The sequence below is a fragment of the Anomaloglossus baeobatrachus genome, chromosome 3 (genome assembly GCF_048569485.1).
Source record: "Anomaloglossus baeobatrachus isolate aAnoBae1 chromosome 3, aAnoBae1.hap1, whole genome shotgun sequence".
In the NCBI taxonomy this organism is placed as follows: Eukaryota; Metazoa; Chordata; class Amphibia; order Anura; family Aromobatidae; genus Anomaloglossus; species Anomaloglossus baeobatrachus.
This window is the reverse complement of record NC_134355.1, coordinates 463,402,905-463,547,083: the sequence shown is the minus strand read 5'-3', so window position 1 is coordinate 463,547,083 and position 144,179 is coordinate 463,402,905. Positions and strand designations below refer to the sequence as shown.

At 49.6% G+C, this 144,179-nt stretch overlaps 1 long non-coding RNA gene across 1 annotated transcript; it reads right to left on the bottom strand.

Annotated features, from left to right (window-relative positions):
• Positions 1–41,690: 41,690 nt before the first annotated feature.
• On the bottom strand, positions 41,691–142,925 carry LOC142296658 (uncharacterized). The gene is made up of 3 exons (XR_012751667.1): positions 142,744–142,925; positions 124,150–124,221; positions 41,691–42,069 (listed from the first exon to the last, which is right to left on the bottom strand). It is a non-coding gene; the product is annotated as an uncharacterized LOC142296658 (long non-coding RNA).
• Positions 142,926–144,179: the final 1,254 nt, after the last annotated feature.

Genomic DNA, 144,179 nt, shown 5'->3' with positions numbered 1-144,179 from the left:
GGAGAACGGTCACCTAGGAGGGCTACCCGAAACCCATCTCCAGCTAGAGAGAGAGCACAGAGTGGGAAGTAAGGAGACTGCTAGGGAGAACCAGGCCCAAACGGGCGGCAGATCCCGGAGCGGGGATAGATCTACCTTTCCTCGCTAAACCTGCCGGTGTGGGACCCTCAAAGCCCACACCACAACACCCAAAAGCCGCAGCCACGTAGCCACAGTTAGGGCCCATAGTTCACAGGAGGCAAGCAGCTGGAGTGATCTGGTCCAGGCGACAAGCAAACGGCAACCAAACGAAGGGGAGAGAGGCTTCAGCAACTTCCCTGGGTGACCCCCATAGGGACTAAAAGTCGGGGTTACCCCAAACCACCAAGGGCTAAGGAAGGCGAGTCGGTAGTCACCATCATCAGTCAGCCTGAAGGATACCTGGTTCCAGCCTGGTTCATCCCAGCTACGCCCGGGTTACTCACTCTGCCACCTTCTGTGAGTAAAACCCCTGAAAGACATTCTGCTTGTGTGGAGTTATTCTGCGCCTTGTGGTTCTACACACCTACACAGGGCCCTGGGGCTTGCCTCACTCTCAGGAGGCTACTACAACCGACTGCACCCACCATCAGCCCCAGGCATCCCTTAATTTGCAGTGGCGGTCCCCACTGACCGCAATTCTGAGAGTGGCGTCACGACAAATAGAAGATTTCCTACCAGTGACAGGATCCAGCCGAGTGGAGTCCCTGAAGGTAATGCACCGACACTGCACCTGTGGGGCTTCACACATAGCTGAGGCCGGTCAGATATGCCCCTGGGTAACCTCCACTGACTAACATGACCTTCCATGACGTCATAGCCATGTGACCAGTCTGTAACTCAATAACCCAATGTCTGTACAACATTCACACCAGACGTCATGGAAGGTCCTGTAAGTCAGTGGTGGTTACCCGGGGGCACAGCAGGGATCGGCCCCGGAACCAGAAGCGGCCGGGAAACAGAGTCTGCAGGATGCGTCGCGGACTTGTAAGTTATTGAAAGTTCTCAGTGAGACTTGTAAGTATAATGACAATGTTTATTATTAACTATAATCTTTATTTTACAGCCCCTCCGACCCATCCCATAACTGTAAAGTCCAAGTTCGGTGTTCGGACGCAAGTTCGCATTATCTCAGAATCCAAATTTGAACTTTACAAAACGTTCGGGCGAGGCTCCTGAACATGAACATGGGGGGGTTCGCACATCACTACTCAGTAGTGACACCGAAAGGTAATTATTGGGTGGAACACAGGGTGATGGAAGAAGAATGGGTAAGCAGAAAATAACAGAAGTTCAAAGCAAACAAATCAAATCACAGTTAGAATGTTTCCCAGTTACCCTCAACTGATCAGGTGTATACAATCACTGGAAATTATTATGAACAAATTTGCTTAACATTAATCCAATCCTGGTCCTTCCATCAGGGGAGTGTCAGTGTCACCCCACTTGTAGTCACAATATACAATTAAGCAAACAAATTTAAGCTCTACATAAATCTTTCCATGTCAGCGGTACACTATACAGGCGCAGTGGTGTTGCAGCTCACTACACTGATAGTTAACTCTGGTAATTGACTATGCTCTCTCTCAGTACCGTATGTCAAGGTGGAAAGTAACGGGCCGGCTCACTTTGATGCTGCACCAGAACAAATATTTGTTTCTCAGCCTCCTGGTGTTCTCAATATCCAATGTTCGTTGTTTGACCATGTAGCCTGGCCCCCTTCTGGTTACAGTGTTCTGTCTTTGAGTTTCTCTGGCAATGGTATTCGGTCTTTGCTTTCCTGGACACGTGCTCACAAAATGGCAGGCCACAGAAGGCCATAGGCCACCTGCTCACTTTGCGTATTTGTTGAGTTTTTTACCTATTTGTAGCCAAAACTAGGAGAGGAAAAATCAGAGAAAATGTATAATAGAAACACGGGCACCATTTCTTACCCACTCCTAGTTTTGACTTACAAATACTGGGGTAAAAAAAAAATATCACAAAATACTCAATGTGTTCATGTGGCCTTAAGCAACAGCAAGATGTTACAAGATACCGTGTTTCCCCGAAAATAAGACCTCCCCTGAAAATAAGACCTAGCAGGAGTTTTCAGGAAGGCTGAAATATAAGACATCCTCTGAAAATAAGACCTAGTCGCGGTCAATAATGCAGTGTCCGTGCAGTGGTAAAAAAGTTAAAGATACTGCAGAACACTTCATTATAGACAGCGGACACCCCCTAAAGAAAGAAGTAAGAAGAGAGAAGAGCCCCCGATCATACTCACCAGATGCCGACCGGGAGCAGGGGAGTGCATCAAGGTCCTGCGGCGGAACACACACACACACACACACACACACACACACACACATACACACACATACACACACATACACACACTCATCAGATCACATAAACACACACACTCACACTACAGATCGCATACACACACTCACCCCAATCAGCGATATCGCTTGCTTCTCGGTGCTCATAAGGACCTGCAACGCTGTGCACTGCAGTGAGCTTCCAGGACCTGCAAAATGATCACATGGCCGGAAGCACATGGTATCTCCAGATGCTGTGAGTGTGTGCGCACAATTGTACAGGTATGTGCAATATCGTGAGTTGTGTGAGTGTATGCTGTCTGGTGTGTGTGTGTCTTCTGATGTGTGAGTGTCGGCAAGAGGCAGAGGAGGAGGGCAAGAAGCACAGCTGCTGGGAGCGCCCACTGGAGGTCAGAGGGAGGAATGATGTGAAAGCTGTGTGTGTGTGTGTGTGTGTGTGTGTGTGTGTATGCTATCTGATATGTGACTGTGTGTTCTGATGTATGTGTGTCAGTCAGATGCAGGGGAGGACAGCGTGCTGCACAGAGATCACAGGGAGGAATGATGTGGAATCTGGTGTGTGTGTGTGAGTGTGTGTGTGTGTGTGTATGTGTGTGTGTGTGTGTGTGTGTCTGTATGCTATCTGATGTATGTGTGTCAGTTAAATGCAGGGGAGGCCAGCGTGCTACACAGAGATTACAGGGAAGAATGATATGGAATCTGATGTGTGTGTGTGTGTCTATATTAGTGTATGCTACCTGATGTGTGTGTGTCTATATTAGTGTATGCTATCTGATGTGTGTGTGAACTGAAGTATGTGTGTCGTTCAATTGCAGGGGAGGCGTGCAAAATACATGATGGGAGATCACAGGGAGATCTGGGAGCCACACAGACGCCTGGGGCTGGTAAGTATGACAATCCTGGGAAGGGGGGGTCTGCTTTTTGTGGGGGGTAAACTTATCCCCAACCATGTCTCCTCGAGAATAAGACACACCCTGAAAATAAGACCTAGTGCTTTTTTCGGGGCAAAAAAATATATAAGACAGTGTCTTATTTTCGGGGAAACAGGGTAATAGCTGTCTACAAATATCTGAAGGGATGTCACAGTATAGAGGGATTATCCTTATTCTCATTTGCTCATGGAAACACGAGAAGCTATGGAAGGAAACTGAAAAGGAAAAGATACAGATTAGATATTAAAAAGAATTTTTTCATAGTGTGGGTGATCAATGAGTGGAACAGGCTGCAATGAGAGGTGGTGAGTTCTCCTTTAATGGAAATCTTGAAACAGAAGCTGAACAGACATCTGTCTGAGATGGTTTAGTGAATCATGCAGCAGCGGGTTGGACATGATGACCCTGGAGGTCCCTACCAACTCTAACATTTTATGATTCTTTGAAAAATTGGACGTTGGCTGCGATAGTTGGCCCTGGAAGCCCCGAGGTCAAAAGGATTTCAATCCCTAGTGAGGCAATGGAAGGATGAGACTTATGCGGGCGTCACACGAGACGATCTATCATGTGATGCATCGTCAGGGTCACGATTTTCGTGACGCACATCCGGCATCATTTGCAATGTCGTTTCTGTGACACCTCCGAGTGACGTTGAATCGGTCACAAATCGTGAGTCGTGTACACGTCGCTTACTTTTGAAAAATCGTTTATTTTTCATGGGGCCGGTTGTTCATTGTACCCGGGGCAGCACACATCGCTCCGTGTGACACCCCGGGAACGATGAACACAGCTTACCTGCGGCCGCCGGCTATGCGGAAGGAAGGAGGGGGGCGGGATGTTACGTTCCGCTCATCTCCGCCCCTCCGCTTCTATTAGCCGGCGGCTGTGTGACGTCGCTGTGACGCCAAACGTCCCTCCCACTTCAGGAAGAGGATGTTCGCCGCCCACAGTGAGGTCGCTCAGCAGGTAAGTACGTGTGACGGCAGTTTAATGACTTTGTGCGACACGGGCAGCGATTTGCCCGTGACGCACAAACGACGGGGGCGGGTACGATCGCTTGTGCGATCGCACGATAGATCGTACTGGGTGACGCCCGCATTAGTCACTTGTTTCATCTTATGTTTTTCCTGGGAATGTACAATATACTTTTGGCAGTAGATGACATAATAAAGCTTTACAAATGTGTGCTCTCTCACCCTGCATATGCATATGTGATATATTTATTTAATTATTTGTGCATGTTATTACATATGGTCCAACGAGGGTCACCTAAAAATTCTATGTATGTTTGCCTGATATTGAGGTAATTTCTTAGATAATTGTATCCATCCTTTTATTGTTGTTTTCATTTTTAACTGTTTTTAAGTGTTTGTCTTTATTGTATTATTATTTAATTATAATAATAAATTACATTTTTTCAACAATGGGTGTGCACTAACTATCCCATGCAGCTTTCCCTCTCTTTTAGGCTTCATTCACAAGTTCGTGTTTCACATATGTGCTGTATCCATTTTTTTCCACAGATACCACATGTACCCATTATAATCTATGTTGCTATTCATATGTCAATGTTTTTACATGTACTGTGTGTCTGTGCAGAACACATGGGGATATGTCTTATGTTTTTCCGGCACCACAGATAATAAAGGCCAATACAATTCTAGAAGTCTATGAAAAATGTGTATAACTGCTATCTGATAACACCCACTTGGCGTAAAGGGAATCTGTCATCAAGTTTTTGCTCCCCATAGGAGCGCAGCATAATGTAGTCAGAGACCCTGATTCCAGCGATGTGGCACTTACTGAGCTGTTTGCTGTCATTCTGATAAAATCCATCCTTTCTCTGCTGCAGATCTAGCAGTTATACAGAGCTCCTGAGTATGCTGAACTATCTGGCTGCACGCCAAGTAGCCCTGTAATGATTATTTACTGCTGATTAAACAGTGATTTTATGAAAACTACACTAAGCAGCCTAGAAAGTGATACATTGCTGGAATCAGGATTTCTGCCCCTACATTATGCTGCTCTCAGATTAGGTGGCAAAAACCTGGTGACAGATTCCCTTTAACAAAAGTTAACTCATTGGGTGCCAAATATCTTGCTAATATATCTGCAACAAATCTGTTACATATAAGGCTATGTGCGCACTTTGCTTTGAGTTTCTTGCCGTTCTAAACGCATCCTCTGGCAGAAATTGTCTTTGTCAAATTTGGTTTTGTCCACAAAAACGCTGAAAATACGCTTGCGTTTTTACCGTGTTTTAGCCGTGTTTTTACCGCGATTTACCTGCTTTTTCATTGCTTAAAGTCAGATGCGTTTTGAACACAAAAATGCTACTAAATAAAGTTTAAACATTCAAACACTATGAAAAAAACTGAAAAAAAATGATAACAAATATCATGAGTAAAATCATACACAAAATAGCTAATTTTATTAAAATTACAACTGTGTTTTAATATTTATGCATAAAATAACGTTAAATTATAGATTTTCAATAATTTAATTGTCGGACTATGTGTGTGTGTAAAGGAACATATCATGCCATTATTATAAAAGCAAAAACACATGCGTTTATTTTGTCAAAAAAGCATATTTTCTGCTTCAAAAAAGCATGTAAAATGCTGGGATTTTGATTTTGGTTGCGTTTTGAACGTTCTCATTGACTCTAATGTTAGCAAAACGCTACCAAAATGGCAAAAACAATTGACATGCTGCTTCTTTAAACGCTGAGTTTTTGCCAAATTTTCTGCATCTAAAACGCTGCGTTTTTAACAGCATTGTGCGCAAAAGAAATCTCAATTTCCCATAGACTTTGCTTGAAAATCAAAATGCATGCATTTTGGCATTAAAACGCTGCAGTTCAAAACGCTGCGGAAACGCATGAAAAAACGCAAAGTGCGCACATAGCCTAAAAAACAAACATTTTATTTGGCTCTGCACACACCATTATATCGTTTGTCCAGTGCCAATTTGGTAAAAAGTCCGCAAAACTGTTAAATGTAAATGATTCGGGAGGTTTTGTTCAGATTCCTATGAATGTCTATAAAGAACAAGCCGTGTAAGAAAAAATACCAAGAAATTGGTGTATTGTGGTAAAAAAAGAGAAAGTGACCATAGTTAATGTAAAAAAAAAGCCATAAGTCAAAATGCCCTGTGTAAAAAATGTTGACTGTTCTTGTAGACTAACAACAAACATTTCAACGTTTCTTAGCTTTTAAAAAACAGCCAAAAAAACACAAGTGAAAAATGTGCTTAAGCACTGTGTAAATTCAGTCTAAGATTACCATATTACTAAATTATAGTTTGATTAGTGTTCATTTTCTAATAATTCCACTTGTGGATCAATGGGTTAATTAGTGCCTGACAGATGGTAGTGACATTCGTCTCTTCAGAGTCCACACTGACTTGTGGACCAGATTGCTTGGTTGCTCTTAAAGTCAAGGATTCCAGATTAAATGGCATTTCATCACCTCTCCTGCTCTTGTAGTGACCTCGCTAGATCTGCACGCCTCAGGTCCCAACCTCCTTCATCCCTCTTACGTTGATGAATTGCTTCATTGTAAGAGAAGTCAAACCTCTAACTACTGAAGCATTTGATAATTCATTAGCAGGTGCAACCGGGCTAATCTGCTGATCGTGATCAAAGTGCTGGTCCATCTCGACCTCTACTGTCATTCCCATGACCTTCATTAAGCAAAGGTAGAAGAGAAGAGCTAATCTTCAGAGCAGCGGGTCTTATTGAAAGCAAAGTGACGATATCAAGGCTGCTGTGTGTTTATCGAAGAACTAGATCACTTTGCTGGAATTATACCATCTATAGCTATGTATATTTTACTAATAAATTACATGGGTACAAGTGACCCACATTGGACTACGTTCTCACAATGACCTTTGGTGAGTTTTTGAGGTTTCAGAATTTCTGCACCTATTGTTTTATACATGCATTTTTGTAGTTTTTTTGATGTTGTAGTGTTTGTCTCTTGTTGGTATAGCATGTTTTTGGCTAATTTTTGATACTTCATCGTATTTGACTTTGGCAAAACTGTATTGAAAATCATGTGTGAATTACACGCATTTTTGATGTGTTTGCGCAGTGAAAACACTAAAAACGCATGTGCGTTTTGTTCCTATGAATTTTCAACGCCTCATGGGAGTTTATGAGACAAATCAGCACATAAAATTCAGCGTACTCACAAGGGAAATTGACATGTTGCGGATTTAACATTAGCACCGCAGGTCAGTTTACGTGATTAAAAAAAAAAGCTCAGTGAGCATGAGATTTCCATGAAGACAGGTTCACATGAGCGAATTAAAGAATTGAAACATTTTTTATCCATAAATATGGCACGATTATTTTCTCATATGTGAGCCATGTGCAGTTCATATGCAATTTATTTTTTTTTTTTTACAGCAGCAGCTACTAATCATTTACAGATTCGTATGTTCCAGCATTGTAATGTACCATATTTTACGGATTATAAGACGCACTTTTCTTCCTAAAAATTTGGGAGGAAAATGAGGGGTGCATCTTAAAATCCGAATGTAGCTTACCAGGGGGTGGTAGAGAGGAGTCACAGGAGGCAGGGGTAATGCTGAGCGCTGTGCTGTGGGCACTGCTCTGTACGGTGGGTAGGCAGCGCTGCTCTGAACGGCTCTGTGCGGCGCGGTTCTGTGCAGCGGGCGTGGTAGCTCTGTGCGACGGGCAGTGATGCAAGGGCCATTTTGAAGATGTCGGCAGTAAGTGCTTCACATAATGGCATCCAAAGTCAGCGCTTGCGCAGATGTTGCTCTTGGTTGAAACTCTCATCTGCGCATGCACAACTCTGGCCGCCATTTCTTTGAAGCCGCACTGCCGACATCTTCAGAATGGCCAGTGCCTCACAGTCTGCAGCGAGCACCAGCACAGAGCAGCGCCGGCTGCCCCAGCATTGCACTTCAACCAGCAGTTAGCATCTGGGCCCCCCTCTACACTACCCACAACATCGCCGTACTCCAGCACTGCCCCTGCCTCCTGTGACCCCCGCTCCATCAGCGCTGCAACCTCAATCCGGTAAGACACCAACATATTATAAAACGGACCCCGTTTTTTTATTACCTTTTTATATCTCTAAATTTGGGGTGCGTCTTATAATCCGGTACGTCTTATAAAATGAAAAATACAGTATTTGTAAAAATCAGATGCCATATTGTGACATCCAATTTATTTTCCTCGCACCTATAGACTTGAATGGGGGAGTCTGGTCTATTTTCAGACTCAATTCGCAGCACGTTGCAGTTTTTTTCACAGACAGATTCTGTCAGTGAAAAAGAATGGTCATCAGTAAAGCCTCAGTGAATAAAATGGGTCGGTGTGCTATCCCATAAAAAAATTGCATAGCACACATCCGATTAATATGCTTGTGTGCACAAGCCCTTAATCCCATCCACTTTGCTGGAATTGTAAGATGCTGTGTTTTTCACACAGCAAAAATACGCATCATCAAACACTCACTAAAACCACTGTTCGTGGCTGTGAAAAGACAGCTTCTCGCAGCCGGCATTCACAGGAACTATGTCATGACAGCGGCAGGGGTCATCAGTCATGACAAACCATCGGCGCCCCACGATCATGACACAGGGCCGCCAATGGGAGCAGGGAATGACGCGTTCTCCGCCTGCATGCATTAAATCCCACTGTCAAAAATGTAACTAGTTAACAGCGGTGGCCGGATCGCTGTTCTGTCCACCGCTGTTAGATGCACATGTCGGCTGATCAGATCAGCTGACATGCAGGGAAAGTTGTAAAAGGAGTGACACGACTAGGGATGAGCGAATGTATTTGTCACTATTTGCAGAGTAGTGCTGAATTCGGGCTATTCATTATATAGTGAGTAATAGTGTATTCGCCCCGCTATATTGGGATGTCCCGCCCAGCTGTTTTGGTGCCTGATTTGCAGCCACTAAACATGCTGGGCTTCTTAACAGATCACAATAATGCAGCTTGCATCTTGGTTGTGACATTACTGTGATTGGCTAGCTGCGCAGCAGAATAGGGTCTACAGAAACCTTTTACTGCCATTTTGTGCACATTGCATCCGGAGTCAGCATTGTATAAGTATAGGATAGAGTGAGCAGCTGCTACAAAGAGTGTAGGCCTGTTAATAACATAAAAAGCCCTTTTCAGGGCTACCTGCAGTGTATAGGTCAGTGTAGTGTAGGGAGGGACAGGTTTAAAGCAGTGTGTGTCCCTACCTCCATCATACCATCAAGAAACCAGAATACAATAGCTCTTTTAAGAGCTGATAGCACTGAACAAAGTCACAGTAGGGAGGGAGAGATTGTAGATTAGGTAGGGAGTCGGGACCTGTTTCCACAATATTTAGGGGTTCACAGCCTGCCTTGTGGTGTCCAGATGAGCCACATTAATACGTTGCTAGTGGTTTTTGAAAATAGTTACAAAGCAGTACTCTAGCAATCAGTGCTGCCTAATACACTAAACGCACCGTTACTTGTTATGGTCGGGAGACAGCAAAAGATCTTGCAAAAAAAACATGAAAAATGATTGAAGATAACGCAAAAGAGTAGTTGGAAACTTACCTGGCTGCAATCCGCTAACTGCACAAACACAACTAGAAGTAGCAGTGGAGCGATCCTAACCAACCTAGACGCCTAGTCACCACCGGAGAACCAACTAACCTCAAAGATGAAATGAGGAATCCTGACTTGCCTCAGAATATCCCCAAAGGAAAGAGACAAGACGAAACATATAATGACGGCGATATAAGAAAAAACAACACACAGATGGCAAGTATGGGGTTAAGCAAAGTGAGGCCCTGCTAGCTAGATACAAAAGGATAGTATAGATTTGCTGGTTGCAGTCAGTAAAAACCCTAAAAAAATACCAACACCTGATATTCAGAAATTCCTTTAAAAGATCACACGATCTTTTCTTTCACTATATCAGGAACTCTTGTGCAAATACATGAGATACAAAAAATACAATTACTAGATCAGACTGGGAGCAAAACTTCCTTTCTTGCTGGGAATAAATCATCCTCCAAATAATGTGCAAGGAGAGCTCTTATTCACATGCAAGAAACAAAAAGATGCATGAGTATTAATTAAATCTCAGTAGGAAAAAACAAAAATGCTTATCAGGCATAGCTGCAGACCAGGATGACATGGAAACAAAACTGATGCAAAGGAACAAAAAAAAATGCTGCAGAAATCATTCTTGGAGAATCCAAAAAGGAGCAGAAAAAATGCAAAAACAAAACCTACTGGGAAAGGCAAAAGCCTCAAAACTGGAGGACAAAATTCAGGACATTTTCTCATGGAGCAGAAACAATTATCACCAGCAAAGGCTAGACAGAAACTGCCTTCCTTTATTCCCCCAGGGTGAACTCCATAGGCTTCCTGGAACAGCAATCATCTCCTACACCTGTCTGAGCGACAGATGCAGAATCAGACTCACTACCAGCACTAGCCACCAGAGGGAGCCCAGAAACACTCTCGGGAACAGCACCATCTCTAATGATATTAACAACAGTTCCTGTTTCCATAATATTTAGGGGTTCACAGCCTGCCTTGTGGCGTCTAGATCAGCCACATTAATACGTTGCTAATGGCTTTTGCAAATAATTCAAATAGATACATAGCTGTACTTTAGCATTTACTGCTGCCTGATACAGTAAAGCACCGGTCTTGTTTCCACAATATTTAGGGGTTCACAGCCTGACTTGTGCCATCCATCTGTGGAGCCCAGCCCAGGTCTGCATTACCTTCAGGGTCTTCAGGGACTCCACGTGGAGGGACAGTCTGGTCCCAGGTAGGTTGTCTTCTTAGGATTCGTGACTCCACTCTCGGTATTGCGGTCAGGGGGATCGCCACTGCAGATTAGGGGACACCTGGGGCTGATGTGAATGCAGCTAGATGTGGTGGCCTCCCGAGAGTGAGGCTAGGCCCAGGACCCAGTTTGGATGTGTGGAACCACAGGTCGAAGAATGACTCACACGCACAACCAGAATGTCTTTCAGGGTTTTTACTCGCGTCAGGTGGCAGGGTGAGTAACCCGGGTGTAGCTGTGATGCACCAGTAGGGAACCAGGCTCCTTCAGGCTGACTTGTGAGGGTAGCTACTGACTCGCCTTCCTAGCCCTTGTGTTTTTGTGGTGACCGCGACTTGAAGTCCTGCTGGAATCACCCAGGGAAGTTTCTGCTGTCTGTTCTCCCCTTCTTCGGCCCGTCTGCCTGAACCAGGTCACTCCGGCTGCTTGCCTCTTGTGAGCTATGGGCCCTCTCTTCGCTATGTGGCTGGAAACTCTGTGGTGTTTGGTGGAGGGTATGAAGTATCCCCACCTGCAGGTTGAGCAGGCCAACTGAATGGGCCCCTGCTCTGGGAACCTGTAACCTGTCGTGCGGGCCTGGTACCTCCCTGGCAGTCCCCGTACTCAGCCACAGCTCTGCACTCTAGCCTCGGGTGGTTTTCGGGCGGCACTACCAGGTGACCATTCTCCTCTGTCAGTAACCACTGCACGTGCGTTGTCAGGATCGTGACAGCCTGCAGGGTCTGCTTCTTGTGATTGCTCTCCCTGAGCTGGCCACTCTGAGGATCTGTTTTGTATGTATCCTTTGGTTGTCTCTGCCCTCTCACCGTGCAGCATTGAAGAGGGACATGAGGAGTTGGCATGCGTTGATGCACAAGTAGTTGAGGACCTACGCTCAGAAGAATGCCACTTTGAGGAGCATGATTTACTGTCGCCAGAGGTGGAGGCTGATGACGTTGAGACACAGTTGCTATAAGGTCTGCCTACAATCTCAAGTGGAAAGGAGGATAAGATGGAAGACAATCTGACCTGGACGGTTGAGATGCATAGCCAGCACAGCAACACAGAGGAAGATGGATATGTCTGGAATTTTTTTTCTGAAAGTCCTTCAGAGAAAAACATTGTAATCTGTAGCATCTGCCATACCATGTTGAGCAGAGGCCAGGGCAAAGGCAACCTGAGCACCACCAGTATGCAGAACCGCATGTCAGCCAAGTACCCCATTAGGTGGGCAAAACACCATAGTACCAAATTTGTGTCTGTGGGTCAAAGCACAGCCATGTCGCCTGTGCTACATCCTTCATAATCTTCTGTCCAGGAAGCAGGCATTCATACAGTGCCTACAAGTAGTATTGTACCCCCTGCAGATTTAGCAGGTTTGATAAGATGCAAATAACTTAGAGCCTGCAAATTTCAAACAAGAGCAGGATTTATTAACAGATGCATAAATCTTACAAACCAACAAGTTATGTTGCTCAGTTAAATTTTAATAAATTTTCAACATAAAAGTGTGGGTCAATTATTATTCAACCCCTAGGTTTAATATTTTGTGGAATAACCCTTGTTTGCAATTACAGCTAATAATCGTCTTTTATAAGACCTGATCAGGCCGGCACAGGTCTCTGGAGTTATCTTGGCCCACTCCTCCATGCAGATCTTCTCCAAGTTATCTAGGTTCTTTGGGTGTCTCATCTGGACTTTAATCTTGATCTCCTTCCACAAGTTTTCAATTGGGTTAAGGTCAGGAGACTGACTAGGCCACTGCAACACCTTGATTTTTTCCCTCTTGAACCAGGCCTTGGTTTTCTTGGCTGTGTGCTTTGGGTCGTTGTCTTGTTGGAAGATGAAATGACGACCCATCTTAAGATCCTTGATGGAGGAGCGGAGGTTCTTGGCCAAAATCTCCAGGTAGGCCGTGCTATCCATCTTCCCATGGATGCGGACCAGATGGCCAGGCCCTTTGGCTGAGAAACAGCCCCACAGCATGATGCCGCCACCACCATGCTTGACTGTAGGGATGGTATTCTTGGGGTCGTATGCAGTGCCATCCAGTCTCCAAACGTCACGTGTGTGGTTGGCACCAAAGATCTCGATCTTGGTCTCATCAGACCAGAGAACCTTGAACCAGTCTGTCTCAGAGTCCTCCAAGTGATCATGAGCAAACTGTAGACGAGCCTTGACATGACGCTTTGACAGTAAAGGTACCTTACGGGCTCGTCTGGAACGGAGACCATTGCGGTGGAGTACGTTACTTATGGTATTGACTGAAACCAATGTCCCCACTGCCATGAGATCTTCCCGGAGCTCCTTCCTTGTTGTCCTTGGGTTAGCCTTGACCCTTCGTACAAGCCTGGCCTCGGCACGGGTGGAAACTTTCAAAGGCTGTCCAGGCCGTGGAAGGCTAACAGTAGTTCCATAAGCCTTCCACTTCCGGATGATGATCCCAAGAGTGGAGACAGGTAGGCCCAACTCCTTGGAAAGGGTTTTATACCCCTTGCCAGCCTTGTGACCCTCTACGATCTTGTCTCTGATGGCCTTGGAATGCTCCTTTGTCTTTCCCATGTTGACCAAGTATGAGTGCTGTTCACAAGTTTGGGGAGGGTCTTAATTAGTCAGAAAAGGCTGGAAAAAGAGATAATTAATCCAAACATGTGAAGCTCATTGTTCTTTGTGCCTGAAATACTTCTTAATACTTTAGGGGAACCAAACAGAATTCTTGTGGTTTGAGGGGTTGAATAATAAATGACCCTCTGAATAAACTTTTCACAATTTAAAAAAAAAATAAAAAAAGAAATAACATTCTTTTTTGCTGCAGTGCATTTCAAACTTCCAGGCTGATCTACAGTCCAAATGTCACAATGCCAAGTTAATTCCGAATGTGTAAACCTGCTAAATCTGCAGGGGGTTGAATACTACTTGTAGGCACTGTACATCCTACCCACAAGGTGCAATTGCACAGACACAGCAAACATCAACCACATCCACTTCCTTGTCCCAGGGAAGCATCCAGTTGTCCATGCCTGAGATCTTGGAAAGGAAGCGTAAATACCCAGCCATGCACCCACAGGCGCAAAACCTAAACTCGCACATTGCCAAATTGCTAGTCGTGGAGATGTTGCCATTTAGGTTTGTGGGAACACAGTCTTTCCATTATCTCTTGGCTGTGGCTGCCCCATCATACAGTGTTCCCAGAAACCACTATTATGCCCGTTGTGCCACCCCCGCATTACACAAGCACGTTTTAAACAATGTCAACAGTGCTCAGACAAACGCCGTGACCGGGACGGTCCACCTAACAACAGACACGTAGACAAGTTATTGTGGACAGGCATGATACATATCTGTCACGGCAGACTGGGTGAACCTGGTGGAGGCTGAGAAAGTCACAAGCTGTAACATCACACATCCTACCCACTCCAAGAATACTGGGCCCAACTTCTACCAGCGTTTCCTCCTCATCATATTCCACTTCCTTTCTCCCCTCCTCCTCCTGCTCCTCATCCTCTGCTGAATTACCCTCCCCATCACTGCCAAGCTGGGAGCTGTGCAGCAGCGCATCGGCAAAGCAGAAACAGGCTCTGCTGAAGCTGATCTGTTTAGGTCTCAAATCAAACACTGCAGAAGCTGTGGCAAGGTATACAAGAGCAGACAGATCAGTGGCTCTTTCTGCTGCACCTCCAACTCGGCCTGGTTGTTTGCGACAATGGGCGTAACCTGGTGGCAGCTTTAAAGGTCGATAAGCTGGTACATGTGCCATGCATGGCTCACGTGCTGAACCTAGTTGTTCAGAAAACATACCCTGACTTGCCGAACCTACTTTAGAACGTGCGCTGTCTGACTGCTCATTTCCACCATACCTCTACCACTTTTGCTGGTCTTACAGCGCTGCAAAAGCACTTTAATTTGCCAAGTCACTGACTCGTGTGACCTGCCCACCCGATGGAACTCTACATTCTCTATGTTGCTGAGGATTACTGAGCAGTAGAGGGCAGTAGCTGAATACCAGCTTCAACATGCCTGTTAGAGTGAGAGTCAGCCACCACAGATTAAAACTGTTGTGTGGGTATGGATCGCTGACATTCGTGAGGTTCTTGAGAGCTTTGAGTACTGTACCAAGCTCATGAACGGTGATCAGGCTATTATCAGCTAAACCATCCCGCTGTTGTGTCTGTTGAAACAATTCCTGCATAATCTCAAACAGGAAGCTTTGAGTGCCCCGCATGTGGCTATGGACCCAGATTTCCCTATGGGTGATACTACCAAGCCCAGACAATATTCTGAGGCAACACTGGGTGATGATGAGGAGAATGAGGAAGATGATCAGGAAGAAGACTTGTTTTTGCTACACAGTGGACTCTCAACCCCAGCTTCATGTCTTTCCAGCATTGATGGGCTGGAGAGGAGGAGGTGGTTGAGGAGGAGGAAGAAGTGAGTCAGGTTGAGGAGAGGATGCATATTGTTCCTCCTGATGGGGACACAGCACCTTTGCCTGTTTGCAGCTTGGCCCACATTTGTAAGTGTCTGTGGTAAGACCCTCGCGTGTGATACACATTTTATCCAACAACCCAGGGCCGGACTGGGACTAAAATTCAGCCCTGGCATTTTGGGGTACACAGGCCTACTTTTTGCATGGTGAATGTGTAAAATCTTTGTTCACTTGTAAATTGTGTAACACGACCATATAACATGTCACGGCTACATCCATGCCTATTTATCGCTCTTAGTAGCAGGACCTGGTGAAGCCGCTATTTTCCAACAGAGCTGGGTCTCGCAGATAATGAAGAGGATTCTGCTCTCCATATAATGCTGCGGTCATATAGCTGATGGGCAGGGATGCAAAATCAGATCCCCTTGAACTAATATTGATGACCTATTCTACAGATAGGTGATCAGGGAAGCTGTTGTTTTCACTGGTGATAATTTTGTACACATACCACTTAGGGTATGTGCAATGACATTTTTTGGGGGGCAGATCCCACCATGGAAACTACTATGAAAAATACTGGAGTGACCATATGCATCTACTCGCTGTGCACAGGATCAGGCTTTTGAGCATCTTTTACCCACTTCAGGTTTCTAAAACCACCAAGTGATTAAAAGAAGTGACCGCTCCATTCTTCTGCTGTTTTCCACTCGGAAAACGCTCTGTATTTTACAATGCAAATCAATGGGAAGGCTCGGAAGATGCCTGGAATCTACACTGTGTGCAGAATTATTAGGCAAATGAGTATTTTGATCACATGATACTATTTATACATGTTGTCCTACTCCAAGCTGTATAGGCTTGAGAGCCAACTACCAATGAAGTAAATCAGGTGATGTGCATCTCTGTAAGGCCTCTTTCACACGTCCGTGTCTCCGGTACGTGTTTGGTCCGTTTCCTCATGTACCGGAGACACGGGCACACGTAGACCCATTAAAATCAATGGGTCTGCGCTCAAGTGCGTGTTCTGCCATGGACCGTGTATACGTGTGGAGCATACGTGTGTCCGTGTGCTCCACACCTCAACATGTCCATTTTTCTCCGGCATCACGGGTGTCACACGGAACGCAAACGGACCACACGGAGGTGTTCCGTGTGACACGCGCTGGAGAAAACACACGTGTTTGAGAAAAAAAAAACCTTTACTCACCTTCTCCAGCCCTCCTGTCTCTGCCGCTGCTGTCACTTGCTTCCGACCGCCGCTCATTATGCTCATTGAATACTCACTTCACTGCGGCCAGAAGCAGCAGCAGCGGGGAGTCGGCAGGACCGGAGACCGAAGATCAGCCAGGGACAGGTGAGCAGAAAGTTCCCGTTCTCTGTGTGTTATCACGGATAACACATGGAGAACACACGTAGGCCATAAACACGGCTCACGGAGGGCAAAACGCACCTCTGACACGTCTGTGAAAAACGTGCGTGGTTTTTCACGGACGTGTGAAAGAGGCCTAATGAGGAGGGGTGTGGTGTAATGACATCAACACTCTATACAAGGTGTGCATAATTATTAGGCAACTTCCTTTCCTTTAGCAAAATGGGTCAGAAGAGAAATTTGACGGGCTCTGAAAAGCCCAAAATTGTGAGATGTCTTGCAGAAGGATGCAGCAGTCTTGAAATTGCCAAACTTTTGAAGCGTGATCACTGAACCATCAAGCGTTTCATGGCAAATAGCTAACAGGGTCGCAAAAAGCATGTTAGGCAAAAAAGGCACAAAATAACTGCCCATGAATTGAGGAAAATCAAGCATGAATCTGCCAAGATGCCATTTGCCACCAGTTTGGCCATATTTCAGAGCTGCAACGTTACTGGAGTATCAAAAAGCACAAGGTGTGCCATACTCAGGGACATGGCCAAGGTAAGGAAGGCTGAATAACGACCACCTTTGAACAAGAAACATAAGATAAGACATCAAGACTGGGCCAAGAAATATTTTAAGACTGAACTTTTCAAAGATTTTATGGACTGATGAAATGAGAGTGACTCTTGATGAGCCAGATGGATAGGCCAGAGGATGGATCAGTAAAGGGCATGGAGCTCCACTCTGACTCAGACGCCAACAAGGTGGAGGTGGGGTACTGGTATGGGCTGGTATCATCAAAGATGAACCTGTCGGACCTTTTCGCGTTGAGGATGGAGTGAAACTCAACTCCCAGACCTACTGCCAGTTTCTGGAAGACAACTTCTTCAAGCAGTGGTACAGGAAGAAGTCGGTATCGTTCAAGAAACACATGATTTTCATCCAGGACAATGCTCCATCACATGCATTCAACTACTCCACAGCATGGCTGGCCAGTAAAGGTCTAAAAGATGAAAAAATAATGACATGGCCCACTTGTTCACATGATCTGAACCCCATAGAGAACCTGTGGTCCCTCATAAAATGTAAGATCTACAGGGAGGGAAAACGATACACCTCTCGGAACAGTGTCGGGGAGGCTGTGGTGGCTGCTGCACGCAATGCTGATCGTAAACAGATCAAGCAACTGACAGAATCTATGGATGGTAGGCTGGTGAGTGTCATCATAAAGAAAGGTGGCTATATTGGTCACTAATTTTTTGGGATTTTATTTTTGCATGTCAGAAATGTTTATTTATAAATTTTGTGCAGTTATATTGGTTTACCTGGTGAAAATAAACAAGTGAGATGGGAATATATTTGGTTTTTAATAAGTTGCCTAATACTTCTGCACAGTAATAGCTACCTGCACAAACAGATATCCTCCTAAGATAGCCAAATCTAAAAAAAACCCACTCCAACTTCCAAAAATATTAAGCTTTGATATTTGAGTCTTTTGGGTTGATTGAGAATATAGTTGTTGATTAATAATAGAAAAAATCCTCTAAAATACAACTTGCCTAATAATTCTGCACGTGGTGTACAACTCCCAGCTTGCCAGCCTGTCCTTAACAATGGTAAGGAGATGCTGGGAGTTGTTGTTATCAGGATGCGGACCATACAGGAACCACAATACTGATAAGACACAGGCAATATCACAAATAATCATTTACATCCAGGTACCTTTATAGGTGACATCTTCTTAGTCGTTCCCATCCTTTTTGTCTCCACGCAGTACAGCCGCCATGATGAGGTTTTGTTCCCACTGCTCGTTTCTGAAGCCCTCCCTCTATTCTTCAGCAGCTCTTCCCCACACACCACCTTTAAAAATAAAAGTATCATTATACTGCCCCATAAATATAAATATCTCCCATGCTGTGCCCCTGAATAAATAATTGCTGTGCTTCCTTCAAAAAATATCCCCCACACTGCCCTTATCCAAAATACCACCCACACTGCCTCTCTCCTTAATATACCCCCACACTGCCGCTTTCCATAATGTCCTCATACACAGCTTCACTCCATAATGTACCCTCCACACTGCTCTCTTTGTAATATACCCCCACACTGCCTCTTTCCATAATATCCCCCCATATAGCCCCTTTTTATTATTATTTATTTATTTATGCCCCCAAACTGCTCTTTTGTAATACACACACACACACACACACACACACACACAAAATACAATGCACCCTCCATTACCCTCCCCCCACACACAATACAATGCACCCTCCATTACTCCTCCCTCCACACACAATACAATACACCCCTCATCACCCCTACACACACAAATACAATGCACCTCCCATTACCCCCTCCTCACCACACACACAATACCACACACACACACACACACACACTACAATGCATCCTCCATTACCCCTTCACTCACACACACACACACACACACAATACAATGCACCCCCCATTACCCTATGTACCCCCCACACACAGTAAAATGTACCCGCCATTACCCCATGCACCCCCCACACACACAATACAATGCACCCCCCATTACTGCCTCCCCACACACACATACACAAAATACAATGCACCCCCATTACCCCTCTCCCCCACACACACAATACAATGCACCATCCATTACCCCTCCCCCCACAAACACAATACAATGTACCCTCCATTTCCCCTCCCCCCACACAATACAATGCACCCCCCATCACCCTCTACACACACAAATACAATGCACCTCCCATTACCCCCTCCCCACACACAATACAATACACCACCCATTACCCCTTCTCATACACACACACACACACACACACAATACAATGAACACCCCCTACACACACACACACACACACACAATACAATGCACCTCTCATTACCCCCTCCCCACCACACAAACACAATATAATGCACCCTCCATTACCCCTCCTCACACAAACACACACACAATACAATGCACCCTTCATTACCCCTCCCCCCCACACAATACAATGCACCCCCCATCACCCCCTACACACACAAATACAATGCACCTCCCATTACCCCCTCCCCATACACACAACACAACGCACCCTCCATTACCCCTCCCCACACACAATACATTGCACCACCCAGTACCCCCTCCCATACAAACACACACACACACACACAATACAATGCACCCCCCACACACACACACTGAAATACACACCCCATCACCCCCTTCAAACACACTCATACAATACAATGCCCCCCCATTACACCCTCCCCAGACACAATACAATGCACCCCCCATCACCCCGTACACACACAAAATCCACTTCCCCATCACTACACACTCCTGCCTCCCCCCCCCCTCGGAATACAGTAACCACCCCTGCCTTTCACAAAGCTGTGTTCCTTCACAAATATTCCCCCATTATGTGTCCCCCCACCCGCAGCACTGTGATGACGTCAGCAAGGTGCTGATCTCATCAGATTGCTGCATGTCGGGGGCAGAGCCCAGTCCTGGCGTTACACTGTTCAAATGTACAGTATTTACGTCTGAAAGACGCAAATACATTTGAGTAGGAAGGAGGAAGCTGTGGTCACCGGCACCGCCACTGCCGCGCTCCTCAGCAGTGTGTGAATCACTATTGGGCGATTGTAGAATTGTGACGCGGGGGAAACAAGGGTAACTGGGGTGCCACCTGTGACGACTGTACTGTGTGTGATGTTGAGGTGGTGGAAGAGAAGGAGAGGCCACTTGATGCAGCGCTTGCCATCCAATGTAACACATGCTCTTTGTGGTCCTCATCTACAAGTTGAACAGCTGTGCAGCTGTTAAAGAAAGGGAGTCAAGTCGCCCGTCCAGTAACAGAAGTTGTCAGTTGTCTTTGGATAGGACTAGCCAATGTTTGTTCAGTATAGCTTTCAGTAACATTAGCAACACCTACCCCAAATACACCTCAAACACCATGCCTATTCCCCCTTCCACCACGATCTCTGTATTTCCCACTCCTATTTGATGTACCCATCACCTTCTTTTAACCAGCTGTTTCACACCCCTAGTCCCACACCTGTCAGTCACCTGTCACTAAATTAACATTCAGTATTTATTTGCTGAGATGGCAATTTGTGGCTAGACCACACAAGTATAACTCATTATTTAGATGATGAAATGGCAATTTAGGCAATACACAAGGAGAAGCCAGCACCATTGGCAGGGGCCTTTCGGATCCCAGCAAGGCTTGGAGTCGCCGTGAATTTGCCAAATCCGTCAGTGAAGGGGACCCCCGGGTCTCCAAACAACTAAGTCCCGATTGAAGGCAACAGTCCAACCGTATGAGAGAGACACCGCCACCGCCAAGGCACCAGTTTCTCAGGGCCAGCGCCTGCGGGCAAAGAGGGGCTCCTCCGGCCCATATCCAAGTCGGGGAGCGGGTTACCGGTGGGAACCCATCGCAACCAACAGAAGTACAAGGTGCAGGGAAAGAGACAGTCACCGTTAACTACCGGGGAAAAGCAACAGCAGCCGTCCGTGGGAACCGTCTTTCCAGCCGTGTGTTTTACCGAGAACTGTGTCAACGTCTCAGGCTGAGTGAGTACCACCGTGCCGTGCGGCACAGCGCTGCCCCTGCGACCCTGCACCTCACCAGGCCCCGCACCCGGCCTGCCATCCACCCCTACCCCATCACCGGGCCCCGGGACAACCAACCCCCTACCCACGGAGGGGAGAAATAACAACAAAGCTGCTCCCTGTCACCGCTCCCGGGATCACCGTCCACAGCAGCAGTGGTGTCCACACAATCACCACAACCGTGGGTGGCGTCACGGACAATAAATCCCCAAAACCAATCCCCTTTTCACTCACGGGCGAGGAGCGCTGCTCGAGTCCCCGGGATCCGGCCCATCGCTCGAGCCACCGAGCAGCAGAGGCCGCAGCAGCAGCGGCAGCCGGACCCGAGCAGTGGGAGAGCGCAGCGTCCCCTCCTCCGCCCGCGACAACTTGGCGTCACGAACAGGATCTTACCGCTCTGCCGTCTGGTAGAGGTGCGCCTTGTTACCGCCGGAGGTGTCTGGCCGGAAAATTTCAGAAGCCGCCATCTTTGGCGCGAAAAGTTCCCGCTCAAGCGTCTCCTCGAGTAGTGGAGGCGCGAAGGCCAAAATCCCGCCCCGATAGAGGAGGAGCCGGAAAGAGGCTAAGGGGGACGGAAACAAGATGTCTGCGCCCGGCGGAGCTGCTGGAGGAGCGGCGGTCGCAGCCGCAGTGGCACCCGTGGCTGGGAATGGGCCTGCCCAGGTCCCGGCCGCGCTGGCGGGGGGTGCCGCGGTCTCAGCTCTCGCTCAGGTGATGCCGTTCTCCTTGCCCTATGTGCCCGGAGCTACCTGGCTGCCGCAGTACAACGGGAAGCCTGATGCATTACAGGTCTTCCGGAAGAAGCTTAGCCCGCTCCTAGAATTGTACCCCCTGACTGATAAGCAACGTGCAGCGGTAGTGCTGGGGCAGCTAACCGGCGCGGCTGAGCAGGAGGCGGAGACCTGGGCCGAGGGGGACCGGTTCTCTGTAGCCACCATCTTTGAGAAACTACAGACTGCCTTTGAGACCCGTACCGAAGCCGAGCTGAGGATGCAGTTTTACCAATGTCGGCAACGGTCTGTGGACAGCATTCGGGACTACGCTTTACGTCTGCAAACCGCCCTCCGCACACTGAAGCGGGTGGACACCATCAATGAGGCGGACAGCAACAAAATGTAAGTAGAGCAATTTGTGCAGGGGATGAGGTCCTCCGAGGATCGCAAACAACTACGGCTGTGGGCCCTAGAACACCCTGATGTGGACTTTGCTGTGTTAAAGGAACGAGCCATTAAAGCTCTGCAACCCCCAGCTTCAGAAGTCTTGGAACCAGCCCCGTGGCCAGTTGAGACGGCCCCCGTCGTAGTGGCCCCTGACCTACCAGCCTCTCCAGTACCTACAGCTCCAAGCAGCACGATGGAAGAACTGGCTGCCCAGGTCCGCCGCATGGATGGAGACCTCGCCAAGATTCTCGCCGCACTCCAACCTCTGACCAGATCCCAGCCTCCAGCAAAGATACAGCTCGCCAACAGCCCTGAGGATGTTCCCTGGATGCAGCAGAGAAGTGCTAACAATTCGCGGAACAGACCTCCAATCTGCTACAGGTGCAGCAAGCCTGGCCATTACTTCCGACAGTGCCCGTTAAACGAGCAACCCCTGGGGCCACAGGCCAATCCTCAGGAGTAGAACCCCGTGGCCCCCCAGACTGGCGGGACCAGTATATCGGGGCCCGGCCCATCATCCCCGTGGCTGTGGACGGCATACCGGTGAGGGCTCTCTTGGACACTGGATCACAGGTAACCACCATACCATACACATTGTACCAACGGTATTGGGGGACAGACGAGTTGGCTCCCCCAGATACTAGTATAACACTGATTGCCGCTGATGGACTCCCACTGACCCAAGTGGGGTATAAACAAGTAGCCATTACTGTGGGGCGAGCTGAACTGCAACACCAGGGTATGATTGTGATCATGAATGAACCCAGTGATCATAACCCGAAGATAGTGCTGGCAACCAATGTGATGGAGCACTGTATGAGTGATGTCTTGGCCCTACTGCAGCAGCTGGCCGCCACGGCAGCGGGGAGCCGAAAAAGAGCTGTGCAGCGTGAGATCCGAGCCTTGATGTACCGCCAGCATGTAAACTCGACGGGAGGGGAGATTGGTGGAGTGAGAGTGATGGATGTTGCCTCGTTGACTGTGCCCCCTAGGAGTGAGATGATGATTTGGTGTAGGGCAGCAGTAGGGCCTCAGGGGCGTGACTACCCTGCCATGATAGAGCCCATGCCCTACGAGCACTGGCCCACAGTAATGGCCGCCCAAGGGGTGGTAGATGTAAAGAAGGGGAGAGTGCCCGTGAGGGTGCTGAACTGTGGAGAGGAAGAAGTCAGGCTTCCCCGGTATGCCACACTTGCCAAGTTGCTCACCCTTGATCCCCACACCATCCATGAAGCAGCCCCTCTAGTTTCACTACCTACTGCCAGCACTCACCCGCCCCAAGGGGAGTTAGACGAGTGGCACCAACAGTTACACGTGGGCACTGACGATACCCCTACACATCACAAAGAAGGGGTATACAGGGTGGTAGGGGAGTACGAGCAAGTTTTCAGCAAACATCCCCTAGACTTTGGGCAAATTAAAGGGGTCCAACACCATATCCCTACCGGTGAACATCCCCCTATCAAAGAAAGGTACAGGCCCATTCTTCCTGCACACTACCAGTGCGCCAAGGACATGTTGAGGAATATGAGGAAGGCAGGGGTTATCAGGGACAGCTGTAGTCCCTGGGCCGCCCCGTTGGTGCTGGTTAAGAAGAAGGATGGCACCATGCGGATGTGTGTGGATTACCGGAAGATTAACCAGATAACACATAAGGATGCCTAACCTCTGCCCCGTATCGAGGAGTCCTTGTCCGCGCTGAGAACCGCAAACTACTTCTCCACCCTTGACCTCACCAGTGGGTACTGGCAGGTGGCCGTGGCGCCCGAAGACCGAGAGAAAACTGCCTTTACCACCCCTATGGGACTCTGTGAATTCAACAGTATGCCGTTCGGGCTGTGCAATGCCCCGGGTACCTTCCAACGGCTGATGGAGTGCTGTTTGGGGCACCTGAATTTTGAGACCGTCCTGTTGTATCTGGATGATATAATTGTGTATTCACAGACATATGAAGCCCATCTGGAACACCTAGCCGAGGTGTTCGCGTCCCTTGCCAAGTACGGGATGAAGTTGAAGCCCTCCAAGTGTCATCTGCTGAAACCCAGAGTGCAGTACCTGGGGCATGTGGTGGGAGCAGAAGGTGTCGCCCCCGACCCCGAGAAGGTCACTGCCATCGAATACTGGCCGAGGCCAACCACAGTGAGGGAAGTAAGGCAGTTTCTGGGTCTGGTAGGGTACTACCGTCGCTTCATCAAGGGATACACGAAGATGGCTGCCCCCATGCAAGACCTCCTCGTGGGACAGATCAAAGGTGGTAGACCCCTCGGAGCCCCACTGGTGTGGGAAGAGAGGCATGAGGAATCCTTCCATCAGCTGAAAGCGGCCTTGACCGGGGAGGAGATCCTAGCGTATCCTGATTACAGCCACCCGTTCATCCTCTACACCGATGCCAGCAATGTGGGCTTGGGGGCAGTCGTGTCCCAGGTCCAGGATGGGAAGGAAAAAGTGATTGCCTATGCTAGCCAAAAGCTCCGACCGACTGAAAGGAACCCTGAAAATTACAGCTCTTTCAAGCTGGAGCTCCTGGCGCTGGTGTGGGCTATCACCGAGCGGTTCCGCCATTACTTGGCCGCAGCAAAATTCACCGCTTTCACGGATAACAATCCGCTGACCCACCTGGACACGGCCAAGTTGGGTGCGTTGGAACAGCGGTGGGTGGCCAGGCTAGCCAACTACGACTTCACAATTAAATACAGGGCCGGTCGTGCCAACGTTAATGCTGATGCACTCTCTCGGATGCCCCACTTGTCAGAAGAAGGGTGCGAGGTTGATGACCTCGAAGAGATCGAGTTGCCTGCATTTCACCAGCCACCAACTGAGAAGGTCCATGTTCACCAACAACGGGTGAACCTGGACCCGCTACCCAGTCAGGAGTGGCGAGAAGCTCAAAACCAGGCACCCGCTGTCCGCCTGGTCAAGACCCTAGTGGAGCAAGGCGCTGCCGGAATAGACCCTGCCGCCCCAGCTGAAGCCCGACGCCTGTGGAAAGAACGGGCCCGGCTGTATCTACACCAAGGGAAGTTGTACCGTGAGCTGATTAACCCAAAGACTCATGAGAAAATCCGCCAGTTGGTGATTCCCCAAGCTAATGTGTCCACCATTCTACAAGCGTACCATGATGGTGCTGGACACTTTGGATGGAAGAAATTGGAAATGCTGTTGAGGGAGCGGTTCTATTGGAGCGGGATGCGGGAGTCTGTGGAGGCCTGGTGCCGAGAGTGCGGCCCGTGCACGCTGAGAAGGAAGGCCGAGGCCAGCCAGAAGGCATCCCTGCACCCTATCGTTACACATCAACCGCTGGAGCTGGTCGCCCTGGACCATGTGAAGCTCACCCCCAGCCGAAGTGGGTACACTTACGCTCTCACCATAGTGGATCACTATTCAAGGTTCATGGTGGTTGTCCCGGTCAAATACCTAACCGGCCATACCGCTGCTAGAGCGTTCCAAGCTTACTTCTGTCGACCACATGGATACCCTGAGAAGGTGCTTACTGACCAAGGCCCAGCCTTTGAAGCGGAGGTGTTCCATGAGTTCTGTCAGCTGTACGGCTGCAAGAAGATCCGGACCACGCCTTACCATGCCCAAACCAACGGCATGTGTGAAAAGATGAACCATTTGGTCCTTGGCCTCCTCAAGATGTTGCCGCTAGAAGAGCAGAACCTGTGGCCGGAGAAGCTGCCTGACTTGGTCGATATGTACAACAATATCCCGTCCAGCTCAACGAAGTGCACCCCAGCATATCTGATGAGAGCTCGCCCCGGCCGACTGCCGGTGGACCTGGAAATGGGATTGGAAGCCCCAGAAACACTCCCCTCGACGGCTGAATGGGACACCCAGCGGAGGGTTCAGTACCGGCAGATTCAGGAATATGTGGAGAAGAACTTAAGTCGGAGTCGGGAACAACAGGAGCGGCGCTTCAACCAGAAGACGTCTGCTGGCCCTTTCCAGCCTGGAGATGTAGTGCTGAAGCGGAAGAGGAGGACCCACAAGCTGGATGATCAATGGGAACAAATCCCATACGTCATACAGCCCACAGGATGGGAAGATGGGAAGGCCTACCAGATCAGTCGTGACTAAGGGGGCACTTTGGCCACGGTTTCCCGGGACCATCTGAAAAGGTGCCCACCAGCATTGAGGGCAACGGCTGAAGTTCCGGTTCCCCCACCAGCGGAGAAGGCAAAAGAGGTAATCCACACCGTGATGGGTGACTTCCCAGCGGACTGGCCTACACAGAACGGCGCAGTGATTCTTCCAGTGATACTATTCCCACAACCCGTGGATGAAGAAATGATGGAGGTGGTCAACCGTGAGCCAGAGCCAGTGCCAGTGCCCAGGGATGAACCTGTGCCCAGCTCCCCTATGCCTCCGCCTGCCCCACATGATAACAGGGAAGAGAGACTGATTGTTCCCTCTCCCCCGCTGCCTGTCACCACTGACACTGGACCCCGGAGGTCCACTCGTCCCAACCTAGGTAGACCCCCACTTAGGTACAGGGAAACTACTATTTAGAGGGGGGGTGAACATGTGTGTTGAAAGCACTGAGTGTTTAAAGTTTTGAGAGTTTTTGAAAATGAAAATGAAAATGATTAACCGAAGTTAACCTGATTGTCTGCTTGATTGAACCGGTCGTTGCCGACACCGTTGTCCCCGTGGGGACCGTTTAAAGTTGCGTAAGGGACTCCTTACGGACAAGCCCGTGAACTTGCAGGGCAACCACAAACTTGTGGGATGTAAATAATAATGTTGTTGCAGCTTCCACCGTTACCGCCTCCGGAGAGGCAGATTGGAGGGAGGGCCCGCAGTGGAGCAGGCTGGGGCCCAGCCACCACAGGAACCAGTGGCTACCCTCTGGGGGTTCCAGGGGCTCCCGATGGACGTGGGTCCCCTGGAAAGGACAGATCCCGCTCGGGGTAACTTGGTGCAGGACTGGGGTCAAGGGGTGCTGCCTGTTTTCTTAGGGGCAGCATCAGGGCCAGGTTACTTGGGTGGGAGAGAGCGGAAGCCGTAACCGTTTAAAACCGTTTGCAACATTTAAGAAAGTACCTCCCATTGTGGGATGAAGTTAGTATAATTGTATGTGTTACCGTTTTTTATCTTTTACAGTTTAAAAAGAAAAATAAAACCGGTGTTGGACGGGCAGCCCGCGGACGGTCTGCATTTTGCTAAGGGGGAATGTGACGCCCTTGACAAGCCAGGGGTAACAGGTAATGACATCACCACACCCTACACCCCGGTTAGGCACATCAAAGCTAGACCAGAAATCCTTGTTGCCTTCCCCAGGGGCTGATGTCCACACCAGGGGGTGGAGCCAGGCGGTTGGTCTCCACCCACCAAGGAGTTCACAGTCCTGGAGGAGGGAAAACTGGCAGATTAGTTTTAGAGGAGCAAGTGTGAGGAGAAAAGTGACAGCAACGGAGCCTGAAGTGAGTCCGGGTGTGTGCCCCGGACAGAGACAGCAAGGTTAGCAGACGGCGGTGACCGTCTGCAGGAGTGGCCTATCGGAGGTGCCGTAAGGACCGTGGACGGGTAGTGGCCCGGCGGTACCGGACCGGTACACAAGGAGAAGCCGGTACCATTGGCAGGGGCCTTTCGGATCCCAGCAAGGCTTGGAGTCGCCATGAATTTGCCAAATCCGTCAGTGAAGGGGACCCCCGGGTCTCCAAACAACTAAGTCCCGATTGAAGGCAACTGTCCAACCGTATGAGAGAGACACCGCCACCGCCAAGGCACCAGTTTCTCAGGGCCAGCGCCTGCGGGCAAAGAGGGGCTCCTCCGGCCCATATCCAAGTCGGGGAGCGGGTTACCGGTGGGAACCCATCGCAACCAACAGAAGTACTAGGTGCAGGGAAAGAGACAGTCACCGTTAACTACCGGGGAAAAGCAACAGCAGCCGTCCGTGGGAACCGTCTTTCCAGCCGTGTGTTTTACCGAGAACTGTGTCAACGTCTCAGGCTGAGTGAGTACCACCGTGCCGTGTGGCACAGCGCTGCCCCTGCGACCCTGCACCTCACCAGGCCCCGCACCCGGCCTGCCATCCACCCCTACCACATCACCGGGCCCCGGGACAACCAACCCCCTACCCACGGAGGGGAGAAATAACAACAAAGCTGCTCCCTGTCACCGCTCCCAGGATCCCCGTCCAGAGCAGCGGTGGTGTCCACACAATCACCACAACCGTGGGTGGCGTCACAGACAATAAATCCCCAAAACCAATCCCCTTTTCACTCACGGGCGAGGAGCGCCGCTCGAGTCCCCGGGATCCAGCCCATCACTCGAGCCACCGAGCAGCAGAGGCCGCAGCAGCAGCGGCAGCCGGACCCGAGCAGTGGGAGAGCGCAGCGTCCCCTCCTCCGCCCGCGACACACATGTGCTATCAAATCGCTGCAGAATATTCAGCAGGTACGTGCAAACAAGGCCTTACGTAAGAAAGGTGAACACTGCTGATTTTTAAGAAAAGTGCTTGGGCTTCCGAACACAAATCTGATTGAACAAGGCTAGTGCGGAATTTAAAATTGGTGAACCTTTTTTCCAACAAATTCAATCATCTAGAGATTTCTTCAGTTTGAAATGTAATTAAGAAATTGTAGTTTACAGGAACAGTGGAGGTCAAGAAAAGGTCTGGAAGACCAAGTAATATTTCTGTGAGAGCTGCTTGCAAGATTGCTAGAGAGGCAAATGAGAACCCCTGCTTGACTGCAAAATATTTACAGGAAGATTTAGCAAACTTTGGATTTGTGGTATTCAGAAGAAAACTTCATCCTGCATCCTCATTTTATCTTCAACTTGCTTAACTGTTCACAGTGGGTGCGTAGCTGACATTACACAGCTGACAACAACCCCACAAAATATTACCCCGATTGTCACCGCACCAGGGCAATGGAGAAGAGCCAGATAAAGCACCAGAATTGGTGCATGAAATGTGATGTGCCAATTTTGGGGCCGCTGTGGGATGACATTTTTTGGTTGGGAAGGGGCCAATATCCATTGACCTTTCCAACCTGATAATATTAGCCCCTTGCTTTCTGCTTTACCTTGGCTCGTTATCAAAAGTGTGGGGATGCAAAGGCATTTGTTTAAATTATTTTTTTTATTTATTTAGTTCCCAGCAGTGGCCTGGGAGTCAGTGATGCATCCTGGCATCTTCCCCATGCTGTCTCCATCTCCATCTGACACTACATGCTCTTGTGGGTTTAGATACATGTATATAAAATCAAACACATTCACTGTTCTACATTTCACTTTATATATCTATATATATAATTGCCTTATTCTGTCTGTCTGTCTGTCTGTCATGCTCCAAAATTGTGTCACGGTGACAGTGTCACCGTGACATGTCCTTACGGTGACACAAAGCTGATTGGCCGCTGGGTTCGCCATGGCCCCGCCCCCCCACACGGATTGGCCTCTCGCCCCGGCACCCTGCAGGCATTGGCAACTCGCCCACGCCACGCCCCGCCCCCCTCACGCAATAGACGTTAGCTCTGGCCCCCCCCCCCCACCCGCATTGCCCGAACTGACACGGTCACGGAGCCACGAATCCCAGGTGAGTACTGTACTCCCCCCACCTTTCCCCCCTCCCCAACGGGAGCCCACATCAGCGTACGCCGCCGCCGTATGCTGGTGTGGGCTCCCGTGCGAGCGGGGGACGTGTTGCGCTGGTAACCATGCTTGCATAGTTACCAGTAAATCAAGGTCCTGCAGCGGCGCGACTTCCACACGCACAAACATAACAGCACACACACACGCATACACACACATCAGATCGCACTCACTCTCACAAACACCTCACACACACCTCACACACCTCACACACCTCACACACACATCGCATCCACATACTCACAGCATCCGGCGATATCGCTTGCTTCTCGGCCTCGATACTGTGCTGTTGTGATCTTCCAGGACCTGACGGAGGATCACATGGCCAGAGGCATGTGGTATGTCCGGATGTTGTGAGTATCAGCGCGTATGTGCGATATCGTCAGTGTCTGTGAGTGGATGCGATCGGGTGTGTGTGAGTGGATGCGATCGGGTGTGTGTGAGTGGATGCGATCGGGTGTGTGTGAGTGGATGCGATCGGGTGTGTGTGAGTGGATGCGATCGGGTGTGTGTGAGTGGATGCGATCGGGTGTGTGTGAGTGGATGCGAGGGGCTGAGGCTGGGGACAGAGAGGGGCTGAGGCTGGGGACAGAGAGGGGCTGAGGCTGGGGACAGAGAGGGGCTGAGGCTGGGGACAGAGAGGGGCTGAGGCTGGGGACAGAGAGGGGCTGAGGCTGGGGACAGAGAGGGGCTGATGCTGCGGGTAGAGAGGCTGATGCTGGTGCAGCATGGGGGATGGATTACAATGGGGGGTGCGCAGCATGGGGGATAGAGCACGTTTGGGAGTGCGCAGCATGGGGAATGGAGCACGTTTGGGAGTGCGCAGCATGGCGGATGGAGCACGTTTGGGAGTGCGCAGCATGGCGGATGGAGCACGTTTGGGAGTGCGCAGCATGGCGGATGGAGCACGTTTGGGAGTGCGCAGCATGGCGAATGGAGCACGTTTGGGAGTGCGCAGCATGGCGGATGGAGCACGTTTGGGAGTGCGCAGCATGGCGGATGGAGCACGTTTGGGAGTGCGCAGCATGGCGGATGGAGCACGTTTGGGAGTGCGCAGCATGGCGGATGGAGCACGTTTGGGAGTGCGCAGCATGGCGGATGGAGCACGTTTGGGAGTGCGCAGCATGGCGGATGGAGCACGTTTGGGAGTGCGCAGCATGGCGGATGGAGCACGTTTGGGAGTGCGCAGCATGGCGGATGGAGCACGTTTGGGAGTGCGAAGCATGGCGGATGGAGCACGTTTGGGAGTGCGCAGCCTGGCGGATGGAGCACGTTTGGGAGTGCGCAGCATGGCGGATGGTGCACGTTTGGGAGTGCGCAGCATGGCGGATGGTGCACGTTTGGGAGTGCGCAGCATGGCGGATGGTGCACGTTTGGGAGTGCGCAGCATGGCGGATGGTGCACGTTTGGGAGTGCGCAGCATGGCGGATGGAGCACGATGGGAAGTGCGCAGCATGGGAGATGGAGCACGATGGGGAGTGCGCTGCATGGGGGATGGAGCACGATGGGAAGTGCACAACACACCACACACAAACACGCACTGCACAACACACCACACACACACACACACACTGGGAACCACAAACAACTGCCCTACACAGACACCTACACACACAGACAACGCTGCACACACACAACACCCAACACACAAACACCGCGGCACACACAAATATACGCACATACCGCACAACACACACATTGCACAAAACATACCTACCCCCAAAACACACCACACACACACAAACCGCGCAACACACAACGCTACAGACACACAGCGCTCCACAAACAGCGCAACACACATACAACACCGCTCTCACCCCCGTCACACCCAGACAACACCCAGAACATGTACAGCGCCTACACAAACACTTGGTAACTACACACAACATATATATATATATATATATATAACAAAAATCATACATGAACTACACAATACGTACATTCTAGAATACCCGATGCGTAGAATCGGGCCACCTTCTAGTTCATTAATAATTATATATTTTTTTTATTGTTGCAACACATCATAAAGTCATCCTTTCACACTCTTTTCATTTCCCCTCTCCGGTCGAGTAAAATTAACCCTTTCACACCCTACTTCCTTTTTTCTTCCCCTTTTTTTCATCCTTTTTTTTCATTCTTTCACTTGTGTTTTTTTTTTTGTTTTACTCCTTCCTGCTTTTTCCACGTGACGCTTAGTCACTGGTTGGCTGACGTCATTTTTGTATACGTGGCACCTCTCTTTAGTGGTATATATGTATCTCCTGGTAGCAGCAATGTATTATGCTGTTCTTTTCCTTGTCCTGATGAAGAAGGCGGATATGCCTTTGAAACGCATTGACCTGTCCTAAATAAACAAAAGAATTCATCATATCGTCTGGCATCGTGGTTTTTAGCGCAGCGTGAACCCGACTTTCCTACGCACCGTTTGTTTTTCCACTGCATCATCGGGGCTGCAGCTTGACCACCTCTGCATTCATTTTATGCCTTCATAGGAGTTGTGCCTGTCACAACTACCGCAGGTGAGCACCTGTCCTATCTCCTACACCCGCAGTGTTATCAGATAAGACCCTATGTGCGCTTTCTCTCCACAGCTTCTCTGACATCCATCCATTTTAGTGTTTTTCCTGCCACCCCATCCCTCTTGTTAGGTTCTTCTGGTAAACTTGCCTATCACTAAGGACCCCATGTGGTCTGAAATGCGTAAGTGTACGCCATATTTTTATTCACACCATTGCACTTTAAAAAAAAATTACCGTAATATGAAGAAATAAACGGATTTTTTATTCCTGTGGATTTTGGTGCTGGCTGTTTTTTCTATTTTCCATTTGTCCGGATGTGGTCTCCGCTTCTAAGCCGTGCATCAGTGGAGCTTTGAACCAACTAAGGGGTAGGCTGAATATTTTTTTCTTTTGTTCTGCTCGAGTGCCCTATTGATTTCCATAATACCTATTACTCAAATCGAGCCCATCCGAGCTTCCAATCTCCTCGATTCAAGTAACAAGCACTCGAGCATTTTAGTGCTTGCTCACAACTACTGAGAATAAATTACACACAGGTGGACTCAATTTACTAATTTGTTTCTTTTACACTTCACAAAAACATGCTACTTTGTGTTGGTATAGCACATAAAATCACAATAAAATACAATTAAGTTTATGGTTGTAATGTGAAAAAAAATGAGTAAAAGTTCATGGAGTATGAATACTTTTTCAAGCCACTGTATAATGTATATGAAAACCGTGAAACTTTTCAATGCTGCACTTGCAGTTTTCTCAGCGTCTCCCGCTGTGCCAACAAACAGAGTTTGCTAGGGTGAATTACATTCAGGGAAATGTAATCTGTACACCAAGCACTGTACAGTAACCTGATGTTGGAAGAACTAAAGCCGGTCATAGAGTACATATTAGATATCCGTCAAGATAGCCAATCCTAGTTTAGCTGCTAGAGGTGTGTCTGTCAATACTCCTTACACCTCTAGCAGAAATTTAGATATCCATGTCCTCCAGGCTATGCATACAATTTTTTGTAGATTGACAGTGCCAGTTTGGAAAATTTACAAATACTACACAGTAAGTAAGAATTTTTTTATCTCATAGCTTTCTCAGGCCTTATTTGCCTTATGTTAGTGCAAGGAGGCATTGGCATAGCTACGAGCTGCAAAGCCTAAACGGTCACGTAAAGCCAAGGCAGTCTGCCAACTCAGGAAAGGTACACACCCAAGCTCCTAATGCTGGACTGGCCAATTGGAGAACAAGTGAATCCCACAGTAGGCCCCTATATAATAATAATAATCATTTTATTAATTTATATAGCGCTATTAATTCCACAGCGCTTTACATACATTTGCAACACTGTCCCCATTGGGGCTCACAATCTAGAGTCCCTATCTGTATGTCTTTGGAGTGTGGGAGGAAGCCCACGCAAACACGGGGAGAACATACAAATTCCTTGCAGATGGTGTCCTTGGTGAGATTTGAACCCAGGACCCCAACGCTGCAAGACTGCAGTGCTAACCACTGAGCCACCGTACCGCCCTATATAAGAAGTAGTTGTCACAACACACTTGATACACTACAAACAGGGGTGGGTAATTAATTTTCCCGAAGGGCTACATGAGAGACCTTGCCTAGTGTGGAGTGCCAAATCAATAGGCTGAAATTTATTTTTCTCAATTTTAACATTAACATATTCATCATAAATATTATTTTATAGTGATATTAATTGTATCACTTAATATTGCATAATCAAATATGTTGACATCCCCCTATATACAGAATGAGCCCACACACAGCCCCCCAATATACAGTTTGAGCCTTCACACAGGCCCCTACATACAGTTTGAGTCTCCACATAACCTTCTATATACAGTATCAGGCCACCCACAGCCCCCCTATATACAGCATAAGCCTCCACATAACTCCTTACATACAATATGAGCCCCTACATAGCTCCTATATATAGTATGAGCCCCCACATAGCCACTCTATATATTGTATGAGCCCCCACATAGCCTGTTAAATACAGCATGAGCCCACATATAGGCCCTCTATATACAGTGTGAGACCCACATAGCTACTCTATATACTGTTTGAGTCTCCAGATAGCCCCTCTATATACATTCTCAGCCCCTATATACAGTGTGAGTCCCCACATTGCCCCTCTATATATAATGTGAGCCCCCACATAACCACTCTATATAGCATCCCCCCATATAGCATCTCTATATATAGTATGACCCCCACATAGCCTCCTATACACATTTAGAGCCCCACATAGCTTCCTCCTAAATACAGTGTGAGCCCCCACATAACCTCCTATACAGTGCTGGCCAAAAGTATTGGCACCCCTGCAATTCTGTCAGATAATACTCTTTGGTATTATTATCTTCATTTAATTTGTCTTCAATGAAAAAAATAAAAAAAAAATTGTCATAGAGCCAAATTGGATATAATTCCACACCAAACATAAAAGGGGTGGACAAAAGTATTGGCACTGTTTGAAAAATCATGTGATGCTTCTCTAATTTGTGTAATTAACAGCACCTGTAACTTATCTGTGGCACCTAACAGGTGTTCGCAATAACTAAATCACACTTGCAGCCAGTTGACATGGATTAAAGATGCCTCAACCTCTGTCCTGTGTCCTTGTGTGTACCACATTGAGCATGGAGAAAAGAAAGAAGACCAAAGAACTGTCTGAGGACTTGAGAATCCAAATTGTGAGGAAGCATGAGCAATCTCAAGGCTACAAGTCCCTCTTCAAAGACCTGAAAGTTCCTGTGGCTACGGTGCGCAGTGTCATCAAGAAGTTTAAAGCCCATGGCACTGTGGCTAACCTCCCTAGATGTGGAAGGAAAAGAAAAATTGACGAGAGATTTCAACGCAAGATTGTGCGGATGGTGGATAAAGACCCTCGACTAACATCCAAACAAGTTCAAGCTACCCTGCAGTCTGAGGGTACAACAGTGTCAACCCGTACTATCTGTCGGCGTCTGAATGAAAAGGGACTGTATAGTAGGATACCCAGGAAGACCCCACTTCTTACCCAGAGACATAAAAAAGCCAGGCTGGAGTTTGCCAAATCTTACCTGAGAAAGCCTAAAACATTTTGGAAAAATGTTCTCTGGTCAGATGAGACAAAAGTTGAGCTTTTTGGGAAAAGCCATCAACATAGAGTTTACAGGGAAAAAAAAGAGGCATTCAAAGAAAAGAACACGGTCCCTACAGTCAAACATGTCGGAGGTTCCCCGATGTTTTGGGGTTGCTTTGCTGCCTCTGGCACTGGACTGCTTGACTGTGTGCATGGCATTATGAAGACTACCAACAAATTTTTCAGCATAATACAGGGCCCAGTGTGAGAAAGCTGGGTCTCCCTCAGAGGTCATGGGTCTTCCAGCAGGACAATAACCCAAAACACACTTCAAAAAGCACTAGAAAATGGTTTGAGAGAAAGCACTGGAGACTACTAAAGTGGCCAGTAATGAGTCCAGACCTGAATCCCATAGAACACCTGTGGAGAGATCTCAAAATGGCAGTTTGGAGAAGGCACCCTTCAAATCTCAGGGACCTGGAGCAGTTTGCCAAAGAAGAATGGTCTAAAATTCCAGCAGAGCATTGTAAGAAACTTGTTGATGGTTACCGGAAGCGGTTGTTTGCAGTTATTTTGGCTAAAGGTTGTGCAAACAAGTATTAGGGTAAGGGTGCCAATACTTTTGTCTGGCCTATTTTTGGAGTTTTGTGTGAAATGATCAATGATTTGATTTTTGTTTCATTCTCTTTTGTGTTTTTTCATTGCAAGCAAAATAAATGAAGTTAATAATACCAAAAAATTTGTGATTGCAATCATTTTCAAGAAGAAACTGAGTATTATCTGACAGAATTGCAGGGGTGGCAATACTTTTGGCCAGCACTGTATACTTTATGAGCCCTCACATAGTCTAATATATACTTTATGAGCCCCCATGCAGCCTCCTATATACATTATGATCCCCACTTAGCCTCATATATTGTCAGGGCCAGGTGGACGGGCAGACCCAGGAGGTGGATCCACTGGGCCGAACTCCTAGATGGTGGTAAGGGGTCCGGTAGCTGAAGCACTATAGGCAGCAGAACAGTCCGTGCATACGAGTATAACGGAGAAGTCCCTGGGACCACGGAGTCACTGATGGTAGTCCGGGTGACGCAGCTCAGGTTCGGAAGCCGAGAAGATGTCAGGCGGGGTCCGGAACCTTTGGAGCGAGATGACGGGTCACCGCAGGGATCCGAGATGGTACGGACTGTCAGGATGGCAGATGGACAGCGTTCGGGGTTCGGGATTCGGCAGGACCGGATGGCGAGGCAGGCACGGCTCTACAAGAGAGATAGGTGAGTATATCATAGAGACACCAGGAGACCTGACTCCTAGCTTAAGAAACACGAAGATCAGGCCCCGCCCCCTTGGACATTAAACCCCTTTATACCCTGTACCTGTTTGCATCATTTCCTGTTAATGGACGCTGGCCCTTTAAGAAAGGGTCAATGACCGCGCGCGCGCCCTAATGCGCATGCGCGCGGCCCGAGTGCCAGAAGCCAGAGCAGGAAGCTGCGAGGAGGAAGCAGCAGGGACGGGCTGGGGCTGAGAAGCCGACGGGCGCCGGGAGCGGGGGCCAGGACGCCGGGGACGCGCCGGCAATGGATGCTGGAGAGCGGGGAGCGGCTGTGACCGGACCAAGGAACCGGGAAGCGAGGCAGGGGAGCCGGGGAGCGTGACAGGTGAGCCGGAGGGCAGCGCAGGGGACCCGGGGAGCGTGACAGTACCCCCCCACCACGCCCCCCTCCCCGCAACCGGGACAGGAAGGCACGGATCAGCGGAGTACCCACATTCTCCCGGGGCTCCCAGGACCTATCCTCAGGACCATACCCTGCCCAGTCCACCAGGAAGAACTGTCGACCCCGTACGGTCTTCATGGCCACGATATCCCTTACCGCATAGATGTCGTCATCGGCAATAGGAGGAGGAGCCGAACTGGCAGCAGCGGAGAAGGGACCAAGGACAACCGGCTTGAGCAGGGAGACGTGGAAGGAATTGGGTATCCTCATCGTGGCCGGGAGCTGTAGCTTGAAGGAGACCTCATTGATCTTGTTGAGGACTTTAAACGGCCCGATGTAGCGAGGACCCAGCTTGTAGGATGGTATCTTCAATCGGACGTACTTGGAAGCAAGCCAGACTAGATCTCCAGGAGAGAAACACGGAGGTTCCAGACGTCTCTTGTCTGCGTGTCTCTTCATCCGCAGGGAAGCACGCCCAAGGGACGCCTTGACAGAGTCCCAAATGGTAGCGAAGTCACGGGCTACAGTATCAGCAGCAGGGACATCCGAAGAAGGGGATACAGGCAATGGGACGGAGGGCTGAAGTCCGTAAACGACATGGAAGGGAGAGCTGGAGGACGACTCACTGATGTGGTGGTTATGGGAGAATTCAGCCCAAGGAAGAAGCGTGGACCAGTCGTCGTGATGGGCGTTGACATAGTGACGTAAGAAGGAGGTCAAGATTTGATTGACCCTCTCCACTTGGCCATTAGACTGAGGATGGTAGGCAGAAGAAAAGTCCAGAGTCACTCCCAGATGTTTGCAGAGCGCCCTCCAGAAGCGGGAGGTGAACTGAGTTCCTCTGTCGGATACGATGTGTGATGGAAAGCCATGCAAGCGGAAGATGTGATGTATATAGGCGTCCGCGAGTTCCTGAGCAGAGGGCAGTCCAGCCATAGGGACGAAATGAGCCATTTTAAAGAACCGATCCACCACGACCCATATGACTGTGTGTCCGGAGGACAATGGCAAGTCCGTAATAAAGTCCATCGCTATGTGTTGCCACGGAACTGAGGGTATCGGCAGAGGCAGAAGACAGCCATATGGCAGGTGTTTGGGCGTCTTGTTCCTGGCACAAGAGGAGCAGGCAGAGACAAAAGCAGCGACGTCCGTGCGAAGGGATGGCCACCAGTAATGACGTACAATCGCACCCCATGTTCTCTTCTGGCCAGCATGACCGGCTGTTTTCGAGGCATGACCCCAGTGTAACACTTTTTGCCTGTCAGTATCAGAGACATAGGTCTTCCCGGGCGGTATCTGGGCCAGGGTGACAGGAGCCACCGGAATGATTTTGCTAGGACAGATGATGGGTTGGGTAGTCTCCTCCTCCTGCTCCATGGGCATGAAAGACCTGGACAAGGCATCAGCGCGTACATTCTTGTCCGCGGGTTGGAAATGGAGCTGGAAATCAAACCTGGCAAAGAATAAGGACCACCTGGCTTGCCGTGGGTTCAGTCGCTGAGCGGACCGCAGGTATTCCAGGTTCTTGTGGTCCGTGTAAATAATCACGGGGTACACTGCTCCGTCCAGAAGGTAGCGCCATTCCTCCAGAGCCAGTTTGACTGCCAATAGCTCTCGGTCACCGATGGTGTAGTTGCGTTCAGGCGCTGAGAAGCTCTTGGAGAAGAAACCGCAAGTCACCATCTTCCCAGAGGAGGACTTCTGCATGAGCACTGCTCCGGCTCCCGAGGAGGAGGCATCCACCTCCAAGGTGAACTGGCGGTTTAACTCCGGACGGTGGAGTACAGGAGAGGAGGCAAATGCCCGCTTCAGAGAGCCAAACGCGGCGTCGGCCGCAGGTGACCAGTCCTTTGGATTAGCCTCCTTCTTGGTCAAAGCGGAGAGAGGAGCAGTCAGAGCAGAGAAGTGAGGGATAAACTGGCGGTAGTAGTTGGCGAATCCCAGGAAACGTTGGATTGCCTTCAGTCCAGAAGGAGGAGGCCAGTTGAGAATGGAGGAGACCTTCTTTGGATCCATCTGCAGTCCGGTATCAGAGATGATGTACCCCAGGAAGGGGAGAGAAGACTGCTCAAAGACACACTTCTCGTACTTGGCGTACAGACGATTCTCTCTCAGTCTTTGTAGAACCAGCTGCACGTTCTCTCTGTGGGTCTGGAGGTCCGGAGAGAAGACAAGGATGTCATCCAGATACACTACCACACAGACGTAGAGAAGGTCCCGGAAAACGTCGTTCACCAGTTCTTGAAAGACGGCTGGGGCGTTACACAGGCCGAAGGGCATCACGCAGTATTCATAGTGCCCATCGCGAGTATTGAACGCGGTCTTCCATTCGTCCCCAGAGCGGATGCGTACCAGATTGTAAGCACCCCGAAGATCCAGCTTGGTGAACACACGAGCTCCTCTAAGCCAGTCAAACAATTCGGGGATGAGCGGCAGAGGGTACTTGTTTTTTACGGTGATTTGATTCAATCCCCGGTAATCTATGCATGGGCGTAAGTCGCCCTCTTTCTTCTTGACGAAGAAGAAGCCTGCTCCAGCAGGAGAGGAGGATCTCCGAATGAATCCCCTTGCCAGGCTCTCTGTGATGTAAGTAGACATGGCCCTTGTTTCGGCTGGAGACAATGGATATATCCGTCCTCGAGGTGGTGTTGTTCCTGGGAGCAGGTCGATGGCACAATCGTAAGGACGATGTGGCGGAAGTACCTCAGATTCTTTTTTATCAAAGACGTCTGCGAAGGACCAATAGGCCGAGGGCAGTCCCGGTAGGTTCTCTGGAACCGGAGGTCGTCGGATGGGTTGTATGGTCTTCAGACACTTCTCATGGCACGAAGAGCCCCATCGGGTGATTTCGCCAGTGCCCCAGCTGACTGATGGTTCGTGTGTCCGCAACCAGGGAAGTCCCAGCAGGATTTGATGGGACATGTGTGGAAGGACGTAGAGAGCGATGTTCTCGGTGTGCAGGGCACCGATACGCAGTTCGACCGGCCTGGTGATCCAGGAGATGGTGTCAGAGAGGGGTCTTCCATCCACAGAGGCAATCACTAGGGGCTTGTCGAGTGGAGTAACAGGCACCTGGTACTTGTCCACCGTGGCCTGCTGGATGAAATTGCCTGCTGCCCCAGAATCGAGGTATGCCTCAGCCGTGAACCGCGTCTCTCCCGTTGTCACTTGCACAGTCCACGTAACCGGGTCTGAGAGAGTCCCAGCACCTAGGGTGGCCTCTCCTACCAACCCTAGGCTTTGGAGTTTCCCGGCCTCTCTGGACAGGAGCGTAGCAGGTGTGTGCCCTCTCCGCAGTAAAAGCAGAGACCCTTGGCAAGCCGCTCTGCTCGACGTTGTTCAGACTGCCGCACTCGGTCGATCTGCATGGGCTCGTGGACGGGGGCCCCAGCTGTCGATGACTGAAGTACGGAGGGCTTCTGCGGAGGAGAGGAATGCCGTACCGGACGTCTCTCACGGGACACTTCCTTGGATCGCTCCTGAAAGCGAATGTCTACTCGAGTCGCTAGGGCAATCAGGGCATCCAGGGTGGTCGGTACGTCACGACCCGCCAGCTCATCTTTAATTCGCCCCGAGAGTCCTTCCCAGTAGGCGGCGGTTAGGGCCTCGTTGTTCCAGCCGAGTTCCAAAGCCAGGGTGCGAAACCGGATTGCGTATTGACCCACAGTCAGAGTCCCCTGACGTAACCGGAGAAGAGACGAAGCAGACGCGGAGACGCGTCCGGGCTCATCAAAGGTGCCACGGAATGCCTGCAGGAACTCTTGGATGTTCGTGGTCACAGGATCCCCCTTCTCCCACAAGGGGTTCATCCACGCCAGTGCCTCACCCTCTAGATGGGACATGATGAAGGCGACCTTGGCTTGGTCGGAGGCAAACAAATGCGGCAGCTGCGTGAAATGGAGGGAGCATTGGTTTAAGAATCCCCTGCAGGTCTTGGGGTCTCCGGCGTACCGGGGTGGTGAGGCCAAACGAAGTCTGGAAGTATCTGAAGAAGTCGCCACAGGAGCTGGAGCCGTGGCTTGACTAGTGGAAGCCCGGGATGTTGAAGACGTAACTGCTGCTTGTAGCGTGTTCAGGCGGGCGTCCACAGAAGACATGAATTGCAGCATGCGGGTCTGAGTCTCACGTTGGCGTTGGAGTTCCTCCTGTACGGCTGCTAGTGCTGCAGCGGGATCCATGGCCTGATCTTACTGTCAGGGCCAGGTGGACGGGCAGACCCAGGAGGTGGATCCACTGGGCCGAACTCCTAGATGGTGGTAAGGGGTCCGGTAGCTGAAGCACTATAGGCAGCAGAACAGTCCGTGCATACGAGTATAACGGAGAAGTCCCTGGGACCACGGAGTCACTGATGGTAGTCCGGGTGACGCAGCTCAGGTTCGGAAGCCGAGAAGATGTCAGGCGGGGTCCGGAACCTTTGGAGCGAGATGACGGGTCACCGCAGGGATCCGAGATGGTACGGACTGTCAGGATGGCAGATGGACAGCGTTCGGGGTTCGGGATTCGGCAGGACCGGATGGCGAGGCAGGCACGGCTCTACAAGAGAGATAGGTGAGTATATCATAGAGACACCAGGAGACCTGACTCCTAGCTTAAGAAACACAAAGATCAGGCCCCGCCCCCTTGGACATTAAACCCCTTTATACCCTGTACCTGTTTGCATCATTTCCTGTTAATGGACGCTGGCCCTTTAAGAAAGGGTCAATGACCGCGCGAGCGCCCTAATGCGCATGCGCGCGGCCCGAGTGCCAGAAGCCAGAGCAGGAAGCTGCGAGGAGGAAGCAGCAGGGACGGGCTGGGGCTGAGAAGCCGACGGGCGCCGGGAGCGGGGGCCAGGACGCCGGGGTCGCGCCGGCAATGGATGCTGGAGAGCGGGGAGCGGCTGTGACCGGACCAAGGAACCGGGAAGCGAGGCAGGGGAGCCTGGGAGCGTGACAGGTGAGCCGGAGGGCAGCGCAGGGGACCCGGGGAGCGTGACATATATACAGCATGAGCCCAAATATTGTCTCCCATATACATTTCTGAGCCCTCACATAGCCTCATTCATACATTTCTGAGCCCCCATAGAGCTTCCTATATACATTTCTGAGCCACATAGCTCCCTATATATGTGGCGCTCTGGACTAGCCAGGTCGTCACAGGTAACACACACACACCCCCACCCCCACTAGACAGTAACATTAGCCAAACACAAAATCCTTGTTGCCTCCCTCCAGGGTCTGATGTCCACACCAGGTGGGGCGGAGCCAAGCGGTTGGCCCCACCCACCGAGGAGTTCACAGGCCTGGAAGCGGGAAAGTGACAGTTCAGTGGAGGAGTTCAGTTTAGGAGGTTGAAGTGAGAGGAGTAAAGTGGAGAGTGTCTGGGTTTGTGGCCCAGGCACTGACAACAAGGTTGGCAGACGGTGGTGGCCGTCTACAGGAGTGGTGAATCAACGCGGAACCGTAGGTCGGGCGGTGGCCCGCCGGTACCGACCGGGGAGCGAAGTGAAGCCAGCACACACAGGCAGGGCCCTTGGACCCCGACTAGGCTTGGAGTCGCCGTCAACAGTCAAATCGGAGTGTGACAGGAACCCCAGGAGTTTCCTAACAGCCAAAGACCCGTTAGAAGGCAACCGTCCGCACCGTGAGGGTATACAGCTACCGCCTAAGGCTAGAGACCCAAGGGCCAGTGCCTGCGGGCAAACGGGCTCCTCCGGCATCCATACACCGGGGAGTGGACTACCGTTGGGGACCCATCGTAGTCAAAACAGTACACAAAGGTGCAGGGAAAGACAGCCGCCATCCCCTGTCCGGGGAGAGACACTGCAGCCGGCTGCGGAACCCGTCCATCCAGCCGTTTGGTTTACTGGAGACTTTGTGAATCTCTTGCTGAGTGAGTACACCCGTGCCATCCGGCACCGCGCCGCGCTCTCCCTGCGACCCTGCACCTCACCTACCCTGCCTCCCCGTCTCACCACTGGGCCCCGGGACCACCGACCCCTACCCACGGAGGGGGAAAACAACATCCCAGCTGCTCCCTACCATCGCTCCCGGGATCCCCGTCACCAGCAGCGGTGGTGCCCATCTTCACCACGACCCGTGGGTGGCGTCACGGACTAAATCCCCCAAACCAACCACCCTTTTCACTCACGGGCGAGGAGCGCCGCTCGAGTCCCCGGATCCGGCCCACCGCTCGAGCCACCGAGCAGCAGCCGCAGCAGCGCCGGACCTGAGCGTTAGCGAGCGCAGCGTCCCCTCCGCCCGCGACATATACTTGAGTATCATATAGTCTCCTATATATAATATGAGTCCCCACAGTCTTCTAAATACAGCATGAACCCCCACAAAGCCTCTTATATACATTTATGAGCCCAACACAGCCTCCTATATACATTATGAGCCCCACTTAGCCTCATATATTGAGTATGAGCCCCACATAGACTCCTATATATAGTATAAGACCCACATAGCCTTTTAAATAAAACATAAGCCCACACATAGCCTCCTATATACTTTATGAGCCCGCTAATAGCCTCCTATATATTTTATGAGCCCCATATTTCCTCCTATATAATTTGAGCCCCACATAGCCTTCTAAATACAGCAAGAGCCCCCACATAGCCTCCTAAATACAGCATGAGGCCCCATATTGCCTGCTGTATACTTTCTGAGCCCTCAAATAGCCTCCCATAATGAGGAAAAAAACCAAAACATCACATATTCATCTCACTTTCTTTTCCTTAGCTCTCTGCTCCGGCCTTCGGTGCACTGACTTTCCGCACAGCACACACGATGATGTGACATCATCATGTATGCTGTCCCTCTTACTGATTGGTAAACAATAAGGATAAAAAAATAATCAGGTTCAATGCTGCGCTAGAAACCACATGAATCCAAGGATGTGTATTAAAAACCTTTTCTTTATTTCTGCAGGTCAACACATTTCAAAGACATATCCGTCTTCTTCATCAGGACACAAGAATCTTGTGTCCTGATGAAGAAGACGGATATGTCTTTGAAATGCGTTGACCTGCAGAAATAAAGAAAAGGTTTTTAATACACATCCTTGGAATCAGAATAACTTGAGGATGTAGGGCACTACAGCGCAGGGCTATGTAGTGGAGCCGTACTCACAGGTTCCAGCGATCAGCTGTTCCAAGACTTAGCTTTGCAGTCCCAGGTGGAGCTCTGCTGGTAACCTTGTCAAGATCAGGAAAATTCAAATATGAGAAGAAAGCAACAACTCACTCTGGTAGATGGCGAATTTTTTATTCTGCCAGTGCAGACATTAACACGGAACAATGGGATAGAGGGGGGTGCGGGGGCGACAGACGGACGACAGGCATTTTGCGCTGTGGCTAGCGCTTTGACGAGTCCTAGCGCAGCATTGAACCTGATTCTTTTTTTATCCTTATTGTTCACCATTTTTTTCGGGGCTGCTGCTGACCACTTTTCATATATGTGCTTCAAGGAGTTGTGCCTGTCACAACTTCAGCAGGTGAGTGTGCCTTTGGCACCTTATTTGTAAAATCTCATAACTGGTAAGACCGTATGTGCGCTTTCTTTTCCACAGACAAATACATTTTCATACTGATTGGTGGAAGATGGAGCCAACGACTCTTGCTCCACCAATGTTGTATTCACCTCTGTCTGCATCCTGAGGATGCAGATAGCAGGGGTATTGAGTGGCAGGAAGCAGTGGGGGCAGCTTGGCAGTGGTGGAGGGCATGGTGTGGCCCGCGGTCCACTGTTTTCAGCCCTTCAGCTGTCTCAGTCTGTGTTGCAGTCTGATGAACCCATGTTGTTGGGGGGTGCCTCCTTTTATTCTAGGTCGCACACAGGTCGACCGTGGGATGGGTGGCTGTTTCTATTGTGGTCACAAGGGTCATTATATTGAGGTTTGTCCTAAAACCATAATTCCATCTAAAAAGCCAGCTCCCCCAGGTCACCTTGAGGGAGGCAATCTGGGTGGAAAGACTTTCTCCATTTCCCCCTCTTTTCGGCTAATGATTTTCCGGGACAATGATGGAATACACCTCCCACTCCTCAGGATAATACTAGGTCTCACTTTTCCTCCAATCCTACTCCTGAGTGTATGGTCCACTGCCAGTCTCCTTAAGGGTCCCAGCATGACTGGAGTAAAGCTTTGAACTCCCAGACACTTGGAGGGAAACCACTCAGGTAGTTGATTACGTTCACATGCCAGTTAAGATTAACCTGGTACCTTGATGGTTAAAGGGCCTAGCCACTAAAGTCCTGTCTTCTGCCTCCTATTGTCTGGGCCACTCCTAGAGGATCAGTCTCTCGTCTTAATGCTGTTCACACTATGTGTCAACACTCGAGGTTCACGCTATCTTGTCATATGTCTCTTCTCCTTTTGTTGCCACAAACCACCCACTGTATGCGACCTTCTCAACCGACAAATTATATGTCTGTCATTTTCGATCACTAGGTCTTCACTGAATCTTCCAGAATGAACTATCACTCTCCCTTTCAATCGACCCCACAGATGATGGGCAAGTTCCAAGTCTTAACTGTTACTGACTCTACAGTCTGGCAACTTCTTAAACTTCCTAAACAAGTACTATGCAACATGTTACACATACAGTGCTTACTATACACTATACCTTACATAATACATTACTCACAAATGCATTACAGTTAGAGATGTGGACTAGAGCAATTTCGTGTTTTCTGGGTTCAGCGGGACTTTAGATAAAGTTCAATTTGTGACCTGGACTTGGCCTGAACTTAATCGCAGAGCCTGAACCCCCTCTAAAGTTAATGTTTGGGCAGTTTGGCTTTCCACCCACATATAGCCAGCCATAAACAGAGCATTTCCGGGTGAGAAGGGGGAGGGTTTTTTTTTTTTTTTTTTTACACACTACATCCAAAAACATTGTTTTTACCCCGATTGTGAGCCCTTCAGAGACTGCAAGCAGCTTCCACTGGGTTGCGCACCGAGTGTACCCAAGCACCCTGATGCTCAATCGAGTGGTTAGCATAAGTACAGCACCTGAGCTTTGAATGCGGACACTTATTTATTTTAAAAGTACGTGTTGGGTACCAATCCTGAACTGTACAGTTCGGATTCGAACATTTGTAATTACGGTACATTACATCAGAATTCACATTACATAATTATTCATAAAAGATGCAGAATATTGTTCAAATTACACAACATAATACAATGACACAATTGGTGTCTTCAGGGGCAGAAACGTGACAGCAGTAGCCTACTAATCATACACCAGCAAACTGACAGAAAACACAGGAATGAGTGTGGAATAGCTTTATTAAAAGACATTTTTCTTGTAAAATTGGACATCATCAAGATCTACCTTGTAACTCCTATATTTTTTTTCTAACGCTTCTGAGGATTGCATGAGTTTATCTACTGAGTTGAGAACACGTAGAAATGCCTTATTTTAGCATCTTATTTTTACTTACTGGAATCACTATACTTAGAATTCTCTGTGATTTAGTCATCGTTTGTAGTGAGATGCGTCACTAATGTAGGTAGCTACAGACAAGATACAGGATAATACTGGGAAGTCCCAATATACTGGTCTAACAGGAATGATGCAAAATAAATAAAGGGAAGGTTATGTTAGTGGCAATGAGAATAATCAGCGTCATATCTCATAGATATGTTATGGTGAGAATTTTGGGTCTTCCTGGGACATATTGTAATCAGTATGCTGTTCGTTAGGCATTTGTGTAGATCCACAGATTCGAGCACATAGACAAATCTATCAATACCCTCACAAGTATTAATATGTCTCTATGATTTATTCATCTGACTACGTTTCCACAAGGAGCATTTGGTGAGTTTTTGATGTTAATTATTCGCTGCATGCCTGCATCTACTATTTTTGACTGCGTTTTTAGGTGCTTTTATCGGCTTTGGCCTCTTTTTGCTATGCCATGCTTTAGCTAAAGCTGCTATTTGGATGTTACAAATCTTTATTTATACAGTCAGGTGTGGATTAGTTGCATTAGATGCATTAGTTTTTAATTGGTTTCCACACAGAAATGCACTAAAAATGCACAAGGCTCCATGCGCACACTGTGTTTTTGTCATGTTTTTTGGTGCAGTCTGTTGCCAAAAACTGCATGTCTTTCCTCCCCCATCAAAGTCAATGAGAATTCTGAAACTCTGTGCTTACGTTACTTTTTTTTTTGCTTGCAGTTTTGAGCTGTCTAAAAAACGGTCATTTCTTTGTCCCTTTTTGTCCTGCATTTTTTAGCCCTTCCAGCCATTGATTTCACTTAAAAATCACATGCGACATAATCACGTCAAGACGTATGTTTTTTTAAGCATTTTTTTTTGGCCCAAGGTGCGTTTTTTTTGCCAAATGGGGCAGTTTTGATGTTAGCAACTTTTCTGCAGCGTGTGCGGGAAGTGAGGCATTTTTTACCTGCAGAGTTTCCGCAACTAATGCAATTTCCTGGGAGTAATCAGCAGATAAAACTCATCATAAGCGCAATTAGGCTATGTGCCCACGGGACTCTGTATCTGCGGATTTTTCTGCATCAAATCCGCAGCTTTCCCCCGGAATCCGCACCTTTTCATAGGTGCGGATTTTGTGCAGATTTGACGCGGATTTGATGCGGATTTGACGCGGATTTGACATGGATTTTGTTGCGGATTTTGCGATTTTTTTTTTTTTTTTAATTCAATTGAATAGGCAAAATCCGCACGAAAATCCGCAACAATGATTGACATGCTGCAGATTTTTCCGCACGAAAATCTGTACGATTTCCGCTGCGGAAAAATCCGCAGCGTGGGCACAGCATTTCCCAAATGCCAGAGAAATGGCTGGGGAGTAGCTGTGCTGCAGATTTCTGGAAAATCCGCGGCTTTTCCGCGAGAAATCAGCGGCAAAATCCGCGCATTTTCCGCAGCGTGGGCACAGTATTTATTATTATTATTTATTTATAGAGCACCATTGATTCCATGGTGCTGTAAATGAGAAGGGGGTTACATACAGAACACATATACAAGTTACAATAGACAGACTAGTACAGAGGGAAGAAGGCCCTGCCCTTGCAGGCTTAGGGTATGTGCGCACGTTGCTTTTTACCTGCTTTTTACCTGCTTTTTTGCTGCTTTTTCTTCTGCGCTGTTTAATGCCAAAATGGATGTGTTCTTCTATTCAAGCAAAGTCTATAGGAATTTGGGTTTCTTGTTCACACTATGTTGTTCAAAATGCTGCCTTTTTGTGGCAGAACTTTGGTCAAAAACTCAGCTTTTCAAAGAAGCAACATGTCAATTGTTTTTGCCATTTGGGTTTTGCACTGCAAAGCTGAGTTTTTGACCAAAGTTCTGCCACAAAAAGGCAGCATTTTGAACAACATAGTGTGAACAAGAAACCCAAATTCCCATAGACTTTGCTTGAATAGAAGAACACATCCATTTTGGCATTAAACAGCGCAGAAGAAAAAGCAGCAAAAAAGCAGGTAAAAAGCAACGTGCGCACATACCCTTACAATCTGAGGGTATGTGCGCACGTTGCTTTTTACCTGCTTTTTTGCTGCTTTTTCTTCTGCGCTGTTTAATGCCAAAATGGATGTGTTCTTCTATTCAAGCAAAGTCTATGGGAATTTGGGTTTCTTGTTCACACTATGTTGTTCAAAATGCTGCCTTTTTGTGGCAGAACTTTGGTCAAAAACTCAGCTTTTCAAAGAAGCAGCATGTCAATTGTTTTTGCCATTTGGGTTTTGCACTGCAAAGCTGAGTTTTTGACCAAAGTTCTGCCACAAAAAGGCAGCATTTTGAACAACATAGTGTGAACAAGAAACCCAAATTCCCATAGACTTTGCTTGAATAGAAGAACACATCCATTTTGGCATTAAACAGCGCAGAAGAAAAAGCAGCAAAAAAGCAGGTAAAAAGCAGGTAAAAAGCAACGTGCGCACATACCCTAAAGGATTTTGGGGAGGAGACAGTAGGTGTGGTGGAAGGGGGGGGGTCGGGCGGCGGCTCCGCACGGTGGTCGGGCGGCGGCTCATGCTGCAGATTCGAAATACACACCTCAGGTCAGTTTCAGTTGCTCAAAAAAACCCACATTGGGCATCAGATTTCAATAAATCCCATCCACTTTGCTAGAGCTGTTAATCACTGCATCCTCAAAAACGTATCATGGGTAGTTAACCTGATGCAGACAGAAAAGAGATGTATCATGAATGTCCTGGAACGAATGCAAAATCTCTTGTGGATCCCTTCCTTCCTAACTCAAAACTAGTAACAAAGGCAGCTGCATGGGGGATATACAGTCATATGATAAAGTTTGGGCACCCCTATTAATGTTAACCTTTTTTCTTTATAACAAGTTGGGGTTTTGCAACAGCTATTTCAGTTTCATATATCTAATAACTGATGGACTCAGTAATATTTCTGCATTGAAATGAGGTTTATTGTACTAACAGAAAATGTGCAATCCGCATTTAAACAAAATTTGACCGGTGCCAAAGTATGGGCACCTCCACATAAAAGTGACATTAATATTTTGTAGATCCTCCTTTTGCAAAAATAACAGCCTCTAGTCACTTCCTGTAGCTTTTAATGAGTTCCTGGGTCCTGGATGAAGGTATATTTGACCATTCCTGTTTACAAAACAATTCCAGTTCAGTTAAAGGGGTTATCCGGCTTCTTTGACTATTTCCCTATTGGGCTACATTGGGGCAGGTAAGTAGATAGAGACCACTTACCTGTCCTGCTGTCAGCCCCTCTCCCCCGGCTCAGAGCGGTCATGTGACCGCTCCTGCCGCGATTTTGCTGCTTCCGGACATTTCATGTCAACATGGGCAGGGCCATGTTGACATGCAAATGTGGAACAGCATGTCGCCGCCCTGCTGGGCTGTACAGTGCGATGAGCCCCACCCCCTTCCCTGCACCCTCCCACACATTCCCCCGCACCTCTTACTCTCCAGTAACCTCCCCCTGCACTTGCTGTGGGGTCCGTGACCTGGGGGCGGGGACTGGCGTCGGCTGCCGTGGTGTCAGCGCCAGCACCAGGCCCCCTGCCCAGGATCACACATTCAAATGTACCGGCATCACAGATCACAGATGCCGGTACATTTGAAAGTGCTGATGAGAAGCAGCGCAGCGCTGCTTCTCATCACTGTCCCTCCGGCTGTCTGTGCTCTCTTCAGCACAGCGGTGACGTCACTACTGTGCTGATATGTCCAGAGCACAGACAGCGCGCGAACGTGCAGGAGCGGCGGGGACCATGGACGGGTGAGTATGTACTCCCTACATGTGTTCCCTATGGGGGGGTGCAGAGCCATATGTGTGCGTGTGCAGAGCCATATGTGTGCGTGTGCAGAGCCATATGTGTGCGTGTGCGGTGCAGAGCCATATGTGTGCGTGTGCGGTGCAGAGCCATATGTGTGCGTGTGCGGTACAGAGCCGTATATGTGTGCGGTGCAGAGCCATATGTGTGCGTGTGCGGTGCAGAGCCATATGTGTGCGTGTGCAGAGCCATATGTGTGTGTGTGCAGAGCCATATGTGTGCGTGTGCAGAGCCATATGTGTACGTGTGCAGAGCCATATGTGTGCGTGTGCGGTGCAGAGCCATATGTGTGCGTGTGCGGTGCAGAGCCATATGTGTGCGGTGCAGAGCCATATGTGTGCGGTGCAGAGCCATATGTGTGCGTGTGCGGTGCAGAGCCATATGTGTGCGTGTGCGGTGCAGAGCCATATGTGTGTGGTGCAGAGCCATATGTGTGCATGTGCGATGCAGAGCCATATGTGTGCGTGTGCGGTACAGAGTCATATGTGTGCGTTTGCGGTACAGAGCCATATGTGTGCGTGTGCGGTGCAGAGCCATATGTGTGCATGTGCGGTACAGAGCCATATGTGTGCGTGTGCGGTACAGAGCTATATGTGTGCGGTACAGAGCCATATGTGTGCAGTGCAGAGCATACGTGTGCGGTGCAGAGCCATATGTGTGCGTGTGCGGTGCAGAGCCATATGTGTGCATGTGCGGTACAGAGTCATATGTGTGCGTGTGCGGTACAGAGCTATATGTGTGCGGTACAGAGCCATATGTGTGCGGTGCAGAGCATACGTGTGCGGTGCAGAGCCATATGTGTGCGTGTGCGGATCAGAGCCCGATGTGGGGCTGTTATTTGCAATGCTGTAGTGATACCAGGTCAGGTGCTGGGGAAGAATACTGACAGGGAATGTGTGTGCAGGGGGTGAGGCTGGACACTGGGGTGGGTGGTGACAGCTCTGACTGAGGTTTTGCACAGGAAGTGGTCATGTTTGCTGGATCAGAATGTAAACAAGAGCTGCAGAGAATAAAGGGATAATTCAAGAGGAACAAAAGTTAGAAAACAAAAAATAACAATGTAGGTGTGATTTATATGACAATACAGCACAGATAGACTCAAAAATTTTTGTTAAGCTAATGTCGGACAACGCCTTTAAAGGAGTTGTCAGATATATACTCAAAAATTTTTGTTATGCTAATCTGTGCTGTATTGTCATATAAAACATCCCTACTTTGTTATTTTTTGTTTTCTAACTTTTGTTCCTCTTGAATTATCCCTTTATTCTCTGCAGCTCTTTGTTTACATTCAGCTCCAACAAACTGACCACTTCCTGTGCAAAACCTCCCAGTCAGAGCTGGCACCGCCCGGCCTCAGTGTCCAGCCCCACCCCCTGCTCGCCCCCCGCACACACAGTCCCTGTTAGTATTCTGCCCAGCACTGACCTGTTATCACTACAGCATTGGAAATAACAGCCCCACTTCGGGCTCTGCACCCCACACACACATATGGATCTGCACCGCACATATACATAGAGCTCTGTACCCCACACCACATCGGGCTCTGCACCGCACACACACATCGGGCTCTGCACCGCACACACATGGGGCTCTGCACTGCACACACACATAGGGCTCTGCACCCCACACACACATATGGATCTGCACTGCACACACAGAGCTCTGCACCCTACACCACATCGGGCTCTGCACCGCACACACACATCAGGCTCTGCACCGCACACACACATAGGGCTCTGCACCGCACACACACATCGGGCTCTGCACCGCACACACACATAGGGCTCTGCACCGCACACCACATCGGGCTCTACACCGCACACACACATCGGGCTCTGCATCCCACACCACATCGAGCTCTGCACCGCACACCACATCGGGCTCTGCCCTCCACACACACATCGGGCTCTGCACCTCACACACACATCGGGCTCTGCACCGCACACACACATCGGGCTCTGCACCGCACACACACATCGGGCTCTGCACCGCACACACACATCGGGCTCTGCACCGCACACACACATCGGGCTCTGCACCGCACACACACATCAGGCTCTGCACCGCACACACACATCGGGCTCTGCACCGCACACACACATCGGGCTCTGCACCGCACACACACATCGGGCTCTGCACCGCACACACACATCGGGCTCTGCACCGTACACACACATCGGGCTCAGCACCGCACACACACATAGGGCTCTGCACCGCACACACACATAGGGCTCTGCACCGCACACACACATAGGGCTCTGCACCGCACACACACATAGGGCTCTGCACCGCACACACACATAGGGCTCTGTACCGCACACACACATAGGGCTCTGCACCGCACACCATATCGGGCTCTGCACCTCACACACACATAGGGCTCTGCACCTCACACACACATAGGGCTCTGCACCGCACACACACATCGGGCTCTGCACCGCACACACACATCGGGCTCTGCACCGCACACACATAGGGCTCTGCACCCCACACACACATAGGGCCCTGCACTGCACACACACATAGGGCCCTGCACTGCACACACACATAGGGCTCTGCACCGCACACACACATAGGGTTCTGCACCGCACACACACATATGGCTCTGTACCGCACACACACATAGGGCTCTGCACCGCACACCATATCGGGCTCTGCACCTCACACACACATAGGGCTCTGCACCTCACACACACATAGGGCTCTGCACCGCACACACACATCGGGCTCTGCACCGCACACACACATCGGGCTCTGCACCGCACACACATAGGGCTCTGCACCCCACACACACATAGGGCCCTGCACTGCACACACACATAGGGCCCTGCACTGCACACACACATAGGGCTCTGCACCGCACACACACATAGGGTTCTGCACCGCACACACACATATGGCTCTGTACCGCACACACACATAGGGCTCTGCACCGCACACCATATCGGGCTCTGCACCTCACACACACATAGGGCTCTGCACCTCACACACACATAGGGCTCTGCACCGCACACACACATCGGGCTCTGCACCGCACACACACATCGGGCTCTGCACCGCACACACACATCGGGCTCTGCACCGCACACACATAGGGCTCTGCACCGCACACACACATAGGGCTCTGCACCCCACACACACACATAGGGCTCTGCACCGCACACACACATAGGGCTCTGCACCGCACACACACATAGGACTCTGCACCGCACACCACATCGGGCTCTACACCGCACACACACATCGGTCTCTGCACCCCACACCACATCGGGCTCTGCACCGCACACACACATCGGGCTCTGCACCCCACACCACTTCGGGCTCTGCACCGCACACACACATAGGGCTCTGCACCGCACACGTACATAGGGCTCTGCACCGCACACACACATACGGCTCTGTACCACACACACACATAGGGCTTTGCACCGCACACCATATCGGGCTCTGCACCTCACACACACATCGGGCTCTGCACCGCACACACACATCAGGCTCTGCACCGCACATACACATCGGGCTCTGCACCGCACACACACATCGGGCTCTGCACCGCACACACACATCGGGCTCTGCACCGCACACACACATCAGGCTCTGCACCGCACACACACATAGGGCTCTGCACCGCACACACACATCGGGCTCTGCACCGCACACACACATCGGGCTCTGCACCGCACACACACATCGGGCTCTGCACCGTACACACACATCGGGCTCAGCACCGCACACACACATAGGGCTCTGCACCGCACACACACATAGGGCTCTGCACCGCACACACACATAGGGCTTTGCACCACACATACAAATAGGGCTCGGCACCGCACACACACATAGGGCTCTGCAACCCTCCACACACACACACACACACACACACACACACACACACGGCGCTCTGTACCGACCCCCCCACCATCATTTGCAGTGAACCCCCTACCCCCATAGGGAACACACGTAGGGAATACATACTCACCCCTCCTCGGTCCCCGCAGCTCCTGCACGTTCATCCGCTGTCTGGTCTGGACATATCAGCACAGTAGTGACGTCACCGCTGCACTGAACTGTCAGACACAGACAGTGGGAGTGATGGGAAGCAGCGCTCCCTCTCATCAGTGCTCTCAAATGTATCGGCATATGTGATGCCGGTACATTTGAATGTGCAATCCTGAGCAGGGGGCCCGGTGCTGGCGGTGACACCACAGCAGCCGCAGGCAGGCCCCTCCCCTTAGCTCACGGGTCCCACAGCAGTGCCGGGGTGTAGCGCCTAGTCCCGCCAGGTCCCGAGGGGGGCGCTCTCCCTCACATCTGCCCAGCCCTAGCATGGGCCCCATGTACACTCCCGGTCCCAGTCCCCGGCAGCGACATGCTGCCTCTTACCAGTCCCATGGCTCTGCTCACTCCCGGGTCAGGCGTCCTCTTCCTGGAGCGGCTGCAGTCTCTTCCTGCCTCCCGTCCACACACAATTCTGCAGTGAGCAACTCTAGGCTGCACGCGAGGCCATGCCCCCTTTCTTAAAGCAGCAGTGCCTCATTTTCTGGAAGTGACCTCAGAGGCCACCTGTTACCTAAAGACTATTTAGGTTCACCTCCCCCGGCAGCAGGCGCCTGAGCAACGCTTCTACTAGAGCCCTGCTAGTGTTCAGGCCCCTTTGTACTACTGTTATCCGTGTGTTCCTGCCCGTTACTAATACTCCTTCTCACCGTAGTGCCATCTGTACCTTCCGGCTGTGGACGTCACCGGCCATACCCGCAGTGGACGTCACCGGCCATACCCGCAGTGGACGTCACCGGTCATACCCGCAGTGGACGTCACCGGTCATACCCGCAGTGGATGTCACCGGCCATACCCGCAGTGGACGTCACCAGTCATACCCGCAGTGAACGTCTCCGTGCCACACCCGTGTTCTGCCTGCTGCGGACGTCGTACCCGAGCTACGCCTGGCTGTACAGAGACTCCTACCATCGGTTCCTGGCTGCCGTGCTTCTAGGCCTTCTGGGGAGGCACCACACAGTCCCTGTATAGGGGTTCGCTGCTGGTCGCCTTCTCAGGGGAGTCCGGGGCACGGTCCAGTGAGTCCACCTCCGGACGTTCGTCGCTCCTCAGTGAGCGTAACATGGGGGAGTTTGCGGGGAGAGTACGGGTGCGGGAGAATGTGTGGGAGGGTGCAGGGAAGGGGGCGGGGACTCCACGCACTCTACCCTCCCAGCAGGGCGGCAACAAGCTGTTCACAGATTTGCATGTCAACATGGTCCTGCCCATGTTGACATGAAATGACCGGAAGCAGCAAAATCGCGGCAGGAGCGGTCACATGACCACTCTGAGCCGGGTGAGAGGGGCTGACAGCGGAGCAGGTAAGTGGTCACTATCTACTTACCTGCCCCAATGCAGCCCAATATGGAAATAATAAAAAAAAGTCAAAATAAGCTGGATAACCCCTTTAAGTTTGATGGTCGCCGAGCATGGACAGCACGCTTCAAATCATCCCACACATTTTCAATGATATTCAGGTCTGGGGACTGGGATGGCCATTCCAGAACATTGTAATTGTGCCTCTACATGAATGCCTGAGTAGATTTGGAGCGGTGTTTTGGATCATTGTCTTGCTGAAATATCCATCCCCTGCGTAACTGCAACTTCATCACTGATTCTTGCACATTATTGTCAAGAATCTGCTGATACTGAGTTGAATCCATGCGACCCTCAACTTTAACAAGATTCCCGGTGCCGGCATTGGCCACACAGCCCCAAAGCATGATGGAACCTCCACTAAATTTTACTATGGGTAGCAAGTGCTTTTCTTGAAATGCCGTGTTTTTTTGCCTCCATGCATAACGCCTTTTTGTATAACCAAACAACACAATCTTTGTTTCATCAGTCCACAGGACCTTCTTCCAAAATGTAACTGGCTTGTCCAAATGTGCTTTTGCATACCTCAGGCGACTCTGTTTGTGGCGTGCTTGCAGAGACGGCTTCTTTCGCATCACTCTCCCATACAGCTTCTCCTTGTGCAACGTGCGCTGTATTGTTGACCGATGCACATTGACACCATCTGCAGCAAGATGAAGCTGCAGGTCTTTGGAGGTGGTCTGTGGATTGTCCTTGACTGCTCTCACCATTCTTCTTCTCTGCCTTTCTGATATTTTTATTGGCCTGCCACTTCTGGGCTTAACAAGAACTGTACCTGTGTTCTTCCATTTCCTTACTATGTTCCTCACATTGGAAACTGACAGTTTAAATCTCTGAGACAACTTTTTGTATCCTTCCCCTGAACAACTATGTTGAATAATCTTTGTTTTCAGATCATTTGAGAGTTGTTTTGAGGAGCCCATGATGCCACTCTTCATAGGAGATTCAAATAGGAGAACAACTTGCAAGTGGCCACCTTAAATACTTTTTCTCATGATTAGATACACCTGCCTATGAAGTTCAAAGCTCAATGAGGTTACAAAACCAATTTAGTGCTTTAGTAAGTCAGTAAAAAGTAGTTAGGAGTGTTCAAATCAAGAAATTGATAAGGGTGCCCATACTTTTGCATCGGTCAAATTCTGTTTAAATGCGGATTGCACATTTTCTGTTAGTACAATAAACCTCATTTCAATCCAGAAATATTACTGAGTCCATCAGTTATTAGATATATGAAACTGAAATAGCTGTTGCAAAAACCCAAATTGTGATAAAGAAAAAAGGTTAACAGTAATAGGGGTGTCCAAACTTTTTCATATGACTGTACTTCTATTGTCTCAGAAAAATAGCAACATATGGCTAAGTTCACACACTGCGGTTTTTTGACGCTGCGTTTTTGTGCATTTTTGGCCGCTAAAAACGCACAAAAACGCACCCGCGTCGAAAAAACATGTAAAAAAACGCATGCGTTTTACCGCGATTTGGTGCGTTTTTGGCTGCGTTTTGCTGCGCTTTTGATCTCTGCGTTTTGCTGCGTTTTTCCAATGCATTGCATGGGGGGAAAACGCAGAAAAACGCAGGAAAGAATTGACATGTCCATTTTTTTTTTCAAGCTCAAAAACGCAGCTTAAAAAAAAAGTTGTGTGCGGACAGCAAAAATGAAAACTCATAGACTTTGCTGGGGAAGCAAAGTCATGCAGTTTTGAGGCCAAAAACGCACCCGAAAAACGCCGCAAAAACGCACATAGCCTATCTATAATCAAAAGCACAATACAATCTTCAAAGTTGGGGTTTTCTTCTAATTTATTATTTTAAGAATTCGTAGTATTGATATTAACTGAAAGTTAGTCTATGTGCACGCGTGGCGGGGCGTTTTTTTTGCGTTTTTTCATGTATTTTTCCTTGCCTTTTTTAATCAATAAAAAAAAACAAGGAAATCGCATCTCAGCAAAGCTTATGAGAATTGTGACTTGCTGTGCACACGCTGCTTTTTTTTTTCCTTGCAAATTTTCTTGCTGAAAAAAGAAGCAGCATGTCAATTGTTTCTGTTTTTTTCTGCGTTTCTATAATCCACTGCAATGTTTTATCACTACAGTGGATTATATTGCAGCACTCTGCCTCACATTCCCCACCACCCTCAGTGATCTTCAGCTTACGGAGCGCTTACTTTTCCCCCCCAGATGCCACGCCCTCGCCACCTGTGCGTTGCTTGCAGCAGAGTAATGAGGTCACAGAGTGATGACCTCATCATGCTTCTGCACACTGGGCTGCAGGATGATGATCCAGCGCCCTCCTCTGCTCCACTCACCTTGCTTCTGCTACAAGGCTGACTTGCATGCAATGCCCTAGAAGGGCTTCACATGTAAATTAGCTTTGTGCAGTCTCTGAGGCGACACTGCCGGGCTCTTTGGCTGCGGCTGTGAATGGGGCCCGGTGAAGAGGGGGGCCCAGGCATTAATAAAGCTTCACCAGGCCCCATACACCAGTCAAGGTTGTCATTCCCTAAAGGCGGCGCTGAATTTGAATATAATCCGTGTGACGTCGATTTTTATTCATCAGTAGGTATTAAAATTTACAAGATCAAATACAGTTTCATACTGTATGTTAAAAAATTCTTTAAAAAATTTGGGCACACCCATAGACTTGAATAGGCAACACACAATAGAAACTAATGGATCCTGCAATTTTTTAACGCGCAGATTCAGTCTGTGAAAAGAAAAGTGGGAATAACATTCATCTTAGAGATGTCCATGTGATGTCAGTTTTTTCACTAGATCGGAAAATTCGGTCATGTGAACTTGGTCGTACGGTGTAGAACTGGAGATGCACAATATCTGCAGCAGCTGTGCAATGCTATTAGACCAACATGGATCTTGTTAAATCTATGTTATGAAAAATTTAACCATTTCTGCAAATGTAAATGCAAAAGTGGGTCATTTCTAGTACCAGTTAGCCTCATTCTGTTTAGGAAGTAAAGAGAACATAGAAACAGTGAGAATGTTCCTCATTTAGCCAAGGAATGGCTGCATTTATTCAGGCCCTCCTTTAACAGCTGGCTGTTACCATTTCTTTAGTGTGTTCTATGGTATTATTATTTATTATAGCGCCATTTATTCCATGGCACTTTACAAGTTAAAGAGGGTATACGTACAACAATCATTAGCAATACAAGAAAGACTGGTATAGGAGGAGAGAGGATCCTGCCCACGAAGGCTTACAGTCTACAGGGAATGGGTGATGGTACAATAGGTGAGGACAGAGCTGGTTGCGCAGTGGTGTACTTGGCTGAGGGTTATTGTAGGTTGTAGGCTTGTTGGAAGAGATGGGTCTTCAGGTTCCTCTTGAAGCTTTCCACGGTAGGGGAGAGTCTGATATGCTGGGGTAGAGCATTCCAGAGTATGGGGGAGGCACGGGAGAAATCTTGTAGGTGATTGAGGGAAGAGGAGATAAGAGAGGAGTAGAGAAGTAAATCTTGTGAGGATCTTAGGTTGCGTGCAGGTAGGTACCGGGAGACTAGGTCACAGATGTAAGGAGGAGACAGGTTGTGGATGGCTTTGTATGTCATGGTTAATGTTTTAAACTGCAGTCTTTGGGCGATGGGAAGCCAATGAAAGGCTTGTTGGCTAACATCACTACGTCTGCTGCGACCGATATAATAGATGGAGCGATGTTTTTCTTAGTACTGTTGAGATGTATACCTGTACCCATTTCTGCAATGCTACATACTTGTGTGCTCATGTTCGGGGTAATTTCTGCACAGTCTAATACATGTACAGTCAGGGAAATTTCTGGTATGGGCATCTGCTGAATGTGTCAGCTGTAGTATACAAAGATAGATAACATTTAACCCCTTAGAAGCCGTGGTCATTACTGCAGAGAGGGATGGATGCCACATCTATTTTAAACTGTCCAAAGACATCCCCTCCTCGCTGCCAGGTTCTGGGCTCTGTTCTGATTTTCTTGGACAGCAGAGACTGCTCTTACAATCCGTAAGCCATGTCCTAAACCTACCCTTCTGTCCATATGTGATTTTCTTTTTGCCAGCATGTGGGAAAATTTGCTGTGCAACATCTTATCTATCATAAATTAGTAAACGGAAGTGCACAATAATAAACCAGCTGAATGTAAACCCCAGTACATTCTTTATCCATCTATCCAATACACAGTAACTTTGATCCTCCTGCTTCCTTTCTCTGGTGGATGAGGTTTGTGTTTTCATCAGTGCACGCTTATTTTACCCATGGGACAAATATCCTAATAGCAAACCTGAATCTAGTTTAATCTCAGTGGGGGAGCAAATTGCTTGCGGTAGTTGCTCAACAATTAATCCTCTGAAATCCCTACAAGCAGGTTTTACATTTGTATCTTGAGACCAATGGTGACAGGTCATGGCTTTTCTAATGAACAATGCAAAGTCATGGCTAACCTAAAAGGAAATTAGAGAGTCTAATCTTACCTACAAGTAAAAACTTGTAAATGAATGAAAACAGTTCTCAGAAGTTTTATTGTAATATTATTGTATAATACAATTATTCATTCTAGCTTCTATTTCTAATTGAACAGGAAAACAATATCCCTTCCTCCATTCTTTATTTCCAGAAATGTTATATGCTCATTACCATGTTTGTGGATCACATACGTGTTCTATCCATGATTTTACCATATAGATGTCACGCTCCCGGTGTCCCGGCAGCGCTCCGTACCCACTGATCCGGTCCCTGTGTCACTGCGCCGTTCCGTACCCACTGATCCGGTCTCGGTGTCACGGCGCCGCTCTGTACCCACTGATCCGGTCCACTTGCTCACCGATCGCAGCCGCTGCTCCCGCTCCTGCTCTTCTGCGTCCCCCGTGCTCCCTGCTCGGTGGTCCCTCCGGCTTACTGCGATTCAGGACTCTGCCTCCGGCTCCTCTGCGTCCTGTCCCCGGCCTCCTGTGCTTGCCTCTGGCTCCCGGGCTTCACACATGCGCGTTAGGGCGCGGGCGCGCTCAGTCACCTTGTCTTATAAGGCCAGCATCCCTGGAACAGGATGTGGCTGATTGCAGGTGCAGAGTATAAAAGACTTCTTGTTACTTACGGGCAGTGCTTGTTCAACAAGTTCTCTCAGCTAGTATCTTGTGATAGTGTTCAAGCCCTTTGTGTTTGGTCATTAACCCTGTCTCTGTCCTCAGAACCTGACGCCCGGTTTGCCTCAGCTGGTCCGGCTCCCTGGAGATTCCCCGTTGTCTGTTTAGAGTGGATCTCTCCATCGTCCCCCTGCTTCACTTCGCCACCGGTTCTGGATTCCATCTGAAGTCTCCAGTCCGCCCTCGTCACTGGTCCCGGACTCCGCCTGCGGCCCTCACCCGGCTCCGGTCATCCGTTCCGATTCCCTCCGGACTTTCCGAGGACACTCCCGGTACCCCGCCTGTGTTCCGGCCACTGTGCATCTAGGCCCTCTGGGGTGGTCGCCAGACAGTCCCTGTATAGGGGTTCGCTCCTGGTGGCTTCCCTGGGGGAGTCCGGTGCATGGCCCCGTGGGTCCACTCCTGGACTGATACGTAACAATAGAACACATACACTTTATAAACTATGGGGCTGTTTCAAGAGGTCCGCAAAAAAGTCACAGAAATCTGTCCGTTTTTGAGCTTGGTCAGAACCAGGAGGTCAGTCAAGGTATAAACTCAGAACACAGTGAAGTAGCCAGGGAATGGACCTACCATGTTTCCACAAAAATAAGCTGTAGCAGGATTTTTCAGGCTTTTTGGAGTAGGCTTGAAATATAAGCCCTACTCCAAAAATAAGACCTAATTGCATATGTGACGCCCTGGCCTATGAGGTCGTCACAGGACATTGTCCAATCTGCCCTTCTGCATGGTGTCCATCTCCTCCTTGGTTACGGGTCCCTGGCCTTTGGTGTTGCTAAGAACGAGCCAATCAAAAGTCCTAGAAACACTCTGCACCACACCCACCGGACAAACCAATGGGTAGCCTGAAGGGAATAGGGCCGCCCACTTGGGGTATTGGTTAGGGAGGGTCAGGAGTGTCAGGAATAGTCAGTCAAGTGGTGACTCTCGTGAGGAGAGGTTACAAGTTGTTGGAGGAGGTTAGGAGCTGGGCTCCTCAGTTACTAGGTGGCAGACGTTGGTCTGGGCCTGGTAGGAGCTGGAACCCCGGTCGCAGGGGATCGTGTCAAGGGGCAAGGAACTGCCGAGCAGGGCAGCCAGTGGCCTTGAGCCATCTACGGGCAGGGGCCAGGGCACGGCGGGGTACGTGGACCCTAGGCCGGAAAGTAGCATCAAGCTTCCTGGTAATTTACCCAATGAGGGCGAAGACTTCATGATTCGTTCTCCACCGGCTCCAATATCAGAGTACTAGCGCAACGAGGGGGATAGGACTTTCCCAATACACAGTCCAGAAAATCCCAAGCGTGAACCCTGAGAGCAAGCTCACTCCGTTAGCCATACGGGTGAGCAGGACCCGACTAGTTTCACACTACAGGGGCCAACCGGTAAAGAAAGTGCCAAGGAAAAGGTCACAGGCTAACAAGCAACACCATCAGGCACGGGATCCCAGAGTGCTTCCTCCCTGCTACAACGATGCTAAGAATTCTGGTGTACAAGTTGTCGGTGTCAGCGTTATTGGACTGAGTGAGTACGCAGTGACCCTTTCCTCCCCAACGGCGCTCCCCTCTCACCACCACCAAGCCCTGGGGCACTCTCCCCCTACCCACGGAGGGGTTAAACACCTACGGTAGCTGCCATACCATCGTCACTGGGCGCTCTCCACAGCAGCGGTGGTATCACACTTTACCACACACCGTGGGTGGCGTCACGAACTCTAATAACAAAATCCCTTGTAAATACCCCCCTTTCATTTCGAGTGTCCGCGGGTTTGGAGATCCCTCGAGCCACCGCGGATCCGGATCCGAGTAGCAGCCCGGCTGCTGGCGCTGGGGCGGTATACATACTCAAACCTGAAATGGGGCTTGTGCAGCTGACACGCCCACACCGGGGCCTGGGGGACTCATTACCGGGCCGCGGTTCTGCTCCTGGGACGCCGCAGTGGAGAGGCCCGGTTCTGTGACCCTGGCAGTGTTGTTTAGTAAATAGAAAGGGGATGAAGACAGTTTATTCGTGACGCCACCTGTGGTATGCGGCAAGTTAAGTGCCGCTGCTGCGGGATGTGGGGGCCTCTGGGGAAGATGGGGATGCAGCTTGGATGGTGCAGCTCTCCACAGGTAGAGCTGAGCCCCAGGGCGGATGGGGGTAGTAGTAGGCGATGGCGGGGGTTGCAGAGCAGGAGGCACAGGTGAATAACGGAGCGACACAGGGATGCAGTCTCAAGATTTTTACTCACTGTAGCAGGTTCCAAGGTAACATGACAGGTTAGGTCAGTGGCCGCCTTTGGAGGGCTGGTGTTTCACTGTGATGGGCTCCAGCCAATCCCGGGTAGTTCGGAGGTCAAGTTCGGTGCACCTTTCTTATGTGTACCTTCCCTGGTCATGTTCCTGCACTTACGTCTCCCTCCTACTTTGCGCCCTCACACACTGAACACTGAGCCGGTGCCCATGGACCCTTTTGGGTGGCATGAAGCTCTATCCCTTGGCCCTTTTGATTCACCTTCCAGCGAATTTGTGTGTGGATGTGGCCATGGTGCTTGCAGTCACCTTAGCCTCTGGTTTTAATAGCGGAGTACGTAGGTTCTTCTCCTCTAGCCTAGGGACCAGTCCCAGATTTGCGGCCAAGTCCTTTCACTCAAACGTTGTATGTGGAACAAGGCCACGGGAGTTTGTCGCACTTCCTGTGGTTTCTAGGACCCCTTCTGTCTTGTGCCTGGGCCGAATGGTTTCAGCTCCGGGCCACAGGTTTTCACTCCTCCTTCCTCTCTCCTTCTTTCTTTCTCCACACTCCACTACTGTGTGTGTACCCACTCCTAAGACTCCACCACCCTGGCATGGCTTCGTGTTTAAAACGCCCTTGCCATGTCTGATGAGGTGTTGCTGAGTGGGAGTGTTGTGTTTTGTGTGAACCGCTGGATGACCTCCATGCCCAGGATGAAATACCACACCTCCGGATGAGGTGCAGTACCTCTGTGGCGACTGAAGCCTCAGGGGCGACACACAGCCCTATTTCAGGATATAGTGTGTGTACAAAAAGTATCTGCGCCTTACAAATATACCTCCCACATAAAGAGCTCAAAAATGCTGCAAGAGATAACAAACACTCCTGCTGAGTAACTAAATATGAAAAAAGAAAGGATACTACTGCTGCGCAAATGAACTCTTAGGGTCCCGTTACACGTAGCGACGATCCAGTGATCCCGACAACGATACGACCTGGTCAGGATCGCTGGTACATCACTACATGGTCGCTAGTGAGCTGTCAAACAGGCAGATCTAAGTAACGATGCAGCAACAATACGGCGATCCTCGGCGGTCGTTGGGACCCTGTCACACAGCAGCTATTCTGACGGGTGTTGAAAAGACAAAGCAAAAATACAGCGATGCATGCTGGCCAGCGGGACACCAACGATCAAAAAATGAACCAGGACATTCAGGTACGATTGGCGATATTGCAGCAGGGGGTCGGTCGCTGCTATATGTCACACATGTGTCACACATAGCGAGATCACTTGCGAGGTTGCTTGCGAGGTCGCTGTTGCATCACAAAACCTGTGACGTTTCAGCGATCTCGCTAACGACATCACTATGTGCGGCGGGGGGCATTATACTGTGGTCAAGATAAGATAAATAAACAAACCACAGAAGAACACCTTAGGTATAACCAAAATAATAATACACTGCCCAAAGGCACTTACTGCGACCGTGTCTGACCATGAGTATAGATCAGGAAGCCTCCAGGATCAGGCTGGTAGCAATCGGTAATGTGCAGAAAAGAGCTTCCAGAGTTGATTCTGAATGAACCTCGGAGGGGGACCTCGTTGCTGGGTACGGTAGCAAAGCGCAGGAGGGGTGACGTCACCACTGAGTATGGCAGCCTGCAAGGGCCAATCCGACGCTTTTTGAAACTGACTAGTTTCTTCCTCATGGCCTGTCTGCTGCCTTATATGTACCCTGCGGGGGGTGAAGGGGGAGGTTTTTTTTTATTATTTGTTAAAAAGCGAATATATTTATCTGGACGCAGAAGCGATAAATTAAAAAGACTTCTCCACCAATAGTTATACTGTAAAAAAATCAATGAAGGGATCTGAAAATGTGCAACAATCTAAAATCTAAAATATATATATACTATATATATATATATATATATATATATATTTTAAGAAAAAATATAATTAAAAAGGAAATTATGTTTTATTTAAAATAGGAAGTTTAATCCAAAAAAAATCTTGCAATATGACTTTTAATTTTTATTTTTTGTTATTTTTTGTTTTTATTTTTGTTATTATATATAGAAAGAAGAAGTACACATATATTAAAAATCTTCAAAAAAAAATGGGAGGAAAAAAATGAGAACGTATGCAAATCTAAAATCACTCCAAGGTGAAAAGTTCAAAGTCACGGTTGAGTCCATTTGACACCAAGGAATCTAAATTGAAGATCCATCTGGACTCAGCCTGGACTCAGCCTGTGACATTTTGTGAATGAAGTTTCCACCACGCCAATCTTTGGAAATTGTTTCCACACCTAAGAAACGGGTACCTTTTAAGGCTTTTATTATGTTTAAAAAGGTAATGTCTAGAGAGTGGATGCATTTTAATGCCTTTTTTGATATTATAAAAATGCTTTCTAATGCGGATCAAAAGTTTGCGTATTGTCCGGCCCACATAATGTTTTTCACAAGGACATGTAATGACATATGTGACCCCCATAGAGTGGCAGGAAATATGTTGTGTGATCCTGAAGGGAGGTTCCCCATACGGTACATGAATTTTTTTGCAATTACAGGGTGTCATAGGGGTATTTCTACACCCATAACAAGTGCCACAATGGAAGAAACCCCCCAGGTGGGTATTTGCCACTAAGGTACGCCCCAAAGTTGTATACAGAATGTTTTGTTGACCCCATTTTTTGGTGCACTTGTTTCACTTGTTTTCTATTTCAGGATATGTATCTTTTATTGTCCGCTTGTGTTGCACTAAGCCCCAACTAATTAAAGGGAACCTGTCAGGTGCAATATGTACCCAAAACCACGAGCAGTTCTGGGTGCATATTGTTAATCCCTGACTAAAGGTCCAGTCACACTAAGCAACTTACCAGCGATCCCAACAACGATAGGGATCGCTGGTAAGTTGCTAGGAGGTTGCTGGTGAGATGTCACACTGCGACGCTCCAGCGATCCCACCAGCAACCTGACCTGGCAGGGATCGCTGGAGCGTCACTACACGAGTTGCTGGTGAGCTCACCAGCAACCAGTGACCAGCCATACGTGCAGAGAGCAGGGAGCAGCGCACACTGTGCGCTGCTCCCTGCTCTCCTAGTACAGCACACATGGGGTTAATTACCCGATGTGTGCTGCAGCTACATGTGCACAGAGCAGGGAGCAGCGCACACTGCTTAGCGCTGGCTCCCTGCTCTCCTGGCTACAGCACACATCGGGTTAATTAACCCGATGTGTCCTGCAGCTACATGTGCACAGAGCAGGAGCCGGCAGCACAGGCAGTGAGAGCGGGGGAGGCTGGTATCAAAGGTAAATATCGGGTAACCAAGGACAGGGCTACTTGGTTACCCGATGTTTACATTGGTTACCAGCCTCCGCAGAAGCCGGCTCCTGCTGCCTGCACATTTAGTTGTTGCTGTCTCGCTGTCACACACAGCGATCTGTGCTTCACAGCGGGACAGCAACAACTAAAAAATGGCCCAGGACATTCAGCAACAACCAACGACCTCACAGCAGGGGCCAGGTTGTTGCTGGATGTCACACACAGCAACATCGCTAGCAACTTCACAAAAGTTGTTCGTTACCAGCGATGTTGCTAGCGATGTTGCTTAGTGTGACGGGGCCTTAACTGTCTCTGTATACAGTAGCATAGATAAAGAGATCTTTAGAAAAAGTATTTCTAAAGATCTTTTATCTTATGCCAATGAGCGTGGGGACTAGTTCCAAGGGTGTTATATCTCCTGATTAACATGTTAGCACGCCCACAGTTGTGTACTAACATGTTATTCAATGCAGTGTCACGAGCGGTGCTGCGCGTACCTGTGTTCGCTGTGACCGCACTTCTGAATGCCCGGCACTTCCAGTCATGCGCAGTAGACTTCTCTGAAGCTGGGACATGTACACCCCGCTACATGCTGATTATGGAAGAGGAGTGTCAATATTTATTCTCTTAATTAGTCATGTGCTTGCTCACAGTAATCATCAGCGGCAGTACTGATCTGAGCGTGACAACGTGTATGTCTATGCAGCTGTCACTCTCAGCTCAGGAGAGCCACAGAAGATTGCGATGTGATCCTGGAACAGTGATATACAGAAACTAGCCAGATATCCCTCCGGGAAGGATCTAGCCAAGGAGTGGCTCTTTTTAGGAGACCACCATAACCACCATATTAAGTGGCCCTTTTAGTCAATATCCAACTCCTTGACAAGTTTAAAGATATGACAAGGGAAATACCAAGGCCAGGTATCCATCCACAGACAGCTGTTTCGGGGTATTGCCCCTCATCAGTGTTGAGACTCCTAACAGAGGCTCCACGGACTTTTTTGATTTGCATATTTCCCAGGGGGCAATGCACCTAGGATTTCACTGTATTGAGCGCCCTCGTTGGCTGCCGGCAGTGTTTTCTCTGGCTGGTCTCCCCGAGATCAGTGATTGTTTTGTATTGTTGGTCTACTAGGCATTGCTCCCACCTGGCCAAAATCCTACTCAACACTGATGAGGGGCAATGCCTCGAAACAGCTATCTGTGGATGGATACCTGGCCTTAGTATTTCCCTTGTCATATCTTTAAACTTGTCAAAGAGTTGGATATTGACTAAAAGGGCCACTTAATATGGTGGTTATGGTGGTCTCCTAAAAAGAGCCACTCCTTGGCTATGTCCTTCCCGGAGGGATATCTGGCTAGTTTCTGTGTTGAGACTCCTAACAGAGGCTCCACGGACTTTTTTTGATTTGCATATTTCCTAGGGGGCAATGCACCTAGGATTTCACTGTATTGAGCGCCCTCGTTGGCTGCCGGCAGTGCTTTCTCTGGCTGGTCTCTCCGAGATCAGTGATTGTTTTGTATTGTTGGTACAGTGATATGGTATAGAAGGCATAAAGCGTTAGTGCAAGGTTCAGAGCGGTGGGTAGGATTCTGGGTGGGGAAGAGGGTGAATATTCATTCACTTAATTAGCCAGTGCCAGCTCACCTAAATAATCAACTGCACTCATGGTTTGAGAATAACAGTGTGCATTTCTATGCAGCTGTCACTGTCAGCTCAGGAGAGATAACAATGATTGTGGGCAATCGTCGGGCACTAATACAGCAGTCAAATATAAGACACCCTCTGAAAATAATCCCTAGTGCATTTTTCAAACCAGAAAATACTGGAAACAGCACACAACCCAACAGGAGATGATCTCTAGGGATATAAATCAGGAAGTAAAACTATACATGGCAGCTCCCAGCAATAAACTGGGAATATTAGTAGGGTGGTGTGCTCGGCCTAGGAAGGGATCTAATTACTCTAGCTGGACAGCACACACCCCTATATTGTCAGACCGAATGGCACTATAGCTCCCAGTCACCCTAGCCTCAGTGGCTGGATGGAGACTGCATCACTCATGACTCCTGGTCCTGATTCCTTCCTCATAGCCAGTGCCATTAGCAGAATGAGCATGCGAGGCATGGTGACAGGAGCAGACATCATAGGAGCAGGTCCTGAGGAGATATGATAGTTGATCACTAATATGCACAAGTCTTACTCAGTGACAGTGCTTTGCAATAAACATGAGAACTCACATCACATTAATTTATATAATATCAAGTTATAATCAATTTCAGTGGAATATGCTGTTTATTTTGAATGGCATATGATAGGTGGTGGCTCTGTTACACATATAACACGGGACCCAGGACCTTCAAGCCTAACTACTAGGCAGAAGAACCAACGATTATTGCGTGATGGAGAGCTGAGCTGCAAACCACTGACAAGACAAACCTTTTGCATGAAAAATAATAAATAGTAAAGTATCCTAAAATATTAAAAGTATGTAGTATGAGATGCAGGAGGCTGATCATTGCACTGAATGTGTTTTTAACCAATATAATGTCATGCTTACATGTCACGATTGTGTCACACCCTGTTAACACATCAGGGTGATCGGGGATCAGAAGGTCTCAGCGTATGGTTGATTGCAGATCCGTTTAAGAATTCGCTCATCACTTATTCTGAGTATCAGCGTATTTAATTCCATTCGGTGCTGAAGGAGTTAAGGTCTCTTTTCTATCCTGCTGTGATTGACTTGTAGCTGTTAATCTCAGCTGCAGCCATACGCTTCCACTATAAAAACTCACTACTTACACACTCCTATGCTGGCTATAGCTCATTCTATAACTGACCACTTTGAAGGAGCCTGGCTCTGGAAAAGCTGAGGTGTTGTTTTTGTTGCAGCTGAGTAGCTTCCTGCTTGAGTAGCTTTGGATAACTATTTGTTATGTCTTTCCCCTGTTTGTCTTACCTTCCTCATGTGGTTTTATTGTAGTAGTGAGACTAGCGGCTCGCTGGGCTTTGCACTAGTCAGGTGAGTTCAGAGCCAGCAAGGGCCTAAGCAGGTGACAGTGCACAGGGGAAAGGACTCATCTATGGACTTTAGGAAGCGCAGGGATCAGCCTCAGGTGAGTGTTAGGAAGTGACCCAACTCCCCTCTCCCTAGTGCCAGGGCCATTAGTTGTATTGCTTCCCTTGTGTACCCTTTATGTTGTGTCGCTTTCCATGGGTCCTCTCGTCCCCAGCATGACATCACATTGTGGCATTTAGTGTGCATTTGCAGGTTCGGAGTGGACCACAAGGAAATGGGTGATTAACACGCATGGCCCTTGTAGAGGAATGTGCACTACCACCTTAGGTGAGCCGTGCTTGGCACAGTACACTTGATAAACTACCGTATATACAGACAGGCTAGAGAGTTTGTGGCCAGTCACTGTGGCATTATTATGAGGGCTCCCAGGAGAGAACCCTGAGGCAGCAGCCTGAAACATGAACATGGCCGCAGCTAGTGCTGAAAATACATGGGCATCCCCTCTCCTTTTAGGTAACTAGTAATTTAGTCTATTTTCAAATTCCTGTCATCACTTTTCCCTCTGTGGGGAATTGTACCTTCCAGCATACCCAGACAGCTGCAGAACTTCAGGACTGTTGCCTAAACAAGTTGCATTCAATAAAGGAACTAACTTATGCCTCATTCACACATTCTTGTGTCACAGTCAAATCCTAATCTGCTCTTGACTTCCTCAAATATGGCTGTGAGGCTGTCAAGTGTGGATCAGTCCGTCCTTCAAAGTCTGTTTTGTGACTATGAAATGCAGCATTAAGGACGTGTTCACATGTAGCATCCAAGCTGATTTCAAATTCATAGCAGGTAAAACTGCTGTCAAAGTGCAAAAAACTAAGCCATTGAGACTGCACAATTTTGCGGTAAAACTGCATGACAATGCACTTTTTGCACACATTGTAGCCACAATTTATGCACTTATTCTTGATAGTATATGCCATAATTGCCCCCTCTGGGATTCTCATCTATCTGGGGAATGTGGCTGCAGCAATTCCTGCCTACTAATACTGTACATTCTCCATATACAAGTGCATCTCAATAAATTAGAATATCATCAAAAACTTAATTTATTTCAGTAATTCAATATAAAAAGGGAAACACATATATTATATAGAGTCATTACAGAGTGATCTATTTCAAGTGTTTATTTCTGTTAATGTTGATGATTATGGCTTACCTCTAGAGATGAGCGGACTTGCAGAAACCCGGTCCCGATTCGGAATTTGGTTCCTGTATAAGTCTATGGGATCAGAAACTGGAGATCAAAAATATTGGTAGAAGGGATAGGGAGATAGGAGCACGTGCAGTATAAACATCGATGCTCTGTCATGGCAGCAAGCTGCTTCCAGGTTGCGCATTCACTTCTGGAGTAGCCTTCATTGAATATGCACTACTTTCCCTGCCCATTGGTGCCTGTGATTGGTTGCAGTCAGCCGCGCCCCCACATTAAGTGGCAGCGTGTCTGGGTGTCAGCTGACTGCTTCCATTCACAGGCACTATGTTCGTCTATATCGTAGGTTGGAGTCGTGCTGGTATATGGCATCCGATGCGAGAGCATCGGTTGCGATATGTTAATGACCTTCAGCTCTGACTCTGCTGCGAGCGTGGTCATGTGACTGTGACCTGATCCTGCGATCAGTTGACAGCTGCAGAGGAGAAGGAGGGATTAATCTCCCCATCTCCTCAATTGCCAGCCTGTGCGTATATATCGCACTGCGATTGGATAACATCCGAGTGCAGTCCGATGTTTCTCTCGCATCTGTAGACTTGTATGGGTGTGAGTGATAAGCGACTCGCACAAGGGCTAGTGTTAAACTTGCGTGTGACTCATGCGAGCATTGAGTCGCATCACACGGCATGGCCTCTCTGGACAGGAGTGTGCATATGCATGTATTTCTATGCAGCTGCACGCTCGTGTCCAGAGAGTGGCAGGCCATTCTGGGTGAAGCGACTTAATACTCACGCAAGTCACACGAATGTGTAACACCGGGCAAAATTGCAGCATGCTGTGAGTTTTTCCTCATTCCCATTAGGGTCAGGAAAAATTTGCAGATGTGAGCTGCAGCATTGTCTTACATGGGGCCGAGTGCAACGTGAGATTTTCTCACCTAACTCATGCAAGTTAGGCGTCAGTGTGACTCTACCCGTACAGTAAAAATAAAGACATAAATAACATTGGCGTAGGGTCACCCCATATTATGATACCAGTACAGATAATGCCAGAAGCTGCAGCCCCAGCTCTGCTCTAATCTTGGCTGTGTATCAAAATAACAGGAACCGCATGCAGCTTTTTTTTATTTGAATAATTTAAAAAAAATCAGCGTGCAGTTCCCCTAATTTTGATACCCAGCCAACATAAAGCCCGATAGCTGGGGTTGGTATTCTCAGACTGGTGAGGGCCATGGTTATTGGCCGGCCCCCCAGCCTAAAAATAGCAACCTGCAGCTGCCTACGTTTGTCCCGTCCATTAGATGTGACAAGCCTGACACTTTACCCGGCTCTTCTGTTGCCCTGGTGTGGTGGCAATCGAGGTAATAAGGAGTTAATAACAGCTCACAGTTGCTGCTAAGCCCTAGTTTAGTGATGGAAGGTGCCTATGAGACCCCCCATCACTAATCTGTAAATGAAAGTAAATGAACACAGACACTGAAATGTCCTTTATTTGGAATAAAATACAAAAAACACCCTCTTTCACCACTTTATTAACCCCCTAAACACCCCTGCATGTCCTACATAATTCACACGAAGTCCCACGGTGATTCCAGCTCTACTACATCTCAGTCACAGCGAGCGGCCATAGAGCATGACTGCTCGTTGTGAGCTCCAGGGAGAGAATAAATGAGCCGCGTTGAGCGATGACTGGTTGCAGTCAGACGCTGTCACACAGGCTGAGGGCACATCAGACTGCAAACAATCACAGAGGCCAGGCCGGCTGGTGGGCAGGGAAAGCAGGGAAAGTAGTGCATATGTGTCGCGGGCGGAGGAGGGGACGCTGCGCTCTCCCACTGCTCGGGTCCGGCTGCCGCTGCTGCTGCGGCCGCTGCTGCTCAGTGGTAGCTCGAGCGATGGGCCGGATCCCGGGGACTCGAGCGGCGCTCCTCGCCCGTGAGTGAAAAGGGGTTTGGTTTTGGGGATTTATTGTCCGTGACGCCACCCACGGTTGTGGTGATTTTTGGTAACACCACCGCTGCTCTGTATGGGGATCCCGGGAGCGGTGACAGGGAGCAGCAGAGTTGTTAGTTCTCCCCTCCGTGGGTAGGGGTTGGTTGTCCCGGGGCCCAGTGATGGGGTGGAGGATGAGGGATGGCAGGCCAGGTGCGGGGCCTGGTGAGGTGCAGGGTCTGCGGGGGGCAGCGCTGTGCCTCACGGCACGGTGGTACTCACTCAGCCTGAGACGGTGACACAGTTCTCGGTAAAACACACGGCTGGAAAGACGGTTCCCACGGACGGCTGCTGTTGCTTTTCCCCGGTAGTTAACGGTGACTGTCTCTTTCCCTGCACCTTGTGTAATGTTGGTAGCAATGGGTTCTCACCGGTAACCCGCTCCCCTGACTTGGATATGGGTCGGAGGAGCCCCTCTTTGCCCGCAGGCGCTGGCCCTGAGAAACTGGTGCCTTGGCGGTGGTGGTGTGTCTATCATACGGTTGGACTGTTGCCTTCAATCGGGACTTAGTTGTGTGGAAACCCGGAGGTCCCCTTCACTGACGGATTTGGCAAATTTACGGCAACTCCTAGCCTTGCCGGGATCCGAAAGGCCCCTGCCAATGGTGCTGGCTTCTCCTTGTGTACCGGTCCGGTACCGCCGGGTCACCACCTGTCCACGGTCCTCACGGCACCTCCGATAGGCCACTCCTGCAGACGGTCACCGCCGTCTGCTAACCTTGCTGTCTCTGTCCGGGGCACACACCCGAACTCACTTCAGACTCTGTTGCTGTCACTTTCCTCCTCACACTTGCTCCTCTACCACTCAAGCTCTGCCTGAGCTAAACTCTCCCTCTGACTGCCTGTGTTTTCCCTCCTCCAGGACTGTGACCTCCTTGGTGGGTGGAGACCAACCACCTGGCTCCACCCCCTGGTGTGGACATCAGCCACTGGGGAGGGCAACAAGGGTTTCTGGTCTAGCTTTGATGTGCCTAACCGGGGTGTAGGGTGTGGTGATGTCATTACCTGTGACCCCTGGCTTGTCCAGGGCATCACATTCCCCCTTAGCAAAATGCAGACCGTCCGCGGGCTGCCCGTCCAACACCGGTTTTATTTTTCTGTAGAAAGATAAGAAAAACGGTAACACATACAATTATACTAACTTCATCCCACAACGGGAGGCACTTTTCTTAAACGTTGCAAATGGTTTTAAATGGTTACGGCTTCCGCTCTCTCCCACCCAAGTAACCTGGCCCTGATGCTGCCCCTAAGAAAACAGGAAGCAACCCCTTGGCCCCAGTCCTGCACCAAGTTACCCGAGCGGGTTCTGTCCTTTCCAGGGGACCCACGTCAATGGGGAGCCCCTGGAACCCCCAGAGGGTAGCCACCGGTTCCAGTGGTGGCTGGGCCCCAGCCTGCTCCACTGCAGGCCCTCCCTCCAATCTGCCTCTCCGGAGGCGGTAACGGTAAGCCAAAACAACATTATTATTTACATCCCACAAGTTTGTGGTTGCCCTGCAAGTTCACGGGCTTGTCCGTAAGGAGTCCCTTATGCAACCTTAAACGGTCCCCACGAGGACAACGGTGCCGGCAACGACCGGTTCCAAATCACAGTAGCAGACAATCAGGTGAACTTCGGTTGATCACTCATTTTCAAAAACGTTCAAACTTTAAACTTTAAACACACAGTGCTTTCAACACACATGTTCACCCCCCCTCTAAATAGTAGTTTCCCTGTACCTAAGTGGGGGTCTACCTAGGTTGGGACGAGTGGACCTCCGGGGTCCAGTGTCAGTGGTGACAGGCAGCGGGGGAGAGGGAATAATCAGTCTCTCTTCCCTGTTATCATGTGGGGCAGGCGGAGGCATAGGGGAGCTGGGCACAGGTTCATCCCTGGCACTGGCACTGGCTCTGGCTCACGGTTGACCACCTCCATCATTTCTTCATCCACGGGTTGTGGGAATAGTATCACTGGAAGAATCACCGCGCCGTTCTGTGTAGACCAGTCCGCTGGGAAGTCATCCATCACGGTGTGGATTACCTCTTTTGCCTTCTCCGCTGGTGGAGGAACCGGAACTTCAGCCGTTGCCCTCAATGCTGGTGGGCACCTTTTCAGATGGTCCCGGGAAACCGTGGCCAAAGTGCCCCCTTGGTCACGACTGATCTGGTAGGCCTTCCCATCTTCCCATCCTGTGGGCTGTATGACGTATGGGGTTTGTTCCCATTGATCATCCAGCTTGTGGGTTCTCCTCTTCCGCTTCAGCACTACATCTCCAGGCTGGAAAGGGCCAGCAGACGCCTTCTGGTTGAAGCGCCGCTCCTGTTGTTCCCGACTCCGACTTATGTTCTTCTCCACATATTCCTGAATCTGTCGGTACTGAACCCTCCGCCGGGTGTCCCATTCAGCCGTCGAGGGGAGTGTTTCTGGGGCTTCCAATCCCATTTCCAGGTCCACCGGCAGTCGGCCAGGGCGAGCCCTCATCAGATATGCCGGGGTGCACTTTGTTGAGCTGGACGGAATATTGTTGTACATATCGACCAAGTCAGGCAGATTCTCCGGCCACAGGTTCCGCTCTTCTAGCGGCAACGTCTTGAGGAGGCCAAGGACCAAATGGTTCATTTTCTCACACATGCCGTTGGTTTGGGCATGGTAGGGCGTGTGTGACGGGGTGTACATCAGAGCAAAGAGAGACAACAGGCCGAGGATGATCCAACAGGTTTACTAACAGGAATACAGGAACAGCACACGACAAGTCCAAATAAAACAGATTCGGGGGCACCTCCCGATAATCCAAAGTGCCAGATCACAACGTAATAGTCCTTTTCAGAGTCCCAGAAATCCCACACAATCCACTGGACGGCGAGGTCTGTCCGCAGATTCAGATCTCGCTCCCTTCCTCTTCAAAAACTCAACTCCCAACTGCATTTAGAAACAGGAGTGAATTGTTTGAGCTCGTGGGCCCGCCCCTCAAGGGTAGGGGTCTATGCAATGGTTGGGCCCACTAGAAGATTCTAGAAGGTTGGCTCCGAGATGTCTACAGGTTTGTGTAGTTGGCGTTATCCACTGCTTACGAAACAATGAGAAGTTCCCCTGGCTGTGTGGACAAGAGATAATTGCATTATGGGCCCAGAGACACAGGAGATGGGGGGAAGGTATGGTTACTTACATCCCAAGACATTTCAAAGTGTTCAGTAAGTACAACCAAAGGAAAGTGACATCACATCCTGACATAGTATTACAGCAAATACAGTGAGAAGGTAAAATACATCATGACAATTCCTTCCCCTCCCAACTTGTGTACGTACTAGGGACCTCTACAGGTCGCTGGTTAAGTACACGCAGGCATGGCTGACAGGACTCAAGGCTCCTCTTGCCTGGACAGTCCATCTGCATTTTGGTGTTGGCTGCCCCTTCTATATTGTATGGTAAAGTTATAGGGCTGCAGAGCCAGGCTCCATCGCAGTAAGCGTCCATTGTCCCCAGAGACTCTGTTCAGCCAGGTGAGGGGATTGTGATCAGTAACCACAGTGAATTCCCGTCCATACAGATACGGCCGTAGTTTCTTAAGGGCCCACACTACAGCCAGACATTCCTTCTCAACAGTTGCATAGGCCACTTCTCGGTCCAGCAGTTTCCGGCTGAGATAGGCGATGGGGTGCTCGTCCCCAGCTGCATTCACCTGGCTGAGGACAGCTCCCAGTCCATAAGCAGAGGCATCCGTTTGCACAATGAATCTCCTCTTGTAGTCTGGAGCAGCCAGGACAGGATCGCAGATCAAAGCATCCTTCAGCCGGTTAAAAGCCTCATCACAGGCTGGAGTCCAGATCACCAGCCGGGGCATTGTTTTCTTGGTCAGGTCGGTAAGAGGCTTGGCCACAGTACTGAAATGAGAAACAAATTTTCGGTAATAACTGGCAGTGCCCAGAAAAGCCATAACTTGTTTCTTAGTTTGGGGTACAGGCCAGTCTCTAATAGCCTGGATTTTGGCAGGCTCAGGTCGGAGCTTCCCTCCTCCCACTCTATGTCCTAGGTACTGGACTTCCCCCATCCCCAATTGGCATTTATCGGGTCGAATAGTTAGGCCGGCTGCAAGAATCAGGTCCAAAATAATGGCTACTTGATTCAGATGTTCCTCCCATGTGTGGCTGAAGACGGCGATATCATCCAAGTAGGCACAAGCAAAGTCATCACATCCCCGGAGGATCTGATCCACCATTCTCTGGAAGGTGGCCGGGGCATTTTTCATTCCAAAAGGCATGCTTAGAAATTCATACAGACCAAAGGGGGTTATAAAAGCGGACCGTTCTCTCCCTTCATCCGTTAGAGGGATCTGCCAGTATCCCTTACTGAGATCCAAGGTAGTGACATATCGGGACCCAGCCAGTCGGTCTAGAAGTTCGTCAATACGAGGCATTGGGTAAGAATCGCTGACGGTATGGTCGTTTAGTCGCCGATAGTCCACACAAAATCGAGTACTCCCATCCTTCTTGGGTACTAACACCACAGGGGAGGCCCAAGGGCTATGGGAGGCCTGGATTACCCCAAGCTGTAACATCTCCTCCAGTTCGTGCTGCATGGTGTTTCGAACTGATTCAGGTACCCGGTAAGGAGCCAGTTGTATGGGACGGATGCCCTGAGTGTCCACATGATGTTGGGTGACGGTGGTTCGACCTGGTTGGGATGAGAAAGCAGCCCGTCTCTGTTGAAGCACTTCCAGCATCTGGATTTTCTGTAAGGAGTCCAGGTAATCTCCCAGGGGAACCTGTTCCACAGTGGATGGGGCTCTCGCTGCTTCCACGAGATCAGGTAGAGAGTCCTCATCCTCTTGACCATCTTCTGAAGCCAACCGACAGCTTGCTATCATTGGAATGTTCCGGTCATGGTACTCCTTAATCATATTCACATGGACAGTCTTTTGCCTTAGCCCCTGATCATCTAAAGCAAGAAGGTAATTGGTATCATTCAGTTTTCTGAGAACCCGGAAGGGACCCTCCCATGTGGTCTGCAGTTTATTCTGCCGATGGGGAACAATCATTAAGACTTGTTGTCCTTCTACAAACTCCCGATAGCGTGCGTTACGGTCATACCATGTCTTCTGTCTGGTTTGAGCCATACGCAAATGACTCTGTGCAAAACTAGCAAGTTGGGCCAAGGTTTCTCGCAGCTTTAGGACATAAGGGACAACAGGGGTTCCTGTATCTTCAACTTGCCCCTCCCAGTATTCCTTGAGCAGGGTTAAGGGTCCTCGGACCTTTCTTCCATAGAGTAGTTCAAAGGGGGAGAACCCAGTGGACTCCTGGGGAACTTCCCGATAGGCAAACAAGAGATGGGGTAGGTACTTCTCCCAGTCTGAATCTCGGTCCGTGAAGGCCCTCAGCATATTCTTCAGAGTGCCGTTGAATCGTTCACAAAGTCCATTTGTTTGGGGATGATACGGGGTCGTTCGGATCGCTCGTACTCCACAGGTGCGCCACAGACACTGGACCAACTCTGACATAAACGGGGAGCCTTGGTCCGACAAGATCTCACTGGGGAATCCTACTCTGGTAAAAATAATAACCAAGGCCTCGGCCACCTTGGCTGCAGAGATACTTGACAAGGCCACGGCTTCTGGATATCGGGTGGCGTAGTCCACAACAGTGAGAATGTACTGCTTTCCAGATTTACTTGGTTTAGCCAGAGGTCCAATGATATCAACAGCTACTCTTTGAAAGGGTTCTTCTATTATAGGGAGCGGTTGCAGGGGTGCCTTTGGGTGATCTCCGGGTCGCCCTCTACGCTGACATATGTCACAAGTTCGGCAGAAATGCGCCACTGCTTGGGAAATCCCCGGCCAATAAAAAGTTTGAGTCAATCGTCTCTCGGTGCGGGTTTTGCCTTGATGGCCAGCCGTAGGAATGTCATGAGCCAGGTGTAATAGGGGAATTCTGTACTTCTGAGGAACAATCAGCTGTTTGCTATAAGTCCAGGGCTTATCTAGGGAGTCGGCATTGGCAACCCGATACAGAAGTCCATTTTCTCTGATAATTCTTTCTCCGTTTTCCCCTAGCTGCCCTATTTCAGCCCGAGTTCTAAAACTAGCAAGGGTGGGGTCAGTCTCTACTTCTTCTTCTTCTAAACTGAACTTTATCCCAAGTAACATTCATATTATCCCCACAAGAAGAATCACTCACCGGCTGTAATGGCAGTTCTGGTGGCCTCAGTTCCATGGATGGGTTGTACACGTCCACATGGGCTGCTCTCTTGGCTTGACTTCTGGTTACCGCACCGACAAAGTGGCAATGAAGATTCCCCACATCATTTCCTAGAAGAACGTCTGCAGGGAGGCCGCTCATCACACCGACCACACATTGTTTTGCCCCAAAGCCATAATCCAGGGTCACACTCGCTCTTGGAATATATCTCTGGGTACCTCCTGCCAGTTCAATGGCAATTCCTGGTCCCTTTTGAATTGCTTGTGGTTGAATTACTCGGGGATCGGCTATGGTGAGGAAAGCCCCAGTGTCACGGAAGCCAACAACTTTTTGGCCATCCAGCACGACCTCCTGTAGATGTTTGTCCTGAAGATCAGAAGAACAGGTGGCTGGAGCTCGCACCCCATAGACTCCGGGTAGGGGAGCCAGGATATCTGAGTCACTTGGCAAGTCATCAGGCACAGAATCCAGCTCTTCTCCTGGTGAAGGTGTCTGTAGGTAATGAACAGGCAAAGGCGGTCTGTAGCTGTTCTGTCTACGAACACCTGGACATTGGAATTGCATGTGCCCAGGCTGCCCACATCCATAACATCTGCGCTCTGGGATTCTTCCTCCGCGTCGTATTCCCAAAGGTGGAGCATGAGTAATGCGAGGCACAGTCACACGAAGGTCCCCATGAGTTGACGGTCTAGGGTGATGGTGAACATTGGGGCCAGAAGGACCAGGGGCCACCAGCGTTGGGGGGTTGGTGTTTTTTTTCTCACTGGGTAGTAGTTTTTTCCACTGAGGCTTGATGGTGAGAGCCTCATCAGCTAGAGCTGCAGCTTCCTCCACAGTGGCTGGTCTCCTTTCACGCACCCATTCCCGGATCTCAGCGGGGCACTTGAAGTAAAACTGCTCTTTTAGGAGGACCTGGAGGACGGTCTCCAAGGTTAAGGCCTCCTCTGCCTCCAACCAACGATGCCACAGATGTTTGAGTTTGTGGGCATACATCTTGAAGGACACTTCCTCATCACATGCTAGAGTACGGAACTGAGTCCTGTAAGTGTCTGGCGTTACAGCATAATGTTCTAGAATAGTCTGTTTAATATCCGCATACTCACAGTTCCACCGAGGGTCCATAGCTCTATAGGCTGCAGCAGCTCCACCCTCTAAGAGCCCAACCAGATGCCGGACGCGCTCCCTTTCTGGGACTTCCATTAATCGACACTGATGCTCAAAGTCCTGGAAGAAGCCCTCAATGTCACCAGCAGCCTCATTAAACTGCTTGAAGTCTTTGCGGGACACTCTGGGAAGTTCCCTCATGATGGGTGCTGGGGTTACAGTCTGTCTGGAACCTCTCGCGGCTTCCACAGCGAGCTGCTTATCCAGCAATGCCATCTCCTCCATCCTGCGCTCCTTCTCTTCAGCTCCACGCATGGCCTCCCTCTTATCTTCTATGGTGGCCTCATCTCCAAGCAGTGCCATCTTTTCCTTGTACCACACAACCCATTGACTTTTTTGGGTATTCACCTCCGACTCCCGTCTTTGCTCCCCTTGCTGTGGAAATTGTTCCTCGGTGCCATCTTGCAGGCAAGCGTGTTCCAATGCCTCAATTAGTTGCTCCTTAGAGAGTCCTTTGTAGCCGACACCTAATTCACGGGCCTTTGTTTGTAGACTCGCCACAGTCCAGTTCCTGTATCCTGAGGTTCTGGTTTCACACGTCGATTGGCTGTTGTCCTCCATTTCTTCTGCTCTGATCCCGCCGCTGCCACCAGTTTGTGACGGGGTGTACATCAGAGCAAAGAGAGACAACAGGCCGAGGATGATCCAACAGGTTTACTAACAGGAATACAGGAACAGCACACGACAAGTCCAAATAAAACAGATTCGGGGGCACCTCCCGATAATCCAAAGTGCCAGATCACAACGTAATAGTCCTTTTCAGAGTCCCAGAAATCCCACACAATCCACTGGACGGCGAGGTCTGTCCGCAGATTCAGATCTCGCTCCCTTCCTCTTCAAAAACTCAACTCCCAACTGCATTTAGAAACAGGAGTGAATTGTTTGAGATCGTGGGCCCGCCCCTCAAGGGTAGGGGTCTATGCAATGGTTGGGCCCACTAGAAGATTCTAGAAGGTTGGCTCCGAGATGTCTACAGGTTTGTGTAGTTGGCGTTATCCACTGCTTACGAAACAATGAGAAGTTCCCCTGGCTGTGTGGACAAGAGATAATTGCATTATGGGCCCAGAGACACAGGAGATGGGGGGAAGGTATGGTTACTTACATCCCAAGACATTTCAAAGTGTTCAGTAAGTACAACCAAAGGAAAGTGACATCACATCCTGACATAGTATTACAGCAAATACAGTGAGAAGGTAAAATACATCATGACAGCGTGGTCCGGATCTTCTTGCAGCCGTACAGCTAACAGAACTCATGGAACACCTCCGCTTCAAAGGCTGGGCCTTGGTCAGTAAGCATCTTCTCAGGGTATTCATGTGGTCGACAGAAGTAAGCTTGGAACGCTCTAGCGGCGGTATGGCCGGTTAGGTCTTTGACCGGGACAACCACCATGAACCTTGAATAGTGATCCACTATGGTGAGAGCGTAAGTGTACCCACTTCGGCTGGGGGTGAGCTTCACATGGTCCAGGGCGACCAGCTCCAGCGGTTGATGTGTAACGATCGGGTGCAGGGGTGCCTTCTGGCTGGCCTCGTCCTTCCTTTTCAGCGTGCACGGGCCGCACTCTCGGCACCAGGCCTCCACAGACTCCCGCATCCCGCTCCAATAGAACCGCTCCCTCAACAGCATTTCCAATTTCTTCCATCCAAAGTGTCCGGCACCATCATGGTAGGCTTGTAGAATGGTGGGCACCTTAGCTTGGGGAATCACCAACTGGCGGATTTTCTCATGAGTTTTTGGGTTAATCAGCTCACGGTACAACTTCCCTTGGAGTAGATACAGCCGGGTCCGTTCTTTCCACAGGCGTTGGGCTTCAGCTGGGGCGGCAGGGTCTATTCCGGCAGCGCCTTGCTCCACTAGGGTCTTGACTAGGTGGACAGCGGGCGCCTGGTTTTGAGCTTCCTGCCACTCCTGACTGAGTAGCGGGTCCAGGTTCGCCCGTTGTTGGTGAACATGGACCTTCTCAGTTAGTGGCTGGTGAAATGCAGGCAACTCGATCTCTTCGAGGTCATCATCCTCACACCCTTCTTCTGACAAGTGGGGCATCCGAGAGAGTCCATCAGTGTTAACGTTGGCACGACCGGCCCTTTATTTAATTGTGAAGTCGTAGTTGGTTAGCCTGGCCACCCACCGCTGTTCCAACGCACCCAACTTGGCTGTGTCCAGGTGGGTCAGCGGATTGTTATCCGTGAAAGCGGTGAATTTTGCCGCAGCCAAGTAATGGCGGAACCGCTCGGTGATAGCCCACACCAGCGCCAGGAGCTCCAGCTTGAAAGAGCTGTAATTTTCAGGGTTCCTTTCAGTCGGTCGGAGCCTCCGGCTAGCATAGGCAATCACTTTTTCCTTCCCGTCTTGGACCTGGGACAAGACTGCCCCCAAGCCCACATTGCTGGCATTGGTGTAGAGGATGAACGGGTGGCTGTAATCAGGATACGCTAGGATCTCCTTCCCGGTCAAGGCCGCTTTCAGCTGGTGGATGGATTCCTCATGCCTCTCTTCCCACACCGGTGGGGCTCCGAGGGGTCTACCACCTTTGGTCTGTCCCACGAGGAGGTCTTGCATGGGGGCAGCCATCTTCGTGTATCCCTTGATGAAGCGACGGTAGTACCCTACCAGACCCAGAAACTGCCTTACTTCCCTCACTGTGGTTGGCCTCGGCCAGTCTTGGATGGCAGTGACTTTCTCGGGGTCGGGGGCGACACCTTCTGCTCCCACTACATGCCCCAGGTACTGCACTCTGGGTTTCAGCAGATGACACTTGGAGGGCTTCAACTTCATCCCGTACTTGGCAAGGGACGCGAACACCTCGGCTAGGTGTTCCAGATGGGCTTCATACGTCTGTGAATACACAATTACATCATCCAGATACAACAGGACGGTCCCAAAATTCAGGTGCCTCAAACAGCACTCCATCAGCCGTTGGAAGGTACCCGGGGCATTGCACAGCCCGAACGGAATACTGTTGAATTCACAGAGTCCCATAGGGGTGGTAAAGGCAGTTTTCTCTTGGTCTTCGGGCGCCACGGCCACCTGCCAGTACCCACTGGTGAGGTCAAGGGTGGAGAAGTAGTTTGCGGTTCTCAGCGCGGACAAGGACTCCTCGATACGGGGCAGAGGTTAGGCATCCTTATGTGTTATCTGGTTAATCTTCCGGTAATCCACACACATCCGCATGGTGCCATCCTTCTTCTTAACCAGCACCAACGGGGCGGCCCAGGGACTACAGCTGTCCCTGATAACCCCTGCCTTCCTCATATTCCTCAACATGTCCTTGGCGCACTGGTAGTGTGCAGGAAGAATGGGCCTGTACCTTTCTTTGATAGGGGGATGTTCACCGGTAGGGATATGGTGTTGGACCCCTTTAATTTGCCCAAAGTCTAGGGGATGTTTGCTGAAAACTTGCTCGTACTCCCTACCTACCATCCTGTATACCCCTTCTTTGTGATGTGTAGGGGTATCGTCAGTGCCCACGTGTAGCTGTTGGTGCCACTCGTCTAACTCCCCTTGGGACGGGTGAGTGCTGGCAGTAGGTAGTGAAACTGGAGGAGCTGCTTTATGGATGGTGTGGGGATCTAGGGTGAGCAACTTGGCAAGTGTGGCATACTGGGGAAGCCTGACTTCTTCCTCCCCACAGTTCAGCACCCTCACGGGCACTCTCCCCTTCTTTCGCCCCACAGTCATGGCCACTTGTTTATACCCCACTTTGGTCAATGGGAGTCCATCAGCAGCAATCAGTGTTATACTAGTATCTGGGGGAACCAGCTCGTCTGTCCCCCAATACCGTTGATACAATGTGTATGGTATGGTGGTTACCTGTGATCCAGTGTCCAAGAGAGCCATCACCAGTATGCCGTCCACAGCCACGGGGATGATAGGCCGGGCCCCGATATACCGGTCCCACCAGTCTGGGGGGCCACGGGTTTCTACTCCTGAGGATTGGCCCGTGGCCCCAGGGGTTGCTCGTTTGGCCAGGCTTGCTGCACCTGTAGCAAATTGGAGGTCTGTTCCGCGAATTGTTAGCACTTCTTCGCTGCATCCAGGGAACATCCTCAGGGCTGTCGGCGAGCTGTATCTTTGCTGGAGGCTGGGATCTGGTCAGAGGTTGGAGTGCGGCGAGAATCTTGGCGAGGTCTCCATCCATGCGGCGGACCTGGGCAGCCAGTTCTTCCATCGTGCTGCTTGGAGCTGTAGGTACTGGAGAGGCTGGTAAGGCAGGGGCCACCACGACGGGGGCCGTCTCAACTGGCCACGGGGCTGGTTCCAAGACTTCCGAAGCTGGAGGTTGCAGAGCTTTGATGGTCCGTTCCTTTAACACAGCAAAGTCCACATCAGGGTGTTCTAGGGCCCACAGCCGGAGTTGTTTGCGATCCTCAGAGGACCTCATCCCCTGCACAAATTGCTCTACTAACATTTTGTTGCTGTCCGCCTCATTGATGGTGTCCACCCGCTTCAGTGTGCGGAGGGCGGTTTGCAGACGTAAAGCGTAGTCCCGAATGCTGTCCACAGGCCGTTGCCGACATTGGTAAAACTGCATCCTCAGCTCGGCTGCGGTACGGGTCTCAAAGACAGTCTGTAGTTTCTCAAAGATGGTGGCTACAGACCCCTCGGCCCAGGTCTCCGCCTCCTGCTCAGCCGCGCCGGTTAGCTACCCCAGCACTACCGCTGCACGTTGCTTATCAGTCAGGGGGTACAATTCTAGGAGCGGGCTAAGCTTCTTCCGGAAGACCTGTAACGCATCAGGCTTCCCGTCGTACTGCGGCAGCCAGGTAGCTCCGGGCACATAGGGCAAGGAGAACGGCATCACCTGAGCGAGAGCTGGGACCGCGGCACCCCTCGCCAGCGCGGCCGGGACCTGGGCAGGCCCATTCCCATCCACGGGTGCCACTGCAGCTGCGACCGCCGCTCCTCTAGCAGCTCCGTCGGGCGCAGACATCTTGTTTCCGTCCCCCTTAGCCTCTTTCCGGCTCCTCCTCTATCGGGGTGGGATTTTGGCCTTCGCGCCTCCACTACTCGAGGAGACGCTCGAGCGGGAACTTTTCGCGCCAAAGATGGCGGCTTCTGAAATTTTCCGGCCGGACACCTCCGGCGGTAACAAGGCGCACCTCTACCCAACGGCAGAGCGGTAAGATCCTGTTCGTGACGCCAAGTTGTCGCGGGCGGAGGAGGGGATGCTGCGCTTTCCCACTGCTCGGGTCCGGCTGCCGCTGCGGCCGCTGCTGCTCAGTGGTGGCTCGAGCGATGGGCCGGATCACGGGGACTCGAGCGGCGCTCCTCGCCCGTGAGTGAAAAGGGGTTTGGTTTTGGGGATTTATTGTCCATGACGCCACCCACGGTTGTGGTGATTTTTGGTAACACCACCGCTGCTCTGTATGGGGATCCCGGGAGCGGTGACAGGGAGCAGCAGAGTTGTTAGTTCTCCCCTCCGTGGGTAGGGGTTGGTTGTCCCGGGGCCCAGTGATGGGGTGGAGGATGAGGGATGGCAGGCCAGGTGCGGGGCCTGATGAGGTGCAGGGTCGCGGGGGGCAACGCTGTGCCTCACGGCACGGTGGTACTCACTCAGCCTGAGACGGTGACACAGTTCTCGGTAAAACACACGGCTGGAAAGACGGTTCCCACGGACGGCTGCTGTTGCTTTTCCCCGGTAGTTAACGGTGACTGTCTCTTTCCCTGCACCTTGTGTAATGTTGGTAGCGATGGGTTCCCACCGGTAACCCGCTCCTCGACTTGGATATGGGCCGGAGGAGCCCCTCTTTGCCCGCAGGCGCTGTCCCTGAGAAACTGGTGCCTTGGCGGTGGCGGTGTCTCTATCATACGGTTGGACTGTTGCCTTCAATCGGGACTTAGTTGTTTGGAAACCCGGAGGTCCCCTTCACTGACGGATTTGGCAAATTTCCGGCGACTCCTAGCCTTGCTGGGATCCGAAAGGCCCCTGCCAATGGTGCTGGCTTCTCCTTGTGTACCGGTCCGGTACCGCCGGGTCACCACCCGTCCACGGTCCTCACGGCACCTCCGATAGGCCACTCCTGCAGACGGTCACCGCCGTCTGCTAACCTTGCTGTCTCTGTCCGGGGCACACACCCGAACTCACTTCAGGCTCTGTTGCTGTCACTTTCCTCCTCACACTTGCTCCTCTACCACTCAAGCTCTGCCTGAGCTAAACTCTCCCTCTGACTGCCTGTGTTTTCCCTCCTCCAGGACTGTGAACTCCTTGATGGGTGGAGACCAACCGCCTGGCTCCACCCCCTGGTGTGGACATCAGCCCCTGGGGAGGGCAACAAGGGTTTCTGGTCTAGCTTTCATGTGCCTAACCGGGGTGTAGGGTGTGGTGATGTCATTACCTGTGACCCCTGGCTTGTCCAGGACGTCACATATGTATGAGCAATGATAAGGAAGGGAAGGGAAGCCGCAGCAACAGTGTACAATTGTGACAGAGCCTTGGTAAGTATGAAGCGCTTGCTTCATTCTTTTTTTCTTAATTTTTCCTTTATTTTTTTTATTTCTTGAGAGCTGGGTCCAGATCAAACATCCGTAATCCCAGGCCTGGACCAGTTTGAAACTGCATAAATCCGGACTTTTACAGTCCTGGTCCGCCCATCACTACTTATAGACAATGAAAACCCAAAAGTCATCTTATCTTAGTTTACTCAGAAAATTAGAATATTATATAAGACCAACTGAAAAATTGATTATAAAACTCAGAGATCTTGGCCTACTGAAAAGTATGTACAGTAAATGCACTCAATATTTGGTCAGGGCACTTTTTGCATGAATTAATGCATCAATGCAGCATGGCATGGAGGCGATCAGCCTGTGGCACTGCTGAGGTGTTATGGAAGCCCAGATTGCTTTGCTAGCAGTCTTCAGATTATCTGTATTGTTGGGTCTGGTGTCTCTCATCTTCCTCTTGACAATACCCCATAGATCCTCTATGGGGTTTAGGTCAGGTGAGTTTGCTGGCCAATCAAGCACAGTGATACTCTGGTTATTAAACTAGGTATTGGTACTTTTGGCAGTGTGGACAGGTTCCAAGTCCTGCTGGAAAATTAAATTTCCATCTCCAAAAAGCTTGTCGGCAGAGGGAAGCATGAAGTGCTCTAAAATTTCTGGGTAGAAGGCTGCACTAACTTTGGTCTTAATAAAACACAGTGGACCTACACCAGCAGATGACATTACTCCCCAAACCATCACTGATTGTGGAAACTTCACACTAGACCTCAAGCAGCTTGGATTGTGGCCTCTCCACTCTTCCTCCAGACTCTGGGACCTTGATTTCCAAATGAAACGCAAAATTTACTTTCATCTGAAAACAACACCTTGGACCACTGAGCAACAGTCCAGTTCTTTTCTCCTTGGCCCAGGTAAGACACTTCTGGCGTTGTCTATTGGTCTTGAGTAGCTTGATACAAAGACTGCGACAGTTGTAGCACATGTCCTGGATACATCTATGTGTGGTGGCTCTTGAGGCACTGACTCCAGCAGCAGTCCACTCCTTGTTAATCTTCCCCAAACTTTTGAATGGCCTATTTATAATCCTATCAAGGCTGCGGTTTTCAGGATTGCTTGTGCACCTTTTTCTACCACTCTTTTTCCTTCCACTCAATTTTCCATTAATATGCTTGGATACAGCACTCTGTGAACAGCCAGCTTCTTTAGCAATGACCTTTTGTGGCTTACCTTCGTTGTGGACTGTGTCAGTGAGTGCCTTCTGGACATCTGTCAAGTCAGCAGTGTTCTCCATGATTGTGTAGCTTACTGAGCCAGACTAAGGGGCCATTTTAAGTGCTTAGGAAGCCTTTGCAGGTGTTTTGTGGTAATTATTCTAATTTTCTGAGATAATGACTTTTGGGTTTTCATTGGCTATAAGCCATAATCAATAAAATTAACAGAAATAAACACTTGAAATAGATCACGCTGTGTGTAATGACTCTATATAATATATGCATTTCCCTTTTTGAATTACTGAAATAAATTAACCTTTTGATGATATTCTAATTTATGGAGATGCACCTCTACTTCAGTGGAACTCTGACTGCTCAGAAACACAGACACTTTTCCAATCAAATGTAGGGAGAATGTGCAAACAAGGGTGCAAAAATATTTACATGTAGCTATAGAGTGTACCTGTGACGGGGTGTACAACAGAGCAAAGGATGGACGAGGCCGAGGGACGATCCAACAGGTTTATTCACAAGAACACTGGAACAGCACACGATAAGTCCACGTAAAACAGATTCGGGGGCCCTTCCCGACAATCCTCGGACCGGATTACAAAGCAATCGTCCTTACAGTAGTCCAAAGAGTTCCACACAATCCCACGGGCCGCCACACAGGCCTAGCTCCGTCCGTGTCCACAGCCACACAGGCTGGAGCTCCTGCTCCCTTCAAGTTTCAGCTCACTCTGAAGTTACAAAAAGGGAAATGCATTGTCTGTGCTCCTTGACCAGCCCACCATGTTCAGGGGGTGGGGGTCACACATCCTATCATCAATGGTTTGGTCCATCACAGGGCTCCGATATGTCTGCCAGCCACAGTAGATGAAGGGATCCCCTGCTGTGCAGAACAATGACTATTCCTTCACTGGCCAATTCAATTACAGATTAGATACACAACTCTGGAAAGAAGAGGACAGGCTATTTACATAATCACATTAGATGCCAAGACTACAATTGTATGAGAGAGACACATTGAGATCAGTAGCTCCCCCAAGGAAATACATGAATTACAACTAATACAACCAGGGAAATATGCATATCATGACATAGTATCACAGCATATACAGTGAGAGGGTAAATTACATCTTCACAATCCCTCCCCCTCCCAACTTGTGTACGTACTAGGGACCTCTACAGGTCACTGGTTAAGTACACACAGGCAGAGCGTTACTTACATGTGGCTTCATGCAGCCACGAATTGGCATCGTAGCTCTCCCACATCATTGCCCAGGAGAACAGCTGCAGGCAGACCACCCATCACCCCAACCACACATCGCTTGACCCCAAAACCAAAGTTCAGATCCACAGTGGCTGTGGGAATAGTCCTCCATTGTCCACCAGCCAGTTCAATAACAATCCCAGGTCCTCTATGGATTGCCTCAGGCCGAACCACTCGGGGATCAGCCAGTGTGAGGAAAGCACCCGAGTCACAAAATCCAACAAGTCTCTGTCCATCCAGCACAACCTCCTGCAAGTGCTTACCTCGATGAGCAGAAGTCGTCATAACTGCGGGTCGCACCCCGTAAACTCCTGGTGGTGCAACATGGGGGGCTGAGTCACTAGGTGTATTGCAAATATAAAAATGGCTATTTTTGAGTTTATAAATTATGTCATACTATAACATTGATTAATCAGACAGACAAAGTGTACATGGTTACAAAATCTTGTATATACTTAAGGATTTCTGTGTGTTTGTCTTGAATATACAGACAAACAATATATCCATTTACCTAGCTCAAATACCTGATGTGTATTCTTGGGAGACTTGAATGCTGTGGGTTTATTACCCCATTGTCTGATGTGTGGTGTATCTCTGGTTCATCTATGCCCAGTGACTGGCCATCAAAGGGCATGGATCAATAAGACTACAACACATTAACTTTAAGGCTTGTAATATTGTTCAAGCCTTTTTAAGATCAGCTGAAGTATAGCACAGACAGAAGCTCGTGTTTCCTGCACCGTGAGACGTCCGGTCAGTGATGTCCAGGAGTCTCTGTCTATGTCATGCTTCTCTGACTTCCAGACAGATGATGTCCAAAGCTCCTTGGTGATGTAAGTATATTTAACTGTACTTAACCTTTGTATGTTCAATATACAAAAGTGTACGCAATATCATACTTTTCCTTTAAGTTTGTATTTCATATTAACCTTTATAATAAAATTACTTATTTGCCTTCTTTAAAGCCGTATCTGAACCTTAGTGTTAAAAATATTAGCAAAACATTTGGCGTAGTCGGCAGGATACGCAGAAGGCTTTGAGTATTTTTGTTAGTGTGATATTGCGTAAAATATGCCTCTTTTTAAGAAAAAAGTGGTTGTGAGTGAATGCATTGAGATTCCAGGTTGGGAACAGAGTCCCTATGATATTTTGGCAACCAAGTGGTCGCATAGTGTTGGTTTGAGTGAACCATGGGACAAATGTTTGAAAAATGCTGAACCTGTAGATGTGGTTGAATGCTTGCAGAAAGTGAAAGTGGAGAAAGGTAAAGAATTGGGCGCTGTTGGTAGGCGTGGATGGATCCTGTTGTCTGCATATAGAAAACAGCATCAGGAAAAGATACGTATGGTAACAAAAGTTCAGGAATTAGAGAGACAGTTGGGTGAGGTCCAGACTGCATTGGTTACAGCACAGTGTCAGAATAAGTTGTCAGTGGACAAATGTGATGGATATCAGCATGATGCAGACAAGTCTGCTTTATGTATAGAGCAGTACAAATACAGAAAGAAGAGAGGGAAGGAGAATAGAAAGGAAGTAGCTTTGGCCATAGCCAAAGAAGGGACAGAGGGGAACTCAGATGAGTGGAATGGTGACGTACAGAACTCATCTGATTCTGAAAACGTCACCGACCCAGAACAGGAGGATGACCATGTCAGTGGGGAGAAGGAAAGTGATCCTCCTCTTAACCCAATAAGAGTTCATCCTATATACCATAGACAAGTTGTAGAAACAGCTACAGGTAAACAGAACAGGAATATGGTAGAGGATTGCAGTCAGCTTCTTGATCGTTTTTCACAAAGGTCAAATGAACCTTTGATAGCTTGGATAGTCAGATTATGGGAGACGGGGGCTCATGGAGTGCATCTGGATGCTGTGGATGGCCCAAAGTTTGTTCAACTCAGCCATGAGCCTGTAGTGAAGGAGGCATTTTGTTCCTTGATAGTTCAGCGACCACATGTGGTGTGTAGTGTGTTGGATGTTGTGGCTATGGCATTGCAGCATAAATACCCATCTGAGGCGGACTGGCCGCCTAATGAAAAACCATGGTTTACATTGAAAGATTGTGCTCGGAGATTGAAGGAGGAGGCTATGAAAAATGCTATTTCAGCAAGTACATATGACGATTACATGCAAGTTGTTGTAAGTGTATCTATTAGAAATTGTATCATTAGAAATGCCCCTCCAGCTTATAAACATGTAATGATGGCATTAATGATAAATCAGACTGGGAAACCCATCTCCAATACATTGGAGGCGATCCGACAGTTAGGGGGTCTGGGAGAATGGGGTCCCAAACAGAGAGGTCAGCTTAATTTTGAAGAACAGTGTAACAATGTCAAAAGTAGTACAAATCGTAGATCCCGTGTTACCAGGAGAGATATGTTTATGGCCCTGATAAAGGATGGTGTTCCCTGGGATAAAATAGACGGGATTAGTACTGACGAGATGTGGAAATTGTATCAAAAGAGAAAATTGTATCAAAGGAGAGGACTCAATAAAAAGTCAGGGGTTTCCCATAATAAAAAGGTTGCAGCAAAAGATTCTGAATCTCCACAGCGCAGGCGAAGCAGGACACGGGGAGAAAGAGGGCCCACTTTCTCATCGTCACCAGCAAAGCCTACAGCACCGGGGGTGTTGGATCTTTACGCTGAAGTCAAATGTTTGGTGCAGGAAATCAAAGCCCAGCAGAAGAGGTTATCATCATCTTCCATCAAGATGTCTCCATCTGAAATGGAAGATAGATGGGGGGAAAAAGATAAGGGTAATGTTGAGACCACAGAGGAGATTGAAAAAGATAAGGGTAATATTGAGACCACAGAGGAGATTGAAAAAGATAAGGGTAATATTGAGACCACAGAGAAGATTGAAAAAGATAAGGGTAATATTGAGACCACAGAGGAGATTGAAATTTATAAGGGTAATATTGAGACCACAGAGGAGATTGAAAAAGATAAGGGTAATATTGAGACCACAGAGGAGATTGAAAAAGATAAGGGTAATATTGAGACCACAGAGGAGATTGCCACCAATACAGAATGTACAGAGATATGTAAAGAGATAAGTATTACAAAAGCCATTCCTGCTCATAAACAATACAGAGCCATCCAAATGTTAACAGAGAGACTGGAAACCAGGAGAATCCCTGTGTTCAGTCTATTGGAAGGGCAATTATTTTTGCTATTGTTTGGTTGGTCTCATATTTACATACCCATGCTGATAATTAATACAGCACAATATACCAATATGGTTGGGTAAATAGTGAACTTTTTAGGCTGTCAAGTTAGATGTGAATCTTTTAGCATATGGATAATGGACTGGATAAAATTGTGTTTTGTGCATTATTTGAGCTTGTATGCTAATCATGTTTGTGCTTTCTTTTTAGACTGGAGACCAGAGTTTTACATGTTATTAGAGCAATCAGGCTAAAACAATGAAACAAGTAATCATCCCATTGTGATGAATGGGTATTGTATTTACCTAATGGTTGTTGTTTGTTTTATGTGTATGTTCAATCAGGACCACAGTAGGCTTGTAAATGCCCTCTCAGTATGATGGTCTCATAGTCCAAAGGTCAGATTTGGCCTTCAACTGAACTCAGTTAATAAGAGAAGGGATAGATCAGGATTATTAATTAAGGTAATTCTAATGAATAGTGGAGACAGTGACATGTTAATCAGTTGATGGTACTGTCTATTTCTAAAATGTAGATAGTCAGAGGGAGGGCTCCTTCAGTTCTGCAGAGAAGATAAATGATTTGGATCTTCACATCCTATCAATGATTGTGCAAAAATTTGGGTGAAACAATTGAGTGACAAAGGTATTCCAGAACCTGCTGAAGTCATTGCTCGAGGAGCAGACAATGTGCTGACAGTTATGAAACAAGAAAAGTGGGAATTCATCCCAACTGACAGATGAGTAATATGTGTATTTTTGTCCCTTTAGATCAAACTCTGGAAATGTTGCATCATTGGCGCCACCATGGGCATGGATCTACTTCCGTCAGAAGCCAAGCAACCTTCAGACCGAAAACAGAGACCAACCATGGAAAATGTGGCCTTATTGAAAACCAAACAGAATCTATGGGTTTACCTGGCTCAGCTGATGAATACGAGCCATTTTTGTATAATAAAGACTACCAGTGATGACAATATATGAGAAACTTGTATCGAGGCGCTACTGACCCCTTTACATAAATGAAGACCTAGAAGAAGAAGATGTGACCCAAAACTTCATCTCCAATCTGTATTGTGCCTATATGAACTGCACTGGGGAACATTCTCTAACAGAAGAGATGATTGCCCTAAGGACTCAAAGGGTTACATGAGCTGATCTATCAGAGGACTTGTTAAAGCAAAATAGGCAGATGTCAACAATTAAAAATACAGAATAAGACAGGGCATAAACAGATTGCTATTATTTGTGTCTCTCATACAAATAAAAAAAATGCAAACGTATGAGGGCAGGAAATAATATGAGATTAACAATATAATGACTGTTTCATTATATACAAAAAATGTAAAATTGTTAACGAAATCATAGATACAAGGATTATCTATAATAATTGTAGGAACACTCACTGTAGCAGCATATGCAGCTAAAGCAATAGGACAATTCTCTTGTTTGGTGGCTATATTTATCACAAGTAGAGATGGATTTATACTAGATTAATTACATTACACAAGATAATGGTAGATGGTGGGAATGTGTATTTTCTTAGTTACCTGATTTTTGGATATATGCATTATATATATTAGGAGTAATTTTTGCTATTGTGCATGCATTGCTTTGTGTTGTTGTATCATCCGCTAAAACTATGCCGTTAGGGTATGGGACATTGTATAAATAATGTATGGCTCAAAATAGCCAAGGGTGGAATGTATTGCAAATATAAAAATGGCTATTTTTGAGTTTATAAATTATGTCATACTATAACATTGATTAATCAGACAGACAAAGTGTACATGGTTACAAAATCTTGTATATACTTAAGGATTTCTGTGTGTTTGTCTTGAATATACAGACAAACAATATATCCATTTACCTAGCTCAAATACCTGATGTGTATTCTTGGGAGACTTGAATGCTGTGGGTTTATTACCCCATTGTCTGATGTGTGGTGTATCTCTGGTTCATCTATGCCCAGTGACTGGCCATCAAAGGGCATGGATCAATAAGACTACAACACATTAACTTTAAGGCTTGTAATATTGTTCAAGCCTTTTTAAGATCAGCTGAAGTATAGCACAGACAGAAGCTCGTGTTTCCTGCACCGTGAGACGTCCGGTCAGTGATGTCCAGGAGTCTCTGTCTATGTCATGCTTCTCTGACTTCCAGACAGATGATGTCCAAAGCTCCTTGGTGATGTAAGTATATTTAACTGTACTTAACCTTTGTATGTTCAATATACAAAAGTGTACGCAATATCATACTTTTCCTTTAAGTTTGTATTTCATATTAACCTTTATAATAAAATTACTTATTTGCCTTCTTTAAAGCCGTATCTGAACCTTAGTGTTAAAAATATTAGCAAAACACTAGGCCAGTCCTCACATAACGGTGCCACATCTTCCTCCATGGCACTGGGCTGTAAATAATTAACAATCCGATTGGGTGCAGGATCAGTCCTCATTTGAACAGCTGGGCAGGAGACTTGCCGATGCCCTGGCTGTCCACATTGATAGCATCTGAGCTGGGTCTCCCTCCATCCAAGGCGTCCTCTTGGGTAAGGGGTAGGGGAACTTGGAGGCCGGCTCCCACCTGAAGGTGCTGTAGGGGTTTGAGGATGATTCCTCCATGGCCTGGCTGGGCATGAGGCCTGCAAATGCCCGGGATGCCTACAAACATAACACCTGCGCTCTGTTACTTCCTCTCCCCGGCGTATTCCAGAAAGTGCAGTAGAAGCAACTGGAGGCACATTAACACGGGTATCAACATGTGGGGGCTTAGAGGAACGGGGAACAATGGGGACAGAATAACTGGGGGCATCCGGTGTTGTGGAGCTGTTAGGCGTCTCTCCATCCTCCAACAGAATCCTCCACTGAGGCTTGATGGTGAGAGCCTCATCAGCGAGAGCAGCAGCTTCCTCCACTGTCGCTGGTTTTCTCTCACGCACCCATTCCCGGATCTCAGCGGGGCACTGGGCAAAGAATTGTTCTTTTAGGATGACCTGCAGGAAGGTCTCCCAAGATAAGGCCTCCTCTGCCTCCAGCCAGCGATTACATATTTGTTTGAGTCTATGAGCATATATCTTAAAAGACACTTCCCCATCATAGGCTAAAGCACGGAACTGAGTCCTGTAAGTGTCTGGGGTCACAGCATAATGTTCTAGAATAGTCTGTTTAATCTCCGCATACTCACAGTTCCACCGAGGGTCCATAGCTCTATAGGCTTCAGCAGCTCCCCCCTCTAGGAGCCCAACCAGATGCCGGACGCGCTCCCTTTCTGGGACTTCCATTAATCGACACTGATGCTCAAAGTCCTGGAAGAAGCCCTCAATGTCACCAGCAGCCTCATTAAACTGCTTGAAGTCTTTGCGGGACACTCTGGGAAGTTCCCTCATGATGGGTGCTGGGGTTACAGTCTGTCTGGAACCTCTCGCGGCTTCCACAGCGAGCTGCTTATCCAGCAATGCCATCTCCTCCATCCTGCGCTCCTTCTCTTCAGCTCCACGCATGGCCTCCCTCTTATCTTCTATGGTGGCCTCATCTCCAAGCAGTGCCATCTTTTCCTTGTACCACACAATCCATTGACTTTTTTGGGTATTTACCTCCAGCTCCCGTCTTTCCTCCCTTTGCTGTGAGGATCCTTCCTCCACGTCATTTTGCGAGCAGACTCCTTCTAGCGCCTCAATCAGCTGCTCCTTGGAGAGTCCTTTGAAACGAACTCCTACTTCACGGGCCTTTGATTGCAGGCTCCCCAAAGTCCAGGTCTTGTACTCTGCAGTGCTGGTTCCTGATGTTGAGCCATTGTCCTCCATTCCTTCTGCTCTGATCCCAGCGCTGCCAACCAGTTTGTGACGGGGTGTACAACAGAGCAAAGGATGGACGAGGCCGAGGGACGATCCAACAGGTTTATTCACAAGAACACTGGAACAGCACACGATAAGTCCACGTAAAACAGATTCGGGGGCCCTTCCCGACAATCCTCGGACCGGATTACAAAGCAATCGTCCTTACAGTAGTCCAAAGAGTTCCACACAATCCCACGGGCCGCCACACAGGCCTAGCTCCGTCCGTGTCCACAGCCACACAGGCTGGAGCTCCTGCTCCCTTCAAGTTTCAGCTCACTCTGAAGTTACAAAAAGGGAAATGCATTGTCTGTGCTCCTTGACCAGCCCACCATGTTCAGGGGGTGGGGGTCACACATCCTATCATCAATGGTTTGGTCCATCACAGGGCTCTGATATGTCTGCCAGCCACAGTAGATGAAGGGATCCCCTGCTGTGCAGAACAATGACTATTCCTTCACTGGCCAATTCAATTACAGATTAGATACACAACTCTGGAAAGAAGAGGACAGGCTATTTACATAATCACATTAGATGCCAAGACTACAATTGTATGAGAGAGACACATTGAGATCAGTAGCTCCCCCAAGGAAATACATGAATTACAACTAATACAACCAGGGAAATATGCATATCATGACATAGTATCACAGCATATACAGTGAGAGGGTAAATTACATCTTCACAGTACCCCACAACCAATGTTACTGGTGGGGCTAGTCACAACATAATGAACATATTACTGTAATTCCCAGTTCTGGGGTATTACATATTCTCCCTTAATTTCATCGGAAACAGGTAGAAATCAGAAGTGATAATATGCAATAGAGTGCGAAGTGTCATCCAGCACTAAAGAGAAAATACACATATAAAGTGTGTATATAACATTTGCAAGTCTGTCTTCTGTTTTTCCTGAAAGACAAAAAGTGCATTCAAGGCATACTTAATAAAACACACAATGTAGAAGTAGTGGAAAAAAGTCCTTCACATTCTTAAACCTCTAGAGAATAAAATGTAGAAATAACAAATGTCCATAGGCAGTCTCTATGAGTGGCTTAAACTCTTCAGGTAGACATACAGGAATCCTGGAATAAGGAAAAGGGAAGTCCTTATAATGGGGGGAAGGCGCAAACACAGTCCATTCCAAGGCACACTCGGTGGAAATAAAAATAAATTAAACGTTCAACTTGTCCAGATTTTCAAATAGAATATAGGCCCAGCTTTGGACTCAAGGTCCCTTACACACATAGCTTTTCCAGCCTTACAGGAAACAACAATTAGGCTATGTTTGCACGTACCTGCTGAAATTTCTGCAGCGATTTGACAGCACATGTGTGCTTCAAATCGCTGCAGAAGCACGGCGTAATGGATGCAGTGTTTCTGCAGAATAAATGCCGAATTCATGCGCTCGAGATGCTGCCCCCAACATAGACAGAGTGGGAGCACCATCCAAAGCGCACAAATTAATTGACATGCTGCTTTTTTTGTACGCACGGATTTGGGCCAAAATTTTGGCATCCAAATCGCTGTGTTCAAAAAAGCAATGTGCGCATGTCTCATGCACAATCTATATAGATTGTGCAGGGGATGCAGGACACATGCATTTATGCTGCAGTGCAATATGCAGTGTAAATGCATGCAGTTACGCAACATGCGCACAAGCCCTTCACTAGAGTCAGGGGCCCAATTGGGACAACATGTATGCAACGGCACAACTTTAGGTAGCACAGATGGAGCAGGTATAACGCTGATTGCTAGGAGTGATGTATCAGCAGTTGCAGGCACTGATGGTTTGGCTAATATAGCAGCTATTGGTGATATTGGCCCAATGGCAACCCATAGAGCTCCGTTTCAAGCCACAGTCCTCTTTTCCTGTACCAGAAGTATTCAGATTCTTCTCTGATTAGTTTGCTGCATCTAGCCTGCTGGAACAGGGAGACCTAGATCTCCTACATGTTGTTGTACCTACTCTATTCTTTTTTCCAACTACTCTGGCTTACACAACTCACTGCTGTAACTTTTGTGCACTAAACTCCACCCACCCAAGCCATTCTGCTAGTAACTAGGTGAGGAGTGTTAAAGCACACCAATTACCAGGATTTTCCTATATAACCTAAAACCAGTGCTATACTGGCACTATCTTGCTGATTATATACATACCTTTAGTTGTGAGCTAGGATGTAATGTTTTAGAAACACAAGCAAGAAAAGTTTGTAAAATTAACAGCTTTTTGATTGACAGCTGCTGCCAATGAGCTAATAGCTGGGGTGGGTTTTCATAGTGATTAACGCCTCCCTGTTTTTTGTTCCTCCCCCTATCTGTTATTTATGCTAATTTTATTATAGAAGAAGTTCACTAAGTGGCTAGAAGGGCCTGTACTGATGTCATACCCATGTGACCAGAAGGGGCGGCCTCAGCCAACAAAAAAATAATGTTGCTTCCTGGTATCAGCAATGTTGGCTGAGGCCCTGCCCCTTCTGGTCAAATGGGTATGACATCAGCAAAGGTCCTTCTAACCACTTAGTAAAACGCTTCTATAATAGAATTAGCATAACAGATAGGGGGAGGACGGACAGGCAGGAGGGTGGAAATCACTATGAAAACCCACCCCAGCTGTTAGCTGATCGGCAGCTGCTGCCAATCAAAAAGCTGTTAATTTTATAAACTTTACTTGCTTGTGTTTCTAAAACATTACATCCTAGATGACAACTAATGGTTTGCATAGAATCAGCATGATAGTGCCAGTATAGCACTTGCTTTAGGTTATATAGGAAAATCCTGGTGATTGGTGCGCTTTAACTCCTATGTTTTGCATACCATATATTAAACAGTACACATCTTCAAATATTGACAACATAATAAAAAGACTAATGTAATCTCCAATTCCGGGACATTACACAAGTAAATAACAGCAGTCAGCCTGATAAGAGACACATGGCTGAAATCTGTGTTTCAATCCCTACAACTAGCTGTCTTCAAATTACATAGCAAAACCTGCTGACAGATTCCCTTTAATAGGCAAATATCTGACCTCTTTATGTCTTTTACAAACTGAGAACAGACAATGTGAATTCACTGAAAGTGGCAAAACGTTTTTAAATTCTGAACAAAAAAGTGATTTGTATGGAAAAGTCTAGGTTTGCGGTTTTAGCAGTATACTTGGAATAAAATGACTGTTATCTCAACTCCCTATTGATACATAAGCCAAACAGTAATCAATAACCACAAAGACAACCAACTGATTTATTTGTTTTCGATGTTTCCAAAACAACATTAATATTTCACAAGAGAGGCATAAACCAATGCATTAACTCTTCCTTCTTGCAACTTCAATTCTGTCTGTTACTGCAAAGAAACAATGTTTGAATCTACTTAAAGGAGTTGTCCACTACTTTTACATTGATGGCTTATCCTTATCATCAATGTCATCAATGTCTGATCAGCTGGGGTCCGACACATGGCACACCTGCCAATCAGCTGTTCTTCGTGCTGGTGGCAGCAGCCTGTGTCAGGAAAGGCTGTGCCGGAGCTGCCCCATCAACTGATAGCAGCTGCGGTACTGCAAATCACCTCCTATTCAAATCAATAGGAGGCGAATGTGTAGTACCTGGTCGTGGCCACTATCAGAGGACGGGGCAGCTCCAAAACTGAGCATTTTGAGCCGCCTGCTGCTTTCATTCTGCTTCACAGTGTACTGGAAAGCAGAAAAGAAATTTGGTGAAGTGCGGTAAAATTGCAAAAAAGTGCAATTCCAAAATGGGATTTTTAAAAATTTTAATTTGTCATGTTCACAATATGATAAAACTGATCTGACAACATATGATTTCCCAGAGAGAGAGGGGAGCCAGCACGATCTGAAAATGGCATGCATCATATAAAAAGTGCAAATTCACAGATTTATTCCAACTGTACTGTAATATAAATGAGATTTTTAGCAAATAATTGATCAATTCTTTGAGCCACCCCTGCCAACGTCACGGCAAATCTCAATAGGGGGGTCCTACTCTATATTCTGTATTTCATGTGCCATGCGGCCTCCTAGATAAAGTTAAAAGCAGACCCATAATGGAGCACACATACCTGTAACCTGTATATATAACCGCTTCTATGTTGCAAAAGAGGCACTTGTGGATAGAGACCAGCCCAGGTCCCAGCATGTGGAGCAAGCTCTACACATACCAGGACCAGTGGCGTAACTAGAGTTGGATGGGCCCCGGTGCAAAGTTTAGACCTGGGCCCCCCCTCCACATACACAGACACTTGGGGTAAGGCATACCTCCCAACTTTTAAAGAAGGAAAAGAAGGACAAAGTTTGCGGCGCGCGCGCGGCAAATTTTTAGGCCCCGCCCCCTAACCACACCCATTTCACAGTCACGCCCATATCCACTCCCCATCCACACCCATTCAGCATGGACACGCAGGCAGCCGGCGGGCCTCCAGCATGGACACGCAGGCAGCCGGCGGGCCTCCAGCATGGACACGCAGGCAGCCGGCGGGCCTCCAGCATGGACACGCAGGCAGCCGGCGGGCCTCCAGCATGGACACGCAGGCAGCCGGCGGGCCTCCAGCATGGACACGCAGGCAGCCGGCGGGCCTCCAGCATGGACACGCAGGCAGCCGGCGGGCCTCCAGCATGGACACGCAGGCAGCCGGCGGGCCTCCAGCATGGACACGCAGGCAGCCGGCGGGCCTCCAGCATGGACACGCAGGCAGCCGGCGGGCCTCCAGCATGGACACGCAGGCAGCCGGCGGGCCTCCAGCATGGACACGCAGGCAGCCGGCGGGCCTCCAGCATGGACACGCAGGCAGCCGGCGGGCCTCCAGCATGGACACGCAGGCAGCCGGCGGGCCTCCAGCATGGACACGCAGGCAGCCGGCGGGCCTCCAGCATGGACACGCAGGCAGCCGGCGGGCCTCCAGCATGGAAACGCAGGGAGCCACAGTGAGGCGGCCGGTCGCCCACACAGTGAGGTGGCCGGTCGCCTTCACAGACAGGTGGCAGGGGGGCGCCCGCACAGACAGGCGGCAGGGGGGCGCCCGCACAGACAGGCGGCCGGGGGGCGCCCGCACAGACAGGCGGCCGGGGGGCGCCCGCACAGACAGGCGGCCGGGGGGCGCCCGCACAGACAGGCGGCCGGGGGGCGCCCGCACAGACAGGCGGCCGGGGGGCGCCCGCACAGACAGGCGGCCGGCCGACCGCACAGACAGGCGGCCGGCCGACCGCACAGAGAGGCTCCGGCCGGGGGTGAGGGGGGGGGAGGGAGGGAAATCAGCGCTGGGGAGATTTTACTGTACCAGCAGCAGCACAGGCAGCGCTCCTCTCTGTTATGCCACGTCTACTGGGATGGTAGGAGGGAAAAGCAGGGAGGCGGAGAGAGAGTGGGTGGGCGGAGCCCGGGAGCCGGCCGTCCCGATCGTGGCAACGGGACAAACAACGTAAAGCGTGAAAGTCCCGCTGTATCCGGGACGGTTGGGAGGTATGGGGTAAGGGATAATGACACTGACACTCGGGGTACAGGATAATGACGCTGACACTTGGCTCTCACCCACAGCACCCTGAAATCCCTCTATCAGCACCCAGCTTTCCTATGTTCTGATATTTATCTTGTCCTCAGCACCCAGCTTTCCCATATCAGAGCATGAGAAAGCTGGGTGCTGAGAGATGTATATCAGAACATGGGAAAGCTGGGTGCTGAGAGATGTATAGCAGAGCATGGGAAAGTTGGCTGCTGAGGGAAAGAGCCTTTTTCCCTCAGCACAAAACATTTCCATCCCATACTTGTATCTTTGTCCCCCCTGTATAAAGTTCTCAAAATACTGTAACAGCCCCCACATAGCCTTCCAAATAATTGTATAAAGGGTCTCACATAACCCTTCATATATTAGAATGCAGATACATAGCCCTCCATATATTATAATGCACCCCCATAATCCTCCATGTATAAAGTAGCCCTTCAATTATAATGCATTTCCCATAGTTCTCCATGTATTAAAATTCACCCCATAGTTCTCCATATATTATACTGCACCACATAGTCCTCCATGTTTTATAATGCACTTCCATAGTCCATGTATAAGGTAGCCTCCATAGTCCTCCATATATTATAATGCAGCCCCCATAGTCCTATATGTATTATAACACAACCCCATAAAACTTCAGATGGTATTATGCAGCCCCATACTCCTCCATGTATAATTCACCCCTATATTCCATGTATAAGGTGTCCCTTCATTTTGTATTATACAGCCCCCCCCCCGACCTCCATTTTAATGCAGCCCTATAGACCTCCAGTATAATGCAGCCTCATAGACCTCTATGTATATTACACCTCTATATTCAATGTATAAGGTGTCCTTCATGTTTATTATGCAGCCTCACCAGGCCTCCATATATAATAATGCAGCCAACCTCTCCAGGCCTCCATGTATAATATAGCAGCCAGCCTCCCAGGCCTCCATGTATAATATAGCAGCCAGCCTCCCCAGGCCTCCATGTATAATAATGCAGCCAGCCTCCCCAGGCCTCCATGTATAATAATGCAGCCAGCCTCCCCAGACCTCCATGTATAATAATGCAGCGAGCCTCCCCAGGCCTCCATGTATAATAATGCAGCCAGCCTCCCCAGGCCTCCATGTATAATAATGCAGCCAGCCTCCCCAGGCCTCATGTATAATAATGCAGCCAGCCTCCCCAGGCCTCCATGTATAATAATGCAGCCAGCCTCCCCAGGCCTCCATGTATAATAATGCAGCCAGCCTCCCCAGGCCTCCATGTATAATAATGCAGCCAGCCTCCCCAGGCCTCCATGTATAATAATGCAGCCAGCCTCCCCAGGCCTCATGTATAATAATGCAGCCAGCCTCCCCAGGCCTCATGTATAATAATGCTGCCAGCCTCCCCAGGGCTCATGTATAATAATGCTGCCAGCCTCCCCAGGCCTCCATCTATAATAATGCTGCCAGCCTCCCCAGGCCTCCATGTACAGTATAATGCAGTCTCCCCAAGCCTCCATGTACAGTATCATGCAGCCTCCCCACCCCAGGCCTCCATGTACAGTATCATGAAGCCTCCCCACCCCAGGCCTCCATGTACAGTATCATGCAGCCTCCCCACCCCAGGCCTCCATGTACAGTATCATGCAGCCTCCCCACCCCAGGCCTCCATGTACAGTATCATACAGCCTCCCCACCCCAGGCCTCCATGTACAGTATCATGCAGCCTCCCCACCCCAGGCCTCCATGTACAGTATCATGCAGCAGCCTCCCCACCCCAGGCCTCCATGTACAGTATCATACAGCCTCCCCACCCCAGGCCTCCATGTACAGTATCATGCAGCCTCGCCACCCCAGTTCTCCATGTACAGTATCATGCAGCCTCCCCACCCCAGCCCCACCCCAGCACAGCAGTCGCACAGGAGTGACGTCACCGCGCAGGCACAGGGGGAGTATGATGATGCAGAGCGGCGCTGGCCGCTCTATGCTTCATTATTACTGTGCGCGGTGATGGGGGAGGGGGGCCCCGGTGCCGCCGCTGACATCGGGCAGGAGGGCCCGGTGTCGGGGGCGGCAGCGGGTCATATAGTGGGCGCGTGCACTGTGACAGATCAGCGCAGCTTCTCTCTCACTGAGAGGAGCTGGCTGCTGATCTGTCGGGTCCCCGCGGGCCCCAAACTGCCCGGGCCCGGTCGCGATGGCGACCGCTGCGACCGCGGTCGTTACGCCCCTGACCAGGACTATATCACAACTGATCCTCCCAGTGCCAAACAGCAACCATTGATAAAGGCGGACCAGATCCAAGAATGGTGCTTAATTAGCAATGCCTGTGGAAAGGGTGAGGCAACTGAATGTGTACAGCTACCAACAGGAGGAATATATTGCAAACCAAGATCAGGCGTGCATAGCATGGTGGTGACCAGCCACCAGACATTTGTAGCATAACTACAACCAAACAGAGAGAGAGGGGAGCCAGCACGATCTGAAAATGGAATGCCTCATATAAAAAGTGCAAATTCACAGATTTATTCCAACTGTACTGTAATATAAATGAGATTTTTAGCAAATAATTGATCAATTCTTTGAGCCACCCCTGCCAACGTCACGGAAAATCTCAATAGGGGGGTCCTACTCTATATTCTGTATTTCATGTGCCTTGCGGCCTCCTAGATAAAGTTAAAAGCAGACCCATAATGGAGCGCACATACCTGTAACCTGTATATATAACCGCTTCTATGTTGCAAAAGAGGCAATTGTGGATAGAGGCCAGTCCAGGTCCCAGCATGTGGAGCAAGCTCTACACATACCAGGACTATATCAGAACTGACCCTCCCAGTGCCAGACAGCAACCATTGATAAAGGCGGACCAGATCCAAGTATGGTGCTTAATTAGCAATGCCTGTGGAAAGGGTGAGGCAACTGAATGTGTACAGCTACCAACAGGAGGAATATATTGCAAACCAAGATCAGGCGTGCATAGCATGGTGATGACCAGCCACCAGACATTTGTAGCATAACTACAACCAAACAGAGAGAGAGGGGAGCCAGCACGATCTGAAAATGGCATGCCTCATATAAAAAGTGCAAATTCACAGATTTATTCCAACTGTACTGTAATATAAATGAGATTTTTAGCAAATAATTGATCAATTCTTTGAGCCACCCCTGCCAACGTCACGGCAAACCTCAATAGGTGGGTCCTACTCTATATTCTGTATTTCATGTGCCATGCGGCCTCCTAGATAAAGTTAAAAGCAGACCCATAATGGAGCGCACATACCTGTAACCTGTATATATAACCGCTTCTATGTTGCAAAAGAGGCAATTGTGGATAGAGGCCAGTCCAGGTCCCAGCATGTGGAGCAAGTACTCAGTATGAGTAAGTAGATACCAAACATGTATAGTTTTAGGCTATGTGCCCACAGGAAATTAAACCTGCGGATTTATCTGCAGAAAATCCGCGGATTTTCTGGATTTTCCAGATAAATCTGCAGGTGTCAGCATGTACAGACACTCCCCATGTTATCCTTTGGGACATGGGGAGTGCTGTGTCCATGCTGCAGATACGTGCGGCTGCGGAACATGCTGCGGATATCCCACAGCTGCACATAATTGCATGTCAATTAATTCTGCGGAATTACCTGCGGAAATCCCGGCCCTCCACTATGGAGATAGAGGCCGGGACTTCCGCAGGTAAGCCGCACGAATGCCCGCAGGTTTACCGCAGCTATTTCGCTGTACTCCCGCAGCTAAAAATATCTGCGGATTCCGGGGAGCTGCTGCGGGAAACCTGCGGAAGTACCTGCGGATATATCCACAGGTACAAACTCCCGTGGGCACATAGCCTTGTTATTTACAGTAAGTGGTGAAAAAATGCAGAGATTTGCCACAAAAAAGGACCCTTTTGTCACCATTGTCCGTAACATTCTCATTTTTTGGGATTTGGGGCTGTGTGAGGACTTATTTTTGCATCCTGAACTGAAGTTTTTACAGATAATATTTTGGAGTAGATACAATGTTTTGATCGTGTTTCATTGCATCTTATTGCAATGTTGCGGTGACCAAAAAATGTAATTCTCTAGTTTATTTTTTTTCTCATTACATCTTTTACCAGTTAGATTAGTTTATTTTATATTCTGATCAGAGATTTATTAACGTGGTGATACCAAATATGTATACAAAATCCTCTATGTGTTCCTTTTATTTTTTTGAGCAGTATATATATGTATAATTAAAAAACAGCATTCACGTGAGGATCATGATGACAGGCACAGGGGACATAAGCTGTCATAACAGCCATTGGGACCCCATGATCACGTCAGAGGCGTTCCGATGGGCTGGCTCTACAATGCGCTCTCTGTATGTTAAGATTTTTTTTATCTGTTTATGAAAAATGGACAGCACACAGATGTACTATTCAGTTTAATTACAGATCCATAGATCGCACAAGGGAGTTTAAGCTGACAATCGGATGGATATTGGACAAGACTCAGTGCTTTTGAGTGGACAACTCGATCTGAGGAAAAAAAGAAATATGTGAACTATCCCATGGACTATCTGTTAAAAACATGGTTAGAACTTCTAAGTGAAAAACTGACGCCTATAAGGTCAAACTCACTGATTCAAGTCTATGGATCCATGAAAAAAATGGCCAACTCTCAGATGCCATCCATATGTTGTTTGATTTTCATGTTTGTTTGATGGGAAAAGCTTGAGAAATCTTGTACACAAAAAAGGATGAAACTTATAGTAAAAGGTGACACACAGACATAACATTGATATAATTTGTGTATTTTTGATTATGAAAAAAAAATAGCTGACATGGTATTTAAGTGAGCCATTACAGTGACATTCATAACATAGTTTAGGTCCATCAAGTTCAAGGAGATATGAGGAGTTCTAACCATAAGCTAATAGCCCAAATGATCTTCGGCCATAGTTTATTATTAAGTAGAATTTTCCATAATTAGTCTCTTGACCTATGTAACTTTACTACTTTTACATAAAAGGAAAAAAGAGCTAAAATGGTGTATTGCACGAAAATATAAAATCTTAAAGTGTAACTAAACTATTGCTCAAAACACTGCAGAATCGCTAAGCAGGTGAAAGTGGTGAGCTCCTGCGAGAGTGTGCACACAGCCGAGTATGACTTCAGAGACTTTCCATAATGTGAGTTATTCTGACAATCCATTCCATTTACAGACACCTGGATATCAGATAAATATTGGGAAAGGATGTTATTTAAATGTTTTTCCTTAATTTAAGTCAGGCATTTGCTTTTTGTTGTTTTAGACAATATGAGCCAACGGTTGCATGTAAATATTATACTGGAAAAAGGCATTGAAAGAAAAGACATGGCTGTAATGGTGCTGAGATACTGATTATATTGATCCTTTTGGGATTCTTTAATCCCCATTTGATGTTTTCTGCTCAATCTTGGAGCACAGGAGCCGGACTGTACACTGGGTGTTGTGTTCGTACAACAACTCACGAATGGGTAAAAGTAACAGACTAAAAACTGCAACTGACTCTGCCAGTTCCTGCACAGAGTAGAGATCCCAATCATGCAGTCCCTGGTCATTCCTGCCGGAGTTGGAATAGCCCTGACCACAGACTAGATGGTGGCAACTCGGGCCTATGCTGCCTGATTAGCCATTGAGTACCTCACGTTCCGCCTAAGGAAACAGAGAGAGAGGGGAGCCAGCATGATCTGAAATTGGCATGCATAATATAAAAAGTGAAAATTCACAGATTTATTCCAACTGTACTACAATAAAAAAAATGAGATTTTTAGCAAATAATTGATCAATTTTTTGAGCCACCCCTGCCAACGTGACGGCAAATCTCAATAGGGGGGTCCTACTCTACATTCTGTATTTCATGTGCCATGCGGCCTCCTAGATAAAGTTTCTCTGTTTTGACCGTAGTTATGCTACAAATCTGGTGTCTGACCAACACCATACCATGCACGCCTGATTTTGGTTTGCAATATATTCCTCCTGTTGGTAGCTGTTCAGACTCAGTTACCTCACCCCTTTCCACAGGCAATGCTAATTAAGCACCATTCTTGGATCTGGTCCGCCTTTATCAATGGTTGCTGTTTGACACTGGGAGGATCAGTTCTGATATAGTCTTGGTATGTGTAGGGCTTGCTCCACATGCTGGGACCTGGGCTGGTCTCTATCCACAAGTGCCTTTTTTGCAACATGGAAGCGGCTATATACAGGTTGCAGGTATGTGTGCTCCATTAGGGTTCTGCTTTTAACTTTATCTAGGAGGCCGCATGGCACATGAAATACAGAATGTAGAGTAGGACCCCCCTATTGAGATTTGCCGTGACGTTGGCAGGGGTGGCTCAAAAAATTGATCAATTATTTGCTAAAAATCTCATTTTTTTATTATAGTACAGTTGGAATAAATGTGTGAATTTTCACTTTTTATATGATGCATGCCAATTTCAGATCGTGCTGGTTCCCCTTTTTTCTCTGTTTTGACCGTAGTTATGCTACAAATCTGGTGTCTGACCAACACCATACCATGCACGCCTGATTTTGGTTTGCAATATATTCCTCCTGTTGGTAGCTGTTCAGACTCAGTTACCTCACCCCTTTCCACAGGCAATGCTAATTAAGCACCATTCTTGGATCTGGTCCGCCTTTATCAATGGTTGCTGTTTGACACTGGGAGGATCAGTTCTGATATAGTCTTGGTATGTGTAGGGCTTGCTCCACATGCTGGGACCTGGGCTGGTCTCTATCCACAAGTGCCTTTTTTGCAACATGGAAGCGGCTATATACAGGTTGCAGGTATGTGTGCTCCATTAGGGTTCTGCTTTTAACTTTATCTAGGAGGCCGCATGGCACATGAAATACAGAATGTAGAGTAGGACCCCCCTATTGAGATTTGCCGTGACGTTAGCAGGGGTGGCTCAAAAAATTGATCAATTATTTGCTAAAAATCTCATTTTTTTATTATAGTACAGTTGGAATAAATGTGTGAATTTTCACTTTTTATATGATGCATGCCAATTTCAGATCGTGCTGGTTCCCCTTTTTTCTAAGGAAACAGAGGGCAGAGCCGACTGCAAATTACCTGATTCCTACTGTAATGCTTCTGCCATCCTTGCACTTTCCTCCTTTCTCCTAATGACAGTGACACTGATGCTGTAGTTCCCTGGCCTAGCCAGGTCGTCACAGATAACATACAAACACCCCCCACCCCCATTAGACAGGGACACCAGCCAAACAAAAATCCTTGTTGCCTCCATCCAGGTTCTGATGTCCACACCAGGTGGGGCGGAGCTAAGCGGTTGGCCCCACCCACCGAGGAGGTCACAGGCCTGGAGGCGGGAAAAGTGACAGAACAGCTTAGGAGTTTGAAGTGAGAGGAGCAAGCACTTGGGTGTCTGGGTTTGTGGCACAGGCACTGACAGCAAGGTTGGCAGACGGTGGTGGCCGTCTGCAGGAGTGGTGGAGCAACGCGGAACCGTAGGACCGGGGACGGGCAACGGCCCGCCGGTACCGACCGGGGAGCGAAGTGAAGCCAGCACACACAGGCAGGGCCATCGGACCCCGACCAGGCTTGGAGCCGCCGACAATAGTCAGATCCGAATGTGACTGGAACCCCAGGGGTTTCACAACAGCAAAAGTCCTGATTGAAGGCAACAGCCCACACCGTGAGGGTATACAGCTACCGCCTAAGGCTAGAGACCCAAGGGCCAGCGTCTGCGGGCAAACTGGCTCCTCCGGTACCCATACACCAGGGAGCGGACTACCATTGGGAATCCATAGTAGTCAGAAAGAGAACATTAAGGTGCAGGGAAAGACAGCCGCCATCACCTGTCCGGGGAGAAGCACTGCAGCCGGCTGCGGGACCCGTCCATCCAGCCGTTTGGTTTACCGAGGACTTTGTACCTTTCTTGCTGTGTGAGTACACCCGTGCCATCTGGCACCGCGCCGCGCTGTCCCTGCAACCCTGCACCTCACCGACCCTGGCTCCCCGTCACAACATCACCAGGCCCCGGGACCACCAACCCCTACCCACGGAGGGGGAAAACAACATCCCAGCTGCTCCCTACCATCGCTCCTGGGATCCCCGTCACCAGCAGCGGTATTGCCCATCTTCACCACGACCCGTGGGTGGCGTCACGGACTAAATCCCCCAAACCAACCACCCCTTTCACTCACGGGCGAGGAGCGCCGCTCGAGTCCCCGGATACGGCCCACCGCTTGAGCCACCGAGCAGCCATCGCAGCAGCGCCGGACCCGAGTGTTAGCGAGAGCGCAGCAGCAACGGCGTCCTCCCCGCCCGCGACAATGCACTCACTCTCGCTCTGCGGGGTCCGCTCCTGTGTAACCACTCAACTGCTGCATAGGTCTCCTGGAAACACACTTAGGGGGCATGCTCTTTACCTCTTAAAGGGGCAGCGCACTTAATCTGGAAGTGCCTCCAGGCTATTGCTGAGAGGCACTAAGTACTTAAGGCATCCTCCCCCTTTGGGAGGTGCCTGAGCAACAAGGTTCCTGGCATGTTAAAATCTCTCTGCAAGTCAGCCTGTATCTCTTTCTGTAACCTCACTTATAACCTGTACCTGATCCCATTCAGAGTCCAGCCTGTGAACCCGAATTTGTCCAATGTCTAGCCTGTGTTCTAGCACCCGACCTGTGACCTGCTTGTGTTCCTGCACCCACATTTCTCCTGCCTGATATCCTTTAACCCGTTCTGCCTGTCACTCCTGGCTTTCCCTCTTGCCTGTCCATTCCATTCCCTTGCTACTGACCCTTGGGGTCAGCTGCTACTTCCAGGACTGCCCCAGAGTTGCTCCTGGTGTCTACCAGCAGCCAAGTCCATACTCACCATCAGAGACTCTGGTGAATTCCCGTTAGTCACTTAGCTATGCCCCTGAAGGAGGGTTTGGGCCAGGACCACATGGGCGCCACTCTCCTTCACCATGGAGACTTTGGGTGTTGAGTGGACTTTGGGTGGGGTACATGGCACTTACTTGCTGTTCCAGGCCGGTGTCCATCATCCCTGCTGCCAGTCGTCGACATAGGAGGATAGTCAAACACACAACAGCAAAGTTGTTTACTTTTATTCTTCACATCGTTATGAGCGACATGACCTTCCTTCTTCTCTCTGTGGGTTACTACTCTTTGTGCTGTCTCCCGCTATATAGGACCTCGTCCTAAATACTCCTATGCCTGTGCTTCCTTTCCTCTAATACCGCACACATTCGTTCGCTTCTGGTCCCTAACGGCTCCGGACTTATGGAGGTTACCTCGGAGTTCCCTGACTGGCCCTAGCACCGAGGCCACGTCTTCTCGCTTTGAACCAACCTTTCGACTGCTCTTCTCTGGAGCCCCCCCCCTCTCCTAGCCAGTTGCCCTGCCACCTGCCACTCCTCCTTTTTCTTCTTTAGTCTTTCTAATCTAACATGTCTTCTAAACTCACTTTACCACCAATTAAACCCTACCACTAAATGGGTGCATTTGGCAACCTAATAGACAGTTCTAGAACTACTAAATCCAGAGCCTAGTTATCCAGCTTATTTTGCATTTTTTTTTTTTGTTATTTCACTATTGGGCTACATAGAGGCAGGTAAGTAGATAGCAACTACTTACTCATCCTGCTGTCAGCCCATCCCACCCGGCTTAGAGCGGTCATGTGACCGCTCCTGCCGGGATTTTGCTGCTTCCTGTAACGTCACGACGACAGGGGCAGAAGCTTGTTGACGGGCATCATAGTCGAAGTCATGTTGCCGCCCTGCTGCCTACCAAGTACAGTGCAATGCAGCCCCTGCCCCTGTCATCCTCCCTCGCCCCCTCCCCACATTTTGTACTCTCCTCCGCCCCCTGTGCGCTGCTATCTGTACACTGTATGTGCCAGTCCATGGACAAACAGGGGGCCCACTCGCTGTTAGGACTGTGCTGTTTGCTCGACGGTATTCTCAGCTCTTTATGTTGTATGGGGCCCGGGTAACTGTCTCCTCCCTCCCCCGTGCACTGCCTTTCTGCACTATGTGATGAATGCAGCGTCAGGCGCGCCTGGCGTTTGAATACTGCCAGGAGCGGAACCCAGTGACGTCACACCTGACAATGCGGTCAGCAACACTGAGCTCTGCATCGCTTAGCTGTAGGGTCAGCACGGGGTGAGAGACAGCATACGGGGGGGGGGGGTTAGAAAAGACAGCGCAGGGGGGATAGAAGAGAGTGCATGGGAGAGAGACAGAGTGGGAGGTTGCTGGGGGTCAGAGGAGAGAGTGCAGGGGGAGAGAACAGAGTGCACGGGTGAGAGACAGAGCAGGGGGCTGCTAAGGGGGCAGAGGAGAGAGCGCAGGGGGAGAGAAGAGAGTGCACGGGTGAGAGACAGAGCGGGGGGCTGCTGGGGAGGCAGAGGAGAGAGCGCAGGAGGAGAGAAGAGAGTGCACAGGTGAGAGACAGAGCTCGAGGAGGTTCTATGTGTGAGTATATGTATATACAGTATATATATATATATATCATACACACATGGTGTATATATCTACTATAGACTCCCACTAGGTGCTATGCACAATGGTTGTGCAGAGGGTGGGCAGAGGGTGGGGCTGGACACAGAAGCTGGGCGGGGCCAGCGGTGACTGTGAAGTTGAGCAGTCAAACATGTCATGTTTGGTTGAGCTGCAGGTAAATAAAGCGGCTGCAGAAAAGAAAGTGAACATTCAAGAGGAAGAAAAGTTAGAAGCAAAAAAAAGTAATGTAAGGATGTTTTAAATAACAATACAGCACAGATTAGCTTAAAAAAAATATATATTTTGTGGCCGGACAACTTGAAATATCAACACACGCATTTATATTATTCAGCAGTATACCCAAAAAAACACAGCAAATTTACCTCATGGGGCATTGCCCACTTATTACACTCATCTGAGATAAGCCTGGCCAGTGGCGCAGTGGGTTCATACCCGCATGTGTGCCACATACACCTTCTCATCTCTAGAACATCTGTTAAGAGGAGACTTTGTGCAGCAGGCCTTCATGGTAAAATAGCTGCTAGGAAACCACTGCTAAGGACAGGCAACAAGCAGAGGAGACTTGTTTGGGCTAAAGAACACAAGGAATGGACATTAGACCAGTGGAAATCTGTGCTTTGGTCTGATGAGTCCAAATTTGAGATCTTTGGATCCAACCACCGTGTCTTTGTAGAAAAGGTGAACGGATGGACTCTACATGGCTGGTTCCCACCGTGAAGCATGGAGCAGGAGGTGTGATGGTGTGGGGGTGCTTTGCTGGTGACACTGTTGGAGATTTATTCAAAATTGAAGGCATACAGAACCAGCATGCCTACCACAGCATCTTGCAGCGGCATGCTATTCCATCCAGTTTGCGTTTAGTTGGACCATCATTTATTTTTCAACAGGACAATGACCCCAAACACACCTCCAGGCTGTGTAAGGGCTATTTGACTAAGAAGGAGAATGATGGGGTGCTACGCCAAATGACCTGGTCTCCACAGTCACCAGACCTGAACCCAATCGAGATGGTTTGGGGTAAGCTGGACCGCAGAGTGAAGGCAAAAGGGCCAACAAGTGCTAAGCATCTCTGGGAACTCCTTCAAGACTGTTGGAAATCCATTTCTGGTGACTACCTCTTGAAGCTCATCAAGAGAATGCCAAAAATGTGCAAAGTAGTAATGAAAGCAAAAGGTGGCTACTTTGAAGAACCTAGAACATAAGACATATTTTCAGTTGTTTCACACTTTTTTAAGTATTTCATTCCACATGTTTTAATTCATAGTTTTGATGCCTTCAATGTGAATCTACAATTCCTGAAAATAAAGAAAACTCTTTGAATGAGAAGGTGTGTCCAAACCTTTGGTCTGTACTGTACATTCTCAACCTTAGAAGTAACATGGCTTTTGGTAAAGGGAGAATTATCAATTGCAGATACTCAAATAGGATTACCAACGGTATAAACTGTGTGTTCACACTCAATAACAAAACCACTGTCAATAAAGGCCCCGTCACACTAAGCAACATCGCTAGCAACATCGCTGCTAACGAACAACTTTTGTGACGTTGCTAGCGATGTTGCTGTGTGTGACATCCAGCAACAACCTGGCCCCTGCTGTGAGGTCGTTGGTTGTTGCTGAATGTCCTGGGCCATTTTTTAGTTGTTGCTGTCCTGCTGTGAAGCACAGATCGCTGTGTGTGACAGCGAGACAGCAACAACTAAATGTGCAGGCAGCAGGAGCCGGCTTCTGCGGAGGCTGGTAACCAATGTAAACATCGGGTAACCAAGAAGCCCTGTCCTTGGTTACCCGATATTTACCTTCGATACCAGCCTCCCCCGCTCTCACTGCCTGTGCTGCCGGCTCCTGCTCTGTGCACATGTAGCTAGCTGCAGGACACATCGGGTTAATTAACCTGATGTGTCCTGCAGCTAGGAGAGCAAGGAGCCAGCGCTAAGCAGTGTGCGCTGCTCCCTGCTCTGTGCACATGGAGCTGCAGCACTGCCAGCACACATCGGGTAATTAACCCGATGTGTGCTGTAAGTAGGAGAGCAGGGAGCCAGCGCTAAGCATTGTGCGCTGCTCCCTGCTCTGTGCACATTTAGCTGCAGCATACATCGGGTAATTAACCCGATGTGTGCTGTAGCTAGGAGAGCAAGGAGCCAGCGCTCAGTGTGCGCTGCTCCCTGCTCTCTGCACGTGTAGCTCCGTGCAGTGGTAACCAAGGTAAATATCGGGTTGGTTACCGATATTTACCTTAGTTACCAAGCGCAGCATCTTCCACGCTGCGCTGGGGGCTGGTCACTGGTTGCTGGTGAGCTCACCAGCAACTCGTGTAGCCACGCTCCAGCGATCCCTGCCAGGTCAGGTTGCTGGTGGGATCGCTGGAGCGTCGCAGTGTGACATCTCACCAGCAACCTCCTAGCAACTTACCAGCGATCCCTATCGTTGTTGGGATCGCTGGTAAGTTGCTTAGTGTGACGGTACCTTTAGATCCAAGGCAGAACCTGAATCAATAAATGTAGACGTAGTGTCACGGGTGTGTCATGCTTGACAGACAGTTCTCTGGTGTAAAAGATTGGAGAATTTTGCTGCATAAACTGCTCCCTGACATTCTCTGCCTGCAGTTTATCCCTTTCCCTCTAGAGCCCTGCGGAGTTTCTCACCTTTCAGCTGCTAATCATTGGTACTGCCCTTTGTGTGCTTAAATACTTTCATTCCCCCTGGATCTGTGCAGGTGATAGACTTAGGGGCACTTTGCACACTGCGACATCGCAGGTGCGATGTCGGTGGGGTCAAATTGAAAATGACGCACTTCCGGCATCGCATGCGACATCGCAGTGTGTAAAGGCTGGATGATACGATTAACGAGCGCAAAAGCGTCGTAATCGTATCATCGGTACAGCGTCGGCGTAATCCATAATTACGCTGACGCAATGGTCCGATGTTGTTCCTCGCTCCTGCGGCAGCACACATCGCTGTGTGTGAAGTCGCAGGAGCGAGGAACGTCTCCTACCGGCCTCACTGCGGCTTCCGTAGGATATGCGGAAGGAAGGAGGTGGGCAGGATATTTACATCCTGCTCATTTCCGCCCCTCCGCTCTGATTGGCCGCCTGCCGTGTGACGTCGCAGTGACGCCGCACGACCCGCCCCCTTAACAAGGAGGCGGGTCGCCGGCCACAGGGACGTCGCACGGCAGGTGAGTGTGTGTGTGAAGCTGGCGTAGCGATAACTTTCGCTACACCAGCTATCACCACATATCGCTGCTGCGACGGGGGCGGGCACTATCGCACTCGACATCGCAGCATCGGCCTGCGATGTCGTAGTGTGCAAAGCCCGCCTTACTGCCTATACAAGTTCTAGATGCAAACAGTTTGCTTGCACTCATCTGAAGAAAAATTGTTGTTCTTTGCTGTAATTCTCCCTGAGTCTTCTGGAGATAAGTTGTTAATGTGTGTTTCCCCTGTGTCTTCTTTAATGCTTAGTGGGGTTGACTAGGCACTCAGCTTACCAGCTTCCTAGCTATGACCTAGTTTTAAGGTCAGCCTAGGTATCCTGCTTTGTGCATAGGTGCGGAACTTACAGTTTCTAGGGTGCTTAGGGAAGCCAAGTGGCAGCGGTAGGCTTGGTTAGGGGTCACCATCTTCCCCTTCCCTAGACACAGGGTTTTCTTTCCCTTCCCTTTCGCCGTTGACATAGTAATTTCCCGTACCTAGCGTGACAGGTAGTTATAGCATCAGATTTAGTTACCAAAGACACTTGTAAAACAAAACCAGAAGCATGTGTGCCGCCCCCACGTCAGCAGTCGGGCTGCTTGGATCCGGATCCGCAGTGGCTCGAGGGGTTTCCGGACCCGGGGGTCGCGCGGACACTCAAATAAAAAGGGACGTAAATGTACGGGGATTGCTGTAGATACTTCGTGACGCCACCCACTGTGTGTGGTAATATGGAGTACCACCGCTGCTGTTGGGAGGCACCCGGGGGCGAAGGAGTGGCAGCTGGTTGTTTAACCCCTCCGTGGGTAGGGGTGGATGCCACGGGGCTCAGTGTCCAGGACATGGGGAGTTATGTAGGCCAGAGGTGGCGCACTGGGGCGGACCGGGGGATGTTGGTGTACTCACTGTTGAATAACTGTACACAAGTCTGTTGGTAAACCAAGGTGTCAGTGGCCGGCTTCCGCGTTTGGGTGTACTCGGGTCCCACACTTCGCTGGTGTACCGATGTCCCTTCCTCCGACACTCTAATTTTCCTCACTTCTGGACAACTCCGTATGGAACGGGGAAGTCCGCTCCTGGTATGTTCTGGTTGGGAGATGTCAACTGACCCTTGGGATCTCACTGGGTGTTTGCGGATACCCTATCCCCCGCGGTGGGCTGCCGTTTTGCTTTATCTGGGCTAACACTTCTGGAGCAATGTCTGGAACTTTGCTCCTGGCCTGGTGAATTAGAGAGGGGGCTTGCAACCATCTTCTAACTAGGGTCCAGATACCCCACCTGTGCACGGTTTCTGGACCGGATCTCCGCTGTCAGTACCGGCGGGCTCCAACCCTGCCCTGGTCCACTTTGGATTTCCCGTGACCGGACTCCAGTCGCCTTTGGACACGGTACTCTGCTTGCCACCTAGTGTTAGGACCAGGATGACGGGTAGGCCCAGGAGGTGGATCCACTGGACTGAGCACCCCACCGAGGGCAAGGTACCCGGTAGCCGAAGCACTACAGTTAGCAGAACAGTCCGTTCAGAGGAGTGGGTGTAGAAGTCCCTGGGACCACGGAGTCTCTGAAGGTAGTCCGGGTGACGGAACGCAGGTTCGGAGGCCGAGATGATGTCAGGCAGGGTCCGTAACCAGCGGAACGGGGAGGTCGGTCACCACACGGATCCAGGGATCGGAGACGGTAGGAACTGAGAAGATGGCGGACAGTCCGTTCGGGGTTCTGGTACCGTCAGGACCGGTTGGCGAGACAGGAGCGGCTCTACAAGAGAGATAGGTAAGTACGAGACAATGGCACAGGGAGACCTGACTCCTAGCTTAGCAAACACGAAGAACAGGCCCCGCCCACTTGGAAAGGAACCCCCTATATACCCTGCACCTGAATCTTCAATATCCTGTTGGAGGACACTGGCCCTTTAAGAGAGGGTCAATGACCGCGCGCGCGCCCTAATGCGCATGCGCGAGGCCCGGTGCCAGAAGCCAGAGCAGGGAGCGGTGCACAGGAGGCAGGAGCGCTCAGCATCGCAGATGGGCGCCGGGACCGGGGACCGGGTTGCCTGGAGGACGCAGGTGAGGGAGCATGGAGGCCGCGGAGCGGGGGACGCCTGGCAAAGGAGCCGGGGAGCGTGGCAGGGGAGCCGGGGAGCGTGGCAGGGGAGCGTGGCAGGGGAGTCGGGGAGTGTGACAGTACCCCCTTCCCCACGCCCCCCTCCCCGCAACCGGGACAGGAAGGCACGTATCAGGGGAGTACCCACATTCTCCCGGGGTTCCCAGGACCTATCCTCAGGACCATACCCAGCCCAGTCCACCAGGAAGAACTGTCGGCCCCGCACGGTCTTCATGGCCACGATATCCCTTACCGCATAGATGTCATCGTTAGCAATAGGAGGAGAAGCAGAACTTGCAGTAGCGGAGAAGGGACCAAGGACAACCGGCTTGAGCAGGGAGACATGGAAGGAGTTGGGTATCCTCATCGTGGCCGAGAGCTGCAGCTTGTAGGAGACCTCAAGCAGTTCTCGTGGCAAGAGGGGCCCCATCGGGTAATTTTGCCAGCACGCCAGCTGACCGACGGTTCGTGTGTCCGTAACCAGGGGAGTCCCAGCAGGATTTAATGAGACATATGCGGGAGGACGTAGAAGATGATTTTCTCAGTGTGCAGGGCACCGATGCGTAGTACTACAGGCTTGGTGATCCAAGAGATGGTGTCAGAGAGGGGTCTCCCGTCTACAGAGGAAATCACGAGGGGTTTGTCGAGTGGAGTAACAGGCACCTGGTACTTGTCTACCGTGGCCTGCTGGATGAAATTGCCTGCTGCCCCGGAATCGAGGTACGCTTCCGCCGTGAACCGCGTCTCTCCTGCTGTCACTTGAACCGTCCACGTAACCGGGTCTGAGAGAGTCCCAGTACCTAGGGTGGCCTCTCCTACCAGCCCTAAGCTTTGGAGTTTCCCGGCCTCTCTGGACAGGAACGTAGCAGGTGTGTGCCCTCTCCGCAGTAGAAGCAGAGGCCCTTGGCGAGCCGTTCTGCTCGGCATTGTTCGGACTGCCGCAAACGGTCAATCTGCATGGGCTCGTGGACAGAGACACCAGACGACGTCGACTGAAGTACGGCGGGCTTCTGCGGAGGAGAGGAATGCCGTATCGGACGTCTCTCGCGGGACACCTCTTTGGATCGTTCCTGGAATCTGAGGTCCACGCGGGTGGCTAGTGCGATCAGGGCATCCAGGGTGGAAGGAACATCGCGGCCGGCCAGCTCGTCCTTAATACGACTGGAGAGTCCTTCCCAGAAGGCGGCGGTTAGGGCCTCATTATTCCACCCTAATTCAGAGGCCAAGGTGCGAAAGTGGATGGTGTATTGACCCACCGTCAAGGTCCCCTGGCGTAGTTTGAGGAGTGATGAGGCGGACGCGGCGGCACGTCCGGGTTCATCAAAGGTGGTTCTAAACGCCTGCAGGAACTCCTGAATGTCAGTGGTTACAGGGTCCTCCTTCTCCCACAAGGGGTTCATTCAGGCCAGTGCCTCACCCTCTAGATGGGACATCACAAACGCCACCTTGGCTTGATCGGAGGCAAACAGATGCAGAAGCAGTTTAAAGTGGAGGGAGCACTGGTTCAAGAATCCTCTGCAGGTCTTAGGATCTCCGGCATATCGGGGTGGAGAGGCCAAGCAGAGTTTAGAGGCTTCTGAGGAGGCTGCCACGGAAGGTGTGGACATGGACGTGGATGGGGAATGTGATGCCAGGGACGTAGCTGTGGCTTGCAGCGTATTCAGACGGGTGTCCACTGAGGTCATGAAGGCTAACATGCGGGATTGGGTCTCGCGTTGTCATCCGAGTTCCTGCTGCAATCCAGCTAGCTGGGACGCTAGTGCATCAGCGGGATCCATGGCCTGTTCTTACTGTTAGGACCAGGATGACGGGTAGGCCCAGGAGGTGGATCCACTGGACTGAGCACCCCACCGAGGGCAAGGTGCCCGGTAGCCGAAGCACTACGGTTAGCAGGACAGTCCGTTCAGAGGAGTGGGTGTAGAAGTCCCTGGGACCACGGAGTCTCTGAAGGTAGTCCGGGTGACGGAGCGCAGGTTCGGAGGCCGAGATGATGTCAGGCAGGGTCCGTAACCAGCGCAACGGGGAGGTCGGTCACCACACGGATCCAGGGATCGGAGATGGTAGGAACTGAGAAGATGGCGGACAGTCCGTTCGGGGTTCTGGTACAGTCAGGACCGGTTGGTGAGACAGGAGCGGCTCTACAAGAGAGATAGGTAAGTACGAGACAATGGCACAGGGAGACCTGACTCCTAGCTTAGCAAACACGAAGAACAGGCCCCGCCCACTTGGAAAGGAACCCCCTATATACCCTGCACCTGAATCTTCAATATCCTGTTGGAGGACGCTGGCCCTTTAAGAGAGGGTCAATGACCGCGCGCGCCCTAATGCACATGCGCGAGGCCCGGGTGCCAGAAGCCAGAGCAGGGAGCGGTGCACAGGAGGCAGGAGCGCTCAGCATCGCAGATGGGCGCCGGGACCGGGGACCGGGTTGCCTGGAGGACGCAGGTGAGGGAGCGCGGGGGACGCCTGGCAAAGGAGCCGGGGAGCGTGGCAGGGGAGCCGGGGAGCGTGGCAGGGGAGCTGGGGAGCGTGGCAGGAGAGCCGGGGAGCGTGACACCTAGCCAGTAGACCAGGGACAGTACCCTGGCAACCCTTCACAAGGCTCAGACTTGACTTCACTCGAACTTGCACTTTCACTTCACTTGAACTCTAACTTGAACTTCCACTTGAATTGAACTCTAACTTGGACTAACTGGTTCCCTCCCCCGCATCCTCAAGATCCCTAGGTGGGCGCTCCCATCCGCCTGGTCCTGCCCACTGGTGTGTCCTTCCTACCCTGAGGGGGGTGGCTAGGGTTTTGTGGCAGATGGTACCTGATGTGGGATGGTGTTGTACTGTTTTTTTGTGACCACCTGGCGGCGCCAGGGCGTCACAATGTCTCCCACACTATGATGTTCCCCATAGTCCACCACACAGTATTATGGCTGTACAGCTCCTTATACACTTTATTGTCCCTTGAAATCCCCTCCATATAGTATGATGTCCTCCATGGACTCGTATACTTTTGTCACCGTAAACCTTCATACAGTATAATGGTCACCAAAGTCCTCCATGCAATATGACGATCACCATAGCCCCACATGCAGTATAATGGTCACTACAACACTCCATACAGTATAACAGTTCCCATAGCCCTTCAAACAATGTCACCACAGATGCACATACAGTATGATGTTCATGACAGCCTCCATACAGCATGATGGTCACCACAACCCCCACACAGTATGATGGGCCCATTAGACATTCACATAGTATTATGTCCACCAGAGCCACTCCAACCCACACACCTACATAGAATGATGTGGCCCACCACCTCCATACAGCATGAAGTCACCTATAACCCCCTAAACAATATGATGGCTGCAGAGTTCACTATACCCAGCACTGTTCTTCAAAATGCAGCATACAGAACAATACCTCCACCATCCCTATCAGACCAAGTAAAATAGTAAAAACTCTTTTACTCATCTCCCCCTGGTTCTCACCCACCGCAGACTCTAAAGGGGGCTTTACACGGTAGCGATATCGCTAGCAATTTGTAGCGATAGCGAGCGTGTAAGTACTCGCCCCCGTCGCGCATGTGATTGTTTGTGATCGCTGCCGTAGCGAACATTATCGCTACAGCAGCGTCACACATACTTACCTGGTCGGCGGCGCTGTGACTGCCGAACAATCCCTCCTTCAAGGGGGAGGGACGTTCGGCATCACAGCGACGTCACCGCAACGTCACTAAGCGGCCGGCCAATCAAAGTGGAGGGGCGGAGATGAGCAGGACGTAACATCCCGCCCACCTCCTTTCTTCCGCATTGTGACCGGCGGCAGGTAAGGAGACGTTCCTCGCTCCTGCGGTGACACACATAGCGATGTGTGCTGCCGCATGAGCGATGAACCACCTGGATAAACAACCCTTACCGATTTTTGAGTTTGGGACAACCTCTTCATGGTGAACGATTTTCACCATTTTTGAGGTCGCTTAAGGTCACTGGTCAGTGTCACACGCTGCGATATCGTTAATGATGCCGGATGTGCGTCACTAACAACTTGACCCCGACGACAAAACATTAACGATATTGTAGCGTGTAAAGCCCCCTTATCTCTTCTTGCTTTGCAGTAGGCGGCATGGTGTTATGATGTCATTGTGCCATCCCATGACCTCTGCATGAGGATGCTGATATTGTTAACCAAGTCTCAATCAATGCAGCACACAGCTGTACTGGCCGATCTGGCTTTTTACAGTATGTTTTCTGTGAAACAGCGTGACGTTTCACAGTAAAATATACATGATTTCGATAACTCATAGTTAACCCATAGTTTAGGCAGCACAAACCATATGAATGGTTTCCTATAAAGCTCATTATAATGCTATATTTCTATTGCTATTAGATCTATAATTAATTGTATTCTTTTGTTTCTAATGAAAAAACAGAATACTGCTCTGAATATTGCATTATTGAAACATTGAAAATCAGTTGATTGAAGAACAAAAGGAAATCAATCAAGACTTTCCTCTTGGAACCTCTTATCGATTTAATAATTTACATATTGTGAGCCTTAAAGGGAACCGGTCACCAAATTTGGGGCCTATAAGCTGTGGCCACCACCTATACTGTATATACAGCATTCTAACATGCTAACATGCTGTATATAAGAGCCCAGGCCGCTGTGTAGAAAGAAAAAAATCACTTTATAATACTCACCTAAACGATTACTGCGGTGGAGTTGGGTCATATAGGCGTCTCCGTTCTTCGGTACCGGCGCCTCCTCTTTTGGCCATCTTTGTCACCCTTCTTCTGAAGCCAGAGTGCACGACACATCCTACATCATCCATACTCGCCGGCATTGAGGTCCTGCGCAGACGCACTTTGATCTGCCCTGAGCAAGGCAGATCAAAGTATTGTAGTGTGCCTGTGTGGGACCAGCAAGTGTGTATTACGTAGGATGCGTCATGCGCACAGGCTTCAGAAGGAGGCTGAAGATGGCTGAAAGAGGAGGCGCCAGCACCAGGGAACGGAGACGCCCATATGACCCATCTCCACCACAGTGACTGTTTAGTATTCTAGAATGATTTTTACATTCTACAAAGTGGTCTAGGCTCTTATATACAGCATGTTAGAATGCTGTATATACTGTAAGAGCCCACTGGTGGTGGCCGCATCTTATAGGCCCCAAATCTGATGACAGGTTCCCTTTAATAATAATCTTTGAATGATTTTTCTTCAATTTTGCATTGATAGCCTATCCTGGTGTTGTAATTTTAGCAAAGGGGTTCTGGAACACCAGTAAATATCACTGCCACTGCATTGTACTTATTATTGGGGTGTAAATATAGTGCGTGTAAGGGTTACAGTTGCACCCAGGCATTACAACCCAGGCAGGCTGAAAAGATCTTATTGGCCCATAGGAGGAGATCAGAGATTAATGATAATTGGGGACCGCATTAGGGATTTTGCATTGGCGCCTACGAACTTCAAGTTACGTTACTGACCTTGGAGTGAAATGCTTTCAGACTATTTCCGTAGGAAAACTCATATTGTAGAATCTGTTTGCCTATTTTTATTTTCAATGAGCAATCACATTCCAAAAAAGGAACATTGGTCATTTTAAGGGAAAAATGTCTAGGGGCATATTTTACTCATAAACGGGACTCTTCAAGAGGAATGAATTAGGAAATTTACTTCATTGCTCCAGAAAGTCAATAGTTTCAAACTGAATATTAAAGTCTGGGACTAAACTTTTGATGACTTATCCTTGGGTAGGTCATAAATCTGAGGTCAGTGGGGTTTCCCACACTGCACTGAACATCTGAAATCTGTTTCGGCAGGGGCCGGATGTAAAAACTGCACAGATTGGATCACCAAAGTATTTAGTAGCAATGTGATGAGCTCTGCAGTACCTCTGCTGGAGCAGCTTTAAGTTGACCGGTGCCAAGTGTTGGTCATTCATCAATCTGATATTGACAAACTTTCTCATTGATAGATCATCGATAGTTTAGTCCCATACAACCCCTTTTAAAACACATATTTTTTATTTTTGCCCCTCCACACTTCTTGGGCAGCCAAACATTTTTTTATTACTTCACTGACATGACTGTATGAAGTATGTTTTATGTAAGATGTCCATTAGTTTTTTTCTCTGCTTTGGGGTCATGAACTGTGCTACGTAATTTATATACATTTTTGTGATACAAATTTAGAAATAAGTTATTTTTAGTATTGTTTTCTTTTATATTTCAGTGTTCCTGTTTCACACTAAAAAACTAAATTTTTCAGATTTACTATGTCAATGTAGATAACTATTATGTGTATTTTTTATTGCATTTTTTATATTAATACTCATGTTTGATATATGTAGTTTTACATAGTTTGTTCCACAAGAAGTTATGAAAGATCTCTGTTGTCCATTTTTATCTTAGGGCTTAGCAGAAACAGTTACAAACCACTTTTACTTTTTTACTGCCAAAAGATCAGGTTTTGATACAGAAAAAAATGCAGCAAAAACGTACTGTGTGAACTTAGCTTTAGACTGTGTTCATATCATCATGGTTTATCTGCACGTCAGAAGCCCTGTTGAAGTCCTGAAAAAACAGATTCGGGCGTATTAGTTGCTGATGCGGCCATTGTCTTTAATTAACAAATCTGTGTGATTTTTACCTGTACCACTGGGATGCTATTTTATAAGAGCCTGTATTGTGATTGTGGTGCAAGTTTATGCTGTAAAAATATGCAGAATATAAATTTGGACCCATAAGACACAAATTTTAGACATACAGTAGATGAACTGATTAGGCATCCATTGTCCACTGAAAAGAAAGATTCCTTTTTACTTTACTTGTATATTGGGACAGTGAATCTGTGGTACAGAATCTCCAATTACCGTACCTAAATTATTCCCTTTACGTGAAGGAATGTTCTGAATAAGAGAGGATATTAGTGCCCATATTCAGCTGACGGGCTATGTTCTCCAACATGTAGTACATGTAGAAGGTGGTTGAGCCCTGAAATATAAAGTATATGGTTGTGTGTTATCCTTATTGCTAAATGTGTATGTTGATATGTTATAATACTAGTGTCGCGGGCGGAGGAGGGGACGCTGTGCTTCTCCCACTGCTCGGGTCCGGCTGCCGCTGCTGCTGCGGCTGCTGCTGCTCGGTGGCTCGAGCGATGGGCCGGATCCCGGGGACTCGAGCGGCGCTCCTCGCCCGTGAGTGAAAGGGGATTGGTTTTTGGGATAGTCTATTGTCCGTGACGCCACCCACGGTTGTGGTGATTGTATGGACACCACCGCTGCTCTGTATGGGGATCCCGGGAGCGGTGACAGGGAGCAGCAAAGTTGTTGGTTCTCCCCTCCGTGGGTAGGGGGTAGTTGTCCCGGAGCTTAGTGATGAGGTGGGGGATGCTGGATGGCAGGGTCGGTGCAGGGCTTGGTGGGGTGCAGGGACGCGGGGGCAGCGCTGTGCCTCACGGCACTGTGGTACTCACTCAGCCTGAGACGGGGACACAGTTCTCGGTAAAACACACGGCTGGAAAGACGGTTCCCACGGACGGCTGCACTTGCTTTTCCCCAGTAGTTGACGGTGACGGTCCCTCTTCCTGCACCTGAGATGATGATGGTAGCGATGGGTTCCCACCGGTAACCCGCTCCCCGACTTGGTTATGGGCCGGAGGAGCCCTACTTTGCCCGCAGGCGCTGGCCCTGAGAAACTGGTGCCTTGGCGGTGGCGGTGTCTCTCTACAACGGTTGGACTGTTGCCTTCAATCGGGACTTGGTTGTTGGGAGACCCAGAGGTCCCCTTCACTGACGGATTTGGCAAATTCACGGCGACTCCTGGCCTTGCCGGGATCCGAGAGGCCCCTGCCAATGGTGCTGACTGCTCTTCGTATACCGCTCCGGTACCGCCGCGCCACCACCCGTCCACGGTCCTTCCGGCAACCTCTAAGCAGCCTCTCCTGCAGACAGTCACCGCCGTCTGCTGACCTTGCTGTCTCAGTCCGGGGCACACACCCGGACCAACTTCAGGCTTTCTTAACTGTTACTTTGCACTGTCTCTACTCTTACTGTCCTCCTCTACCACTTCCTTCTCCTTCACTCCCCTAGCTTGAACTGCCTGGTTTTCCCGCCTCCAGGGCTGTGAACTCCTCGGTGGGCGGAGCCAACCGCCTGGCCCACCCCCTGGTGTGGACATCAGCCCCTGGAGGAAGGCAACAAGGATTTTTGATTAGCCTTGGTGTTCCTAGCTGGGGTGTAGGGTATGGTGGTGTTATGACCTGTGACCCCTGGCTTGCCCAGGGCGTCACATTCCCCCTTAGCAAAATGCAGACCGTCCGCGGGCTGCCCGTCCAACACCGGTTTTATTTTCTGAAAAGATATAAAAGGTAAACATACACATAAAATAACTTCATCCCACATCGGGAGGTTCATTTCTTAAACGTTACTAACATTTTAAACAGTTGCGGCTGCCGCTCTCTCCCACCCAAGTAACCTGGCCCTGATGCTGCCCCTAAAACCCAGGCAGCACACCTTGACCCCAGTCCTGAACCAGTTACCCGAGCGGGATCTGTCCTCCCCCTCCAGAGGGTAGCCACCCGTTCCTGTGGTGGCTGGGCCCCAGCCTGCTCCACTGCGGGCCCTCCCTCCAACCTGCCTCTCCGGAGGCGGTAACGGTTAGCTGCAACAACAGATTTTTTTATTTACAACCCACATACTAGGGTATGGTGGTGTTATGACCTGTGACCCCTGGCTTGCCCAGGGCGTCACACTAGCTCAGTGCAGGTTCCAGATATAGCACAGTGGGACTGTTACCAAAGGCGTTACCTAGTAGTTGGGCTGACATAGAGGCAGGATGGAAGAGATAGGGTTAAAGGAGTAGTGACAGATGCGAAAAGAGGACAGTTGTAAGGGCTCAAGAGGAACCAGTCTAGAATAGGATTCGAGTGGGAGAAAACGTGGCCTCGGTGTCAGGGCCAGTCAGGGAACCCTGAAGTAACCTCAAGAGACTGGAGGGCTTAGAGAGCTGTTCCGCTAGAACACTGCTGGGGCCCAGAATTGGACGAAGGTGAGCGAAGTCAGGGGGAAGGAGACATAGACACCGCAGCTTGAGGACGAGATCCAAGATAGCGCAGGGGGACCGGTTTGAGAGGTAGTACCCCACACTGAGTGGAAAGAAGCAAAGGAAGGCCATGTCTGCCATATTGGAGTGAAGAATAAAGTGAACGTTCTACTTAGCTAAGTGAGCTCTGGTATCGCGTGTGTTACTACTGTCTACGACAAGGACTGCCATAGTGGTGATGGACACCGACCTGAAGAAACTAGTAAGTGTTGTGTCCTCCACCCGTAGCACCCAGAGTCTCCTTGGCGAAGGAGTGTGGCACCCGAATGGTCTAGGGCCACCACCTTCCTTCATAAGCATGAAGGATCACTAAATAAGGAGTCAGTATAAGCTTATCTTTTATTACTTTGTATTATCATTAAGGGCATAGTGAAGGAAAAAGAGATAACTTCAGGACTTAGGCTGGGTTCACACATAGCGACAGCGACAACGACGTCGCTGTTACATCACCATTTTCTGTGACGTAACAGCGACCTGGTAAGTCGCTGTTATGATCGCTGCTTAGCTGTCAAACACAGCGACGCAGCAGCGATCATAACGTCGCTACATGTGCAGAGAGCAGGGAGCCGCGCACACTGCTTAGCGCTGGCTCCTTGCTCTCCTAGCTACAGTACACATCAGGTTAATTAACCCGATGTGTACTGCAGCTACATGTGCAGAGAGCCGGAGCCGGCAGTGTCGCGGGCGGAGGAGGGGACGCCGCGCTCTCCCACTGCTCGGGTCCGGCTGCCGCTGCGGCTGCAGCGGCCTGCTGCTGCTGCTGCTCGGTGGCTCGAGCGATGGGCCGGATCCCGGGGACTCGAGCGGCGCTCCTCGCCCGTGAGTGAAAGGGGATTGGGTTTTGGGATAGTTTATTGTCCGTGACGCCACCCACGGTTGTGGTGATTAAGTGGACACCACCGCTGCTCTGTCTGGGGAGCCCGGGAGTGATGGTACGGAGCAGCCAGTTGTTGATTTGCCCCTCCGTGGGTAGGGGTTTTGGTGATCCCGGGGCCCAGTGATGGGGTTGGTATGGTGGACAGGCGGGTATGGGGCCTGTGGAGGTGCAGGGGCGCAGGGGCAGCGCTGTGCCGCACGGCACGGAGGTACTCACTCAGCCAGTAAACACGACACAGTTCTCGGTAAACAAACGGCTGGTTGGACGGGTCCCTCGGACGGTTACGGTGCTGATGTTCCCTGCAGTTAGCGGTGACGGTCTCTTCCCTGCACCTATGTAAAGTCTTTTTGGTAGCGATGGGTTCCCACCGGTTACCCACTCCTCGGCTTCAATCTGGGCCGAAGGAGCCCTACTTTGCCCGCAGGCGCTGGCCCTGGGAAACTGGTGCCTTGGCGGTGGCGGTGTCTCCCCTTCACGGTCGGACTGTTGCCTTCAATCGGGACTTGGTTGTTAGGAGACAGAGGTCCCCTTCACTGACGGATTTGGCAAATTATGGCGACTCCTAGCCTTGCCGGGATCCGAGAGGCCCCTGCCCTGGTGCTGACTGTTCTTCGTATACTGCTCCGGTACCGCCGGGTCACCACCCGTCCGCGGTCCTTCCAGCAACCTCCAAGCAGTCCCCCTGCAGACTATCACCGCCGTCTGCTGACCTTGCTGTCTCAGTCCGGGGCACACACCCGAACCAGCTTCAGGCTTTACTACTCTCACTTTTCTGTCACTTCAGCTTCTCTCTTTTGCTCCTCTCACTTTCACTTCCCTAGCTTAACTGCCTGGTTTTCCCGCCTCCAGGGCTGTGAACTCCTCGGTGGGAGGAGCCAACCGCCTGGCCCACCCCCTGGTGTGGACATCAGCCCCTGGAGGAAGGCAACAAGGATTTTAGGTTAGCCTAGATGTACCTGCCGGGAATGTGGGGTGCATGTGATGTTGTGACCTGTGACCCCTGGCTTGCCCAGGGCATCACAGCAGCACAGGCAGCGTGAGAGCTGCGGAGGCTGGTAACTAAGGTACCTTGGTTACCCGATGTTTACCCTGGTTACAGCTTACCGCAGCTGCCAGATGCCGGCTCCTGCTCCCTGCTCGCTCTCTCGCTGTCACACACAGCGATCTGTGTGTCACAGCGGGAGAGCGCCTTTGAAGAAAATGAACCAGGGCTGTGTGTAACGAGCAGCGATCTCGCAGCAGGGGCCAGATCACTGCTCAGTGTCACACACAGCGAGATCGCTAATGAGGTCACTGTTGCGTCACCAAAACCGTGACGTAGCAGCGATTTCGGTAGCAATCTCGCTGTGTGTGAAGCACCCCTTACTGTTACCTGACACAAAAGCATGGCATTTTGTCCTGACTGTTCACTGGAGCACAATCCTCTCCTTGTTTGCATGGTGTAGGCAGATGTTTTCAGACAAACACCATGAAATTCTGCCCTTAATGGCTCTCCCATTTTCTTTGCTTCCTTGACTGTGTATTTGCATAGACTGCACAGTTTATCAGTTAACACATGCTGCTAGCAGATACTGTTGCTTTCCACTGGTCAATAATGAACGCAGGTCTCATCATTCCGCAACAATACTAATCGTGCTTATGCTACTCCACTGTGGAGCGCAAAATACCCAGAAAACAAAGGTATTAATTCAGAAATAGTCTGTATTAGAGTTGAGCGCGGTTCGTGGTTCGTGGTTCTCCAGTTCGCGGCTCGAGTGATTTTGGGGCATGTTCTAGATCGAACTAGAACTCGAGCTTTTTGCAAAAGCTCGGTAGTTCTAGAAACGTTCGAGAACGGTTCTAGCAGCCAAAAAACAGCTAAATCATAGCTTGGTTTCTGCTGTAATAGTGTAAGTCACTCTGTGAATCAAACTATTATCACATTTCAGTGTATAGTGTGCGTGAACAGCGCCTTCAGATCACTGCTGTTTCTATAATGGCGATCGCCATTTTTTTTTTTTTTTTTCTTGTCTTCCTTCCCTAAGCGCGCGCGTCTTGTGGGGCGGGCCAGCATGTCAGCCAATCCCAGACACACACACAGCTAAGTGGACTTTGAGCCAGAGAAGCAACGGCATGTGTGATAGGATCTGCATGTCACATGTCCCTGCATTATAAAACCGGACATTTTCTTCACGGACGCCATTATCTGCCTTCTGCGTCTTTGGTGTCAGACATCACTGTCGCAGCTCCGTCTTCCTGAGTCCTATAGCCGATACAGCTGTATGCGCTGCATACACAGCGTTAGACAGCTTAGGGAGAGCACTTTATAGCAGTCCTTTTAAGGGCTCCAACCGGCAGGGTCAGAGAGCCATAGGTGACAGGTCCTGCAAACAGCAACAGCGTCTGTGTAGCCCAGGTCAGGGATTTCCTACCTGCATTTCACCATTAGGAGGGAATAGAAAGGCAGTCTTCCATTCCTCTACCCAGAGCACCACAATCCTGCCACTGTACCCTCTTGTCCTCTGCACACTCCAACTGATAACTAAGCCATTATACTAGCAAACACTCAGTGTACCTAGTGGCATCCTATACGTGGCTATTGGACTTTGCTATAGTCCCACTAGTGCAAAGACATTTGCAGAGCGCGTCTGCCTGCATTGCACACTACAACTCATTCTAACCAAGCCATTATACTAGCAAACACTCAGTGTACCTAGTGGCATCCTATACGTGGCTATTGGACTTTGCTATAGTCCCACTAGTGCAAAGACATTTGCAGAGCGCGTCTGCCTGCGTTGCACACTACAACTCATTCTAACCAAGCCATTATACTAGCAAACACTCAGTGTACCTAGTGGCATCCTATACGTGGCTATTGGACTTTGCTATAGTCCCACTAGTGCAAAGACATTTGCAGAGCGCGTCTGCCTGCGTTGCACACTACAACTCATTCTAACCAAGCCATTATACTAGCAAACACTCAGTGTACCTAGTGGCATCCTATACATGGCTATTGGACTTTGCTATAGTCCCACTAGTGCAAAGACATTTGCAGAGCGCGTCTGCCTGCGTTGCACACTACAACTCATTCTAACCAAGCCATTATACTAGCAAACACTCAGTGTACCTAGTGGCATCCTATACGTGGCTATTGGACTTTGCTATAGTCCCACTAGTGCAAAGACATTTGCAGAGCGCGTCTGCCTGCGTTGCACACTACAACTCATTCTAACCAAGCCATTATACTAGCAAACACTCAGTGTACCTAGTGGCATCCTATACGTGGCTATTGGACTTTGCTATAGTCCCACTAGTGCAAAGACATTTGCAGAGCGCGTCTGCCTGCGTTGCACACTACAACTCATTCTAACCAAGCCATTATACTAGCAAACACTCAGTGTACCTAGTGGCATCCTATACGTGGCTATTGGACTTTGCTATAGTCCCACTAGTGCAAAGACATTTGCAGAGCGCGTCTGCCTGCGTTGCACACTACAACTCATTCTAACCAAGCCATTATACTAGCAAACACTCAGTGTACCTAGTGGCATCCTATACGTGGCTATTGGACTTTGCTATAGTCCCACTAGTGCAAAGACATTTGCAGAGCGCGTCTGCCTGCGTTGCACACTACAACTCATTCTAACCAAGCCATTATACTAGCAAACACTCAGTGTACCTAGTGGCATCCTATACGTGGCTATTGGACTTTGCTATAGTCCCACTAGTGCAAAGACATTTGCAGAGCGCGTCTGCCTGCGTTGCACACTACAACTCATTCTAACCAAGCCATTATACTAGCAAACACTCAGTGTACCTAGTGGCATCCTATACGTGGCTATTGGACTTTGCTATAGTCCCACTAGTGCAAAGACATTTGCAGAGCGCGTCTGCCTGCGTTGCACACTACAACTCATTCTAACCAAGCCATTATACTAGCAAACACTCAGTGTACCTAGTGGCATCCTATACGTGGCTATTGGACTTTGCTATAGTCCCACTAGTGCAAAGACATTTGCAGAGCGCGTCTGCCTGCGTTGCACACTACAACTCATTCTAACCAAGCCATTATACTAGCAAACACTCAGTGTACCTAGTGGCATCCTATACGTGGCTATTGGACTTTGCTATAGTCCCACTAGTGCAAAGACATTTGCAGAGCGCGTCTGCCTGCGTTGCACACTACAACTCATTCTAACCAAGCCATTATACTAGCAAACACTCAGTGTACCTAGTGGCATCCTATACGTGGCTATTGGACTTTGCTATAGTCCCACTAGTGCAAAGACATTTGCAGAGCGCGTCTGCCTGCGTTGCACACTACAACTCATTCTAACCAAGCCATTATACTAGCAAACACTCAGTGTACCTAGTGGCATCCTATACGTGGCTATTGGACTTTGCTATAGTCCCACTAGTGCAAAGACATTTGCAGAGCGCGTCTGCCTGCGTTGCACACTACAACTCATTCTAACCAAGCCATTATACTAGCAAACACTCAGTGTACCTAGTGGCATCCTATACGTGGCTATTGGACTTTGCTATAGTCCCACTAGTGCAAAGACATTTGCAGAGCGCGTCTGCCTGCGTTGCACACTACAACTCATTCTAACCAAGCCATTATACTAGCAAACACTCAGTGTACCTAGTGGCATCCTATACGTGGCTATTGGACTTTGCTATAGTCCCACTAGTGCAAAGACATTTGCAGAGCGCGTCTGCCTGCGTTGCACACTACAACTCATTCTAACCAAGCCATTATACTAGCAAACACTCAGTGTACCTAGTGGCATCCTATACGTGGCTATTGGACTTTGCTATAGTCCCACTAGTGCAAAGACATTTGCAGAGCGCGTCTGCCTGCGTTGCACACTACAACTCATTCTAACCAAGCCATTATACTAGCAAACACTCAGTGTACCTAGTGGCATCCTATACGTGGCTATTGGACTTTGCTATAGTCCCACTAGTGCAAAGACATTTGCAGAGCGCGTCTGCCTGCGTTGCACACTACAACTCATTCTAACCAAGCCATTATACTAGCAAACACTCAGTGTACCTAGTGGCATCCTATACGTGGCTATTGGACTTTGCTATAGTCCCACTAGTGCAAAGACATTTGCAGCACGTCTGCCTGCGTTGCACACTCCAACTAATTATAACTAAGTTGCATTGTCAGGGATATTTATTCTTTATTATTCTGCTGTTAATAAAGCTAGACCACCACTGCAATCTTCACCACCTCTCAATTTTTACTACCACATTTTCAGTCCACAATCTTGTCGCAATCAACATGAGTGGCAAAATGACAGATGCTGGTGGAAAGGGGAAGAGGCGTGGTGGAAAAGGCAAAAAAGGTTTTGTCCGTGGGGAAGGTGGCAAAGCTCCATTATCATCTGCTGAAGATAGACCATCTACCAGCAAAAGTAAGATGTCTACTACTTACCGTGGACAATCCGATGTGCTCCCTTTTTTACGGACACGAACAACAGGAAGAAAGGTAGATGATGGGCAAAAAAGGAAAATGCTTGAATGGATCTCAAGTGGTCCAACAAGTGCCCTCTCAGCCACTTCAAGTACCGCATCCAAAAAACACCAGTCCTCTGAGTTGTCATCCCAATCACACTTGATTTCTCCCAGCTCTGAAGTCTCCATCAGCCCTGCACAGTATGGTGGAACTGAGATGGCTGAGTCTGCAGAGCTGTTCAGTCACACTATAGCCTGGGAATCAGAGGTCTGCTCCCAAGCTACAGTGAGTACAGAACAGGAAATGGTCTGCAGTGATGCCCAGAACCTTTGTGACTCAGATTCAGGCCGTGAGGACCAAGTTTCTGAGCATAATGTTGACCCTTTGTCACAAACTGTAACACCTGTGGTTATAGACAATGAGGAACATACTGATGAAGATGAGACGCAGATACCCGATTGGGATGACAACTTAAATATTCCGTCAGGGCAAGAAGAGGCTCGGTCTGAGGGGGAGGGGAGTGCAAACACAACAATTGATGATGACGTTCTAGATCCCACCTACTGTCAACCCCCAGTCAGGCACTCGAGGAGGTCAACAGAGGCGGTGGAGGAGGATGCAACCGACGACGAAGTTACCTTGCGCCTTCCTGGACAGAGTCGGAGCACTGGTAGCACGTCTACAACTGCATCCTCAGCCACCACTCTGCCTATGAGCATTATTCGGGGTGGATCAACAGGTCGCATGGCCTCTAAGCCTTGCCTAGCCTGGTCCTTTTTTCACATCGAAAAAGATCGCCCAACTCATGTGATATGTAACATTTGTCATGATTCTCTTAGTAGAGGTCAAAAGCTCAGCAGTTTGACAACTTCTTCCATGAATCGTCACATGAATAAATATCATAAGTCCCGGTGGGAAGCTCACCGTGCTGCAATGCGGCCTAGCGGAGCGAACCATCCACCGCCCGCCCCTTCCACTGCATCCGCGCGCTCTTCATCTTCTAGGACTGTGGGGACAGCTGCCACACCTGTTTTTCCACGCAAAACTTCCACCACTGTAACCGCAACAGGCAGTTTGCTTGTAAGGTCGTCAGTTGGTTTGGAAGGGGAAACAAGTGAGTGTGTACAGCTCTCTCAGACATCGATAGCACCAACGTTGGATGAAGGCAACATCATGTCTCCGCCTGCACTTTCCTCACAAACCTGCATTTTTCCAGGGACACCCTACTCAACACCGTCTACACACAGCAGCCAGATCTCTGTCCCTCAGATGTGGTCAAATAAAAGGCCACTTCCTCCGACCCATGACAAAGCTAAGAGGTTGACTCTATCCCTCTGTAAGCTGTTGGCTACCGAAATGCTGCCTTTCCGCCTAGTGGACACACAGGATTTTAGAGACCTTATGTCTGTCGCTGTGCCCCAGTACCAGATGCCTAGTCGCCACTACTTCTCTAAGAAAGGTGTGCCCGCGCTACACCAGCATGTCGCACACAACATCACCGCTTCCTTGAGAAACTCTGTGTGTGAACGGGTGCATTTCACCACCGATACTTGGACCAGTAAGCATGGACAGGGACGTTACATGTCGCTGACTGGGCACTGGGTAACTATGGTGATAGATGGTGAAGGGTCTGCTGCACAAGTCTTGCCGTCCCCACGACTTGTGTGTCAATCCTCTGTCTGTCCAAGTTCCGCCACTGCTTCTGCATCCTCCACCTCATCTGGGTCCTCCACCTCCGCCCCAAGCCTGCCTGGTCAGGCCACCAGCGTTCTCACTGCGCAGAAGGAATCACGCACCCCTCATTACTATGCTGGCAGCAGAGCGCAACGGCATCAGGCGGTCTTTAGCTTGACATGTCTTGGTAATAAGAGTCACACAGCTGAGGAGTTGTGGTCAGCTTTGCGGTCCGAGTTTAATAAATGGTTGTCTCCACTCAAACTGCAGCCTGGTAAGGCCGTGTGCGACAATGCTGCAAACCTGGGTGCGGCACTTCGCCTGGGCAAGGTGACACACGTACCTTGTATGGCTCACGTGTTGAACCTTGTCGTGCAGCAATTTTTAACACACTATCCCGGCCTAGATGGCCTTCTGAACAGGGCACGAAAACTGTCAGCTCACTTCCGCCGTTCAAGCGCCGCAGCAGAGCGACTTGCATCGCTCCAGAAGTCTTTCGGCCTGCCGGTTCATCGCCTGAAATGCGATGTGGCGACACGCTGGAATTCAACTCTCCACATGTTACAGCGACTGTGGCAGCACCGCAGAGCCCTGGTGCAATACGTCATGACGTATAGCCTGGGCCAACGAGATGCAGAGGTGGGGCAGATCACCCTGATGGAGTGGTCTCAGATCAAGGACCTATGCACCCTTCTGCACAGTTTCGACATGGCGACGAATATGTTTAGCGCTGACAATGCCATTATCAGCATGACGATTCCAGTCATTTACATGCTGGAGCACACGCTAAACACTATTCGGAGTCAGGGGGTGGGACAACATGAAGGGGAGGAACTACAGGAGGATTCATATGCGCAAGGGACAACAACATCACCAAGGTCCAGACGTTCATCATCACCAACGCAGCAGGCATGGGACCATGGGGGACAGGGATCGACAAGGGCGCATAGTAGCAGGCGAAATGTTGAGCAAGGTGCAGGAGAACATGAAGAAATGGAGGACGAACTGTCCATGGACATGGAAGACTCAGCGGATGAGGGAGACCTTGGTCAAATTTCAGTTGAAAGAGGTTGGGGTCAGATGTCAGAGGAAGAAAGAACGGGTAGCACCTCTATGCCACAAACACAGCATGGACTTGGTCCGCATGGCTGCGCAAGACACATGAGTGCCTTTTTGTTGCACTACCTCCAACATGACAGTCGTATTGTCAAAATTAGAAGTGATGATGACTACTGGATTGCCACACTATTAGATCCCCGGTACAAGTCCAAATTTTGTGACATAATTCCAGCCATAGAAAGGGACGCACGTATGCAGGAGTATCAGCAGAAGCTGTTACTAGATCTTAGCTCGGCTTTTCCGCCAAACAACCGTGCAGGTGCAGGGAGTGAATCTCCCAGTTGTAACTTGACAAACATGGGACGGTCTCGTCATCTTCAACAGTCTACCCGTACCAGTAGGACCTTTTCTGGTGCCGGTAACAGCAATTTTATGGAATCTTTTCATAATTTTTTTAGACCCTCTTTTGCAAGGCCACCAGAGACAACAAGTCTGACACATAGTCAACGGCTGGAGAGGATGATACAGGAGTATCTCCAAATGAACATCGATGCCATGACTGTGCAACTGGAGCCTTGCTCCTTTTGGGCTTCAAACCTACAAAAATGGCCAGAGCTCGCAACTTACGCCTTGGAGATTTTGTCGTGTCCAGCTGCCAGCGTTGTCTCTGAACGTGTATTCAGTGCTGCTGGGTGTGTGCTGACAGATAAGCGCACGCGTCTGTCCAGTGACAATGTGGACAGACTGACGTTCATCAAAATGAACAAGTCATGGATCCAGAAGGAATTTACTACCCCTGTGTCATCCTGGGGAGAGTAAATGCTTGTGGATTTGGAATGTGCTTGATGCAAATCAAAACATCCTGTTTGCAACTAGGGCCCAAGTGCTGCCACTGATGGGGTGGGTGTCTGTGTGGCCCAATTTTTGGAAAAAAGGGAGACTCCGCTTGGAGTAACCCTTGCTTGCTGTGTTTTTAAAAGAAGCCAAGATGAACAGAGCTGGGATCAGGAAAGACTTTGCTACCTACCCCGGTGTCATCCTGGGGACGGCTAAGAATAGCGTATTTTTGAATGTGCTTGATGCAAATCAAAACATCCTGTTTGCAACTAGGGCCCAAGTGCTGCCACTGATGGGGTGGGTGTCTGTGTGGCCCAATTTTTGGAAAAAAGGGAGACTCCGCTTGGAGTAACCCTTGCTTACATTGTTTTTAAAAGAAGCCAAGATGAACAAGTCATGGGTCAGCAAAGACTTTGCTACCTACCCCGGTGTCATCCTGTGGACGGCTAAGAATAGCGTATTTTTGAATGTGCTTGATGCAAATCAAAACATCCTGTTTGCAACTAGGGCCCAAGTGCTGCCACTGATGGGGTGGGTGTCTGTGTGGCCCAATTTTTGGAAAAAAGGGAGACTCCGCTTGGAGTAACCCTTGCTTACATTGTTTTTAAAAGAAGCCAAGATGAACAAGTCATGGGTCAGCAAAGACTTTGCTACCTACCCCGGTGTCATCCTGGGGACGGCTAAGAATAGCGTATTTTTGAATGTGCTTGATGCAAATCAAAACATCCTGTTTGCAACTAGGGCCCAAGTGCTGCCACTGATGGGGTGGGTGTCTGTGTGGCCCAATTTTTGGAAAAAAGGGAGACTCCGCTTGGAGTAACCCTTGCTTGCTGTGTTTTTAAAAGAAGCCAAGATGAACAGAGCTGGGATCAGGAAAGACTTTGCTACCTACCCCGGTGTCATCCTGTGGACGGCTAAGAATAGCGTATTTTTGAATGTGCTTGATGCAAATCAAAACATCCTGTTTGCAACTAGGGCCCAAGTGCTGCCACTGATGGGGTGGGTGTCTGTGTGGCCCAATTTTTGGAAAAAAGGGAGACTCCGCTTGGAGTAACCCTTGCTTACATTGTTTTTAAAAGAAGCCAAGATGAACAAGTCATGGGTCAGCAAAGACTTTGCTACCTACCCCGGTGTCATCCTGGGGACGGCTAAGAATAGCGTATTTTTGAATGTGCTTGATGCAAATCAAAACATCCTGTTTGCAACTAGGGCCCAAGTGCTGCCACTGATGGGGTGGGTGTCTGTGTGGCCCAATTTTTGGAAAAAAGGGAGACTCCGCTTGGAGTAACCCTTGCTTACATTGTTTTTAAAAGAAGCCAAGATGAACAAGTCATGGGTCAGCAAAGACTTTGCTACCTACCCCGGTGTCATCCTGGGGACGGCTAAGAATAGCGTATTTTTGAATGTGCTTGATGCAAATCAAAACATCCTGTTTGCAACTAGGGCCCAAGTGCTGCCACTGATGGGGTGGGTGTCTGTGTGGCCCAATTTTTGGAAAAAAGGGAGACTCCGCTTGGAGTAACCCTTGCTTACATTGTTTTTAAAAGAAGCCAAGATGAACAAGTCATGGGTCAGCAAAGACTTTGCTACCTACCCCAGTGTCATCCTGGGGACGGCTAAGAATAGCGTATTTTTGAATGTGCTTGATGCAAATCAAAACATCCTGTTTGCAACTAGGGCCCAAGTGCTGCCACTGATGGGGTGGGTGTCTGTGTGGCCCAATTTTTGGAAAAAAGGGAGACTCCGCTTGGAGTAACCCTTGCTTGCTGTGTTTTTAAAAGAAGCCAAGATGAACAGAGCTGGGATCAGGAAAGACTTTGCTACCTACCCCGGTGTCATCCTGTGGACGGCTAAGAATAGCGTATTTTTGAATGTGCTTGATGCAAATCAAAACATCCTGTTTGCAACTAGGGCCCAAGTGCTGCCACTGATGGGGTGGGTGTCTGTGTGGCCCAATTTTTGGAAAAAAGGGAGACTCCGCTTGGAGTAACCCTTGCTTGCTGTGTTTTTAAAAGAAGCCAAGATGAACAGAGCTGGGATCAGGAAAGACTTTGCTACCTACCCCGGTGTCATCCTGGGGACGGTTAAGAATAGCGTATTTTTGAATGTGCTTGATGCAAATCTAGCTGTGAAGTGTACAACTGGGGCCCAAGTGCTGCCACTGAAGGGGTGGGTGTGTGTGGGGCCCAATTTTTGGAAAAAAGGGAGACTCCGCTTGGAGTAACCCTTGCTTGCTGTGTTTTTAAAAGAAGCCAAGATGAACAGAGCTGGGATCAGGAAAGACTTTGCTACCTACCCCGGTGTCATCCTGGGGACGGATAAGAATGGCGTATTTTTGAATGTGCTTGATGCAAATCTAGCTGTGAAGTGTACAACTGGGGCACAACTGCTGCCACTGAAGGGGTGGGTGTGTGGGGCCCAATTTTTGGAAAAAAGGGAGACTCCGCTTGGAGTCACCTTGCGGTGTTTTACATGACTTTAGAAGGGCGTGCCATGCCTATATCTGTGTGTCCTCCTCTTTTTCCTTGTCCAGCTGTTTTGTTTTCGCATGAGTACATGTCCTTGTCACTTTCCCATGTGTTTGTGTTGTGTTGTGAGTTGTTTGTCACCTTTTGGACACCTTTGAGGGTGTTTTCTAGGTGTTTTACTGTGTTTGTGATTGCCTGCCATTGTTTCCTATGGGCTCGAGTTCGGTTCGTCGAACGTTCGACGAGCCGAACTCGAGCCAGACCCCCCGTTCGGCGAACCGCCTCGAGCCGAACCGGGACCGGTTCGCTCATCTCTAGTCTGTATATAATACAAGCAGAGGCCTCAGTGGATTGTAGAGAGAAAAGATTAAAGCCCAAACAGTGACAGTGGTATACCTTTGTGTACCTCTTTGTGATGGCCACTCTGTGGTCTCTGGAAGGAAGATTTATGATTAATCATGAAAGACTGCTTATTCTCTGATAGATAAATCACATTTTCAAATGTCATGTTACAATTTTACAGCAAATCTCCTTCCTGTCAGATGGGATTAGTTGTCATGCTACACAACACATTTTGAATGAAAATGTCCTAATCTAATAACAGTGCGTTACATTTGTACTTTACCACAAATTCTTCTTGTTCTTATATTTAAAGGGAACCTGTCAAGAGATTCAATAAATTCATCCTGCCGCACTACAGGTCGCATGAATCAGACACTGCCTGGGTAATTGCAAAAGTGTATGTGTTATTCTGAAATGCTATGGTGTCTCAGAGAAAACATTCTTTGAAAAGCCGGCCCCGATTCATCAAGATTGGTCTGTTTTCCACACCAGTTTGGATGAAAGTGCATGGTGGACTATGAGATTGTCGTGGGCGGGAGCGCAGGCCATGGCCAGTGGGGAGTTACTTGAGACGCTCGGATCCGGGATCGTGGCTGTGGCTCGAGTGCCAGCCGGATCCGGGACTCTTGCAGCAGCCCGTCGCCCACAACGTAGTAAAGGGGTTATTTACAGGGGAGAGTTTGTCAGTGACGCCACCCGTTGGTTGCGGTGATAGTTTGGTGACACCGCCGCTGCCTTGGTATGGAACGCCTGGGGTTGATGGAGCAGGGCAGCAGGATAGTATCCCCTCCACGGGTAGGGGAGGTGTTGTCCTGGAGCCCAGGTTTAGGTGGTGTAGCGTGCTGGGACTTCGTCTGCAGGGCTGGACCGGATGACACCGGTGTGCTCATAGTTTTCAAAGAAGTCACACAAAGTCCAAGTAGTAAACCAAGTGCCGGATACCGGTAGCCTCCGGAGGGGTGTGCTCGGGTCCTGCACACCGGTCAACAGAACAGGGGCCCTCCCTCCTGCACTCTATTTTGTGTCTCGTGTGTTGACTAGCCCGCATGGAACGGGAAAAATCCACTCCCGGTGTCTTTGCTGTGGGAGATGTGGCCTGCGAGATCTGACCCATGAGATTTTTGCAGGCACTTGCAGACGCCCTATCTCCCGCATTGGGCTTCTGTCTCGCTCTATCTGGGCTTACTCGTGGGACAAGACGTGGAATCTTGTACCCTGCTGGTTAATTGACAAGATGCTTGCAGCTGTCCTTGCCCTGGGGTCCAGGTACCCCGACTGTGCACTGCCTCCAGACTGGATTCCCGCGGGCTACAACCCTGCCCCGGTCCACTTAAGGTCTCCCACTACCGGATCTCCGTCGCCTGTGGCCCTGCTCTGCCGTCTGCCACCTAGTCAGCTCAGGTAGGCCGGTAGTCCGGGAGCTACAACCCCCGACTACCACTTCACTCCTCTCACTTCCACTGTCTAGACTAATCTGTTCCTCTGTCTGACTCAGACTGACTTGTTCCCTCCCCTGACACCTCAGAACCCCTAGGTGGGCGTCACCATCTGCCTGGCCCCATCCACTGGTGTGTCCCTATTGTCCTGGGGGGGTGACTAGGCTTTGTGGCTGGTGTTTGTACCTGTGTGTGGGGTTGTGTTGGAAGGACAAGGAGGAGTGAGTCCTGCATCTGGAAGATGAATGTGTGACGCCCTGGCCAGGCCAGGTAGTCACAGATAGGGCCCCGCATTACACCTGTCCATCATAGGTAACACACAGCCGAACACTAAAACCCTAGTCACCCCCTCAGGGCTTGATGGACACACCAGGGGGCGGAACCAGGCGGTTGGAAGACGCCAACCGACGAGTCCCAGACAGCCTGAGGCGGGAAGCTAGTGACAATAGTTTGAGAGTTCAAGTTGGAGAGGTGTGTGGGCTGGAGCTGTGTGCAGCTCCAGCAGAGGAGAGAAACCAATTTGAGTAGGTGCCAGGGTAGGAGCCCTGGTACCTTTGGCTAGGAGGCAGACGGCGGTCTCCGTCTGCAGGAGTCGGGAAGACGGCTCGGTGGAACCGAGGTGGACCGGGACAGGGTAGTGGCCCGCCGGTACCGACCCGGGGAACCGACTCGGAAACCGGAGCACAAAGGGGGGGGTACTCAGACCCTGAAGCTAGGTCCAGAAGCCACTGGGGGCTAGCTAATTAACTGATTGAGGCCAGGACTAGAGGTCCTGTCCCACCCAAAGTCCCGACTGAAGACAACAGCCCAACGAGGGGGATAGAAAGCCACCGCCACGGCTCAGAGATCCCATGAGCCAGCGTCTGCGGGCAACGGGCTCCTTAGGCGACAACAAGCCAGGAGCAGACTCCTGAAGTTGCAAGCACAGGCAGTCCACCATCACACACAGGTGCAGGAGAAAGACAGAGACCACCAGCAGGGTGGGGGCCCAGACTGCAGCCGGCTGTGGGCACTGACCACCATCACCTTGGTTTACCAGAGACTCGTGTGTTTACTAATAGTGAGTACATCAGCACCCTCCAGTCGCCTGCACCACCAACCAAACCCAACGGGTCCCGTGGCCACCATCCCTGCCCACGGAGGGGTTATCAACTTGCTGCCGAACATCTCCCCCGGGTGCCCCGTAACTGCAGCGGTGGTGTCCACCTTCACCACATCCCGTGGGTGGCGTCACGAACTTAACACGGCTCCGGCCGTACACCTACGTCCCCAAACCACAACACCTTTTTCAGTTGAAGTGACCGCGAGACCCCCGGGTCCGAAGACCCTCAAGCCACCCACTGAAGGTCCGGATCCGAGCGGCTCAGCTGCCGAGCACAGGGCGTTACAGATGCAGTCTCCTGTGACAACCTGATTTTGTCAGGGCGTCACAAGACACGTAAGATTTGAGACATGGGATACGACAACCCCCGGTCCCACCCAAGTTCCACTCACTTTGTCAGAGCTGTTAAAAAATTGTGAACACACCAAAATTTACAACATTTTTGTGCATCCTCACATTGTGCATTGTGCTTGAAACGCCCAACCCATTTGTTTTTGTGAAATAATCCGCAATTAGAGATTTCTGGCAACCAATTTCTCTGAGCTCTCCATTAAAAACTTATGAATAGGGATGGACAATCCCGATCTGTAAAGATCGAGGATCATAATGATCACAAAGTGATCATGTACATGATCCCGACCACGAGCTTTCCTGGGAAGCTCGTGTTACAGATCGGGTCCAAATCGAGTCCAGGGGCTGTAAAAAAAAAAAACAAACACATTATTAAAAAACATTGTCGTTATACTTACAGGTCCCACAACACGTCCTGCAGACTCCCGGCCGCTCCTGCTTCTGAGGTAGAGGCTAGATCGGAGTTGATTTTTTGAGGTGGGAGGAGTGATTTCATGAAATCATGATGTCACCGGAAAAGGCGGGGCCTCCTCAGTGCCGTGCAGATCTGTGGGCGGGAAGCGGCAGTGCTTGGACTCCTCAGTGCAGAGCGGACGGATCCTGACCCTGAGGTGGAGAAGAGTCAGCGTTTCCTCATTAGTTATAGCTCTGGGGTCTCAGCCTGGATGTTGGGGGCACAGAGCAGTGTCTCCTGTCTGTGTTGGGGGCTGCAGCTCGTGTATGTCTCAGGCTTCAATAAGGTAAGTGTCTTATGGGGGGTTACACGGAGCAGGGGATGATACTGTACATTTTGGGGGGGCTTGCACTGGCCGGGGTGCGACGCTGCACGTTTGGGGGGGGCTCGCATTGGCCGGGGGGCGATGCTGCACGTTTGGGGGGGCTCGCACTGGCCGGGGGGCGACGCTGCACGTTTGGGGGGATGGCACTGGCCGGGTTGGTGACGCTGCACGTTTGGGGGGGCTCGCACTGGCCGGGGGCGATGCTGCACGTTTGGGGGGGGCACGCACTGGCCGGGGGGGACGCTGCACGTTTGGGGGGGCTCGCACTGGCCGCGGTGCGACGCTGCACGTTTGGGGGGGGCTCGCACTGGCCGGGGGGCGACGCTGCACGTTTGGGGGGATGGCACTGGCCGGGTTGGTGACGCTGCACGTTTGGGGGGGCTCGCACTAGCCGGGGGGCGACGCTGCACGTTTGGGGGGGCTCGCACTGGCCGGGGGGCGATGCTGCACGTTTGGGGGGGCTCGCACTGGCCGCGGTGCGACGCTGCACGTTTGGGGGGGCTCGCACTGGCCGCGGTGCGACGCTGCACGTTTGGAGGGGCTCGCACTGGCCGGGGGGCGACGCTGCACGTTTGGGGGGATGGCACTGGCCTGGTTGGTGACGCTGCACGTTTGGGGGGGCTCGCACTGGCCGGGGGGTGACGCTGCACGTTTGTGGGGGCTCGCACTGGCCGGGGGGCGACGCTGCACGTTTGGGGGGGCTCGCACTGGCCGGGGGGCGACGCTGCACGTTTGGGGGGACGGCACTGGCCGGGTTGGTGACGCTGCACGTTTGGGGAGACTCGCACTGGCCGCGGTGCGACGCTGCACGTTTGGGGAGCTCGCACTGGCCGGGGGGATGATGCTGTACGTTTGGGGGGGCTCGCACTGGCCGGGGGGGCGACGCTGCACGTTTGGGGGGGGGGCTCACACTGGCCGGGGGGGCGACGCTGCACGTTTGGGGGGGGCTCACACTGGCCGGGGGGATGATGCTGTACGTTTGGGGGGGCTCGCACTGGCCGGGTGGATGACGCTGTACGTTTTGGAGGGGTTCGCACTAGCCGGGGGGCGACGCT